Genomic DNA, 140,186 nt, shown 5'->3' with positions numbered 1-140,186 from the left:
AGGTCTCCTTAAATCCTGTGAAAGGCAGAACCGGACGGTGGACAGAATACTAGCTTTGGAGCGAGAGGACCCGGTTTCAAATTCTACCTGACCCTTATTAGCTGTATGATTAATATGGGAGAAGTCACTTCTGTCTGACTTCAGCTTCCTTATCTGTAGATTGGACTCAGAGGCCTCGCAGCTCTCATTCTGTAATCCTAGACTAGTTCTCCTAGTGGGAGCTTTGCTGGGGGGAGGTGGGTGTGGAAAAAGCCACATCCTACTGTCCCCCCTGCCTTTGGAACCCCCTACAAGCCCCAAGTTTTCCATGGCCCAGGGGGCAAACTCAGGGGTGCTTAGGACATCTCCTGAACCAGGCTGTCCTGCCCCTGTCTAGGGATTTCTGTTCCCCTGGATCCTTTGACTCCCTGCTGGTTCAGAGCTAGCTTTAGGCCGAAGAACAAAGGCATCTTGGGAGGAGGAGCCAGAAATTCCAAAGTCTTCCAACTCTTGCCCTGCTTGTACTTCCCTGGTAGGCCTGCTGTCAGTTACTGCGGCTGCTTGCCGCAGCATGAGCTCAGTCTGCGTCAGCCAGGCGTGGGTGTCTTTTCCTGATGATCTGAGTGCTGCAGCATGACTCAGGGCCGAGGAGGCAGCCTGAGAAGGACACCGCAGGGGAGGCCCAGGGTGCTGGACAGAGGCAGAGGGCCATGGCCCAGGAAGGTCTTGCTGGCACCAGGGGCTTTTGGTTCCTTTCTGTGAGTCACTCCAGCTCTGCTCAAGGCAGCAGAAAGGATGCTAGAGGACCCAGGCTGGAATCGGAGCTCTGAGCCTGACTCAACCCAAGTGACCTTGTCCAAGTCACCTCCCCTCCAGGGAGGTCTTTAAGACCCTTCTTAGTCTCAGTCTGTGATCCCCTCACCTCTTTCTGGTGTCCTTTATCAGTGAGGCAACTAAGTTTTGTTCCCACCCTAAGTCTCAAAGGAGATAAATCCAAAAACAAGAAACTGAGTCAAACAGGCTGTATGAAGGAAGCCAGAGGATCTGGGTTCGAGTTTCGGCTGTGTTCTTTACCATTTCCTTCTGTGTTAAATGAGGGGGTTGGATTGTAAGGATTTTTAGGCTTCTTCTTGGTCTCACTCTGTGACTAGGACCTTTCTTTTTTTTGATGTCCTTTATAAGCCAGGCAACTAAGGTCTCTACCAATCCTAGCTCACAAAGGAAAGAGAGGGGAACAAGCATTTATGAAGTGCCTACTATGTGTCAGGCAGAGGGACATCTAGGTGGCTCAATGGATAGAATGCCAGAAAAATGTTCCCCAAAGCTGGAACAGGGCAGCTGGGTGGTGGAGTGGGTAGAGTCCTGGGCCTGGAATCAGGAAGACTCATCTGCCCGAGTTCAAATCCAGCCGCATACACATACTAGCTGTGTGACCCTGGGCAAGTCACTTAACCATTTGCCTCAGTTTCTTCATCTGTAAAATGAGCTGGAGAAGGAAATGGCAAACCCCTCCAGTATCTCTGCCAAGAAAATCCCAAATGGGGCAAGAAGAGTCAGACACAACTGAAAAAAACGATTGAACAAAATGTGCCAGGCATTCAGCTAGGGGCTTTACAAAGAGCTTATTTGATCCTTTGATATTTCAGCAGTGAGAAATCACTTTCAGCTGGGGTAGGGAAACAGGGAAGGCTTCATGGAGGAGGGGGTCCTGGGCTGGAGCTCCAAGGAAGGGAAGGCTTTCCGCAGGCAGCTGCGGAAGGGGTGTGCTGCAGACAGCAGGGTGGCCTGCGTCTAGGACCAGAGCTGGAAAAGGGCAGAGCCAGAGCAGAAAGCAGCCAGGCCCTGGCTCATTACATGCTCATATGTACACATAGAGGCTATGACCAGGCTGAAGGGGAAATGAAGAAGGGAAGGGGGAGCCGGACTGGGGGGCCTTGAATCTCAGCCTCAGGACTTTAGAGTACCATAGGATTTAGAACTGAAAGGCACATTCAAGGCCTATTAACCTAGAGAGCTGAGGCCCAGGAAGGCAGACTGATGGCCCAAGGTCATACTGATGGACTCGCCTGTCTAGGTAACAGGGAGCCCCTGAAGGTGACCGGGTCTGCCCTGTGCCCTAGGGAGATGAATTTGGAAAAGATGTGAAGAAACCACAAGGTTGTGAAGACTGGAGAGGGGAAGACTCCAGAGAGAGGGAGGAAAGGCTGCAACAAGACAGTGCTGGGGGATGGAGGGAGAGATGTTCACAAGATGGAGTCCATTGGTCTGTGCTTTTTGGATGGTGGTGGGGGAGGGGAGGAAAGGGGAAGGGTCCAGGATGACCCAGGGGGCTCAAGGGAGCATTGATTTCTTATACCGGAAGCGAGTGAGACACGCCACAGAGTATAAGTTTTGAATGGAGAAGTTTATTAGCCGGCGGTCATCCGGGGAAAATTCCCAAAGCAAATGACCACGTTTAAAGGGAGAGGGTAGTTTATATAGACAACACAGGATTCAGTGCTTAATTATCTCTTAAAGTTTACATATGTTACTTTGCAGACTCAGCAAGCCTGTGTTATTTCACTTTTTATGACCATGACACGTTAGAGGAACCCCCTGAATAGATTGTGAATACAACATATCAGATAGCTGACAAAGTGTCAATTGGAATTACAACCCAGGATCTCTGTCTCCAACTTTGGCCATAACTCTTGAAGCTAGGAAGGCTCCAGACAAGGCAAAGGTCATATAATTCAAAGTAATGTCTAGGGCCGAGGCTTCCATCCTCAATGGCCATGGACAGACCGAGAGATGTTCCAGCTCAGTCTGTTGACATAAGATAGAGACATCTCTGAGCCCATTCTGCCAGAGGAAGGTCGTTAGGCATTAGACTTTTTCCTGGTAATTAGCTCACATTCCTTAGAAGAGTCTTAGGGGCCCAGGCCCCTTGCCGAATGGCAGGAACTCACTGTTTTTTTATATGCAGACTGGAGTTTGCAATTAGGGGCTGGGGGCAGGGTTTTTTTAGCAATAGCTGGCTACTCAGGTATCACAGATTTAGGGTCCTTGCAGGCCACCTAGTCCAACCCTCATTTTACAGGCAGGGAAACTGAGGCCCAGAGGGGCAATGACTTGAACAAGGACACACAGATGATAATCATCAGAGTCGGGTTTCAGGCTCAGGGTCATCAGGTTCAGGGCTCTTTCTGCTTTACCACAGTGACCCTGAGGGTTCAAGCTTGAGTTGGGGGTGCTGACTGGGCACTCAGGGGAGATGCCTTAGCAGTACTCAGTACTGGAGTCAAAGGAAATGGCTTCAGACTTTACCTCTGGTGCTTACTGGGTGACCTTGGGCAAATTACTTTGCCCTGAGCCTCAGTCTGTATATCTGTAAGATGGGGTGGGCCGGGGCAGAGCCTTTTCCTGTGCTTCCTGAGGTCCTTTCCATCTGATACTGAAAGCTCTGGGGAGTCATAGGAGGAAGGCCTGGGCCCCAGGAGATACTGGGGTCTAGCTGACAGCCTCAGTTCCCCCAAAATTAAAACTGTGGAACAGGAATTTAGAGATAAAAAACCAGAGCCAAAGCCCAGGTGGAAGAGGAAATGCCGTCACATCCACACAACCCCCGGCCTCCGGATCTATCTCTCTTGTCACTCTCTGGGTGACTCAGCTTTCACTTTATTGGTGACACAACCAAGCCTGTAAACACCCCAAGGGCTTCTGGGAGTTCCAAATATATCTAGCAAAACATTCCTGGCTACCTCTGAACTGCAGGCCTTTGAGGTGGGGTACAGCTGGCATTGGGTAGGGTGGTGCCAAATGGGCAGCCAAGGGGTTTGTCCTGGTTGAGTCCTGCTAGGACCATTGACCAGGGTGTTTCAGACATTAGTCATGTGCCTTAGTTTCCTCGTCTGTAAAATGGGGAGACGAATTTATCCCCTGTTTTCAGCTTCCTTTTCCATTAAAGGGGTCTCTTCCCCAACTGCCCTGGAGACAGGGAGGCCAGAACCAGCTCCTCATCCTGCTCCTCCCCCTCTCCTTTCTGCAGACTGCCTGAGGCCGGCCCTGCCCATAGGCATGACTCATCTCTGCAGTGCCAGCATCTGCAGTGAAGACGGGTGATGCAAGCTGCCTCGCCCACCCCTGGAAAGGAGAACTCGCTGTCCGTGAGGGCCCCCTGGTGGTCAGACCAGCCAAGGGCCAGCCCCACCCTGAGGAGACTCAGCTCAGCACCCAGGGCCACAAAGGAATCGGGAAGCAGGGGCTGCAGGCCCCCATCCCCTTGGCCAGGCTTCGGCCAAAGCCAGTCTCTTCTCCCGCACAGCCATGACCATGACCTCAGAGGGCCCTCCTGGCCGCCGATGGCGTGTTCTCTGATTCCTTCACCCCCTCCCTTGGGGTCAGAGGACGGACAGAGAGCTCCAGACAGCAGGGCCCAGTGCACTGGCCTGGCCAGGCCTGAGGGAGCTCCTCAGCCTCCAGTCTGCCTGCCTCATCCTCCCTCCCCTTCCTCCCTGCTCTCTCCTTTCCAGCAAGCTCAGTCTCCCCTTTGCATCTGGCACCTTTTCTTACAGTGGCGTTAGAATGGAAACTCCCTGAAGGCAGGAACCTTTTCTTGCTCACTTTTGGGTCCCACTGCCTAACCCAGTATGATTAATAATTGCTTTACAGGTGTACCGGTCAGTCGTCCTCAATTCAATTTGACAAGCATGTACTACGTTCCTACTGTGTGCATAAGCCCTCCAAGCACCTGGGGATACAGAAATCAGACATCAAAATGGCACTGGCAGCTTCTATTTTACTGGAATGTGTTGGCTGGGTAAGAAGTGCCTGGAGAAAACAAGGACTTTATGCCTTACCAATCAACACCCAACAAGTGCCTACTATGTGTCTTCTAGGAACAACGGTCCTATTTTATTTCTCCTCTATATAGCGTGTTTGTGGGCTGCTAGGGGGTGCGGGGCCTGCCTTCAGCCCCAGGCACTTCCTAGCTGGGTGACCCTGGGCAAACCTGAAGAAAAACTAACCACAATGCAAAACCAGAGAGTGTTAGGCACCTTTGGCTGACCTGCGTCACTCCCAGTGTGGTGAGGCTCTGGCTTCCAGCCTTCTATCCACTGTGCCACTCAGCTGGGTTTGCATTAGGGCCTGCTGAACACTTCTTAACAAAACGTCAGCCCCGTTCGAGGGAACCTGAGCCCTGGAGCAGGGCACTTTATGAATAATCATTTATTAACTGCTCACTCTGTACTACCTCTCTAGAACTCAGTTTCCCCACCTGTTAAATGAGGGGACTGGCCTCCCAGGTCCATTCCAGCTCTAAATCTCTGATCCATCAAGAGCCTAAAACCTCCATCCAGGTCAGGGGATCAAAGGGCCCAAATGAGTTGTCAGGGAGACATAATCAGAGGCTTACCACCAGCTTCAGGTCCCTCCGCCAGCTCAGGGCTGCCCCTGATGCCCCCTCACCTCAGCCTCCTGGCTTCCTTCAGGTTCACCTCCAAGAAGCTTTTCCTGATGTCCCTCAATGCTCAGACCTTCCCTCTGGGGATTGTCTTTGGTCTTCCCCCAAAGCCAGCTGGCCCAGCCTTCCAGAGGCTGGAGTTAGGGCCCCAAAAGGGAACCCTATCGGAGACTAGGCCCCTACAGTTCAGTCTGGGGGCTTTCTGGAACGCTCAAGTGAGAAGCAGGACCCAGAAGCACCCTCAGGGCCTGTGTAGTCCATTCTGTCCCTGGACAGGAATCCAGGGCAAATGGGCATCCCACCTTCCCTGGAGGACCCCAGAGGGGGAGCCCCCTGCTTCCCCCAGGGCCACCCATCCCACTTGGACATACCCCCAGTTGTGAAGGTGTTGACCTTGAGAATGAGCCTAAATGGGCCCCTGGGCCTCCACCCCCATTCACTGCCCTCGGTCTGCCCTTCAGATGCTGGCAGAAAACCCTCTTGGCACCCTGGCTGCCAGCCCGCCTCTGCCATCTCTCCTCTCCTCCCAGTCCTCCATTTCCTTCATTTGGCAGGAACTCGAGTCCATTCCCCACCCTGGCTGCCCTCCTCTGGCCACCCTCCAGATGACCGCTGGTCTTCCTCAGATGGGACTGAACCCAGGAGCCCAGATACGGTCTAATCAGGACAGGGGACGGAACCACCACTGCCCTCCTCATCATCAATAACTGTGCTTTCCTTATGGGCATCTAGTTGGTGCAGTGGTTAGAGCTTGGGCCTGAAGTCAGGAAGACTCATCTCTCTGAGTTCCTAACCGTGTGACCCTGGGCAACTCACTTAACTGTATTTGCCTCAAGTTTCCAAATCTGTAAAATGAGCTGGAGAAGGAAGCTTTCCGAGGGTGGGGGACTTTTTTTGCTTGTACTTATATTTTCAACGCTTACAAGCACAGTGCGTGGCACTGTGTAAGTGCTTAATCAACGCTTGGTGGCTTGACTCCCCCTAGTGAATTCAATCCAACATTCTTTTATTAACCGCCTACTATGTGCCGGGCTTTGGGGCTACAAACATCGGACCCTAGCACTAAGCCCTGCGCCCCCAGCGGCCCATAGAGAAGATGCAATGGTGTAACGGGGCCCGGGAGTGTGTCCTTGGTCCTGATGCCTTTACTCTGGGCTCTCGGGGCGGGGGCCGCCTGCATCTCTCCATCGCGCTGGCAGCCCCGTTGTCCGCGCCCTAGACCCCCGGCACGCACGCGACGCTTCTCTTCGGGGCAGCCTTCTCGGATCCCCGGGACGGCCTGGGGGTCACCTGCCAGTAGGGCTCTTCTGCAGGGGGCGAGCCCCGAGCCAGCCAGCCTCGGCGAGCAGGGGATGCCGGCGCTCTCACAGCCAGACGCAGGCACCGCCCTCTGCTGCTGCCCCCCAGCACCAAGAGGATTCTTCCATCCTTCTCTTTGGGCTGTTCTCCCCGTTAGGGTGTGAGCACCTTGGGGAGCTGTCTTCCCGACACTAAATATCGTGCTCTGTGATGTAAATGTGCTTGATAAATGCTCCTTCTCACTCGAATGCGTCTAGGCTGTGTGTTCGTCTTTCCTTCTGGAAGAGGACCATGACATCAGGGAGATGAAGCTGCGACGTGGATTGGAGTGAGGGAGGGCTGTGAATACATCAATTCATTAAATGCTCGTTGAGTCACTGAGGCAGGGTAGCCCATTGGAAAGAATACCGGACTTGGAGACCAGAGGCTGGACTTATGCTCTGCCTCAGGTCCCTTACTAGCTAGCTGCATGATCCCAGGCACATCCCGAGGACACCTGCCGGCTGCTCAGAGTCTCAGTTTTCTCATTTGTAAAATGGGAACATTTCTGCTTCCTGCCTCACAGAGTTGGCAAAGTTTGAAGGCTGCTCCAGGCTCCGACAGTGCTTCTCCCAGCCAAAAAAAATGACTTCCACGAAGCTGTGATTCAAACCCACAGCAAGGCTGGGAGGGGAAGGGTTCGCTACAGGCTCCGGAAGCTAGGAAGGTCAAGCCCGGCAACCTAGGAGAAGAATAACAAAATAGGTTTGGGAAAGAGGGGGCCCCTTTCTTCCCCAGGGCCTGGGTCAGCCTCCCTAGATTTTTAATTGACGTCTTTTAGTTTTTCCATCACTGTCATTTCTTTTTTTAAAATTTATTTTTGTTTTCAACATTCACTTCTATAAGATTGAGTTCTAAATTTTCTCCCCCTTCCTTCCCTCACCCCTCCCCAAGATGGTGTTCAATCCCATATAAGCTATACACGTACAACCATATTAAACATATTTCCATATTAGTTATGTTGTAAAGAAGAACTAGAACCAAAGGGGAAAACCATGAGGAAGAAGAAAAAGAAACCAGTGAAAATAGTCTGCTTCAACCTGCACTCAGACTCCAGGGTTCTTTCTCTGGATGTGGACGGCATTTTCCATCGTGAGTCTTTTGGAATTGTCTTAGATCCTTGCATCGCTGAGAAGAGCTAAGTATGGAAGTCAGTCGGGGAACAATGCAGCTGTTACTGTGCACAGTGTTCTCCTGGTTCTGCTCACTCCCCTCTGCATCAGTTCATGTAAGTCTTTCCAGGTTTTTCTGAAGTCCCCCTGCTCATCATTTCTTTTTCTTTTTTCCATCACTTCTTACAGTACAATAGTATTCCATTACATTCACGTACCATGACTTGTTCAGCCATTCCCCAATGAGGCAGCCCCTCAATTTCCAATTCTTGGCCACCACAAAAAAGTTGTTCTAAATATTTCTGTACGTGGGTCCTTTTCCCATTTTTATGATCTCTTTCGGATTCAGAACTAGAAGGTATTGCTGGGTCAAAAGGTATGCACAGTTTCATAGCCCTTGGATGTAGTTCCAAATTGTTCTCTAGAATGGATGGATCAGTTCACAACTCCAACAATGCATTAGTGTTCCAGCTTTCCCCCATCTCTGACATTTAACATTTTCCTGTTTTGTCATGTTAGTAAATCTGATGTGGTACCTCAGGGTTGTTTTAATTTGTATTTCTCTAATTGTATTTCTCTAATTGAGGGTGATTTAGAGCACTTTTATCTGACTATAGGTAGCTTTAATTTCTTCATCTGAAAACTGCCTGTTCATATCCTTTGACCATTTATCAACTGGGGAACATCTCCATCATTTCTGAAAATATACCTTCCCCCAACCTTCCCAGCTGATCCTAGAATGTTTTTTTTGTTTGTTTGTTTTTCATTTTGCTTTTCTACCTTTATTTTTTCTTAATTTTTAAAACTTAATTTCTTTAGGGAGAAATGCAGTCTTAGACTTGGGTTCAAAAAACCAATGTCACAAATACAGCACGAGGAGGGGGCAGGACATGATATTTGCTGCTGAGTCATTTCACTTGTGTCTGATTCTCCATGACCCCATTGGGGGTTTCCTTGTCAAAGATACTATGATGGTTTGCCATTTCTTTCTCCAGTTCATTTTGCAGATGAGGAAACTGAAGCAAACAGGGTGAAGTGACTTGCCCAAGGTCACACAGCTTGTGAGTGTCTGAGACAGTCTTCCCGACTCTAGGGTCAGCGCTCTGGGCACTATGGCACCCTCTAGCTGTCTCTTCTTGACCCATCCATCACCACTAACTATTGTCCCCCATCTCTCCTTCCCTTTGTCTACACTAGGTGCCTCTCTGTGGTCGGCCTTTCTAACCTCTTCATTCCAGCAAGTTAACAAATGATTTCTTTCCCCCACCCCTTTTAATATTTTCTGCATTTGAATTTCATCGAACAAGTCTGGTGCATTTTGTGAATTTGCATATCAGAACCCAGAACTAATACAACGATTTCACAAATCTTCATAGTTAATGATGCCAAATGACAAACTTTGACTGTACAATTCAAGGGAGTATTAAATAAATGTAGTCACTGGCTCAGTCCACACATTGTCTTGATGAAATATCTGTTTCTGTATGTCTGTCTATAGCGGGAAACATAAGGAAAGTCTAGGTTCGCAAATGGCAACAACCCACACTTTCTTCACCATTTTGACCTTCTTTGAAAATGTAGAATTAATAAAACACTCACCATTTTCAGGATTGTGGTAAGGGAAAAAACCTGGACGCCAGCTCGGCCCTATCCTCCACCCCCCCCACCCCCCCACCCCCGCCCCTTCGCAGCCTTGCTGATTCATTCAGTTCAGAATAAGGCTTTGGCCGTTTGCATCACAAAGCCTGCATCAGGGGGCCTAGCACCCAGGAGGAGGTGGAAAGCTTATTACAGAAATCATCACAGTGTGCCGGGAGTGACGCATTCCCACCTCTCATTCCTGTGGGCATTTTCTTTTTTACAGAGACAATTATTTCTAATCCAGCAGTAACCTAATGTCCAGGCATTTCTAGCCCAGAGACAGAGTCATCCAAACTGGCTTAGTTCCTCCCTTTACCCTCCCCCCTTCCACAAGCCCTTGCACATGACTTTCTACCCTAACATGATTTGAGGTTAACAGTTATAGGAATTTTGAACAAGGAAAAGATGATAAAATGTTAAAATACAGTTTGGGGTTAACATCCCAAAACAAAAGTCACTCCTCAGGCTCCTTCCTGGACCATTCCTCTGAAGGACTGAAAAACATCTCTTGATGGATCAGAATCATCCTTTTGGAATGAAAAAAGTAAGAGCTCAGGGCTGTGGTTTCACAGGATGGGCCGACTCATTTGCTTCAAGGGGAAGGAAAAGCAAAGAGAAAAAGACGAGATATTTTTTGTTTGAAGTTTGGTTTCCATCCCTAATATATTTCCTTAAGAAAGGCCTTTCGTTCTTGACCTATCCCACATTTCTAACAGAAAAAGGGGAGCCTAGAAAGGGTTTTTATACCAGAGAAAATATTATATTTTAATATTTGTCGTACTGAAAAGGAAGTTGCTAATTACTTTTGTGCTTCTTGCCCAATTATTTGAGACATAATCTACGTTTTAGATTGTAAGATCTGATCACAATTTTTTAGCCAGATCCAAACGCCATGAGGTCTTTCCACTATGTCGATTATAGTCAGACATCTGTGCTTCCTATAAATTGCCATCTGAACTTCCACATCCTGGTAAATCAAACAGGAAAGTGACTAGGGCAGGAACCGTGCAACAGAGGTGGCCTAGGACTGGAGATCAGGCCTGGACCAGGACCAGCAGCACCAGGTCTTCCAGAAGGTGCAGCATCACTGACTCAGTCCCTAGGTTTAGTCCTCACTCTCCTTGCCCTCCGCAGCCTTTCGCACTCAATCACCTGCTTTTCCTTGTTCCTCTCTTCTAAGTCTTTAGGACACCTACCTACCGCCCGCCCGCTCCCCTTCTCTCCATCTCTCTCTCTCTGTGTCTCTCTCTCCCGGTTCTTCTTGTACCTTACCAGACGGCTCCTGCTCTGTCTCCTCTCTCATGGATCTTCATCCAGATCACTAACCCTGGCATCTCCCAAGACTTTGTTGTGGGCCCTCTTCTCCATCAGTCCTACTTCATCAGCTGGGGGTGTCATCATTTCCCACCTGTTCGATTATCTCTGTGCAAACAGTTCCTGGATCTATGTATCTAGCCCGAATGTCTCTCCTGTCCGCCTGTCCTTCAGTCTCACATCAACAACTGCCCTTTGGATCCCTTGAACTGGATGTTCTGTAGACATCCTGAATGCAATATGTCCAAAGAGAATTCATTATTCCCCTCACCCCCAAACTCTCCCCACTTGCCAATTTTCCCATTACATGCTCCCAGTCCCTCAGGCTTGCCAACTCTGGGTCCTCCTTCTACTCCTCCATTCTTACCTCACACACAGCCCATCTGTTGTCAAGTCCTGTCATTTCCACCTTCAGAATATCTCTTGTAATCATCCCCTTCTCTATACTCATGAAGCTGTTGAGGGCACCACCACCCTTGCCATTCAGGTTCCCAGCTTCAGAATCACTCACCTGCTATGTACCCATTTATTGGGTCTTGTAGATCTGGCATCAGTGTTACCTCTTCATCTCCACTGCCACCAGCTGACTCAGGCCTCATGGCTGCTTGCCATAGCCTTGTGGCTGTCCTTCCTGCCTTTGGTCTCTATAATGTAAGCTCCTGGAGGGGAGGGGTTTGTCTATCTAGTTGGTCCCTGGCACATGGTAGGTGTTTAATAAATGTTTGCTATCTGATTATCTTCGGTAAGTCCAGCTCAGATTCTGTGACTAGGGAAGAGGCCATGTGTGGTTTGGTTCAGGCCCCTACTCACTACTAGGTGCCCAGTTTGGGGTCCAGGTGGTATGGTAAGAACAGCCCTGATAGAAGCAACATCAGCTAGAGCTCAACAGGGAGACTTGGAACCCTGGGCTTCCCTACCCAGCAGGGGAGTCTGAGCCCTCCCCCAAGGGATTAGGAGTCAGGGGCCCAATTAATAGGAGAGAAGGGAGCCAGCAGCAGCAGAGACACCACGGGGACTCGAACCCCGGCCCACTGGGCGCGCCACCGCCAGTGCCTTTTGCTTTTTGGCACTCTTTCTCTCACAAAGTTAAGGGTGAAAAGCAAAACCTGAGGCTGCATGGCAGCCTCAGTAAAAGAAACACCCGAGGACGGAGCTGCCCCCCCTTCCCACCCAGCACCAACAGGAAGGAGGAGCCTCCTCTCTGCCTAGTCTCCAGGAAACCTGCCTGGGAGGCCCCTAGGCCCCGGGATGAGATGGCCAAGCCAGGCGAGGCGCTGGACTGGCCTTAGGTCTCTGCCTCCTTGATCTTTCTCTCTCCATCTGACCCTTCTTGTCTCTCCCCCTTCCTCTTCTTCCTCTCTGATTGACTCTTCCTCCTCTCCAAGCCTATTCTTACACTCACCTCTATATCACTTCTCTCTTCTCTTCCTAATGTTTCTCCCTTCCTTCACTCATCTTCTACCCTCTTGTCTTTCCCTCTTTAGCTCCCATCCCCAATGCCTGCCCCTCCACGGTTGTCAAGGGCTCACCCAGTTCTAATGAAGGTCATTCAGGAGACAGAAGCCTAGAGGAAGGATCCTTCCTGCCTGGACCCAAGAACTGACATTGGAGTCGAGGTTAGCAGCCAATGAAGACGAGCCTTTCCCTTGGCCAGGGCCCCCGAATGCTCTCCCCTCCTCCCCACACATACATCCATAGCTCTCAGCTGCTCCATCCCTCCCAAGAAAAGCCCCCAAGGAAATCTTACCAAGCCTGCCTTGAGCTGCGCTCCTCTTTTTCTTCTAATCTTGTTGAGCCCTAGGAAGGAAGGGAATGGGAGGGAGGGGTACCCCCAGAGGAGCTGGCCTACTTCTTTCCCCCACCCCCATCTAGTCCTGACCTGGCTCTTGCCCTGATAAGAGCCCCAGAGCTCTACACAGGCCTCATCATAGCACCTGTCCCCACCTTCTGTGCTCACGAGGGCTCCTCTGCTTTTTGGGGTTCAGAATACACCTTACTTCGAACAGAGTGGCCACTTCCAAATATCCACGCTAAAGCTATGACATCACACAGACAGCAGGTCTAACCGTATATGACAGACACTGATTGCTCCCAGCCGGCCATCGTCCCCCCTCCTCCTCTACACGATCATTCGCTCTCCTGCTCAAGACCATGCGGCAAAAATGCGGCCAAGGGGACACAGCAGCCATGAATGTCCCAACCACAGGAGACACTTTGCTGATCAAGCCAGGTGTCTCCACGGACACCTGGTTGGGCAACAGTCACCTTCAGGTCATAGGATTTAGAGCTGGACGCCCTTTAAAGATGATTGAACCAATTCCCCCATTTTACAGTTTAGGAAGCAGAGGCTAGAGGTAGAGGGACCCATCCAAGGTCTCACAGGCAGTAAGTTACAGAGCAGGATTTGAACCTGGGTCCTCTCCCAGCTGCTTCCAAGATCACACATAGGCAATGCTGGGCCCTCCCTCTCCCCCCGCTGCCCATACCCACATTCCGTAACACTCACTGCTTCCCTGACGGCTCCTGTACGCTTGCTTCCACAGAGGACGGAGGGATGGTCTCACATCTGGTTGCTTGCGTATGAGGACACAATGAAGTAGCCAGCTTTGTCCCACTCTGGATGAGCCTCCCAAGCAGGCCCTCATTTCATCCCCCTTGGCTGGGGAGCATCACAGTCCATGGAAGGAAAGCAAGGCCAACATATGCCTTGGCCTCTTTCCCCAAGACACAGGAGCACAGGGTGGGGTGGGGGGAGAAGGGAGGCAGGGTCCACTGCATACTTTCCCAGAGGGTGATGATGGTTGGAGTCAAGGGGAGGGGAACTGGGGAAGCTGAGGGATAGTGACAGGCAGACAGGGAACACCCCCCACTGCCAGGCTGCCAAGGAGGGCTGGGGGCAGGCGGAAGACCATCAGCGTGGGCCTGCCATCTGAAGGGACAGGAATCCAGCAGGACGTTTGGAAGGAAGCCATTCTGTGGAGCTTGAGGACAGCCAGACAGGTAGGGGAAGGGCAGCTGAGTCATTCGCTCCCCTTCTTTCCAGGTTCCCTTCCTACCCCAAGAAGAATTTGATTTATAACAAACTCTAGGTACCAACTCAGGAGCCCAGCTGTCCGAGAAGGCCAGGGTGACCTGAACAGTCAGCAAACCTCGAGCATTCTCACGAGGCTGTCACCGTTCAGGGGCATGACTTGTGCATGCTGAGTGAGGAGACAGTACACCAAGGATTCCTGGGGGGGTGGGGATTGCTATTGGAGACCAGGCAATCAACAGGAGGGTGGCGAGGAGGAGAAAGGAAGGGCCCCCGGAGGTCTAAGGAGCTTTGGAGGGGAATACATAGCGTGAGGTGCTTATGGGAGCTGGAGGCTGAACAGGCCTGAATCCAGGGAGATTTTGTGTTAAATCACACTATGTAAAAGGGTCACTTTATAGAATGAGACAAAACAAAATTCAATTGAAGAAACAAAAGGTCAAGGTCAATCATGAAACAAATGGGAACATCAGGGCTCGGCAATCACAACTACTTGGTGCTAGGTCAAAGAGGGCCACAGATACGATAAACAAGACAACAGAACCAATAAATGGCAGTCAGGACAAAGGCAAGCTACTAGAACAATTCCTAGTCAACAAAGACTTAGGAATTGTGGAAAGCAATTTTGGAAAAATTAGGGTTAGAACAGCATTTCACACCACATACTCAGAAAGTCCCACATGAGCTCAATATGAAAGAGCCTTCCATCTAAGCTAGAACAGAAGAATATACCATTCACAATGACAGGAAGAACTATAACCAAACACAGGCTAGAGGCTAACATAAAACAATAGCCAAAAAGCCCAAAACATAGAAAACAACAGACAAACATATCAATAGGCTATTGCCCAATAGTTAAGGGGTCAAAGGATCAAAATCACAGCTTTTAAAACAAGAAATGCCACCAACAGTCATGTGAACAGTGTTCTAAATCATTCCAAAGATAACGATTTAACCCAAATTAACCTGGTCTTACCCTCAGAGACTACAACACAGAGGTAGTTCCAGGTTGGAGGATGGAGGACAAAGCTGACCATACACAGCTAGCAGAACTGTGACTGGTCCAAAGACCCCCTGACCCAGCAACCAAACTCAAGTCTGTAAGCCAAGGAGGCTGAGGACAGAAAAGACCCACATGGGCCAAAATGCTCATAGCAGCAAACACCAGGAGAAAGAACATTAGATCAATACGCCAAACCGCATACCAAGATAAGCTCCAGCGGGATACATGAGTCAGGTACAAAAAGGTCACAAACAAACCAGAAGCAAGCAAGAGATCACCTCCTTTTAGATCTAGGGGTAAGGGAAAAGTTCATGACGAAACAGGAGAAAATGGACAATTTTGATCAAATACATTTTTAAAAATTTCTGCACAAATATAATATAGTAAAATTAGAAAGGGAACGGGTTAATAGGAAAGTCTTTGCAGCAAGTTTCTCTGATAAAGGTCCCATATTGAAGATATGTAGAAAAAACTCATTAAGACCCATTCCCAACAGACTGACCAAAGAATATGAACATGTAGTGAAGTTATCAAGGGTCTCTGAATAGATTACTGGGCTGCAAGGAATGATGAAGACAGTTCCCAAGAAACCTGAAGCCTTGTATGAACTGATGCAGAGTAAAGTGCCCAATCTACAATTTATACAATGACAACGTTATAGAACGAGAAACCACAGATCCAGAAATGTGAAGAAGAAACCCAGCACGCCCCTTTGGCCAAAAGGGATAAGCATACAATATATTGGCTGGACTCTACAGCTTTATGATGGTCTTTTGTGGGGCAGGGGGTGTGTGCAGATTACAGGGGAAAGTTGCTCCCTCCCTAGTCATGGTGACACTGAGAATATGGGCATTGCAGAGCAGTAAGGAAAGTATTCACCTACTAAACATCTCCAGCCTAAAAACTATGAAAATTTGAAGACAAATAAATTGGAGACAGCCAAGGTTCATGGTTCAGTCTACAGCTATACAGCCAAGACGCCAATACTACCCAAATGCCTCTGTTGATCTGGTACTGCATTAGACATTGCTATCAATTCACTACTTAATAATTAGAAAAAAAAAAATGTAGAGCAGATGGCTAGCAAAGAAAGTTGGAAGATACTCTATCAAAATCAGTGATAAAAAGTATATAATTCTAGGTAATAGTTTAAAAAAAACAAGTTAGACTACCTTAAACTAGAACCAAGTGTGTACAATAGACAGTGGTTTGATAAACCCAAGATCTTATAACACATCAGGGAAGATATTAATTTTTAAGGAGCAGAAAATTAATATTAGTACAACAAAAACTGTATTGGATTCACATCTCACACCTCACAATTCCACTTATATCAATAAGGTTTTAAACCATCATAAAGAAATAGGAGACAAAGAACTATAACGTCAATCAAGATTCTCCTGAAGAGGAAGAAAATTCTTGGGATTCAAATAGACAAGTTATTTGATTATTTAATTGTACAACAAAATCAACCACACCCAAATGAAAATGGAAACAGATGGGAGCATAAAGGTGGCATCTTTCTGTGGACAACAGCCACAATCTCTTCTTAAAGCAATATCACTGTATTTGAGTAGGAGCTAAAGATGTTACTGACCAAAAAAAAAAAAATCTTTGTACATAATATTCTTAGCTCTAAACAACCCGTGTGTATGTCCCAACAACTGAGGCAAGGGACTGAAGAAGTCAGCATGTGAACTAATGCCCAGAAATCTGATTTTCTCACAAGAAATGATCAACATAAAAACTACAGAGAAATATGGGAAGACATATGGAATATTAATGAAGAAAGCAGAACTAAATCAACAGACACTACACCTGAAATTATAATAAGCTTACAAAACCAGGAAAAAACATCTGAGTTGAGGTAGGGACTATGGAAACAAATTGGGCAGCAATTTTGTTACTGTCTTGTGAGCTTCCAGCTACCACTGTAAGAAACTCAAGTTTCTCTCTTCCATTTTTGCCCATTTCTAGGCGTGTGGGCTGGGGTGAGGAATTCACGCATGGAGCCAGTTCAGAAGACATGGATGGGACAGTTTGGCAGGAATGTAGTGACCACAGAAAGGGGTAGGATGAAGTAAGGTAGGGAAGAGGGATGGCAGCACTGGGCTGTAGAGGGCTTTGAATAGCATCATGGGCAATTCTCTCATGAGGTTCAGGCAAGTACGATGTTATGGCATGAGCAGATACAGGGATGGGAGTCTAGTTGGCTGGTAAAGTCCACAGAGGAGGGAAGGATGTTATGACAAGGACAGAATGAAGGGGATCTGGAGGGGCATATTATGGGGGGAGGGGAAGGGAATAAAATACAAAAGCAAATGGCTTTACTGAAACACATTACCAAGAGATGCAACCAAAAAAACCCTTAAAATCAAGATAGTGAGATAAACCAATCCCAAATAATTTTTATACTTAAAAAAAACAAAACTAAGTACCATTTGTAACAATGACTATGCAACAAATCATTTATCAAGACACATAATTAGACTTTTAATTATAGCGTATTTTAATATTTAAGTATTTTAGAGTTTAAGTATTTTAAGTGTTTACTTAATACTAAGTATAAATACTTAATACTATTTAAGTATTTTAGAAAAATAAAAGCAAAAAATTAGTAATTTGAGAGATTCATTGTTCATGGCTAGGTGGAACTAATATATTAAATCCACTTGTTTGCCATTGCATTCCACTTATGTACCAATATGTTACTTCACAGTAATAAGTAAAAATGATTTTGCAAAAAAGCAAGCAAAGGAAATTACGGGAAAGAAAAAGAAAGGGAGGTTTGCATGGTGACATTTCTGAACATACTATGGAGCAGTAATCAAAACTATATGGTGCTACTTACAAATCAAAAAAGGACATTGATGTAAACAGGTCACTTTGAACCAGAAGCACATGTACAAGAAGAATAGTGTTTGACCATTCCATGATCAGAAACACTATGGATAAAATATACCGTCCAATAAACAAACAGACCACATAGAGAAGTGTGGCAAAACATTTTTTAAAGCTTAGAGTCAAGTATCATGCCACCTCTACCACTGATTACAAGTGTGCCAGTGTCCTAAATAGTGACAAGAAAACCAAGGGATCAAGAGAAAATTTTTGCAAAACACATTTTGAATAAAAATCTGACACCCAGATTTATGGTGGCATGCTCTATTAACCCAAAAGACAAAGGGTCAACGGAAATGCACAGGCAGTTCTCAAAAGAAAACAAATCAATAACCACATGAAAATGTTGCATTCCAGCAGGAGGAATGTCAATTAAACACCAGGATGTTCTCTTATACAGATCCACAGGGCAAAGATAGTCAAAGTATATAGAATGCAAAGATGGTGAAACTGGGAATAAACAGGTTCACCATTCCCTGGCTGAGGGAGATTTTTTGGAACATGAATCAGAATTACAAACTCATTTATACCTTTCATGCTGGGGGCAGAGGGGACAGGAGAGGAACACAGCACAGTGGATAGACTGCTGGCCCTGGAGCCAGGAAGACCTGCTTCTAGTCCTGCCTCCAGTACAGGCCCACATTCCCTATCCTTGTTACAAAAATATTCTTAGCAAAACTAGAAACTCATCTGTTCAACAGTTGGGAAATGGCTGGACAAGCCCGAACATCATACATATACTGACTGCAATTCTGTTAATAGCATCCACACCAGAAACACAGAAGAACTTAGAAGGGGTGGGGAAGAGAGGAAGAACATTATCACCTTGTTACGTATACTTAAAATCCACTGCGACTAACAAATTTAAAGATTCATTTACGGGATTTTTGCTGTTTATTTGTTGATAGTAAATTTTTTACTATTAAAGAAAGAATAGACGAATACTTATTATAAATGTCAAAAAAGTATCAAGTAATTTGTCTTTTAGATGCATTTTTTAGAAGAGAAAGTTTGGAGTATTCCTTTGGAGAGTGAAGGATACTTGCATGGCCAGATGCCAACACATGCCCTTTAAAGTTCTTATCAAAGTTATCTGGTATCAGAGAAATATTAGAATGAAACAGATAGGTAACTTTAAAATGCAATGCAGATGAAATAGACTGGTGTTGGACAATACCAGTCTATTTCATCTGCATTGCATTTTAAAGTTACCTATCTGTTCCAAAGCCAACACCACGAAACACTGAGGAAGGAATATACTTTGTATACCAGAATTCCTATTATCTCAATGGTCTAAATATTAGGAAATAACGAATGTTGTAGTTAACTTTGCTAAAAAGTTCTGAAGTATTCAACCAAATGAGAAACTATAGACAGCAAAAAACAAATTGTCAGGAAGAAAAGAGAATATCTTTGCCCCGTAGATGAGAGAAAGAAACCACTGCATGTTCATAAGAAGAATCTGAAAAACGCAAAACAGAGACAAGAACTTCTCCTTTCTATGGGAGCCCCCACTAGGGGCTGGGCTGCTTTTTAATTGGTTACAAGGAAAGACTCACGGGGGCAGGGAAGTCAAGGGCAGATTAAATAACTGACACATAGCTGTACCAAATGAAGGAACCTAAGTGAAGAAGGGAACATATGAAGAAAGCAGAGCCAAAAGAATCAACCTATACACCCACACACATTCACACTGAAGAGTTATGTAAGTAACAAGGAAACCATCCAAGAAATCGAAAAATTGAAACACGGGGGGAGGGTGGGGAAGAGGGTGTTACATATATCATGGGCTATTTTGTTATTACTTTGCTAAAGTTTAAAAAAAATTTTTAATCTACATAATGTAAATTTGTGATTCCTTTTACTTTTTCGTTCCTTAATTAATGACTAGAATTTCTACAGTATTTACAAAATACAGTACTGAGCTGTAAAGCACTGAGGCCCTAGGGGAAGCTACCGTTGACAGGTCAAATCTGGAAAGAGGAAGCAGAATCGGTTAAACCACACAGAATGAAAGAAATAACATTACAACAACAGAAAACACTTGGGCATTCACCTAGACATACATTTTTGTAATTGTTGTTCAGTCGCGTCTGACTCTTCATGGCCCCATTAGACATACATTAAGCCAATAATAAAATAATTTTTAGAGAAATAAGGAAATTGGAGAGATTGGATGTACATGGATAGGTTCAGCTAATACCTTAAAAATGATAAAAATTGCCTCAATTATTCCATTGATTTTGGGGTCACACATCTCAGGATAAATACAATACTGTATAGGATTAAATAAAATTTTGTGACAAATGTTAAAAGGTACTTACATGAAAGGGAAAAAGGGAGATGGATTTATATAACTCCAACATGCCATAAACTTATAATCAAATATACCTAGTCCTGGATATGTCAGAAATGATCAATGAACAAGTTTCAGTAACCTCGAAGTAGAAGCAAATGTGTACAATATACAACTTGATAAATCCAAAAACTAAAAGCCAGCTAGGGGGAAAATGGGCTCAGATAAACTTTCATACCCTCTACCCAGATCCACTTCAAATACAGGGGCAATATAAATGTGGTTATAAAACCATCATTAAGAATTAGGAGCAAAGGGGGCAGCTAGGAGGTGCAGTGAGTAGAGCACCAGCCCTGGAGTCAGGAGGCCCTGAGTTCAGATCGGCCTCAAACACTTGACACATGTACTAGCTGTGTGACCTTGGACAAGTCACTTAATCCCAATTGCCCTGCCGAAAAAACAACAAAAAAAGAATTAGGAGCAAAGGGAAATCCTGCACTATTCATTGAGAAGAGTAATTATAGGAAACAAAACAAATGGATTTTATGATGTGAGAATAAAGAACTATTATTGTACAACAAAATTTAAAACACTGAGGGAAGGAAGGCAAATGTGGGGCTGGAGAGGGAATAGATCTTGGGAACAAAGAAAAATCATGCAGAATATTAAAATTTGACATGCATAAGTAATATTCATTTTCCAAATGATTAGGATAAACTCAGGCAGCTCTTAAAATAAATACAAATAACTACATGGAAGTCTTCAAACAAATGAGAGAAATGTAAACCAGAAAAATTGCCAAAATACCTCACAGTCAAATTGGCCACAATCGTGAAAGACAACATTCAATGCTGGTAGAGCTATAGCAAAATGGGTACATTGTGCTGCTGCTGGGGCAGTCAGAAACTGGTCTGATCTCCTTGATGCAGTGTGGCACCATACAAGAAAAGGGTTGCAACACCTCTAAGGCCTCTGACTCCACTACTAGGGCTGTGCTCCCAGGCAAATTTATCAGCAGGAACAAGATTATTCAAAACAGTAAAAACCTAGAAATCCTGGAGTCCAACAAGCCAAGAATGCCTGAACAGCCTTAATATCTGAGCTGACTCATAAGAAACAATCCATTTGAAAAAAAAATGGGAAAATATTAAACTAAAATAGTCACAATGACCACAATTAAAAAAGGAAACACCAGAAAAGATACATAAATGTCCAGGAGACAACTGCTATTACTACTTAAAGTGAATAAAATATAACACAAATAAATCTTGGGATTTTTGAAATTATGTCTAGTTTTTTTTTTAAATCCTAAAATTACCCACCATCCAGTACATGAGAGTGCTAGAAACCAAGGGCTGCCACTTGAGGCCTGAGAAAGGTCACGACTACCTCCTGAAGGTAGGATGTGGGAGGGCTGCAGGGCAAGGGAATACAAGCTGGGAATGGAGGAGACGAACATTTCTAAAGTTCCATGAAGACTACATGGGAGGTGGGAATCAATCTGATTCTGTTCAGAGTCTCAGGAGGAAGGGTATCAGTTGGGGCTCTGAGCTGGGCAGGGGGAAAGTATGTGAGCCTTCGAAGATGGCTCAAGAGAACCAGTATGACATGGAACCACACTCCACATAGAGAAAGGGCATCTGCATGTTCAGCAGTAAATGGATGTTTTCCTCTTGTACCCAGAGTGATGCTAGGAAGAACAGGATCACGTCAGACAAGTGAAATATACCAGTTCCTTGATATTACAAGGTAGGGTCTCTATGGTCTCCATGGGGGATTAAATTTTTTCTTGTTAAAGGTGTTGAATATTTTAATTTAACAATCCAATCCAATGATATTAATTAGCATGAGCATTGCACTTCTAAGACATGATTAACTTAATGGATTTACATACAAAATCTGAAATAAAACACTTAAAACGACCACCAGGATCACAGAAACCCAAGGGCACTCAGTACCATCCCAATACACCAAGTAAAACAACAAAAGGAAACACATGGAAGCCTCTTCAGAGGGCACCACCTTTTCCATGTGGGATTCAATTAAAAAAACAAAAAAGTTAACCATCTACTGACCATCTACTGTCTGTAGACCTCTGTGCTGAGAGCTTAGGGAGATAAGGGGAAAAGCTTAGATCAGATCCAGTTGCTGCCATCATGGGCCAAGGTGGGGTGAGAACCAAGGGGTACTATACCCTAACACCAGGAGAAAAATACTCATCATAGCAATAACTAGCTTTAGAAAAATGGGATGTAAGGTAAACACAATCAGCATTTCCATAGTCCGTAGAAGCATTCATATTTTAAAACCTCCCTTTTGTTTCAATGGAAAAATACTTTAAAATAATATTACTCCAATCTAAAACCTTATACAGACATTTCCCTTCACAAAATGATGTGGAAGGTAAACAAGAGATCAAACTGAGAACAAAAAAGTGCCTCTGAACTAGTACTGTTCTTTCCTCATTCACTCTCTGAGCCCAGGGCCCCAAGCCCCACCCAAGTCCAGGGTGCTTTCATCCACATGGAAAGGAGTAGGAGATTGAGCACAGGGAGGCAAGCCCTTGTCTCCAAGGATGGTCTTAGAAGCCTTAAGTGATGGAGTGTTCTATTGGAGACAGAGCAGAACAGAAACCCCAAACTGGCCTTTCGCCTCTGCCATATAGAGGTCTACAGTTATAGATGTCGTTGCTAATTGTCTTGGGGGCATTGCTATAAGACAGAAATGCTTGGATTCAGAATGTTAATCGTTTCTGAAGGATTTGAGAATAAAACAGAGTATAGCAATTTTTTTCCTTGGACAATTCTCTAAGAAAATGTACAGGAGAAAGTATTTGGGCATGCATGCATACACACACACACGCCCGCGCATTATATATGATTACAACTTAGAAAAAGGACCAAATTGGACAAGGAAATGATGCACATGGCTGGGTGCAGCAGTAAAGACACAAAACCACCCCAAATAATGCATCGTTTTGGTGTTATACTGAAACTTAGAATCCCTAGGCTACTCTTAAATATCTTTTGTGAACCAATTGAAAAAACCAAACTATGGAAAAGGTGATTGTTAATTACATATCAAGGAGAATAATAATGAAATCTGGTGGGGTTTAGTAAACTTTATTGTTGAACATCGCAAATCACCCAGTTCGTTACTGCATCATATACCAAGACCTGCACAAGACACAGATTAATATCTGACATCATTTGAGAAGTACACATGATGTGGTACCAGGTGCAATGTCTCAGGAGGGGAAGGTCATTGGCGGGGGTGAGGGTTACATGGTGGGGGAGGGGGCGTAGTGGGGTGGGGGGGGAATACATACAAAGCATAAAGGAAAAAAAGTTGGAAGTCTCAGGGGCTGAAAGCACAGCATATGGGACGCCTCCAATAGTTCAGTCTGGCTCAGGCTGTAAAAGGCACCAGATTATTGGGTGAGGTGCAGGGGGGAAGGGCACAGAAAAGGCTTAGAGCCATATTAAAGAGAAACAAAGACACACATGTATATGCATGCATTACAGAAAGGACGTAATACTTTAGTGTGGGGTCCATATATAATACACCACATTCTCAAAACGCAAAGGAAAAACTAATCTAGACTTCAAGAAGCCTCAGCAAAAACAGGATAAAACTCCAAAAACCACTAAGTTATACATAAACCTCTTTTTTAAATGCATAGAAATACCATTTTCAAAGACAGATCATATTTAAAATATATTTGGGTTTTCAACCACAAATATACATGAGATATATAAAGCCAATCATAGAGAGTTATTAGATAAATTAACTGGAGGAAGACTCAATGCGCATTTCAGGGTCAGCACAAACATCCCCAGTTTCATCTGATTTGATATTACAGGGTGTCTCAGCACCAATAGCATCCTTTACAGACCATCCCTGCTGGGCATCAGTTGATCAGATGTGGGAGTCAAGAGCTGAGTTTGAATCTTACCTCAAGCAATTATTAGCCAGGGGACTATGGGGCCCTGGGCAAGTCTTTTAACCTCTAAGGCTATTTTCCTACTTTACAAAATGCAGATCATGTCACCTACCTTCAGAGATGTGGCAAGGAACAAAGAAGATAGCTTACATATAGCTCTCTGCAAACCTGAAAGTGCTGTATAAACTTAGCTATTATGATTATTAACAAACAAAACTTATACAACAAATGAAAAAGGTAATTATGAGAGAGAAGGGGCATTTAGACAATGAGATCTCAAAATATATTCTAAAGTAAGAATCAAAACCATGCAATAGATATTTATATCAACAAAACAGAGTAAGTAACCTTAAGTGGAACCAAATGCATACAGTAAACGAGAATGCACTGGGGAAGGGCTGCATCATCCAATACCCAGGAGAAGCAGGGTATGGGGAAATGGCATCAGATAGAGCTCATACGATGTACCTCAACGAGCTGCAAATACACATCTTTTAAAACTATCATCCTAAAATATTAAGACATGATAGAATGCTATATCATAGTTACACAGGTGGGAAATTCTTAGCTAGTTAGCAAATACAGCAGTTAAGAGACAAAATAAATGGATTTGGTGTAAAAGTCTGGCATAAAAAAATGTAAAGACTGAGTAACTAAAGACAAAGGATCAAAGGACAGAAACAGGCAAGTATCAAAACACAAAATTGTTAACCATGTGAAAATGTCGAAACAATTAAAAAATACAAATTGGCGAAGATTGTGATAGACAATGTTCAACGCTGGTTGAGCTGGGGTAAAACAGGCACATTGTGAGTGCTGGGGCAGCCATGAATTCGTATGATCTTAATACAATAAACATGATTGGACATGAGAACAGCCATGGTACTTCTGATGGCCTTTAAGCCAAGATCCCACTACTGGGCTGCCCTTTCAAGGCAACAAAGTTGTACCCAGTTGTACAAGATACACATAGCAGCATTATCTATAACAAAACCCAGAAACCCATGAATGCAACAATTGGAAATAGCTAATCTGAACGTGATGAAATATTGTAGCACCATGATATTTTTTTAATGTGAGAAGATGTAAAATATTCAAGCAGAACAAAAAAATGTTCATATTGGTCATGATAACACAAACTACAAATGCTAAGGGGAAAATATACCAATGTTGGGAAGAGGATGATTAATATGGCTTTTTAGAGAAAAAACCTCATCAGAAATAATAAAAGCTTGGGTTTGTTGTTCTTAGTTCGTTTGAATGTTTTTATATCCTAAAATTACCAACCTCTACATATACTGCAGAGCTAAAAACCAAGTATTGCTGCTACCTGAGGCTCAAGAAAGGTCAGCGCTGAATAAAATGGTGGGATCAGGAAAGGCCACAAGGAAGCCATATTTGAACTGGGCTTTACAGGGCTTGGGGGAAGAATTCTATAGGCAGGAGGAGACCAGGGAGTTGGGGAGGAGGAGGAAGAGGCAAATCCATGGAGGTCAGAATAAGCCTTTTTAAATACCAAAAGGAAATAAATACAAGTACGATCTCCTTCCTCACAGTCCCCTCTGTACACGCCAAGACAAGGGGCTGGACAGCCTCTCCTGGGCATTCAAGCCCACAAAGCTTGGTCTCCCAATGGAGGCAGAGCCTGGCTTAGCACTGGGTGAGATACAAAGTTTAAAAAGATGCAGATGGTGGATGTGACACAAAACGGTTCAATAGCAGTAACTATGTGGATTTAAATTAAGAAGAAATACGCAAACAAAGCCCATGGAGATACTCCCTCCCTACCTATTTCATAGCCACGTTGGTAGAGACTGGAAGAGACGACATCCCAATCTGGCAGGCCTGGGCAGAAATGGGCACGTGGTGCTGCCAGGGCAGCCATGAACTGGAATAACCATGTCAATGCAATATGGCATCATACAAGGAAGGGATCCTCTACTAGACGACACCCAACAGAAACACCGACAGGAAATAAAAAACCCGAGTCCTGCGATGTAGCTCTGATAAGCTCTGATAAAGACCTCAACAACTGGGGAACGGCTGGATAAGTCACGATAACAGGCATGGGATGGGAGCGCTGGACCGTAAGAAAGGACAAGTATTAAAAAACAAAAGAAACATGGAACACTGCCATGAAACCAAAGTGAGTCTGAAAGAATAAATAAAAATAAAAATAACACACCGAGAGAACTGTCACTGCTAATGAAAGAGAAGAAAATTCTACCACTGAAAACAAAAGGGTGGTTTTTTTTGGCTTGATTTTTTCTGGTTTAATTTTGTTAATGTTCTGAAATTACCAACCACAACGTACAAAATCCCCCATTTTAAATACCAAAAGGCCATACAAGTAAGGTCCCTTCTGAGGCATCCACGATATGCTACCCTGGGGCGAGGGGATGGACAGCCTCTCCTGGGCATTCAAGCCCACAACACACACGGCCTCCCACTGTGGGCAGAGCCCGGGCTAGCACAGGATGAGATCCAAAGGGAAATAAGACAAAGAGATTAATGTCCAACGTCATTTGAGACGTACAAGGGTGGTTCCATTTGTCAGGTGGGGCTAAGGAAGGAGTGGGCAGCTCTTGAGCTAAGGGTTGTGAAGAAATACACAGGGCATAGGGAAGAGCTGGGAAGTCTCAGGAGCTGAAAGCACAGCATATGGGAGACCCTGTAACAGTCCAGTCTGGCTGGGGCTGAAAAGGTACCAGAGTATAGGGGAACTTTGAACCATATTAAAGAGAAGTGTGGGGGCACACACAGAGTAGAGAAAGGATGTGGGGTTTGAGCAGTAATGCAGTTAACTAAAGTGAAACTAAAAGCATATATTAAAGGAGCTGAAAAATCCAGTATCACAAAGTGCTGAGAAACAGACATATTAGTGAACTGATGGGAAAACTGGGTAATGGTACTAGGCCAAATGGGATTAGAAACACCTCCGGCATTTTTCTACTAGGTTACACCCTAGGCCACAATGGAAGAGAAGACCTCAGCCATGTAGGAGATGTGGGAAGCAGCATTAGTTTTAAGGGCAAAACCCTAGAAATCCACGTGTTCATCAACTGGGGAATGGCCGAACAAACCACACCACCCAAATGTGCTGCAGTATTGGCGCGCCACAAGAAATTATAAATGTGAAAGAAATAAAACATGAGAAAACGTGAAATATTATAGCTGAGCTGAAAGAATATTAACACCGGCCAAAGTTACATAAACTCAAGAAAAATAACACACAAATGGGAACAATGCTAAGACAGTAAAAATCCACCGCAATTAATCAGGCAAGTTTGGTCTTTTCAATGTTTTTAAATCCTAAAATTACCTACCACTCAGTCTGTTATACACCCACTTATCCAGAGCTGCTACTGGAGGCCCAGAAAAGGTCACTACTGACTAACTACTACAGGTCAAGTTTTCAAAAGATGCAGCTGGAGGGTGGGGGCAGCAGGGAGAAAGGATGGGGCAAAGCAGAACTTACAACATTATATGAAACCTAACTTTTGACAGATAGAAACCAGATGCTGCATGAGGTCTGGGGGAAGTCGTCATTGGGGGACACAAAGCACCAAGAAAAAAAAATATTGAAATCCTAGGGGCCTAAAAGTAGGGTGGTACCAGATTACAGGGGGTGGAGGGGTGGGAGATTGATCCACAGCCATATTAAGGTTCGCAGCATGCATGCACGCACACACTACAGAAGAACACAGGAGTGTAAGGGCAGTAAATGGACTCATTCTCCTCTTCCATCCTAGCAACACTAAGAGGAGGAAGTATGGTAAATAGGAGGTCCATGACAAATACTAACATGGGCTAGGGTTCTCTATGGGATTCAATTCCAACACCATTAAGCACTTCCTGTCCATGGATCCTTGCACTGACAACTTGGGGAGATAAGGAAAAGGCTAGATTCCAGCCGGTCCCTGACATGAACCAAGACCATGATGTGAGGACTGAGGCACTGGTAGTACCATAGCACAAAGAGAAAAGACATGACTAATCAAAACACAGTACTAAGGAGGCTTAGCAAAAACAGGGCAGCAGGTAACCCACAGAGCTGTCAACATTCCTACAGCATTCTCTAACTAAAACAAGAAATTGATTGAAAGACCGTTCACAACAGAATCTATTAAATATTTGGGCATTTACCTAAGACATGTTAGATCTTTAGTCAACTCTACCAGTTTTAGAGAAATAATTCAATTGGACAGAGAGTCAATACACATGCAGACCAAAATATTCATTGAGTTTTGCAGCCTCTATAGCAAAATATATTCCAGTGTAGTCATCAAAACTGATTATATATATAATAATATATATTTATATATGTAAAACTCACATATAGATATACTAGATATAAATAAGAAATGAGCAGTGAATCAAATTAAATAACCCTACAAGAAATGCGTAATACTATAGGATAATCTAAATGATCAAAACACCAGGGAAAGGATATATTGTCCAACAGACAGAGGAAAGACCTCACAATAAATATACCAATAAACTGCAGAAGAAGTGACCGAAATATTTTTTAATCACCACAAAGTAGCTCTCCAAAATTGCAAATCATCAACTACAGGGAAGTGTTCAGACCAGTGAGAAAAATGCAAGCTAGAGCTCAGATAGTGATGCTCACACTGACCACAGACTGGGGGGGCAGACATAAATGTGCAGAAGAGGTTAACTGATGGTACTTATTAAAGAGGATTCAAATCTACCAGAATTAATGGAAAGGGTTTCTTTTTTAAAAAACTTTTTGTTTTATATCCTAAAATTACCAGCCTATATTATAGAGCTAAAAACCAAGTTTTGCTTCTTGAGGCCAAGAAAGGTCACTGCTGATGAAAGGAAGGGCTCCGAGAGGAGGAAGCATTTGCCCCTTGCTTTAACCAGTTTGGGGAATCTAACTCCAGGCCCTGGGTGGCCTCACCAGGTACAAAGGAAACTGGAGAAGACAAATCAGTGGAAGTTAGAAGTAAGACTTCATAGTCTTTAAATACCAAAAGGGAATACAAGTCTAACCCCCTCAGGAGTCTGTATACACTGGGATGATGGGATGGATGGCCTCTCCTGGGCGAGACAGAATATTTACCAAAGATACAGATTGAGGGGCGGAGGGGGGTTGTGAAGGGATGAGACATAAAAGTTATTAATATAACAACATCGTATGAAAAGTATAAGGGAAGAAACCAGATGCTATTGGCAGCATGTAAGCTGGGGGTGGGTGGGGGGTTGGGATACATACAAGGAATAAAGAAAAGCAAGGTTAGAAGTGTTAGGGACTGAAAAGCACAGCATATGGGACCCCCAACAATCCAGCCTGTTTGGGGCTATAAAGGGAGGGTGGGACCAGATTGTGGGGGTGGGGAGAAGCCTGAGCATTCACATGTACACATGGAATTTCAGAATTGTAAATGGATTATAGTCTCATACGTATGTAGAGAGACAGCACTCATGGCAATACTCTAGAGAATATGGTCCCTTCAGAGAAATAAAGGAAATAGGAGCTTCCAAGTATTCCAAAGGGGCGGGGTCTTAGTAGTCAGCCCGGGAGATTTGATTCTGAGCATCTAGGTTGGCAGCGCCAGTGCTGGGAGCCAATCAAAGCCAGGATCAGACTCCATCCTTGGGCTATGGGACGACAGTGACGAGACAATAACAAAATGAACTTGTCAAGATGATAACTTCAGCACAAACAGGATTTAAGATCAAACCACAAAAGTCATTCTTTTAAAAATATCATTCTCTAACAAATAAAAGGAAATTGATGGAAATACCATTTATGACGACTGAATGCACAATTCACCAAAGACCCATACTGGCTTTACAGAATCACAAGTCTTAAGGTAAACTTTTTTTTTTTTTTAAAGACAATGACATTAAAGCAGATCCAAAAGAATATTCGCATGGGCCAGAATTATATATGCTACAAACACCAGGGAAAAAATCCAAATATTCAGAAGGGACAATGCTGGTTTTTAGTTAAAGAGAAAAAAAATATGCTTTAAATAAAGACTACAAACTCTCCCCACTTAAAGTGCTGATTCTATATTGCATTCCCTTAGCAGTCAGTGAGTGTCCAGAAGTTACTTCACAGACCGAGGCAGCTGGGTGGGTGGAGTCAGACTAGCGTGTGAATCCTGCCTCTGGCATTTATTAGCCTTGTGACAGCAAGTCATTTAAACCTCTAGGCCTCAGTTTCCAAAGCCATGAAGTGGGGGTAATAAGAATCAATTGAAATAATCTAAGTAACACCCTCTGAAAACCTTAAAGGTTAGTGAGAGGCTATTATTATCATTCACATTGAGAAAGGAAGCTAAGTTAGGAGGAAAAGGAAGGGGGGGCAAAGGTTATACAACTTGATCTCAGACCCTAAAGCAGTAATAACGAAAACCAACCAGTCACGGATCTGAGGCCAATGAAACAGATGATGTTACCTTAGGCACAGGTAAATGCACACAAAACATAGAGAAATCCAGTAGGCCAAAGCCTTGGGGGAGGCATGTGCCATCCCACCTCTGGAGACCGACCCACCGCGTCACAAATGCCCAAGGAACCTAATTACTTCTTAGAACCGTCCTAAGCACTAAGGAGACAGTGGAATGTCATATCACAATTAAACAGGCAGGAATCTTTAGCTATTACAGGAGAGAAAAGAAATGGGTTTGATTGTAAAAACCTGGTATCAAATATAAAGAATTTATAGGAGTACCATTCATTCCCCCAAAGATCTTATAAGGGTCAAAAGAGAGAAATATGCAGATTTAAAATACAAATCATTAACTACATGAAAGCATTTAAATCATTGGAAGAATTGGCACACTGGGCCGCTGCAGGCTATGCCCCAAGGAAATGATCTGGACAGGAAGGACTTTGCTGATCATCATGGAAAGGCACAGGGTCCTAACAGCAAAGCCCTGGAAACTCTAGTGTGTAAGGATGGGGATATGGCTGAACAAGCTGTACTATATGAATGAAATGAACAGTGGTATTCTAAGGGAAATGGTAAATTCGGATTGCAAAGAGTTAAAAAACCAAAAGAATATTTGCACCAGCCAAAATTATATAAACTACAAACACCAGAGAACAAATATCTGTATGTTCAGAAGGGAGCCATTGATACTGCTTTACCATAAAAAAGGTGAGTTTGCTTTGCGATGTTTTTTATATCCTAATATTACCAGCTACTCAGTACATTAGACCTCTAAACCAAGGGCTGCCAGTTGAGGCCACTACTGCCTGAGTGATGAGGTGGGGGAGGGCCACAGGAAGAGGGGGCAGCATTTGGGCTGTGTTTTAGATCTTGGGGGAGGAATTCTAAGGGGAGCACCAAGTGACTGGGGTGCTAGCAGGAAGAGAGGCGTGGGGACAGGAAGGGAGGAAGAGGAGGTTGGAGACAAATCACTGGAGGTCAGACAGAAGTAGGGAGCTGTAATAAGGGTAACCTTTAAATATCAAAGGGAAATACGAGTATTCTCCCCTCCTTGCGCTGAGCTCTTTCCATAGACATACAGACACCGGGAAGATGGCCTCTCCTTGGCATTCAAGTCCACAGGCACTTGGCCTCTCACCATGGGCAAAGCCTGGGCTGGCACCAAGATCCAAAGTTACCAAAGACACAGATCAGAGGGGAATGAGACACAAAAAAGACTAAAATCCAACACCTTTGAGAAGTGTCTAAGTGAGGTGGAAACCAGGTGCTATGTCAAGTCTACAGGGAAGGTCATTGTCAGTGGGGGATGCAAAGGAGAGGGCAGCATTTGAGGGGGTGGGGAGAGGAAAGTGTAGAACAAAGAATGGAAATCTCAGAGGCTGAAAAGCCCAGCTATGGGAGACCCCAACAATCCAATCAGTCTGGGAGAAGAAAATACGTACACACACATTACAGAAAGGACACACTGTGTGGAATCTTAGCGCACTCACAGCAACACTATAAAGGATATGGCCTCTTCAGAGAAGTAGGGGAAATAAATTGGATCTCCTTGAAAGTATTCCAAAGGAGTAGATCTTAATGGTCATCTTGTGAGATTCAGTTCCAACAGGGCAGCTTTGAATTGGTATGATCTCAAATCCTTCATCTTCAGAAAGTCAGTACTCTATACTATGGTCATCCCATAGGATTAAATTCCACTATCATTAAGCACCTACTGTTTGCATTACCATGGGGTGAGCACCAAGGTCCTAATAATAACATAAAGAGAAGAAAAATGAACCAAGACACAGGAGTAAATATCAAAAAAGGGGTACTGGGTAACCCATAAAAATCACACATTTCTGTGTCATTCTCTAACAAAAAAACACAATTCACAGGAAGAACATTTATAACAGCACATAGTAAAATACTTGGGCCCTTACCTCCCAAGATACACATTAGATTTATATAGTCAACTCTACCACAATTTTTAGAGAAATTAAATTGGACAGAGTCAAAACATGGTACTGAAACAGTTCATTTGTTGCCTCAGTATCCATGGGCTACTTCTGAATGAAATAAAATTTAAGCAACAAACAAGAAGGCAAAGTAAGGAGAGGCCTAAAGGGAGATTAATGCACATAGATCTCAAAATTATTCAAATAGTAAAGAAACCTATCCAGTACTAGATATAAAATGGAAAAGATCAACGAAGCCAAATCAAGAAAGCTTAAATGGAACCAAATGTACAGATCATTCGATAGACTAAAAACACCAAAGCATCAGAAGGGACATTATCCAGCAGAACGGGAAACCAACAGCTGTGTGTGGTAAAGTGGGATTAGATACACAACATACAATAAATCACAAAAGTGTAAATATTTTTAAACTATCATAAAGAATCATAAACTAATAGAATATTAGAACACAATTAAGAGGTAGGAAATTATCAGCTATTTAAAATAAGGCAACTGTGGGAGACAAAAATGGATTTGTATAATAATGCAATTTTTGGTATAAATGCAAAATCTCAAGGGTAAAGGGTAAACAGATGGGGGGGAAACAGCATGAATTTTACATGAAAGATGAAAGAAAGTCTTGTCATCCAAAATATAAAGATCTAACTTTACACATATATTAATTCACCAAGTGACAAATGTCCATTTTGGAAATGTTCAAACTAGTAGAACCACAAACTAGAACTCGGATGACACTTCACAATCAAATTGGCAAAGATGTGAAAGACAATACGCAATGTTGGTAGAGCTGGGGTAAAACAGGCACATTATGCCACTGCTGGGGCTGCTGAGAACTGGGTTTTCATCACTGCCACCTGGGATCATATGATAAAGAGCTACAATACTCTACCACAGGGATCCCACTACCAACTCTATTTTGCAGAAATATCAACAAGGAAAAAAAAAGACCTAGCCAGAGAAGTAGCATCATCTATGAAGAAAGTAGCATCATCTATACATACAAAGTAGCATACATACATACATATAGCATTATCTGTAGCAAAACCCCCGGAAGCCAAGGCATCCAATGGAGAATGGCTGCACCAGCTGTTTTACCATCACTGCTCTGGTGTGACAAGAGTCTCAGGATAGACGAGCTGCTGTAGAGGAGCACTGAGGCCTGGAGCCTGCCTCTGGTTCCTACCAGTTGTGTGACTGTGTGACCCTGGGCAGGTCGCTGGGGAGTAACAATTGCACCTACCTCCTAGGTTAGGGTGATGTTACCTCATCCATCCTCACGTGGAAAGTACTTTGCAAAACTGATAAATGTTACTATCGGAGTTAAAGGAAATTTGTGTAACAAATTAAGAGGGGAAAAGGACATTTATAAGTTAGATTGCAAAATATATTCTAATAATCAAAACTACATAAGGCCAATGAAACAGTTTGTCACCTTAAAGTGGCCTACGCCGGACGGTTTGGGAAACCCAGTATCACACAGCACCGGGGAAGGGATGCATTATTAAACAGACAGGAAAACTCAATAGCACATGGAAAATCAGATTAGACAGCCCTCACACCATGTGTTCAAATAAACTGATCTAAAGCAATTAAAATTCTACATATAATTTAAAAAAATGGCAATCAGTCCCTACATTAAAACCTTCAAACCAGTCAGAGTAATGCCAACGAGAAAGTCTCGTGTTCCACAGCAGGACAACAGTCGAACAAGTCAAGCCCAGTGTGAGGGAGTTATGTGCCAGAAGCAGGCCAGGCTGCCTAAATACACCCCTTGACAAATCTAAGCATATGGGAAATGAAAATAAAGCAGAACAGAGAGAATAAATGCAGACCCTGGGGGGAAAACGCCACCAGGGTTCAAGAGGGAGCAATTGTTACCGTTTGTGAAAGTTCCTTTAGATCTGCCATCGATAGGGAAAGCTTGGATCTATACTTCTGTTGTACTCGACTTAGAGGTTCTTTAATTAGCACTTAATGCATTATGGGTGATTGAGTGCTTAGTGCATTTTTAATCCTAAATCCAAGGGCAGTAACGATGCTTCCTCACCTATGAACAATCAGGGTTAAAAAGGAGAAAGCAGGAATCAGGCTTGATCACCTCCAGTATCAAAGTCTCTGCTTGGCATTCAAAGCCCTTCAAGACCTGGGCCCTCTCAATCTTTTCAACCTTCTTACCCCTGGTCCCCAGGGACACTGACCTTCCCGTAGACCTTAACACAAGCCACTCTACCTTCCAGTTCTGGCCATTTTCACTGCCTGTCCCCTAAGCCTGCAACTCTCACTCCTCATGTAAGAACGTCTCCTGGCTTCCTTCAAGTCATCCACCTTGGCAGGATGCTTTTACCGATTCCCCCATAGAGCCATTGAGTATTTCCAATTGAGCCTGGCTACATTTTGTATATGCTGCTGTCGGCATATTGCCCACCCCCCCTCCCCCAATTAGCCTTGGTGTGGCTTGAGGGCTAGGGCTGTCTTCTGCCACAGAGCTTAGCATGGTGCCCTGCACAGTAGGCGCTTAAATAATTGTTGATAACTTGGGGAGAAAAGCAGGCTATGAGAACCCTACAAAAATAAGCCACTAATAGAAATACCATTTACACAGAGCACTTGGGCATTCACAAAGATAATCATAAAACAGTTCAGAGGAATAAGTTGAATAGCGATTACTCATACACATGGCTGGGTTCAGCCCGGATGATAGAGATGATAAAATACAGAAGTCAGTCCATTGATTTTGCATTGTACTAAGTCTCTGTACACACAGGCTACCTCACTGAATCGAGTAAAATTTGTGTAACAAATGAAAAAGGAGAGAAGGGAGACTTCCTAAAGTGGGGATCTAACTGCCCAACACCAGACATAAGAACATCTCAAACACATTAAGTAACCTTCAAGTAGAACTGAATCTGCATCACAAAAAAGGGCACCTGTTACCAATAAAGGAAAATTGAAGGGGGGGTGGGGAGATGGACAGAGAGGACAAACAGCACACCAGGTACTTTCCAATACATTGTAAATGTATTTTTAAATGAATAAAAATGAGAAGATAATGGATTACTGAATCTATCCCATTGAGTTAGGGAAATTCTCAGCTATTCAACAAAGAAATTACAGGAAAGGAAATAAGTGCTTGCATAAGAATAATTTTGTACAAGAAAACCTAATGATCTATAATAAAAAGGAAAGGCTGGGAGAAAAAACTCTTGTAATATACATTTCAGATAAATGTGACATCCACAAAACTAAAATGAAGCTATTGGCACAAAGGTTCAAATGTCAAACGGTGGTCAGGATTGTGTGTCAAAGGAAGGAAGCTGCCCTTTGCATGCTGCTCACCACCGAAGAGCTGGATAACAGTACAGCCTCTCTTCAGTCACGAATGGAAGGGCAGCTCCTAAGCATCTTTCCTTAATATTCAGGCCGAACCAGCCCCGTTCTAGGGCCTGTGGTTGGAGGCAGATGTTTTAAACACCAGATAGATACGCTCACATAGCTGTTACAGGGAGATCCTTAAGCAATTTGGAACGAAGTGTCATTAGAGCTAAGGAAGAAACCACTTTTACTCGTCGGGGAGCAGGAAGGAAAGAAGAGGTACACAGTATGAAGCTGGACTTTTAAAGACCGGGCAGGCTTTGAACAGGTGAAGGTAGTGGACCACAAGCACGCTATTGCCAGGAAGGGGCACCACTCATTCTACAGAGCTGGGCAGATACCCAGGCAATGGGAAAAGAGCTTTTGGGCAGAGGGAAATAAGACAGGTCTGGGGTAAGTTTGAGGCGGATATGCACACCCATGCCCACATACCCCAAGAAGCATGTTTGCATACAAACATACACACACACACAGAGCACACAAGTGCTACTCGGTATGCAAGAATAGGTGAGGGGAAGTTGGCAAATCCCGAACAAATGAACAAAGCTGAACCTATCTGATTCTGAAAGTGAAAAGGAGTGGCTTGGTCCTAGAGCCACTGAAGCCAGATCTCGGCTAATGCCATGGATCAGGGTGGGAGTTCAGAGACCCTGGGTCTTGTGCAAGCTCAGGCTTACCTGATTAGAAGGTGGGTAACCACAACCTTTCCATCTGAAGTGAATGTGCCAACACATCCATCTTTAGTGAAGGGAATAGAGGCAATGTAAAGTTGGATCTCAAAGTAATTAATGTAAAGATTTCAACACTGAGAACAAATCACTTGGTCTTTCCTCAGATGACTGCAGGGTTAAAATGGGATCAGATCTACTTTATACCATATGACACTCAATTATAAAAGTGCCAATCAACTAATGAAAAAGCCACGATGACAAAACCAGAAAAATGGGTTATCACAAGTATAGGGGAGGAATATTCATTTCTATTTAAAGTACTCATTTGATTATACAAAGTTTCTAATGCAACAGAAAAGCAATCTATCTGGAATAAGAATATGCAGATAAGAGAAAAATTGCCCTCAATTTCTGATAAAATCACACCTAGCCATAAATTAAATTCTATTCAAGATTCATTTCTCATTCAATAACTGGTCAAAAGTTGTGAACATTTCAAAGTCCCATCTGAAAAATGACTCAAATGATTAGAGATGCAAATTTAAGACAGAGATACCACCTTATTCTACCCGTGAGACTGGCTGAGGCCTGGGGCAGTGGGTATGAGTTGGTGAGAGAGAAAGTGGCCACAAGCCTGGCTGGATGATAGAGTAGACCCAAAACTGACACATAAACTCGATATACTGACCAAGGGCCACGGAAAAGCCTTCAACAATTTTATCCTAACAGTTTTCAAGGTCTACCAAGCTGCCGACAAAAACAGTGAGGGGGTGAAGTTTACTTGGAAAAGTATGGCATTACCCAGTAACTTCCAGCTGTACCACGGGATAAATGTAGCACAGAAACATGTTATATTAATTCTTAATATGGCTATACTGACATAACCTTATGGTGCAGTAATACTAAGTTTACAAATCATGAAGCCCTGTAAGAAGATGGGCACTTACACAGAGGAAGGCCATAGCAGCAGCACAGGCCGAATCTAGCGGAAGACACCTCTCTCTAATCTGAGCCTAGGCCACGGTGTTAGACTCAGGAAGGGTTTTAGGCAAGGAAGAAGCAATGCGTGTCATCAGATGCCCTCAGCGGCTGTGGAGGCCTACGTTTGGGCTACTGGCGTGAAATGAGCAAAACCATGCTGGCTACCACCTAAAAGAATCCCTAAAGCAAAGGCCAAGAAGGCCCCATTCTAGAAGCCAGGGCTAGATTAATCCCATGGCCAGACAAGGATTCGACCTGGATGTTTTGTCACTAGGGAGGGTTTGGGACAAAGGCCTGCAGTCAGAGAAAACCACACATGCCTACAAGTGCCTCTTAAATACCTTTCCTTCACCAACCGTGCAGGTTCAGTGGCTCTGATCAAGGCAATGGACTACAAAGACTCACAATGCCAAAAGCTGTCTATCTCCAGAGAGAATTGATAATGCAGTGCGCACTGAAGGCAACTTTTTCCTGCAGTATGCTAATTAATGTGCTTTGCATGGCTTCCTATGTTTAATGGGTATTGTATTTTTTGCCTTCTTACTGAGGGAGTGAAAATAAATTGGAAAAAAAAGATGAAAATCATGATTTCTACTAAACAAACCTAGTCCCCATCTGGTCACCACAAAATACTTGCTCTCCGTAGCTCACGACCATTAGACAAGAGGTACAAACCTCCAGGCAGAAAGAAACAGCTAGAACCCACAGGCTACCTCAAGCAAGGTGGCCACGTGGCCAGGGAAAGGAGGTGGCAATTAGGCTTCTTGAGACCACAGAGGATACGGAAGAGACAACAGGACAGATGAAGAAGGCACTGTGAGGCAGAAAATTAAAGAAGGTTCAGAGTAGACGGGCATGAGACCCAGATGTGAGGTGTGGGCCAAGGGAGCGAGCGAGGACCCTTCAGGTAGGGAAGCAAGGAAGGTGACTTGTCTAAGGTCACACTACAAGAGGAGCCTTCCCTGTGGGCCACAGGACCTCAGTCTGTCTCATCCTGATCACTGACTACCTCTGGAGAGGTACAAGAGCAGAATGGCCTCATCCCCAGCTTAGACAAGAGCTATAGGATGGCAGAAATTACAACTTGATTTTTTAGCTGCTCCCTCCTCAGGGACCTCTGTGTAGGTGGATCAGTCAGTGGTCCAGAGGCTAGCGAATCCTAGGCACCAACAGTGCCAGGCTAAGGCAACAGAGAAGTGAGAGCAGGCCTCCACAGAAGCAGGCCAGTCATGACCCTAGCACAGTAGGAGAGAGAAAAGCCCTGGCACACAGAGATGAAATCTCTGCTGATCCAACCTTCTGGGTACCCAGAAGGGGTGGCACAGAGCTTTCCCAAAGCAAGGCCTTGGAGAAGCTCTGGGGCAAAGCAGCCCAAGATTCTCTGGCTTCCAAAGGGAGGGAAACAGACCCACTCAGCACTAACCTGAGACCGTTTCATCAAGGCATTTTAACAATTGCAGGGACCCTGAAATGGGGTACACAGAAATCACTCATCTCCTCCACCCCAATTCAACTTTATCAATCACGACAAAACCAGAGAAATACAGCCTCAGTGCTGACCTTGACCAGGTACAAAACATCCAAGACAAGTCTGTGGTGAACAGTAGGGATAGGAAGAGACCCTGTCTAGTGGGGACCACCCATCCATGCCAAGCCTCATGTAGAAAGTAAACCAGTGCTTATGCCAAGGACCAGGCCGGAGGCCTGACAAGAATAACCCCAAGCCTTTACTATGTTCCATACAAGCCCTCAGCAAGTCAAAGTATTTCACCCGCTCATTTTAAACTTTTCCCCAAACTGAACAACACAGAAGTCCCTGTGGCACTTAACACCAGGCTGGCCAGAGGAGGCACTCAGTCTGTTAATAGAAGTTTCTTTCTCCAGATAGGAAAAACCAACTAGGCTAACTGGTAGGTTTACAGTGCTTCAGGAGCAAAGGCAGGAAGGAGAATGTGCCAAGGTTGGTGGCCAGCCACTAACAGAATGCTGAGGAGTCCAACAAGGAGGGCAGAAGCAGGCATACCTTCCTTGGGGTGGGTGCTACTCACCAGGAGCCACAAACAGCCCCCACACAAAGGATACTATTTGTCCTCCTTATGTGGGCAGTTTTACAAAGGCCATGGGTGATTTTAGGCCACACGCCTTTGTTAAACTCCCAACTGTGCCAATGGACACAGTTTCAGAACCCATAAGCACTTTTGCATTATTTTCTGAATTATTGAAAGGTTTTCCAATTTCTTATTTAACTCAACCCAAAAGGCACACCCCAATTCTGGGCTTGTTGTTGACTTCTGACAACTCCCCATCTATTACAGAAGCAGAAAGGCAAGTTTCAGAATTTCACTAAATCCAAGGATCCAGCATTATAGTGTTATCACATTAATGAAACCAGGGACAAAATATAATCTACAAAAGTTGGCTCACCTGAGAAGTCCAGTCTGGCACTAAGGAGAAACCTGAATTGAAACTTACTTGAATTCTGGAACAAACGTCTTGACTTACTCCAGGAGGCGTGGCAGGTGGCTGAAACTGGGTTTAATTCTGACCTCAGACATCCCTCCTCCCCCACAACGTGGGCACATTTTCCAGGTTGAAATTCAATCTTTACAGGGCAGCTAGGTGGCGCAGTGAGTAGTGCACTGGCACCGGAGTCAGGAGCACCCGAGTTCAAATTCAACCTCAGACACTTGACACACTTACTAGTGGTATGACCTTGGGCGAGTCACTTAACCCCAATTGCCCTGCCTTCCCCCCTCCAAAACAAACCAACCAAAAACCCCAAATTCAATCTTTACCTTAGTGTAGGGAAGCCAGGGTCAGAGGATTCAGAACATAACTCCAAACCTTCAGGTTGATATGCAATCTGTACACATTTACCACTCAGAGCCCAAGTACCAAAAACCCCATCGGTAGCTTCATTATATCAGGACTGGACAACTATTGTGTCTTGAGGTGCTGACCAAGAACTGGGCCTGTCCCACCCCCCTACCCCTTTCCATTGCCCATCAGGCAGCAAGAGTCCAAAAGAATCTTTGAAAGTATGTGATAGCAAACCAGGAAGGAGGGAGGTTAGGGAGTTTTTCCAACTACTCAATTGCCTTGTTACATTTCATGCTTATTTTCCAGAGTGGCATGGTATCTAGCTCCTGAGACAACCTCAAGCAAAGGAAGGCCACCACACCAAACCAGGAGTAACCCATCATAGACCCAGAGGCAGAGGTGCTCCTTCCCCACACGAACCCAACTCACTGCTTCCGATGTATTCTCTTGCCAAGCATTTGTACTAACATATCCCTGCCCAATTAACCAGACTCACAGCAATTTTTACCTCACCAAGAAAGCCAACAATTCATTTGCATTACAGTGACTTTGAGGCATTTCCATTGTTAGTCTTAAGATATTGGGGGGGGGGGGGACACACAGGACACACACACACACACACACACTTTAGTTTCTCATTAAGACCCTTATTGGCAAATCATAACTTGGGGAATATGACCAAGCAAGGTGTTGACAACTTTCACCAGGTAAACTTCTCGCCCAGGTCCAATCACAGGTCAGGTCATTACACCACTTGGTGTAATTCTATTTCATGCTGCTACATATTGGAAGGAAAAAAGTACCACATCATACACCCAACTGGGCTGACAGTGCAACCAAGAACAAACAAGTTTCTTTTGCTTTGGGTACAGGTGGAAAGACGTCACAAATACAACAGCAACTTGAAACTCAAATTTTTATTTGTGCTGCTCAAGGGAGAGAAACGTTAATTACTTGCAAGACATCACCAGTTCATACCAAGATACTTTTTTACCACCCGATTTTAAACTCGCCAGTAAACAAGAAAGGTCGTTTATGTAAGTTATGTTTGTATCACGAACCAAGCAAGACAAATTCACCTGTAGACTGGCCAAGTCACTGTAACCAAAGATGGCCCCACTGGCCTGTAAGTGTCCTTTTAAGGCTCAGTTTGACAAAGGAACATGATACAAAGTCACTTTAACTATCCTTTTCATCATCTTCTAAACAAGCACAAGTTCCTAGAGACTATGCAAAATCTACAATTACTAGCAACTCAAGAAACGGTTTACTTTAGCAAATTCCAAATTTACAAGACCCACCCAAAACACCCCCCCCCCCCCACATACTCCTCAGCAAAGTCCAATCTCATTTCCCCAGGTTTTCCAGTCCCCACAGTCTCATCCATATTGTTACAAAGTCCATGCCAACATCACATCCCTCTTTTCCTTTGTTCCCCAAATTCACAGCACAAGTTCTGGTAGTACTTTATTAAGACTTTACAATGACCCAAGATAGGTTATATTATACATACACATCCTTGTAGCTGGCCCATAAAACCCCACAGTGTCATTAAGAGGTAACATTCTTACAGGACTTAAAACCTTTAGAGAAATAACATTCATCACCTCTTTGCTGGGATAACACCAACAGTTTTTTGAAGAATTCCTTTCCTATAATCTCAATTCTAAAGGGCTGGCTGGTTCTCTAGTTTCCAATCCTTTTCAGATACATACTCTCACAGCTTCATAGCTAGGCTTGTCGCCAAAGAGCCTGATCTTTCCTTTTAAACAGCTACACATTAAGAAATTGTACTCCAGATTTCTAATCTACTGATGCCTTTACACAAAAGGCCCAAGATAGATGCTGTCCTGAGTTCACAAATCTAATAGATACCTGGGAGGTCACACTTGCTACAAACAACTTCTGTAGGACCCAAAAGGTTCTCTAGCATAGATACACTACCAGCTAAGTTTGTATTTTATGAAAACTTAAGACTCCCCCTCCTGACTCCAAAAGCAGGTCCAACTTACTTGTGGGCTTACCTCACATTCCACCCAGCCCACCCCTCAGCCTTCCCCCCTTCCTCACTCAACCACCCACAGCCAAGGCTTCCTTCACTCTGCTCCCCCCACCCCCAATTCCACCCAAGATGCTTGCCCTCCCCCTCCTTAAGGGTAACACCCTTTACCTTCCCCTCCCACCTCTACTTTGTCTTCCAATGCCCCCTGAAGGCAGCTGGCATCTTAAGCAGGTCAAGTACCATTGGCTGACTCATAACCAGCACGTCCTTACAAGGTTAGCTGACATAATTGCCCTTCTCCTCAATATGGTCTCCATAGGGCTGGTAAGCACCCAACTTGGGCCACACCTACCTCTCTGAAACTGAGCCTACCCCACCCCCACTGGCCGTTCACCCCCGGCCACTTCAGCCTTCACTCTCACTTTAATCCAAGTCCCTCCTGTCTAAACACCCAACACCGCCCCCCCTTTCGTGGGCGCTTCAGTTCCTTCAGCTTTAAACACTCAGCGAACTCCACCGGCCACTCTAGACACGGCCACACTGGCACGGGGTCCAGAACTCAGTTCCGACTTTAGGACAGTCTGTAGCACGGACCGAGTATTACAGCTCAGAGTCTTCTTACAGCAAGATGTTCTTTATCACCAAACCGGAAATTAACTTAGGCGAAGAAGCCTCCAATTGGGAGATACCACCTGACCAGGAACCCCAAGACCCACCCCCCAAAACTTCTCACAGGTCAGCAGAGCGACTGCTGGCCTTATTAACCACAGGGCAGGGGTTCCAAAAGCTCCAGGGCAGCCGCACACCCTCAGACACACAGGATGCGATGAACTGCATCGATTTTCCCCTGCGGTTGCTCACTGCCAGCTGTGGTGGAATTATCAACGAACCCATCTGAAAATTTAAAGGGCCAGCAACCTTAACCGCATAACTTCCTGAAGGGGCTCTGCACACATTAAGCTGACGGGCTTCCTTTACAAGGCTCTGGAGGCACCCACTACGATGGCTCTGAAGACAAGAGAACAAGCTTTCTCCTTCGGCTCTCTCCCTGCCGCACTGCTTGCTAGGGATGCACATTTGTCAAACTGCTCCATTTCTGATGGTGCCAACAGATCGTCCAGATGAACACTATAATCAATCATGTTCCAAAAGGCATTTACTTCACTGCAAAACCCACTGGGAAATCTGCTTAAGGGTCACCCAGCCCAAACTTCATCGTTAGGAAGTCTCATTTGCTGGAGCCCCACCCATTCCATCTACAACACCCGGCTTCTTGAAGAAGCCTCATAGCCCACATCGGGATCTGGGGTGGGGCGTCTCCTGCCTTAGAACGCTGCCCCACCCAAGGGCTGAAGGGTCACTCCCTCTGGCGGCCCAGTCAGTTTGGCTCATAGCCAATACTGACAATTCTACATGAGCCAACCGGCACCACCGCAAGGACGTACTGAGGACACTCCCCTTATTTACTTACGCCTCACCAGAGCCAGTAAGAATTTACAAACTGAACTTATCGACTGATAACCTCGTGAAATAAAGGAAGGAGAAGCAGAGGTAGAGGGAGCAGGCTGGGTACTTCACACCTAGAGAAGTTAGCTTCCAACCTACAGAAAGAAAGGTTCCCCACGGAGAATGCTGCCATCTGGAAGATAAAACGTGTCAATTTCCCGCCCACTCCCTCACCCCAGTAATTTACAAGAACATCAATATCGAGCCCTGCTGCGCCACCTAGCGAGGCAACAGAAGTGCTAGTGAACGCTACTCCGTGGAGCTGTCCCTGGACCCCCGGGGCCCCTCCAGCATCCACTGCAGCCCTCCCTGGCGTGGAGCGCCCCTTCTCGCCGACACATTACATACCACCCTGAGCCTCCAGGAGCTAAGATCTTTTCCACAACATCTGTGCCCAGCAGCACCTCCTGGGGCTTTCCCAGTCTCACACCCCCAGGATGGTCCACAAACCCTTTGCTTTGCCTGGAAAAAAAAGTCACTGCTGGTCTGACACGTTCGCACTCAGACCCCTCTCCCCCCAGACAGCCCACCATCCTCGTTTCTCCCTCACAGCCTCCTACAAGCGGCCGTCTGCTCCCTCCCGGTCTAACGGACAGCATTAAGTCGCCGGGGGACAGCGAGTCTCACCCCAGTCCATGATACAACTACCCCTGAGCCCCGCTTCCTCCTCCCTTTATACAAACCAGGGCACCCCCGCCTCCCTTGGCCAGCATCTGGGGGGCGCCCTTCTAGCAAGCTTCCTTTTTCCTCCGCCGGCCCATTAACAGCCGCGGCTCGTCGCCCCTACATCTCACCGCTACAACTTTCCAACCGGCAGCTTCACCCCACATAACTTTGTTTCTCCACCCTCCCCTCTCGCTTCTTCTCCCGACAGCTGCCCATTAATTGCCCCCTTCTCCCCGAGTCCCTCTCTCCTTTCTCTCCCCGAGCCATCCCTGGCACCCCCACCCAAAGCCCTCTGGCATCTGTCTGCTCTCACTCCTACAAGACCCTACACTCACAGCCCTTCTACGCTCGCAGCCCTCCTACACTCTGCCTCCCGGGGCCGGGAAGAGCTGCTTTTATATGGTTCATGACGCATCACTAACTAGACGCTCATCGGAACGATTCCTCCGCGGCCGCTAAAAGAGTTCCTCTAGGGCTTTTGTCCTTGGCCTCGCTTTTAGCCAACTCTCCCTCCAAGCTCTTCCCCCTTCGAATTCAAAGTCGAAGACTCGAGGTTCGGGGTGAAAAGAGCCCCCGCACCCCATCCACAGCACTGTACCCTTGAAGGCCCCGCAGTTCTCTGATACGAGACGCAAACTTAGGAAGAGTTACTAATACTAAGTATTTTGAAGGGGTTTCCCGTTTCTAGGCATGCCTTAGGGACCTCGCTTTTTGTGGGGAGCCCCCAAACCCCAACCAGATGCCTCGAGCTTCCCGCCCTCAAAACAAAGGGAAGAAAGAAGGTCCGGCGCTCCCTAGGGCGCGGCAGGCGGACGGATCTCTGCGGAGGAACCGCATAACTTGCGGGACGCCGCGTCCTCCAAGTGAGCGGGGGGGGGGGGGGGGGGGGGGGGGAGAAGGGAGAAGAATGCACAGTCATCCTGGGGCCGTGTGCAGAGAGGCGCGTGACTCTGGGCGGGGGCGGCAACAGCTGCTGCCTCGTGATTTGTCCATTGACATCAGCACCTCTTCCCGCTCCCGGGAGACCAGGGCAGGAGACCCAGCGCGCGTGCGCAGAAAGAGCCCAACAGCTGCAAAATGGGGGTTGGAGGCGGGGTGGAGCCTTGGTTAGAGAAAGAAAAGTGGGTCAGATGTCAGAGGAGGAAACTGACAAGGGCGGGGTTATTGCTCCCCTTATCCTCAGCCTTAGAGCCTCGCCAGTTCAGCTACACCCTTCTTGTACACAGGGCAGAACTGAGACCCAGCGAAGAGGAGGGGCTTCCTTGTACTCATGGGGAAACTGAGGCCCATCGAGGAGGAGGGGCCCTAGAGCTTCCTTGTACACACAGGGAAACTGAGGCCCATCGGGGAGGGGGAGGGGCCTTAGAGCCTTGCACCTCTAGGACCAAATGAACGCTCTGGCATCTCAAGCCCATCCACAACCTGGCTTCGTCCACCCTCCGGACACTTCACCCTCAGCCAGGCATTCTGGGACTCCCCCCACCCAGGACCGCCTCTTCCGGGTCCCAATTCTGAGCTGCCTAACCGGGTGCCTCCCCGATCCCTGCCCCTCAGTTTTCCTGGCTTCTGTGTTCAGGAAGCCTTCCCGTCCCAGACAGCCTCCTTCTCCTTGGCCAGGTGGTCTCCCCATCTCGCCGTCACACCAGAAGCTCATCCAGTCCAGGGACAGTCACCGAGGCAGCCTGAACATCCCTGTTGTTTGGGGTCTGCCTGGGGCATCAGACTGGGTCAGACCGGGCCTTGCACATACTGAGGCTCGCCTTGGCGGAATCTTGCAAGGCCTTCAGAGTCACCTTTAGGGCAACAGAAGGGGGTCTCTAGCTCCCAAGCCAGGGCGCTGTGGGAGGAGGGGCCGAATTCAAATGAATCCCGACAAATCTTCCATTAGCTGCTCCAGATGGTAGAAATGAATGAAAATGTATTTATAAAATGCTTGTTGTGTGCCCGGCTTGGCCTACCGGAAACAAGCTGGACAGGGCCTCTCTTTAAGAAGCTTATATTCTGCCAGGGGAGAGGGAGGGGAGCCCACAAGGGGCACGTGGGCCTGGATCTGGACAAGGGGGGTTCCTGGGACAGGGTGCTTGGGAAAGCAGAAGATCTAGAACCCTGGGGAGGGAGGAGGAGGAAAAAGCACTAATTAAGCATCTTCTATAGCTGGGCACTGCTGATCATGATCCTAACAACAACACTTTGAGGGGCTATCATTATCCACATTTTACAGTGGAGGAAACTGAGGCAAACGGGCTAGGTGACATTCAGTCGTTTTTCCATTGTGTCTGATTGACTCTCAGTGACTCCAGGATGCTGGAGTGGTTTGTCATTTCCTTCTCCAGCTCATTTTACAGATGAGGAAACTGAGGCAAACAGGGTAAAGTGACTTGCCCAGGGTCACACAGCCAGTAAGTGTCTGACGCCAGATTTGAACTTGGGTCCTCCTTGATGAGGTCAGAGTTGGGAGAGCTGGTTCATCAAATGTGAAAGAATTCACTTACACCTTCTCTGTAGCCATTGGGAGCTTTATTGATGCAAAAGCAGCAGGCCTGAGATTTAGCAGGGAGCTAAACAAAGGCCCCTGATGTAGGGAAGGGACCAGACTTAGACAGACAAAAAGCTCTATGGCCTGTAGGATGACTTCAGGGTTTCTTACAGGGGCTGGAGATTTAGGGATAGGATAAGCCTTACAAAAGAAGGACACAGGTAGAAGACAAATGACACAAAATTTTATGACCCAGGGTGGGAGGGGATACAAGGACTTCCAGGGTCCAGGACAAAGGGGAACTTATGGGGTAACTCAAGCTAAGGGGAAGAGACTCTAGGATGCCCTCAGACTCAGCAGGGGCTTTACAAGGTACTGAAAAAGCAACCCTTAATATTATTTTTAATCCTTAGGGATCCACATCATTCCTGACTCCAGGTGTGACCCTCTGATCATCAAATCTGGAGTCCCTGTCAACCCATTTCCTTCAGTTGTTTAAAAACAGACTCTTAAGGAGGAGCTCATTGGCTTTCCCAGACTGGCCAGGAAGTCCATGTAGTTCAACCCTCTCGTAATGCAGAATAGTAAACAAGCTGAAGGGAGGGGCCTCTTGTGGTCACCCAGGTGGTATGAAACAGCAGGATTTTGACCCTGCATGCCTGACTCCCAAGCCAGGGTTCTGTCCACTGCATTAAGATGCCTCCTCGCCTAATTCTATATCTCCAATTTATAGAGTGGGGAAACTGAGGCTGGGAGAAAAGGAACTTTGCCAAAGTCACATGAGTGCTAAGTAGCAGAGAGCATTAGAACCCATATTCTAGGGCCCTGAATACAACACTTTGCCTAGTATGTGTTATAATCTCAGGTTTAGATAAGCTCCTAGGGGAGGGGTCTGGCAGGGCTCATATTCTAAAGAGGACTCATACAAACCTAACAAAAGACAATCCTAGCATCTAAGTGTCTCTAACCATTCTCTGTCCTGGCCCCCTAGGCCAGGCTGGCTGGCTGGGGTAGCCCAAGCACCACTTCTCAGAATAATATTTTTAAATAATTAGAGGAAATGCTAAGTTTCAGTTAGATGAGTGAAACGAACCACGTCAGATTTTCCCCTCCCAAGTTCACTGACCCCTGAAATCTCCCCACAGAGCTCTGCCAGGCCAAGGCTAAGACCCCATCTACCCCAACGCCTCTCTGCCCATCACCCCATTTGGAATAAGAGGCCAGTGCCTGCCCAGGGTTACATGGAGGGAAGGTCATGGGGCTGGAATCCCTGAACCTCTCCCCAATCCAGCCCCTCTGATGCTCAGCTCCTGGAAAGCTGATTGGAATGTCCACCCCGGGGGCCCGGGCACTGCCAGGCTACTCTGGCAAGGGGAAAAGTGGGGGCCACGCTAGGCAACACTCAGCCATCCCTCGGTCAGGGAAGGAAGGCCATTTGGGGTAATGGTTCTGCTGCTCGAGGCCCTCCACAATGAGGACAAACAAAAAACACTCAGGAGTCCCTGGTAACTGGGAGGGGAAGCTGGCCGAGATCTTGCCGTGTCCTAGGCAGTAGCTCAAAGATGGCGCCCGCCAGCTCTGGGCTGGGAGCCAAAGGGCCACCGCCCCTCCACCAGCCAGCCAGCTGCCCCAGAGCTGGTGACTCAACCGGAGGAGGCAAGGACAAGCCTGGGCCTGTTCTATCTCTCAGCAACTGCCTTCCCCACCCTTGGGCCTCCAACGGGCCTTCTAGGCCATTTATTTGGGGGGGGAGCAACAGTGGGGAGTGTTTGCACCCCAAAGCAGCGGTGGGGGCAGGGGACCCTGAGCCCAGGGACGATGCCCACAGGATCTCTCCTTCTGTAGTCAAAGCCTGCCTGGGCAGTTTACTCTCCACGCGACCTCCCAGGCCTCCATGTCATCCTGAGCATGAGGGGGCTGGATTCCTTGGCCCCTGGGGGTCCATTCTAATTCTGCATCTCGATGAGAAAGAATCCTCTCCAAATGGCTCACCCTTCCAGTCTATCAATGGGGCCAGTGCCTCGGAAAGGAATCTTAAGTAGCCCAACATATGGAGCCAAGTATTAGCAGTTACCTAGTATTCAGTAAAGTGGAACCTGAGGTCTCATGTGGCCAGTTCTAAAAACCCCCAAAGGCTCAGCGTCTTTTCTGATTTCAGGTAGCAGCCTCCTGTAGGGTCACCAGACCAGAAACTGGCCAAGGAAAGGGGCAGGCTGGGTTATACCTGAAGAAAGAAATTCATCAAGGCCCTTGGGATCTCCTTCATGTCTCTGATTCTCAGGGTTCTAGCATGAGCCCCAAAGAGCTTGTGAGAGAAGGGGTCGTTGTTAGCATTTGTAGGAAGATGAGGCAGGGCTGACATTTCTGGCCAGGTGAGGTGAGGAGGGCGCGATTAGCTGAAGAGGTGAGAGCCCCTCTCCCCTTCCCAGAACCCCCAGGAGCAGTTGGAGGAGAGGGGCAGGCAAATTCCCAGCTGCCTTTCTGGAAAACAAAGTTGAATTATGCAAGAGAAAATATCGGATTGTTCCGACTGTCTCTTCTGTCCTTAGCAACCCTTCATCTGGAGCTATAAACCAGAGATTGTTGGCAGTAAGAAAAATCCCACAGGAACAAAAGCGGTCATCGATCCTGGCCATAAAAAAGCTGGAAATGGAATATGGGGCCAAGAGCAGAGAGACAGAAGAAAACTGCCCTGGACTCCAGGGGCCTGTTGGGTCATTTCTGTCTTTGTGCCCAGCACTGCCTGGCACAAAGCAGGCACTGAACTCGGGAGTTTTAATCGATTGCTGGGTGGATGGAGGGGAGGAAGGGAGGGAAGGAGAGAGACAAAGAAAGAGGGAGACACAGATGGACACACACAGAGAGACAGAGACAGAGAGAAAGAGAGAGACAGGGAGAGAGAGTGAGAGAGGGAGGGAGACAGGGACAGAGAGGGACAGAGACAGGGACAGAGAGAGTGGAAGAGAGGAGGAGGGGAGAGGGGAGGAGGGCAGAGAGAGGAGGAGAGAGAGCTTGAGAAAGGACACACTGTCCTCTCTGGTATAATGATAATCTGATGACATGTTTTGTTTTGTATCATTTTTTCCAGGGGAGAAATTATTTTAGTTTGTTGGGAAGTAATGGTTGTGTCATCATGAAACAGAAGGTAGCAATAAAGGAACACAAGTTGATGAGATAATAATCAAATGAAGTATTTGCAAAGAGGTCAGCACAGAGCTGGCACATAGCAGGTTTACAATAAAAACGCTTATGGTGGGCAGAAGCCAGCAGGGGGTGGGGTATCTGGGTGTGGAGAGTTGGGGGGAGGTGGGGCTGTTTGAAAGAGACTGTTTAGGCTGTCTGTCCTAAACTCAGGATTCTTCCAGCCTGCAGGTAGAAGCAGCTGGGCAGGACCAGATGGATGGATGGATGGATGGATGGATGGATGGCCCGGAATGCCATGGCCCAGTTTGGAATGGCCCATTCCTGCCAGAGCTGGGGCCACTGCTACAGTGTTTTCCATCCTCCCTCCCTCCTTCCTCCACCTCTCCCCTCCCTGCCCCCTCTTCCTTCCTACCTTCCCTTCCCTTCCTGCTTAGGGAGGCGGGGTGGAAGGGGGAAGGGAACAGGAAGGTAAACAGGGAGGGGAGGGGAAAAGGGATGTTTGCTTTTTCACAAAGTCTTTCTTTGGCCACCGAGCTTCCAGTGGATGTCAGAGGTCATTCTTCACCTTTTGGGGGGATGAAACAATTTTCACACATACCCTCCCCCATTCTAACAGCTAACAGACCAGCACCCACAGAACAGTTGCCAGGTCTGCTGGGAGAAAGCTGGGTAACTTTCCATGTGATGTCAGTTCTGCAGTTCTGAGAGGGGGAGGAGAGGGAGACAGAAGAATCGGCTCCCAGACCCCGAGATGCTCATGTTGGCATTGTCCTTCTCCATGCCCTGGGCGAGGCAGCTTCTGTCCCAGCTTAGTGGGAATGTCCAGTGAGCCTGGGCCAGGACCACCAGCTCTGCTCTGGACCTTGGCCCTGGGGGTCAGGAAGAAGGGGTGGCTACCTGAAGTCATCCCAGGAAGGCAGGCCCAAGAAACAGCAGATGGTCCTGCCTCCGCAGGAAGGAACTGTCCCAAAGTTAGCTATCTAGATCATCTATTAAGGGCTTGCTATGTGCCAAGCACTGTGCCAAGCCACTGGGGATCTCAGCACACATAAACCAAACAGTTGTTGTTCAGTGGTGCCCAACTCCTTGTGACCCCATTTGGGGTTTCCTTGGCAAAGATATTGGAGGAGTTTGCCATTTTCTTGTCCAGTTCATTTTACAGATGGGGAAACTGAGACAAACAGACACAGAGCCCTTACAAGGTAACCTGGAAACTGGGGGGAATCAGGAGTTCTGCAGTTAAGTTGAATCATGAAGGAATTCCAAACAGGAGAGGTGAGGGGGGAGAGCTTGGGATGGGTGCCTGGGGATCACCAGCCAGTAGTACAAAGGGTGAGATGGGGTGTCATGCATGAAGAACCGCCAGAAGGCCACTGTGGCCCACAGGGGAGTGCAGTAAAGTGCTGCCCAGCCCCCTCCCCTCCGTGGAGGTGGGGACTCTACAGAGTTGGCTAGTTTGGCAAACAGTGCTTTTTTCCCTCTAGCTTTTAAAGTCTTTGTTACAAGGGAGGGCAGGCAAGAGGGGAGGACTCAGGAGAAGGGGCTGATGTCAAAACAAGCTATCCATCAAAACAAGATTTAAAACAAAATAAAGGCAGTGCCCAGAACTGAAGCAGCCCCCTGGTGGTAACTGTCTTGAAGCCCAATGGCCCTTGCGGCTGTGGAGATCGTGGTCAGGGCGATTCTCTTTCTCGGGCTAGGGATGGACAAAGCAAACTCGGTGCCTGAGCCAGTTGCCATTGTGAATACTCACTTCCCACAGTGGGAGGCAGCATGGGTTGGGAAGGAGGCTAGACTTGAGCCAGAGGACATTCTGTTCCAGTCCCAGATTTGCTGTGTGCCCTGGGCAAGTGACTTAATTTCTCTGAGCCTCTGTAAATTGGGGGAGTTGGCATACATGGCCTCTAAGGTCCTTCACAGCTCTAGATCTCTGAGCCTGGGATTTTAGTGCAATATTCCACCTGGAACCACTGAGAAGCCCCTGAGTGAAAGGAGTCAGGGGCTGGGGAAGGAAGGAGAGAAGAGATTGGGAAAGATTTCTGAAACAGGGAGATTTTAAAAGAAGAAGACACGCTTTCAGCAGTGATGGATTGATTGGACAAAGTCAATCAATCAAAAAGCATTTATTAAACACCTACTATGCGCCAGGCATCGGAGATACAAAGAGGACAAGCTCCATTGAAATACAACGCTGTGGAAAGGCAGGGGTGGGGAAGGGGAGCCCCAAGCCCCGTCTCATCAGCTATTCAAGGAACAATTATGAAGGACCTCCTGTATAAAGGAGAGGAGTTGTAGGAAAGGTGCTGAAAGTGCTTGGTTTGGAGCCGCCTACTATGTGCCAGGCTTGACGTCAAGAGGGCCTGATCTCAAATCTGGCTGTGGGTGACTTGTACAACCTCTCCTCAGCTCAGGGTGTGGATGAGAGACGAGCTGCACCCTCGGAGGGAGCTCTTGGGGCATTGGGTAAGCTGAAGGCCCTCAGAACACTGGAATGTTCCCACCCCAACTCCTTTCATCAGAGATGCCAACATGGAAAACTTGAGAACTGATGAGTCACGGACCAGCTCTAGCGTCTCCAGTTGTGCATCATTGGCCAGAGCTCCCTCATCTGGGGGAAGGATTTGCCTGGTTCACATTCCAAAAGTTTGATCTCAATTGTCACCCCCCAAAAAGATGACCAGCTGCCTCTGTCCTTAACATTTAGCACTGCAGGGTCCAGGAAGCGAGTTCTGGGGGTGCGAGGAAAACCAGGCTTTGTCACCCCCAAAATAAGGTGACCTGCTGCCTCTGTCTCTAATGTTTAGCACAGCAGGGTCTGGGAAGGGAGTTCTCAGGGTGCGAGGAAAATCAGGCTTTGTCACCCCCAAAGTAAGGTGATCTGCTGCCTCTGTCTCTAATGTTTAGAATGGCAGGGTCTGGGAAGCGAGTTCTGGGGGAGCGAGGACCACCAGACTTTGTCGCTCCCTCCCTCTGTGGTCCAGGCCAATTCCTTCCCACCTCTGGCCATCAGTGTTCTCCTCCGTAAAATGGGGGGTGGGGCATGTATTAGGGATCACTGACTCTTTAGATTTCAGGGGATCAGTGAACTTGGATGGGAACAATGTTCCTCTTTCTTTTCAGTTTCCTTGGCAAGCCCACGTCTTTAATTATATTCCCCTCCGTCCCTCAGTAAGAAGTTCATCCAATCATTCCATGATTTTCTGTTCAGAGCTTGTTTCCTATCACCTGCTCTGTGCCCTGTCCCTGTGCTGAGCCCTGGGGTACAAGGACAGAAAACAGTCCCTGCCCCCAAGAAGCCCTCATTCCATGGGAGAAATGAGATTCTCTGATGATAAGCGTATAGTACAAACTAATAACAAAGTAAGTTGGAAGGAGGGTGGAGAGAGAGCACTTGGCTGCCTGGGAGGCCCAGGAGGATCCCAGAGGCCCGGTGATGAGAGGATGAGCCTCACAGGGCTCCCAAGAGGCCAGCCCACACTGTTCAATTATCACCCAGAGCAATGCTCGCACAGATTTAGTCAGATCCTCTGCTTCAAAAACCCAAGGTGATTCCCCATGGAAACAAGTCTAAACCAGCTTGGGGTCCACCCAGCTTGGCCAATTCATTTCCACTTCTCTCCAAACAAACCCTCCAGAGGCCCTTAGTTTTAACTCTTCGATCTGGCATTCAAGGCCCTCTATAACCTGTCAACATCTTACCTTTCCAGCCTCATCCCATATGGCTCCTTCTATGCATATCCAGCCAAACTGGACAAAATTCTAGCCTGTGCTCTCCTGCCCAGAGCTTTTGCTGGATCTGTTCCCTCCTTGGATCTTAAATTACTGTGTATTCTTTTTTTTTTAAATAACATTTTATTTTTTCAAATTATATATAAAGACAATTTTCAACATTCAGTTTTTGAAAGATTCTGAGGTCCAAATGTTTCTCCTTCCCTCTCCCCTCCCCGAGATGGCAAACAATCTGCTGTAGGTTATGCATATGCAGTCATGTAAAACATTTCCACATTAGTCACGCTGTGAAAGAAGAAACAGGACTAAAGGAAAAAAAAACATGAAAAAAGTGAAAATGTTATGCTTCGATCTGCATTCAGGCTCCGTCATTCTTTCTTTCTCCGGATGGGATGTGGGCAGCGTTTCCATCACAAGTCCCCTGGGACTGGCTTGAATCATTGCATTGCTAAGAGCCGAGTCAGTCCAAGCTGATCATCGCACAGCGTTAGTTACTGCGCGCAGCGTTCTCCTGGTTCTGCTCACTTCACTCTTGCCTTGTGTCCTCAAAAGGTGACTCAAAGCCCATCACCTCCAGGAAGGCTTCCCTGTTCTCCTCCACTTTGGTCATGACTTCCCCATCAGACCTTGTTATTTATGGAGTAACATTGGGTCTTACAGATACTTACTTGGGCAGTCTCACCCAACTAGGTTGTAAGCCAGTGAGGGCAAGGGATAGTGTCTTCCGGAAAAATGCAAATTGGGAATTTTGCTTCATCGATATTATCAGCCTTGATTTTTAGCTGAGGCCTGCTATGAATTATTAAACTCAATTAAACTAGCTTGCATTGGTCGTTTGTTAGTTTTGGTGAGTCTAAGTGGTGGCTTCTTTTGTAAGATTCCCCTTTTCCGTGTGAGTCAAAGTTCCTTTTTTTTATGTGAGTTAATTCCTCATTTGGACTCATGGAAAATCACCAACTTTCCTCACAATGCTAAGCTCAGGTACTGGTGGTGTGACCAGCCTGCTGAACCACAGAGAAAAGGAGCGTTCCCTATGCAGAGATGGTCCAGCTTTCCGGTTCCCCATTCCTAGAAACAGGTTCTCTGTTTCTACCTTATTTCCAGCCATATTTTCTCTATTCTTGTCCTTGTTCAAGAGGTCCCGGATGAGTTAGCTCACTGTGGCAAACAGATACCACTTGTGGTTAGCACCCCGTGCACCAACCAACCAGGCACTGGTAACACCCGTGTTACTCGAGATTTTGTCGTTGGCCTTAGTTCTTCTTTGTGGACTATGAGAAAGCTCTATAAAGTCTCCATGGGGGTCCTTGGTTACCGAGGAGCCTCAGACCCTATTTACTGGTAATTACTAGCCTTGCTAATAGGCAGCTGGGGGCACCATACGCACAGAGTGCTGGGCCTGGAGTCTAAGAAGACCTTAGTTCAAATTTGGCCTCAGAGGCTTAGGAGCAGTGTGACCCTGGCCAAGTCACTTGTTTGCCTCAGTTTCCTCATCTGTAAAATGATCTGGAGAAGGAAATGGCAAACCCCTCCAGTATCTTTCCCAAGAAAATCCCCAATGGGATCAAAAGAGTTGGGCAGGACTGAACAACAACAGCTCTGCTAATAAATGGAGTGTGCTCAGTTTCTCTTTACCGCAGATTTCTATTGCCACACTCTCTCTGCTTGGTACCTGCCCCAGTGCCTAGCACAGAACTCTGTAAACAACAGGGGCTTAATAACTGCCTGCTGATTTATAGAATAGAGCCTGTTGACAGGACTTAACTCTAAGAAGATACACCATTGTTCTGTACTCTAGAGACTGGAGTTAAGGTCAAATGAGACAATATTTATAAAACAAAACAAAAACCAAACCCAGCATAGTATCTAGTACATATACAGTAAGCACTATATAAATGCTTATTTCTTTACCTCCTCCCTTTTGGTGTCCTGGCTTTGGAGGAAACAAACTGGCTGGGTTCAAGGCCCGGCTCCAGGGGGTATAGAATTTTCCCTTCTCTGAGACTTAGATCCCTCGTCTGTAAAATGGGAGATTATAGTCTCTGTCTCTGTCTGTCTGTCTCTCTCTCTGTCTCTCTTCCTCCTTCTCTCCCCCCCACTCTCACTCTCCCTGTCTCTCCTTTCTCTCTCTGTGTGTCTGTCTCTCCCCCCTCACTCTCTCTCTCTCTCTTTCTGTCTCTCTCCCCTCCCCTGTCTCCCCCCCCCGTCTCTCTCCCTATCTCTCTGTCTCTCTTCCTCCTTCTCTCCCCCTCCTCTCTCTCTCTCTCTCTCTCTCTCTCTGTCTCTCTCTCTCTCTCTGTCTCTCTCTCTCTCTCTGTCTCTCTCCCTGTCTCTCTGTCTCTCTTTCTCCTTCTCTCCCCCCCACTCTCCTTCTCCCTCTCTCTCCTTTCTCTCTCTCTCTGTGTCTGTCTGTCTGTCTGTCTCTCCCCCCCCCCACTCTCTCTCTGTCTGTCTCTCTCCCTGTCTCTCTGTCTCTCTTCCTCCTTCTCTCCCCCCCACTCTCACTCTCCCTGTCTCTCCTTTCTCTCTGTGTGTCTGTCTCTCCCCCCCACTCTCCCTGTCTCTCCTTTCTCTCTCTGTGTGTCTGTCTCTCTCTCTCCCCTCCCTCTCCCTCCCTCTCTCTTTCTGTCTCTCTCCCCTCCCCTGTCTCTCCCCTCCTCTGTCTCTCTCCCTGTCTCTCTTCCTTCTTCTCTCCCCCTCCTCTCTCTCTCTCTCTCTCTCTCTCTCTCTCTCTCTCTCTGTCTCTCTCCCTGTCTCTCTTCCTCCTTCTCTCCCCCTCACTCACTCTCCCTCTCTCTCCTTTCTCTCTCTCTCTGTGTCTGTCTGTCTGTCTCCCCCCCCCCTTCTGTCTCTCTCCTTCCTTCTCTTCCCCTCCCTCTCTTTCTTTTCTCTGTCTCTGTCTCTCTCTGTCTCTGTCTCTCTTCCTCGTTCTCTCCCCCCCACTCTCACTCTCCCTCTCTCTCCTTTCTCTCTCTCTGTCTGTCTCTCTCTCTCTCTGTCTCCCTCCCTCCTTCTCTCCCCCCCACTCTCACTCTCCTTCTCTCTCCTTTCTCTCTGTGTCTGTCTGTCTCTCTCTCCCCTCTCCCTCTCCCTCCCTCTCTCTCTCTTTCTCTCTCTCTCTGTCTCTCTCCCCTCCCCTGTCTCTCTTCCCCCTCACTCTCCCTCTCTCTCTCTCCCTCCCTCTTGGCTGCTGTGGGGAAGTCACTTTGTAAACTGCAAACTCTGGTGATGATGTGACTTCCTCTGGGGTACTCAGCTGCCCAGCTTGTTGTACCTCAAAACCTGCTCAACAGGACAAATGTGCAGAGGGCCTAGCTCACAGTAGGCACTTAATAAACTCTTATTGATTGATTTGTAATTTATGATTATATATAATTTATAAGCAAAACTGGGCACCCTTCTGGGGTGCCACAGCCTTAGGAAACAAGCTTTTTCGTCTACTGGAATTACAGCCCATATGGGAATTCAAGCCTTGACCATGACCCAGCTCTCAGATGGCTCTAGGACACTGAGATCACCAGCCCTGTATGGCCTGGGCCCTCAGGAAACCCCTCTTCTCTGCCCCTCCCAAGAATGGCAGGTGGGATACTCTGGGGGAATTAGTCAGAGGCCTTGGAACTTAAAGAAGTTCTCTGTCCTGGACTGCAGACTTAGTCTCCCTGCCTCAAATAACACTCTGCCCCTTGGTTAAAAATAGACCTGTTCTGGGAGCTGCCAGGCCCTGGGTTGTGGCAGGGGGCAGTTCAAGGAGGAGAGAGGCAGGGACTAGTCCAGAGTGACAAGTAAGGGCTCCAGGCCAGGAGCAGAAGCTCCTAACCCCAGCTAAGGCCCAGTGAGAGGTGCCACTGGCTCTTAGCAGCATGGTGATAATAATAAAGGGCTTTGGCGTGCTAGGCCCTGGCTAAGGCTTTACAATTATTATCTCATTTGGCCCTCGTGACAACCTGGGGAGGTAGATGTTACCATTTTACAGATGAAGAAACTGAGGCAAACAGAGGTTAGGTGACCTGCCCAGGGTCGTACAGCTAGAACATGTCTGAGGCTGGATTTGAATTCAGGTCTTCCTGACCAGCTACCCTGAGAATTAATTCCCCATATATCCTCATATCTCTTTGCACCTGGCAACCCCACAGAAAGTCTCAGTGGTAGTGGGCAGGACACTGGAGGGCACCAGCTTGGAGCTCCCAGCTGTCCGTACAGCTTCCTCTGCCCCTTCCAGCCTCAGATCTCCGAGCACCTGATCCCGAGGTCCTGCCCTGGGCCCCCAGTGGCCCCACTGCTCCTCTGCTGTCCCCTTTCCAGAGTCAGCACAAAGCAGGACACTGGCCTGGCCCCCCAATCCTGCCCCAGACCAGGGCTCAGGACTGGGGGGCTCGGCTGGGCAGTGCACTCCCTTATGCTCAATTTAACTCCCCCCAGCCTCAGTTTCCTTTCTGGTAAAGTGAGGGGCATGGAGTAGCTGCTCTCAGAGGTCCCTGCCAGCTCCAGAGCCTTGGTCCTGAGTCCCTGGTTCCCTTTGTGTCCCCACTGGCCCTCTCCCCCTATTTTGCTGCATTGCAGAAGTTTTATAGCCAAGGCCGGCCAAAGAAAGGCGAGTGGGGCTCATGCGCCATCTGCTGGTCAGATGCAGCATAGCAAGTCCTGCCAGCCACACCTTCTCTCTACCTTGAACTGACTTCTGGGCCCATCTCATGCCCTGAGAGGCTCTGTGCATGCCAGGCATCCCAAACCACCTGTGCAGAAGGCCCTTCATGCCTTCCCTTCCCTGCAGAGACTCGGGAAGGGGCCCGAGCCATCCAGTCCAGCCTGTGCCTGGACCAGGGGCTACTCACCTGGGGTCAGGCCATGAACTTGTTCTTAAAAACATCCTGCTCCCCGTGCCTTAATGTTTTTGCTTTCCCCTGGCATCCTGGGTCTTCTGTCTTATGCATTTAAGAACGCATTTCTGAGGAGTCCACAGACTGCCCCAAAGGCACCCACACTGAAAGCTAAAAATCCTTTGGTCTCCTCTTCCCTGACTGGACCGTTTAGAACAAAGCCTCTATTATGGGGCCGTGGGATTAAGTCGATCACCCCTGCTAAGTGCCAGGTTCTCTGCGGCACCCAGGAGACAGAAAGAAAGAAACCACAGACCCTGGCCATAAGGACCTCTCACTCTAGTGGGAGAGATGAGAGATATGTGTAGGAGATAGAAACAGCAGAATGAAGGTCTTCTCAGAGGATAGATGTCTGGGTTTGACATGAGTCTTGAAGGAAGCCGGGAAGCCAAGGTGAGGAGGAAGGGCATTGTAGGCAGGGGGAACAGCCAGTGCAAAGACTTGGAGTTGGGAGATGGAGGGTCATGGGGGAGGAAAGGCAAGGAGGCCAGTGTCACCAGATTGTACAGTATATGGAAAAGATTTAGGTGAAAGAAGATGGGAAATGTAGAAAGGGACCGGGTTGTTGTTTTTTTTTTTGTTCTTCAGTCATTTTTCAGTCATGTCCAACTCTTTGTGACCCCGTTTGGGTTTTCTTGGCAAAGATGCTGGAGTGCTTTACCATTTCCTCCTCCAGCTCATTTGACAGCTGAGAATATTGGGGCAAACAGAGTGAATGACTTGCCCAGGGTCACACAGCTAGGAAGGGTCTGAGGTTGGATTTGACCTCAGATTTTCCTGACCCCAAGACAGTGCAAACTGGCCAAGCTGAGGCTTTCATATTTGATCCTAGAAGGGGTAGGGATTACCTATGTGCCCACTGGAGGTTCTCCATGGTGGGCAGGGTGACACCAGTATTTGAGGAAGATCCCGCTGGTAACCTGCGATCTGGGCCTCTGGCCTTGGGGACTCCGGCATTTTCCATATTATTGACCTCTGTCTTTGTAACCTGACAATCCTTTCAGATTATTTGAACCCCAATAAGATCCAAACTGCTTTTTCGCTTTACTCTAAAAATGCCCCTTTCTGTGTCAGCAACTTCAAAGACCAGATAAGATCGACAAGGGGTGTCTTCCCTGCTGGTGACAGGATGTCTGCAGCCAGAACAGTGGGATTTCTCTTGTCTTGGGATCATAAACTCTAAGTGACACTGCCTTGTCAATTGTCTTGTTCAACTAAGAAACTTCCTTTTCTATGAGATGGAGATCATAAGATTGAGTAACTCAGACATGCCGAGTTGGGACTAAAAATGTATTTAAACCTTCTCATTCTTTTGTTCAGACAGTCAGAACTTAAGCTCTGGCTCCTTGCATGTACAAGTCCGCCAGCTCCGCTAGCTTTAAGGGAATAAACAATATGAATTTACATGTCACCTAGCTTGTTTGCCTCCTTTAGCCAAACTTTCAGGTTGACAAACTTCATGGCAGCAGAAACCTCTGGAGTAGGTCAAGCCGTGCTGGCTTGTACCTTGGCTGCACAGGTGAGATGCCCAGGGCCAGCTCACCTTTGTGGGTTCTAGATCAGGGCATGGGTTGGGGGGACCAGAGCCGTCTAGCCTGGAGGAAGTATCTGAGGAGATGTCAGGGAGGAGACTAATTAGAAGTAGGCCTCAGGGGCCTCCAGGTCCAAGTCCCTCATTTTACAGATGGGGAAATGGGGCCCAGTGACTCGCCCAAGGCCTCATGGGTAACAAGCATCAGAGGCATATTGGAAGCCAGGTCTCTTGACTCTAGAACCAGGGCCCTTTGTACCATACTACTGTAGTAGGTTCTGGGTGAAGGGGGGCCCCTCCTGTTTCTCCCATAGTTTGCTTCTAATTTTGTTCTCTGGGGCCCAGGCAGGACAGATCAAACACACCAGGGAGGCAGCATGGGGCCGCCGGACTTGGAGTCTTAGGCCCTGAGTTCAAATCCTGTGACCTTGAGCCTCGGGCCTCAGTTTACCCGTATGTAAAATGAAGAGGTTCATCTAAATGACCTTTCCATTCCCTTCCAGCTCTGGATCCAGAGCCTATGGATCCCATTTTATCAGCCCTTCCCATGACATCCTTTTGGACAATCAAAGATGACCAGCACATTCTACTGCCCCCAGCCCCCTCTGATTATGTCATTTCTTGTCTGACTGTTATCTTTAAGAGGGGCCCCCTTAGGCCTCCAGTCCTATGGGAACTATGCTAGCTTCCTCTCTGCCTAGGCTGCTCCCATCGTCGGGAAGGCCCTTCTGTCCCATCCCAAGAAAATGGCGGCCAGGGTCTGGAAAGTTGTGGGGGTGGTGAGTGGGGGCCATTGGGGAATAGACTGGCACGTCCCATGCAGGAACAATAGCAGTGTTGATTTGATCTTAGATCATGGGTCATGGGTCCAGAACTTGGAAGAGGGGTGGGGAGGAAAGGCAGGGAGAAGAATGAGGAGGCTGTGGAGGAGGGGCCGTAGGAGGAGGAGAGAAAGTGAAGTAGAGAGGCACTGTACAATCAGGAGAGCAGGCCCTGCTCCCACCCCAAACCTGCTCCTCCAGGAAGCCTGGCCAGGGGAACTTGGCCAACCCGAACCTCTCTCCTCTCTCAATGAGGTTATTGTCTGGAGCAGACCTTTGGGAGCCCGGGATTCGTGGCAACTTTGAGTCTGGAGGCACGTTGTGGTTATTTGGCCCATCCTGGAGGCGTGAGTCATCCTGGCAACATTCTGGACAAGCACCCCAGGTTGCACCAGGGTCCTCTTGGCCTGGTCCACAGGAGCCCATCTTGTTGGGAAGTTTAATGTGATTCGGCAAAGATTTATTAAGCAGCTTGTGCTTGGTGCTGGAGACTGCCCTCACTCAAACCCCACCTTCCAAGGACATCTTTCCTGGACCCCCTCTCCAAACCCCTCAAGGCCTTCTCTCAGATTAGTGCCTGTCTGCACTGCACAGATCTGGTGTGTGAATGTGTGTATACACACACACATATATACATACATACACACATATATATGTCTTTGCATGTTGTCTCCCCCGTTAGAACGTGAGCTTTCTGAGGGCAAGGACTGTTTTGTGCCAGGCACGAAGTAAGCTCTTGGATGATCACTGAGGGAATGAGCTGAACAACTGGGGATTGGGAGAGTCAGGGAAGGCTCCATGTAGGAGGAAGGGATGCCTTTCCCGATGGGGGCAGCCTATATAAAGTTGCTCAGGTGGTGTGGAATGGGTGGAGGGAGGAGGATGGGCAATAAGGTTGGAAAAGCCTATGGAAGGCCTCGAAGCCAGGCTTGGGAGCTTGTACCTTACCCACGGGACCACTCAAGCTTTCTGAACAAGGAATGAGACGGCATGGGGAGGCCAGCCGGGGAAGCCATCCTAAACCTTGGTGTCCAGAAGACGCAAAGGATTGACCAGGACAATTTGGCTTAGGAAAGGATGGGTACTTAGCTTATGAGGAGACAGGTACCGAAGAGGGGCAGCGTGGGAATGTTTGCTGTTAAAAGAGGGAAATATGGCTTCTGATTGGTGGAGAGGAGGCTGTGGGTGATGCTGCACCTGTGTAGGCTGGTTTTGAGCTTCTTGGGGGAGACAGAGAACATTGGAGAGGCAGAGGCTCTCCTCTAAACTTGGAAATAGTAGGTGCTTGGTGGCACAGTGGGTAGAGTGCCAGCCCTGGACTCAGGAAGACCCGAGTCCAAATCCTCAGACACTTATTAGCTGTGTGACCCTGGACAAGTCACTTCACCCTATTTGCCTCAGTTTCCTCATGTGTTAAACGAGAGGGTAGGCTTAGATGTTCTCCGAGGCTCTCCCCCTCTGAGGCTCTGAATCTTTCTGGGTGTGTGTGATCACATCAACAGCAGGCATAGTGTTCCTGAAGGAGCATCTCAGAGGACCCCTCGGTGGGGTCTGTGGGTGGGAGCCGGTATCTGGAGCCAGGAAGGGTAGGGCCGGTGGCTGGCTCCTTTCCTGATGATTCGAAGATGCTTTTTCTGAACCCTCCACAGTGATGATCTCACCCCTCAGACAAAAACCAAGGGCCCAGCTGCTGCTGCCCCTTCAGCTTCCTGCTCCGGGAACGTGGGAGTTCTGAACTAGACCCTGACTCTGGTGTGACAACGAGCATGAGCTCAGAGACTTAAATTGAACCCCCTTCCTCCCCCAGGAAATGGTTAGCTCCGGGCTTTCCAAGGGCTCAGCCTCCAATGTGTAAAGAATTCAAGCCCTACCCTCCTTGGCCAGCTTCCCCTCCCTCCTGCACACCTAGTCCCTTCTCTGTCAGATCACCTTCCATCCGCTCTATGTCCTGTATGTAAAAATCTGTCTGCACGTCCCCATTAGAATGTGCACTCCTCGAGGAGATTCTGCTTTTCTTTGTCTGCCCAGCCCTGAGCCGAGGGCCTGGAACATAGGAAACAATAAATACTTACTGAGACAATAAGTGGACACGATTGATTGGTAATGAAGTAACTGTGGTTGGAACACAGTCCCGAAGGAAGCCCAGTGTGCGTGCGTGTGTGTGTGTGAGAGAGAGATCAGGAGAGAGGGTGTTGGTGTGGACAGAATCTCGGACCTGGCCAGTACTCGGCTTCACTGTCAGCCCTATCTCCTGCACAAGAGCTCCAGGGGTAGCCTGGGAAAGGACCTTAGAGGCCACTGTGAGTGAATGAGGAAACTGAAGCCCAGAGGACACGACAGGCTTGGTCAAGGCCACCCATAGTCCACCCCGTCGTCCACAGAAGAGGCAGATTTGGAATCTCGGTTTTCTGATGACTTCAGGATTCTTTCTGCTGGACCACACTGCCTCTGGGAGGTCAAACCACCAGTCATGGAAAGAATGTAATTGCCAATCTCCATCTGCCAAGACAGGCTCATCCCCACAAGGTCTACCTGCACTGCCCGCCCCCTGCCACTAAAACACCCCATAGTGCTCTCCCCAGCCCAAATTTGCATTTATTTTACATATATTTTGACAATAATAAATGGAAGTCAGATATTGCTGTTCACAAAGGGCTTTCCGCACCCAGGGATTAGGCTTTCTACTTCCTAGGTGAAAAAGCAGAGTACGAGCTTGTCAGGTACCCACCCGAGCTATCCAAAATGGAACTCATGATCTTTCCCCCTTAACAGTGCCCCACCCCATCTCCAGTCTTCTGCTACTGTAGAGGGCAACACCTTCTTCCCAGCCCCTCAGGCTCTCAACCTAGGGGTCATCCCTGACTCCTTGCCATCTCCCCCACCATCCAATATGGTGCCAAGGCCTGTTGATGTCACCTTTGTAGCATCTCCTGAATACTCCCCTCTTGCACTCCGCTGGTGTGCACCTGGATTATTGCAAGCCTTTCCTTGCTCTAATCCATCCTTCACTCAGTTTAATCATGTCACCCCCACCCCATTCCATAAACTTGTGACCTCCAGGATAAAAAGGAAAACCTTTGGCTTTTCAAGCCCTTCACATCTCGGCCGCATCTTTCCAAAATTCCTACGATTGATTCCCCTCCACATCCTCAGCCACTCAGTAACACTGGCTTCTTTGTTGTTTCTTGCCCACCTCCTGCAGTCTCTCAGCTCCCTGGCTGCCCCTGGGGACTGGAACTTGCTTCCTCCTCCATCTTTGACTCCCGGCTTCCTTCCCTCACCTATCAGCCCAGATGCCATTTTCTGTAAGAAGCCCCTCTGCTGATTGAATGGCGCACACTTAGCCCAAAGTCCAACACATAGTAGGGCTCGGTAAATCTTTGCTGATTGACCGATTTCCTCCTAGCAGCTCAGCTCAAAGGTAGGGGCTGTTTTGGTCTCTTTGGTGCCTGTGCCTAACAGATGGCTTGTTGAGTGATCATCTCACCTGTTAATTGATAGAAAATACACATTTAAGAAGTGAATACCTGTTACTGGCAATCTGGTTCGACAAGCACGAGCCAATGGGCAGGACTTCCAGCACAGAGAAATTGGAGATGACCATATTCTGTCGCAACCTGAGTTTCTAGGGCTCTGGAAGTCACAGGAAATTTCCTTGGTTCTGCATAAACATAGTCTAATCTAGTACCAACTAGGTGTGTGATTGGGACCAAAGTCTGCGTCTTTGGGGAAGCCACTGTACGTGAATCCAATTTCCCCACCCACAAAATGGGTGTAAGACCTAGCTGACCAGGCTTTGTGGGTAAGAGTGCCCCAGAACCCTGGGCCTTCTGTGTCTCAAGGATGTGAGTATTTAGAGCTGGACAGCTCTTAATTTTATAGATACACAAACCTAGGACCAGGAAGAGCACAGATTTAAGGTGACCATCTGGTCCCATCACTATCCAAGGCCTCACATGTGTCACAGAATTGAAAATGGAAAACTTCAGCAATTATCCAACTTACGTGTAAGGAATCCCCACGAGGAGAACCAACCGGGTTCTAGATGGGGGTGGTAGAGCCCTGATTCAAAACCAGTCTCTCGATTCTAAAGCCAGTCTTAACATGGTTTAGGAATGTGAGCTGTCACTGATGACATGAAGAGGTGGATGGTCTTAACTGAGAACAGGACTGGCAGCCCCTAGATAAGAATCATGGAGGCCTGTTGTGGGGAGGCCACAGTGGCTTCAGCGTCCACACTGGCCCCCCGCTATAACATGTTCCCTCCTCCTTGGGTATGGCCCAAATGGGTAGGGCCCTCTTCTCCACCCCAGGCCTGAAGAGGCAGAGTCTTCTTCAACCTCTAGCAAAAAAAAAAGGGGGGGATGGGGTGGAGGGTGGGAATAATTCTGTAGCCTCAGACAAACACACCAAGGATATGTCATTTTGGTTCCTCAACTGGCAAATGTCTGAGTGACCCAAGATCACCATACCTTGGATTCCTACTTAATAAAAGTTCTGTAAACAGCCTCTAATAAACTCCCAGAAGTACAATACCCTCATTTTTTTTGTCACAAACCACTCCAAAATGTGCTAGAAACGATCTGTATTGTTAAGGGTTATTTATAGAATACAAAAAATTAGTATGTCCACTAAAAAAGGAGTCACCATAATTAGTAAAACACCATTTGTTAAGAACAGGGAGGAGAGAATACGGAAAAAACCATGAAATGGGTTACGGAGGCACATCACTGACCTGTACCCCTCCCCCTCCCCGAGAAAGGACCCAGAGGGACTCTCCTCACTCTGTCACTGACCAGCATCTCAGCACAGAACTGCGGGGAAGCTTCTGCCCATAGGTGACCCAGGAAGAAATCTCTTGGAGTACTGCCTGCCTAGAGCAAGACAGCTTCCACAGGTGCTGAGGATGGGCACCAGGGTCCTGCTGGCTCATCTCAATCTTAACATCCTAGAGGCATTTTTTTTTTTAAAAAGAAAGCTCTCGCTCGGTGAAGGCAATAAAATGCCAGACATTTGGGATGACCTGAGAGAGCTCCTGACAGACAGACCATGTTGAGGACATACCTCTGGTCACCTTTCCCAGCAGCATGAAAGGAGTACAAAGTAAATTCCGGTGCTGACACTTGCCCCTTTCCCGTAAGACAGATTTCCTTTAAAATGTAGGATTAGTAGTGACAGGAAAGTCAAAAGAAATCCCAAACCCAGTTTTGACTGCAACAGGGAAATGCTCTCCCCTGTCGAAAGGTTTGGACTGTTGGCCTTTTTTGGGGGGTGGGGTGGGAAATCAACAAAATATGAAAACAATTTTTTCTTAAATTAAAATTTCCATTCAAATTGTGCTTAAAAGAGAGTTATGGTGTGGCGTTAAGGCCTTAAGCGACAGTGAATTCCTCCAGTTGGCCAGGTTGAGTACAGGGTGGCAAGGGGGAAGCTCTCTGCTAACCAGTCAACCACATCAGCTGGGCCCCCAACCTAAGGGATGTCCCTGAGCCAGCCTGGGGAATCCAAATGCTGTCTAGGCTACTGATGGAGGCCCTGGCTAAAGTGCTGGAGATCCTGGTGTTCCCAGAAGCCTCTGGCAGAACAAATGTGTATGTGGGCCTATGGCCCGTGGGTGGCACAGGCTCACCCCAGAAGGCAAAACCTCTATGGGGATGAAAAGGAGATTGTTTCTTGGTTGACAAAAGGCATTCCAAGCCCACCTGAATCTGCCCACCAGAGTGCCGTCAACCCACACTCCTTCCAGCCTTCTGTCACATAACACATAACAGCTAACAAGCAGAAACATGCCCAAGGAGAGGCTGTGACATCCTGGAGGAGCTGGTGGAGAACATGTGGTGGGGGCAGTGCTCCCTAGCCAATCAGCATCGAGGCTGAGCCAGGTGTGAACTTAGGGCATCAGGCAGCAGCCTGGGGGCTGGTTCCTTCCCTTCCAGCAGCCCCAGGAGGGAGTGTGACAATGTGTTTACCAGAAGGAATGTGGACGATGCAGATGCCAAGCTCGCTGGGGTCAGAGAAGGGGGATCTGAACCAGATTCTACTGTTTGGATCCCAAACTGGAGGATTCTTTGGCTGCTTCTTCAAGATCCAGCTTGATCAGACAGTAGCAGGCACTTTGGGGAGGGCACAGAGGCCTATGTTTCTGTGCACAAGGCCCAGAGACCCAGGGCACAGGGGAGCAGGTGACACTGAGGGAGTCCCTTACCCTGCTCAAGCCTGAGCCAGGTGGTGGGGCCCCACAATCACCCAAGGTATTGAATGCCAAGTCCCAAGTCACACGGCCACCGATGCACAGAAGAGGAAGCACATACATAAATTAGAGGAATAATTTAGCGGAGCCCGGGGCTGTCCACCCAGCCGAGGGTGGGACAGACAGGACAGGTGCCCCCAATACAGTGCTGGCTTCAGTTCAGGAAGGGTTTCTCTCTCTCTTCCTTTCAGCCCTGCTCTAGGCTGTCCGTGGGCTGGACCACAGCATATGCTGCTGGGCCCAGGGACAGCTGACGACTGAAGAAGGAAGTTGTCCGTTTGGGCTTCACTCGCTTTATCTCCTTGCCTGGAAATTGAGAGGGAGGGAAAAGACTTGGCTCAGAGGAGCATTTGCTTCGGGTTGGCGATAGCATGTCTTGGCCATCAACCAGGCCCGTGTAGGCAGAAGCGGTAGGAGTGATCTGAAGGTCACTGTCACGGGGCACTGGGCTCAGAGAGAATTGCTGTGGGCTTAGCTCAGGGCTAGTCTATGGGCAGAGGCCACCCTGTCCCGTTCCACAGAGAGTGGGAGGTGACAAACTTTACAAAGGAGAGGAGCTGGGTATGTAACAGAAGTTTGGCTGGCAGCAGGGATTTGAGATATTCTTATAAAATTTGGTCAAGAACAGTACAGTGGCCCTGCTCTGGGCCTGCGTATGCTAAGACTGGGGTGGAATCAAACTGAGCAGAACTTTCATTGTTCAGGGTTAATTAGAGCAGCATCTCCTTCCCTTCCACAGGGTTCAGTGGAAGCCAAGGTTACTGTAGATGGCATCTGAAAATGAGACTTGGCTTTCAAGAACACACTTCAAAATCCAGGAGTAACAGGCTCCTGACCAAGGATGGAGCATACCTAACAAGGGGGCACTTAAGAATAGAATTGCCTAGGGTGTCCTACAAAATATAATTTAAAGAGATTTAAAATGAAAGGGAAGGAGAAGGGAGAAAACTGACTGTTCTACCCAGATCCCACCTGGCCCTGGAGCAGGCACTATAGGAAGCCTGTCCCTCCAGTGTTCCCTTCCCCCTTTTCTGTCTCGGATGGACACTGACCCCCACCAAGTCCCACACTTGTAGAAGGGGAACCTGATCAGAGTCCCTGGTCTACCATGACACTCTGGCCAAAAGGTGGTGGGCTGGGCCTCAAGTCAGGCAGACCCAAACTCAAATCCAGTCCCAGATACTTACTAGTTGTGTGACCCTGGGCAAGTCACTTGACCTCTATTGGTCTCAGTTTCCTCAAATGTAAAATGGGGATAATGTAGTACCTCCCTCTCAGGGTTGTTGTGAGGATCAAACAAGATAATACCTGAAAAGTGCTTCGCACAGTGCCTGGCACACAGTAGGTGCTTCCTCCTGCCCTAGTAAAGCTTTCATCTCCAGATGTCTATTCACAAACACACAAAGTTGTGGACAACATGTCTCACCAAGAACAATGAGAGGCCTCAAGCAAGGAAGCAAATTTGACGTCAGAGGCGTCCAAGAGCCTTGGTGTGGTGGCCTCATGAGCGACTGTGGCCCTGTAAAGGTCTGCTAGAGGTAGAAAGAGATGTGGGGGAGGGGTGTGTGTGTGCAAACCACAGAGGGGAGCCAGCCCCGTGAGGGAGGGGCCCTTTCATCTTTGTGCTCAGTGCATAGGAGGCATTTAGTGAAGTCTTGCTGAACGAACGAACAAATGAATGAATGTACTCAAGTAAGGAAATCTAGTACTAGGGGTGTGGATGGGGGGGAAGCAGAGGGACAGGAGAAGCAATAATTCTCCTCTAAGTACACTACAGAACAACAGGGAATAGATGAAGAAACAGGGAACAAGCCTGGAGCTTGGGGAGGCCTCGATTATCCAGAAGCAGAGCAGTGAATCCATTCCTGATTTACCTTCTCAAGAATATCATCCTCCAAAAGACAGGCCCGCCATCCAAGGTGGACTCAGAGTTTATCTTCCACCCACCTCTCTGCCCACATCTCAGGTGGACCTGCTTATTTTCATACTGTCTCCCTCACTGGAGGGAAAGCTTCCAGAAGGCAGGGAATGTTTTTGTCTTTCTGCATCCCTAGTGCTTTGAATAGGGCCCAGCATACAGAAGGTGCTTAATAGATGCTTGCTGACTGACCATTCCTATCAACAAGAAGGATCTGGTTGCTGGGGTGGAAATGGTGGGGCCCTGGGATTAAACAATCACTCCATCTTGTACTCTGGGATACTGGGGGAGAGGGAAGCCAGGCGCAGCCTGACACGGGGCCTAGATCTGGAGAAAGGAGACTTCACAGAGTGGAGGGGATGCTAGGTAGGAGCCCCTGGACCAGTCACCAAGAGGAAAGATCCCAGGAGGGAAAGGAAGCACTCAGGAATGAGATTCTAACGATCAAAAGAGAAACTGTGCCTATGAGAAGGGAAGTGGGAGGGGGGCAGAGTTACCTAAAGGGACTTCTGTGGAAGGATGGGAATTACTAACCAATCTTGGGTTTTAAAAGACAGGATCAGGAAATTTCTTAGGAGAAACTGAGTGACTTGTTCCCTGTTAAGTGAAAGGTAAGTCACTGAGTACCAGGTGACTCTGACTTAAGAAGAGACAGAAGGCAGAGGCTGGATTGGTGACTGAGACCTGGCAGGAGACACAGCAGCAGTGACAGGGGCAGGAGCAGTCAGATGACAGAAGGCTTCAGCTCGGGGCTCAAAGGGGGCTGCTGCACAAACGAATAGCATGGCCCCTTTCCAAGGCCCTTTTAGAGGTAACTGTCAGTTGAAAGTGTTTGTAAATGATCTGTGGGACCCAGCAGGGAAATAAGGGTCCCTAGTAGTCTCATGTGTGGCAGATATCCCTGAATAAAATGATGGCATCAAAGCCAGAGTTAGCATGAGACCACGTGCTTCCCTGGGGAGGGTGGTGGTGGTGGTAGGGGGTGGTGGGGGGTGGCTTCGGCAGCGGGGGCGTGTCTGTGTGTGTGTGTGTGTGTGTGTGTGTGGAGAGGGAAGGAGAGAGACAGAGAGAATCCAGGCCAATGTGGTCAGGCTCATCTGGAAGAGGATGGATGGCTCATTCGGTGTGGCCTGATGCTGCTCGTCAATGGCTTGGACAGAAGTTGACGGGGCACGTGCGCTCCCCAAATCTGCAGACACTACAAAGCTGGGGGGGAACGGCCACCCTCCAAGATGACAGTCACAAGTCAAGAAGGCCTCGAAAGGCCAGAATGTTGGGCAGAATCTACTCGAATGCAGTAAAATAAGCATGTGGAAAGTCTTTGATTTGGGCTCAGAAAATCAAGCTCTCCAGCAGAGGGTGGAGGTGAGACAAGTGTGGCAGGATGATGAGTCAGTAACACAAGATGGCAGCCCAGAATGCAAACAGGTTGCGAGAAGACCCATGTACCCAGGACCCCATGCCTGTGTTAGACAAGATCTGGACAACCCCTCTCCCCCCAGCGCCAGGCATCCTGACAGATGAGGCAGAGCACATGGGTGGCATGCTGAGGATCCCTTTGATAGTACCACTGGAAGACTGGGAAAGGCCTAGGGATGTTTACCTGGGAGAAGAGAAGACTTGGGGGGGCAATGCTTCGCGATAGTGTCAGAGAGAGGGGGCTGCTATGTGGCCACCACAGGCCAGAGCTCACGGCAATGGAGGCACACGTGAAGAGGGAGTCTTAGCCTTGGCATATTGGCCAACCCCAGTGGAAGGGCCTGATACACAGGCCTAACAAAAGCTCAAGAGCATCAGGGCTGTCCAGCCCCCTCCTTCCACCTCCCTGGATGCCCCTTGCCAGTGGGTTGTGGAGGGGCATGGCTTGGGCATGATCAGATGACCTCCAGAGCCTTGGATGAAGCCCACCCCCCGTCCTGCTCCAGGAGTCCAGAGCCACTCACCGTCATCCACGTAATCGATGGTGGCCAGGTGCTGAATCCGGCTGCAGACCACACTGCTCTGCCTCCGGAGCTTGTGGCGCTGAGAGGCAGTGGGAGGCTGGGGGCCAGGGCCGGCCGTGGGGCTGACCTTTGCCTCCTGAGCCAGGGCAGGCTCCTTGGCTAGGCTCAGCTCGATGCAGTACTCAATGAGGCCGCTCATCAGCTCTGCCTGGAAAGCCAAGAGGCAAAGCAGGCTGGAACCGTGGGAGGTGGTGGGGCTGGGCTAAGGACACTGACCCGGAGGAGACAGAGCCACTCTGAGCTCTCCAGCCCTGGCCTATTCCTCACAGGCATTCAGAGTCAGAGGGCTCAGGTCCTGCTTCCTGCTCTGTGACAGGAGCCAAGTCAGTTCACCTCTCTGAGCCTTGGTCTCCTCTCCTATAAAACGGGCCTGATCATAGTTTCACTGTCTACGTCACAGGGCTATAAAGCCAGACAGCCTTGGTTATAAACCCAAGTGTAAGTTAGTATGATTACCATCTTTTACAGGTAGGGGAATGAGGAGAAACACAGGACAAATAAGATCATAATAGGATGGAAAAAACCCCCAAAACCTCCCAAACCAAACCACTGCCACAGACCAAAGTGGTCTCCCATCAAGCCAAGGCTTCCTCCTCTGGCTCCGATGGCGCCACCTCCAAGCTGTCAGAACAGCCCAGAGGCTGGAAAAGGGTGAGGAGCAGAGGACCTGAGCCTCCCAATGACCCAGGGCTCCTCGGGGCAAGAGGCCCCATGAACCCTGGGGAGGCACAGTGAGTTTGGCTTTCACAGGCTGCCCACACTGAGCACCAGGCCCCCAGCTCGGCCCGACTTTCCTCTGGGCATGTGTGCTCAGGCTGCTGGTAGCAGAGCCCCAAATGTCATAGCCACCAGGCCAGGCTCCTGCACCCAGACCACAGGCCCCCTTCGAGTCCCGAGGAGCCCTCCCCTGGATGGGAGGCGGGTACCATCCAGTGGAGGTCTCCTGGGTGAGAGGCAGCACAGCCCAGGGTAAAGAGCTAGAGGCCCCGACTTCCAATCCTGGCTCTATCTGTGTGACCTGGGGGAGGGGGAGTCCAGTTTCTGCCAGGCTGGACACTTTAGGCCCAGAGTGGTCGCGCTTGTCCCCTGCAGCCAAGGCTGCTACCTGCTTGGAGTACACCTTCAGTAGTTTGTTGATGGGCGTGCCCTCACTCTCCCCATCGAACTCCAGCCACAGGATGGGCTCGTCGTCGCCTGAGCAGGTGTAGTCCCAGGATAGCTCTTGGAAGCGCAGGCCCAGGAGGACGTGCTAGTAACGAGACAAGGAGGGAAGGGTGAGAAGTCATGGCCACTGACCAGGGGCACCACGTGGGGAGCCGGCCGCCTGCCTGCCACAGGGTAGGGGTTTAGAGGACTCGCTCTCCTCACCAAAGGTGGGATGCCAATCAGGTAAAAGTAATGAGACCCCTGTGGTTCCGAGAGGGTTGCGTCCTCCAGAACCTTCCACAGGATTGGGGCGGTGAGGAATAGGACAGCAAATGGGGAAGACGTGAGGAGTGGGCAAGGGGCAAGAACCCGAGAGACAAACAACAAAGGCCTGACTCGGGGCCATCTTTCCGTATGATCTCTCCCTGGGAGGTGAGAGGCACTGGGAGGAAGAGTCCAAGGCCAATTAAGTGTCAGACAGAGCCAAGCACCATCTGCTGCCATTGTATGATGAACAGGGCAGAGCAAGGGGTCGGGGTGTCTGGGAAGGCTGCCTCCTCAGGCCCACTGCAGGTCCTGACAAGAACCTGGGACACCAGAGTGGGCCCCAGCAGAAGCATACCTTCTCCTTGGTATCGATGACATGGACACCCTCCAAGTTGATGGCCACGGTCACGGCCTTGCGCCCACCCCGGTGCAGGAAGCCCTGGGCCGGCTTGTCGACCTCGCCGCAGAAAAATGCGCACCTGGGGGACACAGGGGTGGCCATTGTTAGGCTCAGAGCCTCACCGGCTCAGAGGCCCCTCCCCGTCACTCACCCATAGTAGGGCAGCTCGTGGCATTTGAGCAGGTAGGCCCGGTAATGCCTGGTGAGCAGCTCAGCCTCTGGGCCCGCTGCCTCTTCCTTCACCTCCTGGTAGGCACTCAACAGGCCCTGCTCCCCTGGCACCAGCCGGGGTCCCCGGCTCCGGAAGGCTGTGAAGAGGTTGTGAGGCCGCTTGCAGAGATGGGCAGGCAGGAAGGAGTCGAGCTTCTCTCTAGAGGGCAGGATGGGCACCGTCAGGGGACGGAGCCACACTTGCAGCCTTGCTAAGGGAGCAAACCCCCAGAGCCCCTAGGGGCGTCAGGCCATGAAGCTTTCATCCACCATATTGATACCGATGCCCTGTGTGGAACAGCTTTTGGCCTCTGCTGGTCAAGCGGAGGGCACTGCCTCTGGGCCACAGACTCCTTCCCACCTGGGGAAGTGACCCCTGGTAGGCCCCAGGATGAGAAGGCTTTCTGAACATCCTGCTCTAGTTAGGGCGGGTCTCTGCTTAGAAACTCTCTTGTAAAGGGGTGAGATGGTGGCCAGGGCTCTGCAGACAGGGCTCATCAGAGGGAGAGAGGACAACATGGAAAAAGACAGTGGCCCATGACTGGAGAAGGCCAAGAGTTTAAGGAGAACGGGGCAGGGGACAAGCAGGCTGCTGTCAGAGGTCTGAGGGCCCTCACTGAGGTGGCCTGAGCTGAGCTGGCTTGGCCTTGGAGCCTCAGGCGTGTGTTAAGCTGAGACAGGCAGCCCCTCAGACTGTGAGTGTGTCAGAGCCCAGTGAGGGCACACCTGATCTTGCCTCACTCAGAAAGTCAGGGTTCAAGTTCTGGGGCAGCCACTTCCTTGCGGGGATCTCCTCTGAGCCTCACTGCTTCACCTAGGTCAGTCCCCTCTGGCAGCCTTTCTGGTGAAGCCTGGGGGCTCCTTCTCTCAAGAATACTTGAAGGAAACCCTAAGTGTCAGAGTCTAGTGAAGACAAAGATAAATAATATTTCTCCTCCAAGTTCAATAGCCCTTACTTCACGACACAGGCTGTCTGCTGGCCTTGGCGGTAAGGCCCCAGTTCCAGCCGACACACCAGGGCCCCGAGCTTCTCACAGTCCTCCACGTCACAGGGATAGCGCACCTCCAACACATTGAACTTGGCCTCTTCATACAACAGCCTCAAGACATCCTCATTGTTGACCTAAGAAGCAAAAGGCCCTCAGACAGAGGCCTGGCATGGGAGACCAGAGCAGGGAGGCCTGGCCCGGGAGGCTTGACAAGGGAGACCTGGCCCAGGAAGCCAGAGCAGGGCTGTGGGAGCATGTGAAGGGTGGAGGAAGACAGGAGAGAAGGCAGAGACAGGAAGCACCCTGGGGAGTCTTTTCTGGGCTCTGCTGGAACCAGCAGCCTCACCTGCAACTCCTTCCGCTTTGGAAAAAAGACATTCCTTCGGAACTGTAGGGAGGGCTCATCTGGGGACAGAGATGAGAAAGTCACTGACCCTGCCCTTTTTCCAGAAGCCCTGATTCTTCATCCAGTCCCATTTCTCTTGTTCTGGCTTCGCTGCCATCCCACAATCTGGCCTCATGTGGCATGATTTATTATGAGGACTCACTGGGGACACTAGAGGTGACCTCTTCCTGAGGCTCTCCTTCAGGCAGGGGGAATGGACAATGGCTATCCTTTCAAATCATCTGCCAGTTGCAGAGGCAAAGGCTGGCTTGGTGGGAGGCTTTCTGCTCCTCTCAGGCCTGCTCCACCAAGGCCAGCCCAGCTGTGGCCTAGCCAACCAGCTGGTCACCAGAATGGCCTGGGATCTAGAAGGTTTGGGGACACGGCCAGGAAAGACCGTGGGGTTAGACTCCATGGCTACAGGTCCCATGACTGAGGCTGAAGGCCAATACTCTCATCTCTGATCCTGTCACTGAAGAGTTGGACTTATTTAATAGGACACTTGCCCCCACTAACCTGAAATGGAAAAAGGAGGGAGGGAGGGCAAAGAGAAGTCCCAGGGGCGTGAGGAAGGGAGGTGCTACAGACCCACAGCCATGTCGTCCTCTGGGGCATCCGTGAAGCGGAACAGCAGGTCCGGCCACTGCCGGCACACCTTGTATGGCTGGTGCTTGGGCTTCAGCTGCACCTCTACCAGAAAAGCAGATGAGGGCCCTTCAGGATGATAGAGGCAGCGCCTGGGGAAGGTACAGATCCCTCCCTCCCCTCCCTGCTTTGTCCTGGCTCCTGGGATGCCCCCAGCAAGGCCAAGCTAAGGGGAGAACAGGATGGGCCTCAGGCCGAGCCAAACCCAACAAGGCCCCTCTCTCCAGAGATCAAAGGTGAGGCAGGCCTTTGGAGGAGCAGCCCCCATTAAATGTGGGAGCCCAGAACCTCCCTCCCCTGGGGTCTGTCTACACCGTGCCCCCGCAAGAGGCGGCTGACTCTGGGTTTTGTTGATACCTGGTCCTTAATGTTTCATAAAGTGATTCTGTCATCCGGAATCTGGGTACAGCGGAAAGGGGCTTGAATTTAAAAGGAGAGGCACGACAGGCTTCGGACCCCCACCGCTGCCTCTTTCCTCTCACGTAAGGTCTTGGGCCTCAGTTTCCTCCTCCGTAAATCAGGGGCACAGACTCAGTGACCCTGGAGGCTCTTCTCAGCCTATGACCCTGTGACCCTCAGGAGTGTTCCCAGTACCCTCCCCCAACATTTTGCTCTGCAACACTTCCTCCCCCAGAGGCCCCTGTCCAGATCCTCAGTTCCGATCTACTCTCCCCAGCCTTCTTTCACCTCTGCTTGCTGCCCTGCTGGAGCTGCCCAAGCACAGCCTTCCTGGGAATCTTCTAGGCCTCCCTCTGGTGGCTGTCCCTGGGACTCCACAGATCTCTCCCTTTAGTGTCCTGCTCCTGTTCCCAACCACTCCTAACATGTCCCCAAGTGCCTTCTTCAGTGCTCTCTGATCCACCCAGCCAAAACTGTTCTTTCCAGTGGCCTCATTCCCATAGCCCCCACCTCCAGCCCCGTTCCTTTTCCCAGTGGCCCCTGGGGTCAAGCCGCCAGTCTGTTTCCCACATAGTTCTGTGGTTCTGCCACCAGTACCTCCCTGGAGAGGAGGAGCTCCTGGGGGCACAGCCCTGTACCCAGTGGGCCTCCAGTGGCAGGAATGTTAGTGGCGGAGTCATCAGGACACCTGGGCCCTATGCTGGCTGCCCTGCCCTGGGCCCCAGGCTAGAAGGAGTCTATAGGGTCTGGCCCCACTGTCACCACCCCAGTGTCTGGAGCACTGAGTCTTCCAGGTGCTAGTTCTTTTCTTCTCACCATCCCCAGGGGCCTGTGCCCCCAAGGCCTCACTCAGCTTCTCTGGGCTATGCCCTCCCCATGCTTCTGGGCACAGCCAGGGAAGCCCGCTGATACCACACTGGGCAGTAAGTCAGGGCTTGTTGGGCCAAGAAGTCTCCTCAATGTTCATTGTGAAGCTTCCACTCGGGTACGCCCAAGGCCAGGGTGAAAAAGAAACTCCGGGGGGAGCAGAGTCAACCCACGCCAGAGTGCTTCAAGTCAGCCAAGTGGCTGATTCCCACAGCTGGAGAGTCAGGAATGTGCCCAGAGCTGGGGAGGGGGAGGAAGCCAGAGAAGTCCAAGACAACAAGGGAGACATCAGCTGTCGGGCATGGCATGCCCCACTTTTTCCTACATGGCACTGTCTACATAGGGGCAGAGTGGAGAGAGGAAGGGGTTGGGGGACCGGCAGGAGGGAGCCCTACCCCCAGAGCCAGAGAATCCTTCCCAAACCAATCATGGAAGCCCTAAGGCCTTGAAGATCCACACAAGCCATGGGGCAGGTGGGGATGGGAGCTGGGGCTACTGAGAAAAGGACTGGTGGGCAAGGCCTAAAGAGGGGAGCGGGTTGGCCACTAGCCAGAGGACGGCCCCCTGGCAGGGTGGTGGCCCCCCTTTCTAATTCCACACATGTCTTTGGGGCAGTGGCCATCAGCCTCAGAATCAATGAAGAGAAACCAAGCCTGAGCTCAAGGTTATGGCGTATAGCAACTTCAAGGCCCTTATGGCCCCTGCTTTGAAATGGGTAGATTGTGCCTGCTCTACCACCTGGAAGGACTGAGCCAACCCCCTCAAGGGCAGTGCAGGTGCGGAGCAGGAGCAACCTTCCCCAAGCCCCAAATATACGGGCATGTTTTCTCCAGTACCAGGGCTCCATCGGCTCCTGCCCTCCTCCCCCAGGGCAACACAAGGGTACAGAGATCGGGGGGAGACCTCAGAGATCGTCTGGCCTGAAACCCTCTTTGGGTACAGATAGAGAAACTGAGCCTCAGAGAAGGGTCATACATCAAAACCAAGAGTCTGAACCCCCAAACCAGAAACAATAGGAGACGGGACTCCAGCTTCCTAAGGCTCAGGCCTGGCTTGGTCCTCACCACCCTGGAGGAGCGGCTACTGTTATCATCATGTCCATTTCAAGGATGGGGAAACCAAGGCAGACAGAGCTCAGGTGTCTTGGGCCCTTCTTCCTGACTGACTCTTCCAGCTGCTTGCTCTTCTCTGCACAGCCTCAGGACCTGGTAGATCAGGGGTGTGGAGGCAGTAACAGACCATATGGGGAAGCACCAAGCCACGTGGGCAGCAACACATGGAGCTGTTGGGAGGCCTGGAGACAGAGGCCTGTAAAGTGCTTTGCAATCCCTGAAGGGTCCCGCTGGTGCCTGTGGCCTTCACTGCATTTCCAGTTCCCATACTTGTGAGGCATCCATCCTCCCTCCCCCTTGAGTCCTCAAGTCCCCCACCCCCACCCTGGGCACCTGCTCTCTGTCCCACTCACCCCCTGGAAATGGGAGCCACCTTGGGCTTCATTCCTGGGTCCAAAGCCATGCACCCTATGCTCCCCTCCCTGCTCACTACACAACACTGGTAGGGGCCTGGGGGGCCCAGGAAAGGCCTTCCCTGTTAGCCGATTTGCCGTGTTCTCTACCTGGAAGCTGAGAAAACTACCTCCAGATACAATATTTTGTTTCTAAAAATAGCCCTTTCCATGTTCCAGTTCATAGGGTCATAGGTCTAGAGCTTGGGGGACCTCAGAAGCCACAGTCCTCCTGCTTATTGTATAGAGAAGGAAACTGAGTCCCAGAGACAGGGAGTGACTGGACCCCACAGGCAGGATGTGAATCCAGGTCCACTGACTTCCAAGTCAGCCCCCTTCCTACTGTACCAGGTGCCTCATTCAGCTGATAATGCCCGAGGGGCCTTACCAAGCAAGGGCGAGATGAGCCAGAGGGCAAAGGCCTCCATGGCGATGTCGGGGAGCTGCAGGGCCTCCCGGATGGTGCGGTGGAGGTCCTGGGCAGTGATGGAGGCCATATTCTCCACAGCAAGGGGCAACGCGGTGTCATCCATGAGGTAGACGAGCACATCAGCAGCTGTAACACAGACCGGGGTCAGGCTGCTGCAGCCGATTCCGACAGCATACACCCTGCCCGCCCCACTGCCTATGTGGCTGGTAGGGCTTCCCTCCTTGGCCTCTCCCCAGCGGGTGGGGGTGGGGGAGCTGCTGGGTGGAGAGGGTCTCTGAGCTCTTCCATCAGCCCAGTGCTCCTCCCCAGAATGGCTATCTCTTGCCAAGCACCCTCAGGGAAAAGGGCACCTTTCTGGCCACAGGCATCTGCACCATCCTGCAAACCTATCCCAGAGAACCCTGCAGAATCAGACATGCTGCGCTCCCCCAGGGGCCAGCATGGTGTGGGGGGTGGGGGAAAGGAAGGATGAGATGAGGTGTAATGGAGAGGGCACTGGGTGACATCCCATTTCTAATCATGGCCATGGTCACTTAGAAGCAGGGTGACAACCACCAGGACCCTGAAGATGGCAGAGGGCCACGCGAAGGGACCAGGCTCTGGAGGGCAGCGTGGAAGCCTGATCGAGGGTCCTCCCCACCCCACAATCTCTGTCAGCCAGACCAGCCTTCCTGCTGCCGCCGCACAGGGCACACCTCCCCACCAAGGCGCTGCCTGGGCCGCCTGTCCCCCATCCCCAGAACGTTCCCCCTCCTTGTCTCCGCCTTTTGGATTCTCCGGGCCCTTCACGGTTCAGCTCAAGAATCACTTTCTACATGAAGCCCCTACTGATTTCTGCAGCTGCTTCTCCCACCAAGATCATCTTTGTTTTCACTCTCTTTGTATCTGTACATGAGAAGAGGGCAGCCTCCCCAGGGCAGACCTGGATTCTTTTTTGTGCTTGTGTCTCCAGTGTCTAGAACAGCGCCTCGCATATGGTAGGGGTCTAACAGACGCAGGCTCACTGACGGAAGGAGCACAGTCTGTGAGTGCCTGATGTCTGCCTGCTGTGTGAGCCTAGGCAAATCTATGAACCTTCCTGGGCCTCGGTCAACACATCTGGAAAGGGAGGATACTGGCATTTCCCACTACACAGAGCAGAGAAGCAGCTTGGCAAGGCTGACAGCAGTACAGCAACATCTGCCATGTCTGGGAGGACCACATCCCTGCTGCGTGACCTCAGCAAATTCATTAACGCCCCTGAGCCTCTGTGTCCTCCTGATGGAGGGCCAAACACACGCAGCCTTGGGGCAGCTGGGCCCCGGCCCCTCAATTTTCACAAACCAGGGGGGTATCAGACTAGAAGCTGCTGAGTTGTGTGGCCCGTCTGCCCTGCCACCTCCGCCCTGAGCCCCGACTCCGGGTGGCCAATGATGAGGAAGGCAGGAGGGCGGGACAGTGACAGCAGCAAACATGGAGAGGTAAAGTGGGCTCCATGGGGGGCAACTGCCCAAACCATGAGGATACAATTGGTGCTGTTAGAAACTGTAAGTTCAGAAGCCTGAGAGGTGCAGGGGAAACCATGGGAACGGACACCCACAAATAAGGGGAAGGGGGGACACAACAGAGATGCCACCAGTGGGTCACGGGGCAGCCCAACTCTGGTCCCCAGGGGTGGCTGGTCTGCCAGGCTGAGGCTTGGCCTGTCCACCTGCCTGGATGAGCCTGGCCTCCCCTCCAGGGAGGCTTCTGTGGGGGAGGATGGTCACTAGCAAGTGAATGGGATGGAAAGGAAGGAGTGATAAGTACTTCCCATCATCCCAACCACATCTGAGTTGGGCCTTCCAAACCCTTCAGCAGCCTCCCCCTCCCACCTCCCCATCACATTTGGCCTCCAGGCCTTCTCTCTGGCTGTGCCCTCCCCCAGGCCCTCTTCCCCTCTGTCCACTGACCTCCCCCGCTTCCTTTTCGTCCCAGCTAAAGCCCCTTCTCCAGGATGCCCTCCCTAGCCCCTCTCAATTCCAGGGCTTTCCTCTGGTCCTGATTTCCCACCTGTCCTGTCTGTAGCCTGTCTGCACAGGTCAGTTTGCTCACAGTCTCCTCTGTCAGACCGATTCTCAATCTTTCACCTTTCTTTGTATCTCCAAGGCATGGCACACGTAGGTGCTTAACTTAATGACCTTCAAGGAATGAAACACTTGCCCAGGGACATTTCCGCCCAAGTTCTCCTTTCCCTTAATAGTGATGGCCCAGTTCTCAGAGAAGGGACCTGAGGAACATCTGCCCCCTCTCACCTCAGTGGGAATTAAGCAGGCAGAGGGCTGTGCGGGTGAGGACGCAGCACATGGATGGAGAACAGCATATGATTTAGGGGAGTTGGGGGGTCGGGAGGATTCAGAAGAGCTTCACAAAGGAAATGTCCCCTGAACTGAGTCATAAAGGAAGCTCGGGATTCTAAGAGCCAGCAAGGAGAAGGGAGGGCATTCCAGGGTTAGGAGTTAGCCTGTGCAACTGTGTGGAGATGGGAGATGGCACCAAATACGGGGAGCAGTAAAGAGGTCAGTTTGGCTGGGAATCAGTGTGTGTGAAGAGGTCACACGTGAAGTTAAGTGTGGCCAGGTTGGTGGGAGGGAGCCAAACTACAGGGTCTGTGGTCAGACCTGTGCCTTGGTCAGCGGTGTGGGGGCTGGAGAGGACAGAGACTGAAGGCCAGGTGAGGGGTCCTGAGGGCTTGGATTAGGGATAGAGACAGAGCCAGAGGCAGATAGGCCGAGAGAAGGAAGATGGCGGGATGACGAAGGTGCTGAAGCGGGATGAACTTCTGGAGGTGGACGTCTGGAGGCCCCAGAGAGCGGGCTGGCCGGGGGAGACAGAGGAGGAGGATGGGAGGAGAGCCAGGCCCGGCTCCCCAAATGCTGAGCCTGGTAATGATTCAACGGGGGCAATCCCGGCTTTGTGAAGCCGGTCTAGAAATGACCACTTAAGGGTCGGCCTGGAAGATGCTCCCGAACTGGACTTTAAAATCTCATCCCACCACTCACTGACACAGAGCGGAAGGTTCCAAAGTGTGTTTCGGTTTTCTCACTTGAGTCTCACAACCCCGCCCCCCGCCCAAAGAGGTGCTAGCCTATGTATGTTACACATAAAGAAACTGAGGCAAGCCGAGGGGAAGTGACTGGCCCAGGGTCACACAGTCAGTCCAAGTCTAAGGCAGGATATAAACTTAGGTCAAGCAATAAATAAAATTTATTAAACATCTCCCATGTGCCGAGCCCTGCCCCACCTTTGAGGAGCCCACGATCTGAACAGGGACACGTAATAAGTGACTCCCAGCCCCCCCCACTCTCTCCCGAGTCACATCCCTGATGTCCCTTCTGGTCCTCGCCCCCCTCAGGCCCCTGGGGGCTCTTCGCTCTCCTCCGCCTGCAGGGCCGGGCCCCAGGGTCCATCACCCCAAGGCTCTCCCGGGCCCCTTTTCCTCTCTGTGACCTCATCAGTGGGCTCTCAGATCCGCACCGAGCCATCTCAAACTCCATGTCCCGACCCCGGGGTCCCACTGGACTCGCCTCCATCGCTGCCCAGGCCGCCGGGCTCTCCCTCCACTCTCCCCCCGTGCCCCTCCTCTTCCCCGCTTGGCCACCAGCCCAGGTCAGCGCCTGGGTGACCGGCCTCCTGGCCTGGGGTCTCCGATGCCCCCCCCCAGGTGCCACTGAGACCCCCGGGGCACAGGCTGGCCCCTGCAGCCCCACACTCCTCCCGGGTGTTCCCTTCCGGACCTCGACCCTCCCTTCACACACTTCACTGGACACAAGACCCCACCCCCGCCCATCCCCCCACCACAGGGAGGGGGGCACCTCTCCCCCCCTCCGTATTTAGGGGCGGCCCCCCCCAAGGGCCGGGCAGAGGACCCACCTCGGGCTCCGGCGGAGGACACGCTGCTGCGGTGGGACCGCTCCGCCGGTCCCGGGGGCCCCGAGCCCCCCTCGCCTCCGTCCATCTGCAGAGGGAGGGGCCAGGGTTAACACACTGCCGGCCAGCATTCAGGCGGCGCCTACTGTGTGCCGGGCAAGCGGGGGAGCCCCGGGAGGAGGGGCCCCAGGCCCGGCCTCGAAATCTCCTTCCTGACTCATTGGGGGGGGTGCAGAAGTGGCAGGGAGGGGGTTGGGGGTCAGAGCAAGGCATCCTGGGACCACAGAGCCAGAGCTGGGGGCGGGGGCGGGGCGCTGAGGTCCACAGAGGACTGGGAGGGAGGAGGATCAATGCCAGGCTGGGGGAGCTCTCAAAGAGCCTTTGGGGACGACGGAGGGGCCGAGGGTGGGGGGAGGGGGGGAGTGGGACCAGAGGGAGGCTGAGGACCTGGGGGACGGGTGGGGGGTGGAGGAGGAGGGGGACCAGAGGGAGGCCGGAGACTGGGGGGCGAGGGGAGTCAGAGCGAGACTTCGCAGAGCGAGGGGGACCTGGGCAGGGTCGGGGAGGGATGTCAGCGGCGGGCTGAGGCGGACCGGGCAGGGAGAAGCCAGCTTCGCCACCACGGAAGCGGGTGGTCGACGGCTGAGCTGGGGGTCGGGGTCCCCACCCCAGGCCGGCGGGGGTCGGGCCTCCGTCTGCCCCACTGGCCCCGGGACCTCACCTCAAATCGGACCGGACGGCTTCGGCTGTACGGAAGGGACTGGAGCAGGAAGCGCCGAGCCCCGCGGTTCCCGCCCCCTCACTCGAGAGAGCCAATCTGAGGCCAGAGATGTGGCGCATGCGCATCTCTCTGGCGCCTAAGAGACTCTTGGGCCCCACCCCTTAGGCCTCCCACGTGGTTCTGCCCGCGGGGCACTTTGGGTGTTTTGGGTGCTGCCTTTGGTCGGGAAGCTGTAGAAACCCCATTAGACCGGGAGCTCTTCCTTTATCGTTGAGGCTTTTCTCGGCACCTGTGGCGCTGTGGACAGAGCGCCTGGGTGTGATAGAGCTGTGTGACCTTGGCCAAGTAACTTCACCTTGTCTGCCTCAGTTTCCTCATCTGTAAAAGGAGCTGGAGAAGGAAATGGCAAATCCCCCCAGTGTCTTTGTCAAGAAACCCTAAAGGAGTCATGAAAAGTCAGACTGGACTGAAGAAGGGCAGTTGTTGGAGCCCGATGAATGTTTATAGACTGCCTCCCTGCCCTCCTGGAGCTTCCATTCCCTGGTGTCCAGGTGAAGGAGCATGCCCCCGACATCCGAGGAAGCCAAATTACAGGACCAGGGAGTGGGCACAAAGGATAGAACCGTTTTGTCCTTCACTGTAGCAGAGGGGTCATTGATTTGATTATCATCCAGGAAGGGGAGGTAGAAGGTTAGCCTCCTGGTAACAAGCAGAGGTCCTGGCCTTGGGCCTGCTGGATGGCCGAAGCAGCATTTGGTGGTGCGGGCCAGGCTGGTTTGCCACGGATGACTCACTCCAGGGCTGCAAGTCCTGTAACACCGCAGTCTCCCAGGAGCTGAGACTGAGTATCACTTAGAAGGCAATGAAGAGGCATAGAGTGGGCAGGCTGCAGCACAGGACCATGAATTCCAAAGAAGAGCCAGAGTCAAGGATCTCACCCAAGAAGCCTATCACCTCAGAGTGAGAGGTGCCCGATGGGCTCCACTGGCACCTTACCCAAGAAGCCTATCACCTCAGAGTGAGAGGTGCCCGCTGGGCTCCACTGGTACCTGACAATGGCAAGAGAAGGCAAGGAAGCCCCCATCCATGCAACATTGGGTAGACCCTTGTGTCCAGCTCCGTTGAAGGACATGCACAAATGTTAGCCAAGACAAGCAGGTGCAGATGGGCTACAATTTACATCAAGCTGGAAGGAACACCCACATCAATGAGAGTATTTTAACTATAGTGGGTCAGTGTTTATAAAGGACTTTCCCAAACATCTCCTTGACTAGCTGGGTGAAGGACCTAGAGGAAGACTTCCAATGGGTAGATCTTCCATGGAAGATTTGGGAGAAGATATGAACAAGACTCACATAGGATTGAAAAAAGAAACAGCATGGATGAGAGCAAAGAGATGAGAAGTCGAAGGAGATGAATGGTTTTCCAAAGAATTGCATTGCACCACCCTCCATATGAAAGATCTCTAAGACACCAATAACAAGAGAAATTCAAGTTAAAACAACCCGAAGTTTCACTTCATACCTCTCAAGATAGGAAAGATGATCAAAGACCTTAGTAGTCAAAACTGAAGGGCTGTGGGAAGACAGGCACCTGGAGAGAGTGCATCGGTATCATCATTATGGGAGATAATTTTTAATTGTGTGAGAAAATTCACTAAACTGTTAATACCTTTTGACTTAGTGATTGCCCAGGGCCTGGCACACAGAAAGCGCTTAATTGATTAATTTACTACTGAACTTCTGAAGGAGTTCAAAGACAGACAGTCCCCACATGCACCAAGGTATTCAGAGCAGCCCTTTTTGTGGTAGCAAGAACCAAGAAAGAAAGCGGGTGTCCATTAACTGGGGATGGCAAAAAGGTAAGCCCATGTCATTTCTACTACTGTTCCTGTTTCACCACATGTCACGGAAGAACATCTTTAGCTGTTCGGGAAGGATCTGAATTGTTCCAGTATGTTGGTAGTCAAGAAACAGGACTCTTGGAAATCTGGGACAAGAGACAGAGTCCCTCCTGCCTGGAAGCTACTGGCTGGACTAGATGAACCTCTGTTCTCCTTCCACAGTACAAACCATTCTCTCTCCTAGCTTCCCCTAGTGGGTGGGTGGGCACTGAGGGGGAGGAGGATCCTGGTCTCTGTCCTCAGCTCCCTACCCCCACAAAAGATCTCAGTGTAGACACTGAGCCACTTCACCAAACAAGCTACGAGGTAAGTGGTGTCTTCAGAGGTAGTATGAAGTCAGTCAACCCCAAGGGAAGCCAAGTGTGTGAAAGTCTTGGATATCAGCCTTTAGCTAAGAGGAGGCTGCAGCTCCTTTAGTGGGAATAAAGCTCTGTGGGGGAGAACCCTTGGGGGTGGGGATTAGTAGAAGGCTTGGAAGTAGGCCCATTCCTCTGCCCATGAATATGAGGAGATCTTTGCTCCTTTGTTCTTGTGTGTCCTTCAATCTTGGAAGACTTCCTGTCCTAAGGGGAAGTGTGCGGGGGTGTGTGAGCAGGGAGAGACTGGTGAGGACAGGACTGGACCACAGAACCTAAAACTGGAAGGGACCCCAGAGACCATCCAGTCCAGGGGCTTGTAAGCTTTGTGTTATGGACTCCTGGCAGCTCGGAGAAGCCTGTGGTGAAGTCTGTCTCAGAATCATGTTTTTAAATGCATAAAATATACTATATAGGATTACAGAGGAAACTTGTTCTACTTAAAGGGTTCAAATTATTTGCAAAACACAAGTTCAGGGGTCCTAGGTCAAGAACTCCTGATCTAGTCCAGCTTCTTCATTTTATAGATGAGGTAAGAGGCCCAAAGAGACCAAACCATTCACTCAGTCTCAGCTAGTAAGTGGCAGGGTCAGGATTCGAACACAGGTCTTCTAATTTGCCCATCCAGCCAGTGCTCTGGTCCTCAGGGCCACTTCTGGCATTTAGCAAATGGAGAGCTGACTTCCTTTCCTCCCCAGCACATTCTGGGTGAAGGGGATGAGACCTGCGTGGGGCCTGTGAAGAAGGGGACAACAGTGCCGCCTGGGGCTGGGTGGGGCAATGCCAGTCCTGGCTCGTGTCCACAAAGCTGCCTTCAGTTTTCCCAGCAGTTAGCCTGCGTTAGCTCATCAGTCTTACGCCACTCTTGAGGGCATCTCATCCTACGGGTAGAATCCTTCGTGCCCTTTTTGTATCTCAGATACTAAAGGCTTAGAGCATGATTTGGCTGCGCTCATACAGTAAACGTCAGATTTGGCTCTTCCCAGGTCCACGGCTAGGGCTCTATCCGATCCTGGCCTGGCTTCTTTGCTTCCTCGTCCATCCCTGCGGTTCTGAAAGCACAGGCCTGACCTGGTCACTCCCCTATGCAGGAAGCTTCAGTAGCTCTCTCATGCCTCTGGGATGACACCCAAGCCTACCTCACAGGGGATCCCACATATCTCTCCTTCATCCCTTCTCCATTCAGGCCACATCTGCCTTCTGGCTCTTCCACGTTCCCAGGGTTCCGTCTCTCCGCGTCCCTCACATCTCCCTCCTAGAATCCTTGGCTTTCTTGGAAGCTCAGCTCAAGGGCCGCCTCCTCTAGGAAGCCTCCCCTGCTCCTTCTAGCTGCTAGTGCCCGCCCTCATGAAATGACTAGTTTGCATTTACTTCTGTGAATACCATTGTACAAAGAACACGTGTACAGCTGTAACCAATGAGGAACTCCAAAGAACAGCGCTAAAAGACAACATCCAAAAACTGTGCGATCTGAAGAGAAGATGGGTTGGCAGGTGGTGAGGGTGAGGGGTAGCCAGTGGAGCTGGAGTCCATCAGGTCACATTGGTAGTGACTGGCAGAGCTGCCTGTCAAACAGGGTCAGGGCTCCTGGTCTGAGGCCCTGCCCCGGGGGATCATGGGGAAGCCACTGGGTGTCTGGTTATCATGGGCAAGAGGACTCTCAGATTTGAGTCCAGGGCTTTGGGGGAAGCCACCCCTGGAGCAGACAGGACCTGCAGCCCTCCTAGAGTACACCACTCGGAAGTGACTCCTCCGTTTGCTCCTCCGGCCTCCCTGGTGCCCTCCCACTTGTGTTGGGCTGTGGCTGTGCAAAGGTCAGTTGGGGAGCCTCAGCCTCTATACACAAGGCCCTTCCCCCCTCCAGGGCCTCCCTCCCTGCACAAGGCCTGTGAGGCAGACAGGTATCAGACTCATGGAAAGGAAGGTTGAGTCACTCAGACGTGGGAGGCATAAACAGCCTATCCAGTACTCTGGTGGGTGACTCATATGGATGGGGTGCCCCGCTCCCTTCCCTTGTTCTGTGCCTACAGTGAGTTGGCATTGCCATCTAGTGGCTCTGCCCTCTTGACTGTCCTGGTCAGTCCCCTCGAGGTGAGCTTCCATAGAGCTGCTGGGCGATGTGAATGGACATCAGAGCTTCAGGAGGCAGAGGCCAGCTTCATGTGGCTAACTCCTTAAAGATTTCCCAGGCTAGGAGGCAGGACGCAGTCCAACACAACTGTAACCGGATATCTGGCATGCTTGTGGGGAGGAGAGCTCCTTATGTCATGGTGTTGAGAACCCGGAACCAGGAGGCCGCTGGGAAGCCTGGTCTCCCCGTCCCCACCTCTGAGAACATTTCAGCTTCTCCCTCTTCTCTAGTACTTTATCCAGGATCTGTCCCTCCCTCCAAGGTTCTTGGCCCTGGGTACTGGGCCATTTCTCACCCCCCTGCACCTAGGTTTAAACATTAGTGAGAAACTGTCAGCTCAGGCCTGGAGGAGGAGCTGAGTTACACTTGGGCCAGCTTCTCCCCCTTCGCCAGAGCCCCCTGCTTCCCGCCCCTGTGTGCCTTGGACAATGCCTGTGGAAGAGTTTGTGGCTGGCTGGATCTCTGGTGAGAAGTTTTTATTTTCTGGTGTGTCAGAGTACCCTTCGGGGGGGCATCACTGTGTGGGATATGGGAGAAAGAGAGAGAGAGAGACCGACAGATGGAGAGAGACAGAGGAAGGGAGAGAGACTGAGAGAGGAGAGATTGAAAGAGAGGAAAGAGTGAGATAGAGAAAGAGAATGAGAGGAGGGACAGGAGAGAGAGCAATAGAGAACAAGAGAGAAAGAGATCACTGACAGCTGTGTCCCAGCTGATGTGGCAAGCCATGGTTAGGCAGAGTGCTGGCCAGACTCCCTGTGCCCAGACATGTTAACAATTTAATCCCCCATTAAGAAAGGGATTGTCCCATCCTAGACCCCTGCGTCTCTTCCATCTCCCCACCCACCTGATGATGGCCCACAGGAGGCCTTCTGGATGGGTGCCCCTTGGGGTAATCTGGCTTTGTATCTATCTGTGTCAGTCACAGCTGTAGGGACAGCAGGAAAAGGGGGCTGCTTTCCCAATTCTGAACTACATATATCATGGCATATATGGGCTCTCCCTAGTGGTTTGGTGAGCCTGTTTAGGACCCAGGGCTTCTCATTCCACTGCTCAGTCTAGATGGACTCTGGGAGCTGGGGAAGGTAGGTTGGACCTCAGACTCTTGGGAGATCGGCTCCTAGAGCTGTGGGCATTATCAGTGGGTGCCAGGGCCCTCCACCCACTTTCCCTGCAGGCCTCTCAGCACTCTAAACCATTAAGGGATTAATTGAGGGGGGGGGGCGGGAAAAGAGACTTGCTCTTGTCCAAGCTGCCCCGTCCTCCTGAAAATCAGAGCTTCTTACTTACATTTTGATCACACAGTCCGTGATGCCCTGATACGTCTTCTGGGTCTGCAGCCAGACCTGGAGGCAGAGGAGACACTGGGCTCACCATCAGGAGGTGGAGGGAGGTCAGTGGAATTTGTCGTGGGGAGCCAGTCTCCCCAGGGCCCCAAAGTCAATACTGCTTTCAGAATCTGACTCCCCATACTTTTAGGAGTTGAGGTGTGCTCCTCAGAATCTCCCTGCCTGAAAGAGCCGCCTCTGGCTGGGATGGGAGGGTGGGATGGGAAAAAAGTCAAGGTTGGAAAGCCAGGCATCTTTCCCCCTTGGAGTTTCTTTTTCTCAGGGCTTCTCTGAAGTTCCTTCCAGATCAGGGATTCCATGAAGTAGAAATCCTTGCTGGGGAGGGGTGGGGTCAGGAAAACCCCAGACGCTAGAGCCAGAGGCAGCTAGATGGGAGCACCCGGGAGAGTCTTGGTCCCCCCTGGGCTGGAGAAGAGGAAGATGCGGCTCGTTCTTCTTGGATTCGTGGGGAGGAAGAAGTGGGTTATTGGCTCCCTTCTCCCCTTGGGGGGTACTCTCTTTCTGGGTCTGACCCAATGGCCCTGTAGCCTATCTCTCTCTCCTTGTCAACAGGAGCTGTGGGCTTGATGCTGGGACACCCCCTAGACACAGTGAAGGTGAGAATGAGAAAAGTGGTGGTCAACATCTGGAAGCAGAGCTGCACACCTGGACCACTTGAGGTCAGGGCGTGGATTCCCATGCCATCTGTGCAGCAGGAATCCTGCCCCAAAGCAGCAGTTCTAGCTGCTGGGCCAGTTCCTGGGCAGTGGAACACATCGATGAGTGGACTTGTTTACTTGTGGGGGATGGCTGAAGGCCCCCCATGGCATACCCCCTTTCCTTGGCCCCCCCCATGATAAATTCCACTGACCTCTCTTCACTTCCCAATGGTGAGCCCAGTGTCTCCTCTGCCTCCAGGTTCGGCTGCAGACCCAGAACAGGTACCGGGGTATCGTGGACTGCGTGATCAAAACGTACCGCCAGGAGTCAGTAAGAAGCTCTGATTCTCGAGAGGAGGGGGCAGCTTGGGCAGGAGCAGGTCTCTCCTCCCCCTCCCCTCCCCTGAACGCTAGCTCAGATCTAACCTATGCAGAGATGAGATGAGGTTTGGGCTGCTAGTGAGGGAGGGCCGAGTGCCAGCGCAAAAGACCTTGCCCGGCAAGCTCCGAAACCCGGCTGCTTGTCGCAGCAATCTCCCTGGCTCCCACGATCGTCTTTTCAAAGCTGGAAGGGACCTTCTCATTTTACAGATGAGGAAACAGGCCCACTGAGCTCAAAGCCCCTTGTGGGAGGGCTTACAGGTAGTGAGTGGCCTGGGTGGGATTCAAGCTTGGACCCTCCACCCAGCTCAGGTCTCTTCTTTGCTCTTCTCCCTCTCCAGTAAAATGAGGGGCTTTGAACTAGATGACCTCAGGGGTTATTTTCAGTAGGACTTCAGGATTTCTACCTGTCTCCAAGTGCTTGTAGGCATAGAGTGGGCTCTATTTTAAGTCGAATGTCACTCTCTTGAGGGCAGGGGCTACTTGGTGGGCTCGGGGGATTGGTACCCAGTCCCTAGGACCAAGTCTGGTCCATAGGAAGCCCTTAATCCATGCTTATGGGGTGAATGGAATGACTGACAAGGAGGAGAGCCTGCCCCCGCCGTGAGCCCCATCTGAGCACAGCCACCAGGGCCCATCTCCAGCCCAGGCCTGGCTCGGTCTCTGCCTACAGGTCCTGGGCTTCTTTAAGGGAATGAGCTTCCCCATCGGTAGCGTGGCCGTGGTCAACTCTGTCCTTTTTGGAACCTACAGCAACTCCCTTCTCCTTCTCAGCTCCACGTCCCACTGGGAGCGAAAGGCCCAGCCCCCCAACTATGGCCACATCTTTGTGGCTGGCAGCATCGGAGGGTTTGTGCAGGTAAGTGTGATCCACCCTTTTGACCACTAGGGAAGGCTGGACTTCTACTCTCTGAAGGGCGTCAGGGCTGGAGTACACACACGTAGCAGCCGCACCTTCTGGCCCTCCCTTCCTTGGGCTGGAGCTTCGGACAGGCGATGACACCATAGTCCATGCTATCATCACCACAGATGATCAGAAAAGGAATGTTTCTCTTCAGGGCTTCTTCTCTGGCAGATAAGGTCAGAGTTTCTTAGTAGAAGGCAGCCTGAACCCCCACACACACCCTCTTACGGAAGACTCCAAAACCTTCCACTTGGGATAAATGAAGAATTGTTGGGAGAGAGCCTCATTCCCAGCTTCTAGGGACTGTCAGTCCACTTGGATACAGGTCAAATTGACCATCTGCATAGGCCTGGGGTCTGGACACTGTAGAGGTGAGGAGTGCCAGACAGGGGACAGAGGACACTGAGATGTCTAGAAAGAGCTCAGAGGTTGGTAAAGAGGCTTGAGGTCAGCGCTCAAGGGAGGGAACCAGGCCACCAAAGGGGAACACCGATCTCTAGCCCTAAGGCTGCCATCTTGGCAGTCTGATCTCCTTGTGTGGGACCTCCTGACCTTTGGAAGTGTTTTCTTGACTCATAATTAGGGAATATTGGGAAGCAATGTGGGGCCCTGGAATCAGAGGAGCTGGGCTCACACCCCACCACTGTGTTTACTTTCTGGGTGACTCTGGGCCAGTTGCCTGATTTCCAGGGGCCTCAGTTTCCTAATCTGTAAAATTGAATGTTGAATGAGATCCCTTTTTGCCCCAGGTCTATGCTCCAATGAGTAATGCTCACTCTCTTCTCATTCCTCACCTTCCTTGACTTCTTTTTTCTCTCTGATTTATGGCTTGACCCTCCCCTGGCTTGCCTCCTCCCATCATCCTCCTGCCACCCCCTAACTATGAGTGTCCTTTGGGGTGCTCCTTGGAGCCTCTTCTCTTCTTCCTTCACATGGTCTTTCTTGGTGACCTCATGTCCCCTCATGGGTTTAATCATCTTCCCTATGCAGATGATTCTCGATTCAGCCCCACCCTCTGCTGAGAGCATTCCCTCATCACTAGCCTGTTGGATGGATGCCCCTTTGGCATCTCAAATTTAGCATGCCACTAGCAACTAACCTCACCCTTTCCCCAGACTCTCATTTTAGTGACAACAGCAGCATCGTTCCCATCATCTGGGTTTGCCACCTTGGGGTGGTGCTCGACTCTTCCTTCTCCCTCGATTGGTTTGCCAATCATCGGTTCAGCTTCTCCCATGTCCTGTGTCCCATCCCTGACCCTTGGTTAGCAGCGGCAGACCCTCATTGATCTCCTACTGGCCCTCTGTTCTCTCTCCAATCCATCTTCTATCCAGTTGCAAATCTGATCTTCCTAAGGTGTGGGTCTGCTCAAGGCCATCTCCAGCTCCAGAACCATAAGTGGCTCCCCCTTGCCTCTTTGAAAAGATCTAAGCTGCTCAGTCAGTCAGTCAGTCAACATTTATTAGGTGCCTACTGAGTGCCAGGCACTGGGGATACAAAGAGGCCAGAGAGAGTCCCTGCCCTCAAGGAGCTTCTAGTCCCATTCACCATCTGGCTCCAGCTGGCCTTCCCAGCCTTCCTTCTCTTATTCACCCCCATCATGCATACTCTGTCCAGCCAAACTGGTTCATTTGCTCCCTGGCCTCGGGCAGCGTATTTCTGCACCTTTGCACTAGGCAGCCCCCAGGCCTAGAATGCCTTCCCTGCCCACTCCCAGACTGTAGACTCTTGAGGTTCTTTCAAGGCTCATCTTAGGTGCCCTTCCCTGTGGCCCCCACCCTTCCTGATCCCTTCAGTCAATAGTGTTCCTCTTCCCCCAGATGGTCTGATACCTCCTTATCTATGTGCCTGCTGTGTGAGATAGTGGCAGGTTGGAACCCATTTTTGTACCCTTAGCACAGTCCTAGGCACTCAGTAAGTGCCTAATAAATGTATAAAATCGAATTGTTGACCCGCTATATCCTATTATAAGCCTAACTGAATCTAGGCTGAGGACCCTCTCCTCTCGGTGTGATGCTGATAGCCACGTGACCAGCACCAGGCTTCAGGCCTCGCTGAAGGCTAACCCTGACATCCTCCCCTCTCCTTGCCCTAACCCCAGTTCCCACCTGGCCTCCTGGCGTCCCCAGGAGCCGTGGCTCCATAAGCCTGGCTTATTAATGAACACTTAGTTCCACGGATCTCGGGGACAGAGGTGGTACTGTATTAATCATTAAGTAGCTTAGATAACTTGGGCTTGGTCTTTGTCCTTGATCTTTATTTCATGAGCCTTTTGGGGGTGGGGTTGGAGGGAGTCAAGTTCCAGGAGGAGGCTGTTTGAGAGGGAAAGAGTCCATCATCAATAAATGTTTATAAAGCACCTAATGAGCGCTGGGCCTGGAGTCAGGAAGACTCATCTCCTCGAGTTCCAATCTGGCCTCAAACACTTCCTAGCTGTGTGACCCTGGATAAGTCACTCCACCCTGTTTGCTTCAGTTTCTTCATCTGCAGAATGAACTGGAGAAGGAAATGGCAAACCATTATAGTACCTTTGACAAGAAAACCCCCAATGGAGTCACGAAGAGTCAGACACGGCTAAGAAACAACCGAGCAGCAACAGCAAAATGTGCTGTGAGCAGCTAGCAAGTGCCACACAGCATGCCCGGTGTGTAGAGCACCTTGGGCGAGGGGCCAGAGTGGAAGAGCCGCCATTTCTATAGATGGCACTCGGAGGTTTAGAAAATGCTCTTCTCCCCTCAGGACTGTATGACTGTATCCATCTGACAGATTAGCAAATTGAGGCTCATGGAGCTAGCGAGGGATTTGAACCCGAGTCTTCTGCCTCCCCTATCGATGGCATCTTCTAGCTTGGCCCCCAGGGCCCCTTCAGCCAGTATCTGTTTAGTGCCACACTTCCCATTCCTAATGAGGATCACAGTCCACAGTGATGACAGAAGATTGGCTTGTTTGCTGAAATTAATGATTGCTAGCTCCCCCAAAGGTTCAGGTTTCTCTCCATTCCCAGCCTGGCAGGGGTGGGGCACACACCCTTATCCTTCCCAAAGCCTCCAGGCTGGAATCTTCCTGAACAAGGAATTTGGGGCCTGATTTAGTCTTGGTCCAGCTCCCGAGGCATTTTTCTAAGCTCACTTGCGGTCAGCAGGGGCAGAGCCACCGGCATCCATCGCCGTAGGCCAGATGTGAGGGATGAGGGCCTGCGTGTCCTAGAGATGCTGCAGAGGTGACACGGACAGGTTTGGCAACAGCTCAACTCTGGGGGTGGAGAGAGAGTCCAGGATGACCCTTAGCTGGTGAGCCTGATGGGGATGGTAGGAGGGGGGAAGAACAGCGAGGTGGTGCCGTGGTGCACAGAGCACTGGGCCTGGAGTCAGGAAGGCCCATCTCCCTGAGATCAAACCCGATTTCAGACCTTTACCAAGCCACTTAAGCCTGTTCCCCTCAGTTTCCTCGTCTGTAAAATGAGCTGGACCCAGAAGGGGTCAAAGAGAGTCGGACAGGACCGAATGACGACAGGAAGGGGTGCGGGCTGGTACCTACGGTGTGCGTACTAGACAGTTTGGAGGGGCCGGGTGGGGGTTGGCTGTGAGCAACATTGTGAAGATAGAAACCAGCATCACGTCGTAGACTTGGAGACAGAAGATCTGGGATCGAAGCCTGAGCCTGTAAATTACTTACCTGTGTGATCTTGGGCACGTCACTCTCTGAGCCTGCCTTCGTCACCCCCCAAAATGAAGGGGCGTGACTCAGTGACCCGGCCTGCCTCCTTCCTCGAAAGGTTCCCCTCGCTGCTCAGCCCCTGCTCCCCACTCTCAAGGTCACAGGGGAATGGAGCCTACCTTAAGAAAAGGAGAAGGGGTGGGGGCGGCTGGGTGGCGCAGTGACTAGAACACCGGCCCTGGAGTCGGGAGGACCTGAGTTCAAATTCGGCCTCGGACGCTTGACATTTACTAGCTGCGTGACCTTGGGCGAGTCACTTAACCCCGATTTCCTTGCCTTTTCCCCTCCAAAAAAAAAGAAAGGAAGGAAGGAAAGGAGAAGGGGCTTTGGTGTGAAAGCGGAGACGCCTGGAGAGGCGCGAGGGAGGCGGGAGGCGGAAGGGCCGCGTCGCGGCGGGAGCCTCCTTTCTGCTCGTCCGCTGTTGAGGTGTCTCAGTCTCGGTGACCCCATCTGGGGTTTTCTTGGCAGACGCTTCTCCGGCTCATTTGACCGTGGAGGAAACTGAGGCCAGCAGGGTTAAGTGACTCGCGCAGGGTCACGCGGTAAGCGTCCGAGGCCGGGTCTGAACTCAGGTCTCCCGGACTCCGGGCCCGGCGCTCCAGCCCCTCTCTGCCGAGGACGAATGATGAGGAGGCACAGGTACTGTCAGGCAGTGCGTCAGCCAGGGAGGGCCGGAAGAGCCCGGGAGCGCGGGCCTGACACCAGCAGACGGGTGCGCTGCTTTCCTGACATACTCGCTAGCTGCTTGTCTTCCATTTAAGGAGAATTGAGGTTTTAAAGGTTTTACAAAAATCAAGTCAACCCCTCCTTGGGAACCTCGGCCCTTCGTGCGCTCCCTGTCTAAGCCTCCAGCCCAGCCACGCTCTTGAGCTCAGGACCAGCTCACTATTAGCCCCTGTTCTTCTTCCCCAGCCTGAGCCGATCCAGTGCCTCCTGGCTGTGTGGGCAGTAAGGAGAGATGAAGTCAAGGGCCCCGGGTGTGAGTTTGTGCGACAATAAACAAGCCTCGGTTTCTTCATCCGAGACGCGGGAACGATCAGGACGTGTCCTGACAGGGAGGGGGGCCTGTGTGAGGCAGACCTTTGGCAAAACTTAAAGCGTTATATCAGCGAGGTTTTATTATTACTTATCAAACAAGCGAAGCCTGAGGCCCCTCCCCCCAGCCTAATCAAGGCCTCAGGTCCTCATCTCTGCTACAGAGCCTCACTTTTCTAGGTAGAAGGCCAGCTCAGCAGCCATCCGGTGTGGCTGGTGGGCGTCTCCATGCTCCAGCATCCTTGACAGGCCCATCGGCCTCTGCTTCCAAGCCCCTGAGGGGTAACCCTACCCATCCTATCCGGTCCCAATTCACCTCTTCAGCGTCCTCCCCCCAAAGCTCCTGATTCTGTTCTCTGGGCCAGTCAGAACAAGTCCAACCTATCAAATACCCGACACATATTTGAAGGCAGCTACTGCACTGTCCCCCACCCCAACCCCCACCCGGTCCTCTCTGATCCGGGCCAAACACGCCAACGTTCCATTAGCTAATCCTCGTGCCAGGAGCTCAAGGTCTTTCGAACATCCTGGTATTGTCTTCTCCCACCAACCTGCTGATGAAGCCTGGCGAATGTTTCTGCCCCACCAGAGTGATTTCCCTGACCACGTCACCCCCTACTCAACAAACTCCAGGGGCTCCCTATTGCCTCTAGGACCAAATAAAGAATGCCCCGTTTGGCATTCCAGGCCCTTCATCACCCGCCCCCTCCCACCTTCCCATCGTTCTTACACCTTACCCCCCAGCAGGTATTCTTCCACCCAGTGACACTGGCCTCCTGGCTGTTCCACAGACCGCAGCCTCCATTTCCTAACTTGGGCATTTTCTCTGGCTGCCTCCATGGCTGGAATGCCCTCCCTCCTGATCTCTGCCTGCTGACTTCCCTTCCTGGCTTCCTTTAAGACCCAACTAAAATCCCCAACACCTCTTAATTCTAGTGTCTTCTCTCTGGTAATTATTTCCTATTTATCCTGTATGGAGCTTGTTTGGGTGTATTTGTTTGCATTTTGTCTCCTCCATTACAGTATGAGCTCCTTGTGGCAGGGCCCACCTCTTTGTACTCCCAGTGCTTTTCACACTGGCACATAGTAGGCACTTAATCAATACTGATTGCCCCACTCTGGACACTTTCCAGCACGTTGATAGCCTGCGGTGTCCAGAGCTAACCCCAGTGTACCAGATGAGGAAGAAAGGCAGAGGACTGTGGGACTCTCCTCTCTCTTTCCCTGTCCCTCCTCATGCAGCTCAAGGTCCCATTAGCTTTCTTGGCTGACATATTGAGGTTGTTGTCTGCTAAAACCCCAAGATCTATTTCAGACAAACTGCTGTCTAGCCAGGAAGCTTACCCCGCTCCTGCACTCGTGTACCCAAGTATAAGATATTTGGTAGCTGCTGAATTTCATCTCACTAGAGTCTGATCCTTTAGCCTGTCCACATCTTTCTGGATTCTGATTCTGTTATCAAGGGTATCTTCTGCAAATATAATGAACATGTCCTCTGGGACTTCTGTAGTTCACTGATACAAATGTGAAACACACTAAAGCCAAACACAGAGCCCTGGGGCACGCCACTGGAGGGAGACCTCTTGCCAAGTCGACATTGACCCATTAATGGCTGCCTTTGCAGCTGCTCATTCAACCAATTCTTAATTCATCCAGTTGTGTTATTGACAGCCTACGTCTTTTCCCTAAGAATATTTTGAGATACTTTATCAAGAACTTTGCTAAAATCAAGATATTGTCAAAAAAAGGAAATGCGGTCAGTCTGGCATGACCAGCCCTTGAGGAAGCCATGCTGGCTCTGTATAAACCCAGTTTCCTTTTCTCAGTGTTTGACAGCCATCTCTTTAACCATCGGTCCCAGGGTTTCCCGAGGAATTAAAAGTCAAGCTCAGTCCTAAAACTCACTCCTTCCCTTTTGTGAACACAGGGACGATTGCCCTTCCATCTTGTGTTCGGGCTCCCATTTTCCATGACCTTTCACACAACATCGATGGGGCTTGGCAATCACATCTGCCCTTTCTCTCAGGACCCAAGGAGAGAATTCAGCTGGATTTATCAAGGGCTGCCAGGTGCTCTCTGACTCCTTCCTTTCTTATCTTTAATATCAATTCTTCCGTTAGCCACTTTTGTTCTGACGTCATGAATACAAAGGTCATTCTCCTTGGCAGAGAAAAGAAGCAAATTATGGCTCCATTGTTGGTTACCACCCCATCTCTTCTTTGACCTTCTGGTGCAGCTCCTCGGACAGCATCCTGTCGCTTTTGTGTTGTCCTTAGATTCCCCCTCCAGCCCCAGCTGCTTCTGAGCTTCAGCCATCTCGAAGCTAGTTTTATAGGACTGTCCCAGACTCTTGGGTCCACCTTGGGATCCCTGACTTTGCTTTTTGTCTTGTAAGGGGGCGTAGTGGGTGAGAGTCCTGTGCCCTCTAGCGGCAGGCAGAAAAACAAGACGAGCTCAGCTCCATCTCCGACACTTAACCAGCTTCGTGAGCCTGGGCAAGTCTTTAGTTCACCCAGCCTTAGTTTCTTCACCTGTAAAATGGGTCTGATAAGAGCACCTACCTTACAGGGTTTCTGTGAAGATTAAGTGACATGTATGCAGTGCTCTGTAAACCTTAAAGTGCCGTGTAAATGCTAGTTATTATTATGTGTATGTTTTAAAAATCTAAGTTGGTTAGGGAGGGCACCCACATGGGTCTCTTCGGACAGACTCCCAGATTTCCTCCTCTTTGGGGTTGTTCCCCTTTGTGTCGCCCCTTTTCATTCTTGAGCATTTCCTGTTCCTTCTGGTCTGACTTCCACTGTAGAATGTGATCCGTAATTCTCCTTAGTGTAGTGGGCTTTTCTCAGAACCCTCTGAAATCTGCTTTCCTGAAGCCTGGGGTATACATCATATTGTTTCTGGCACAAACTCTAGGAGGGAGTAGTCGATTCCCACTAAGGTTCTGGCCATTTCCACCCCATTAACCAGCTCCTCCCTGTGAGTGGGAATCAGATTAGACACGCTTTTCCCCCTTGGTGGCCCCTTCGCCTTTTGAAAGATGAAATGATCATTAAAGGCAAATCATAAAGTGATTAGTTTTCCTGTTTTGGTCAGAGAGTGCTCCAGTTTATGTCTGGACAACAGAAGCCCCCATCACTATTCCATCACTTTGGTGCCAGGCTGGCGAGATTCTCACATTCTAATCTCAATGATTCTGGTCTACAAGCTTCCACAATGTTCTCTCAAATTCAACCTTCTGTTGAAGACTTCTAGCACTGCTAATTATCCAGACTTTCACTTGCTTACCACACTCAAAAGGGTGGAGCTAGGAGCAGGAGGGGTTGTGCAAAGGAGACTGTTGAGGCACTGAGGTCCTGAGACTTGGGAGGCCCCAGAGGTTACCAAGGGAGGAATGTCATGGAGGCAAGTCACTGGGAGCCTTTGGGACTGATACAGCTGTCTAGAATAGCACAATGCTAAGTGAGGCTAAGGGTCAGGGGTTCAAGACCTGAAGTTCCAAGTAGGAAGAACCCTGGACTTGGGGTCAGAAGACTCATCACTGATTAGTTGTGTGACCTTAGTCACCCACTTTGACTGGGTCTCAAATTTCCTAGCCTGTTACCTTCCTAAAGTAGAGTCCATGCATCTTCCTGCTCTTTCTACCTGGGTCTCTCTTGTATGCCCCACTGATAAGTGGGAGAGTGGTTCTCTAATCAGGCTGCTGTTGGTCAGCCTCCCCTCCCAACTGGTCTCCTTTGCTTCCCTGTAGGCCTACTGCTTGGCTCCTTTTGACCTCATCAAAGTTCGACTGCAGAACCAGATGGAGCCCCGGGCTCGGCCGGGAGCGGCCCCACCCCAGTACAGGGGTCCCCTGCACTGTGCCAGGACCATTCTCCGGGAGGAGGGGCCTCGGGGCTTGTTTCGGGGCGCTTGGGCTCTGGTGTTGAGGGATACTCCGACTCTGGGCCTCTATTTTCTCACTTATGAGGGTCTCAGTTGGTGGCTTACTTCAGACAGTAAGGAACCTGGTAAGTAGGAAGGAGGGGAAGGAAAGGGGCTGAACACCTCATTTTTACAACATGGCTGGAGGATGTGGGGGTGAGGTGGGGATGTGCAGGGGTGTGTAGGGAGAGATGAGACACTTTGCTGGTTTCACGATGGGATAGGAAAGTTGGATGCCCTCATTCCAAGATGGCAGAGCCCAGAGGAGGAAACACTTGGGCTCTCAGGTCTTTCTTCTCCGTTTCTTAATTGCAGGCTCAGCTACAATGCTGGTGGCTGGGGGCTTTGCAGGGATAATATCCTGGACCGTAGCCACTCCTTTGGATGTGGTCAAGTCACGGATGCAAATGGATGGGCTTAAGCATCGAGAGTACCGGGGGCTGCTAGATTGCATGGTGAGCAGTGTCCGGCAAGAAGGGCCAGGTGTCTTCTTCCGGGGCTTGACCCTCAACAGTGCCCGGGCTTTTCCTGTCAATGCTGTAACCTTCTTCAGCTATGAGCATCTCCTCCGGTTCCTGAGCTGAGCCTTCTGGGTGGTGTCAGCAGCTCCCCCAGCAAGTTCTAACTCTGAGAGACTGAATCCCAGTTTGGTACCCAAATGGTGGAAGAAGGTGGCCAGCCAATCTGCCTCCACTACCTAAACTGGGCAAAATGACTTCTTCTTTGGGTGGCAGGAGTTGGGTTTCAACTGGCCTGGATAAAAGCGACCCATTGAGAACGGGATGGAGGGGAACACAGACAAGCATAAAGGACAACAAACAACAGACTGCTTTGGGCCTCAGTTTCCTTATCTGTACAATGGGGGTGGGGATGGGTGACCCACATGGCCTCTGGGGGCCCTTCTAGTTCTAGATGAGGTTCCTGAGAAAAGGAGGTGATGCATGCTTACTTGGGTGTATGATCTGGGTCTGACCTCCTCCTCACATCCCAATGCCTCCCCTAGGACTTAAGAAAATATTGTCAAAAGTTGCTCTGTGTGTGGCTCAATGTGTGACCAAAAAACTCCAGTGCAGCCAGCCAGGGGCAGGCCTGTCCTCAGGAGACAGCCAGCCTGTCCCTGGGTTCACACCTGAAGCCTTTCTAGCCTAGGACCTGCTACAGCTGATATGGCACTGTCATGAACCCAAGGCCTCCTCTACCCCACTGGAGGTTGGCATAAGTGGTGGGGGCGGATCATAAATAAAGGCTTATTCCCTTCCCCCTCATTTCTCATCCTAAGGTCTCAGTGTACCAGAAACTGAACGAGTCAGTATTGTTCCTGCTAATGTATGAGCTTCCTTACATTTGACTTGGCCTTGGTGAAGCCCTCTATTTTAAAAGTGGTCAGAAAATTAAAGGGTTAGAAACATAAGCCCTGAGGAGAAAGACTAGCGTATGGAAGCTCTTTGTTTTGGAAAATACAAGGCCAAGCAATGACTTCCTGAGTGTCTCCAGAAATATAAGGAATTCTCGTGAGCCTAGAACATTAACTAGTTCATGTCCAGTGAGGACAAAAAGAGAGGTCAAAGTAAGCAGTTAAGCATTGGATCAAAGGAAGAACCATGTGCCTGTAAGAAAACTCAACACTGGCAAAGCTCCCAAGAGAGGAAGGAGAATCTTTATTCTTAAAGACCTTTTAAAAATAGAAACCAGTTCATCGCTGACCTTCCTAGAGACCGGGGCCAGAAAAGACGACCTTCCAGCTCTGTGATTCTAGGGCAAAGATAATTCTGACTCTTACCTAAAGAGCGCCAGATACAGGCTCAGAAGACTAGGGTTCAAATCCTGGCTTGGCTATTCACTAGTTCTGCTACTTCCTAGCTATGTAATCTTGGGCGCATCATTGATGAGCCTCCCAGCAACATCCGGAAAGGGAACGAGGACCTCAAGGTCCCTTCCAGCCTTTACTCCTCTAATGCCACAATTAATTCAGAAGACACTCATGGTTCTGGTTTTCCCTTGGTTTCTCCTCCTGAGCCCTGTAACAAAGAGGGTTAGTGACAGTGGGGCAGGTGTCTACGCTGCCTAACCTAGTCTGAAATGGAAGAGTCAAGGGAATATTTTCTTATAATGGCTCAAAATCTTGGGGAGAAAAAAAGGAGGGATAAGGAGGAAAACCATAGCTGTGCAGTCTGGAGGAGGGTAGTTAGATCCCAAAGTACCCTGGAACAAGGGACTTTCCTCAAACCATGAAATGCTTCCCTCCTTCCCCCCATTCCAGCTGAATATCACATTTGTATAAAGTTGTAAATGAATATTCCTAAGTTTGTTTACTGCTTTAAAAAAATTAATGAGCTGAGACTAGCATCCCCACAGCCAAACCCAGTGTTTAGGGTCAAGTAGATGTGGATGTCAAGTAAGTGCCAAGGGTAGGCTTTTCCCAGGCTGGCTCATCTCTGAAAACTAGGAAAATACAAGGGCCTCGCGCATTATTTGGGGGTGATGGACCAAGCTGGGGTCTGTACCCAGGGAATGAAGACAGCCACCAACCCTAGGACACAATTTCCTCCCCCACTCTCCACCTTGCTTTCCTCAGTTATTTACTACCCTAGGGACTGGCAAGAAAAACAAAAATCCTCTGAAACTCTGGGCCTTAAAACTGGTGCCTTCTCTTCAGGCTTTCAGTTTGAGGTGACGAGGGCGATGTGCCCAAAGTCGTCTGGCAGAGCTCTCCCAATATCAGCCGGACTCAGTGATTTGTGTGTGAATATACTTCCTGTACAGGTAACAATGCATACCTCAGCCTCAAGGGTAGGGTGGCAAAGGAAGTCTGGTATTTTTCCCTGACCCACACTGACTCCAATTTGGAGAACCCAGGTCGAGTTACAAGGTCTCAGCTTCCCCAGTGACCGATGTCCTCTCCACTAGTCTAGAAATTCTGATCTTTGAAAGAGTAACAGGACTGGCCAGTTTGGTCAGCCTCCTCAGGAGAGATGTCTACAAAAAGTCAAGTAAGAACCAAGACCGGAAAAGACTTTCAGGAAAATTAGGGCCCTGGCCTTGATATGCCAAAGGAGCACTCATTCTTATTTTCTCTATAGGACTGATGATTCACTGGTGTGACACCCCTCTCCTTGGCCACTTCCAGTTATTTCTTGGACTCAATCTTTTCATACTAGGGATATATGCTACAGAGTGCTTAATGCAGCTTCCCCTTCACTTGAAGTGCTCTGGGATACTTCTGAAAGGAAATTCTTTTTACTCGTCCTGCCTGGAAGCCCGAGCTGTAGCACCAACCACCATGATCTGAGGGGGAAGTGGCAGCAATTTGGGGTCAATGCCAAAAGGCCTGCGAGGTGGAAAGGTGTCAGTGAACCACCCTCTGTCCACTGCCTAAATCCCTCTCGTCTTGTGCAAGGGACACCCAGGCTCCCTGTTTCAAACCTTGATTGCCGTCAGCAGAATTAGTTTTAAACAAAAAATTCATGGAGTTCTCATACTGGCTGTAAAGCCTAGATTCCCCATGCTCAAGCTCCCAGCTTCCCTGTCGACGGTTTCTCGTCTAATACCTTAGAATTTCCAAGAGAGTTAAAGTATTACTAGGCAATATATTCAGATTATCTGCCCCATCGATGGTCCCAGTTTGAAGTCTTTCTGCTCAAAGATGAGGAAGCCTTCACAGCTTGGCCTTGGGCGTCCCAGCTTCTCTCCTCTCAACATGAAGTCATCTTATTTCCAGTGGAAAGAAATCCCCAAAGTGCCCTCTGTTAGCGTTTCCATGGGAAACAAGCAGGTGGGGGATGGGGGCTATGATGGGCCTGGGGGGCCCTCACTGGGAGCACATGCGTTCTACCTCCTCTTCACAGTCATAAAACTTCCCAAAAAGTTCAGGGGAAGCCCCATTACACTCAAACCATCGCCGCAGGGTGCCCAGTGCCCGCAAGGCATCTGCTTTGGTCGGCAGAGGTATGAAGCCATCGTCCCCGTTCCCTTCCTCCCCCTCACTGATCACCTCTTCCTTGCATCCTCCCATGTCCGTCTCCTCACCCTCCAGGTCCACAAAACGGGAAAATTCTTCGGGTCTCAGTCCACTAGGCAAGGGGGCCACCTTGGGCACTTCTTTCGTAGATGGAGGAGTTCTGCTGGGCCATAGGCCAGCAAGGGCAAAGCTACTCCTGATGAAGCTGGCAGGCACTCTGTCCCAAGCGGCTGCCATCATATGCAAGGCATCAAGCACTGTGATGCCTGCCCCAGCCGCAGCCAGAGATGTGCCCTCCGGCTGCCCCCGGAGAGCGGCCAGCTTACTCAGGAGGCGGTGCCGGTAACGGGTCTTGAAGTCCCGCACCACAGGAGTGGGTAAACAGGGTATGGTACCATCAGCAGGCAGAGGCAACAGCCTCACGTGCTGAAGCTCCGGCAGGTCTGCACCCTCCCTGGCTGGGTGGGCAGTCAGCAACAAGACCACCTGTCGGCCTTGCTGCCCCATGTCCTGGTCCAACTGGGCCAGCCAGTCTGCCCAGGGAATCCCTGGGCCCGGCCGGTAGAGGACAGGCAGAGCCTCACTGCTGACCCCAAAGAAGCACCGAGGAGAAGGCTGACGGCCCCCTGCGACCACCAGCCTACGCTTCTCCGTCCCTCCACTGTTGGCACACAGTAACACCTGTACCTGATCACCCAATGCCGCCCCACCTGGCACTGCCCGATACAACAAGGGCACCTCGGAACAGGCAAAGATATCCTCCGGGGAAAAGTCCTTCAGGGCAATGGGAGTCTGGGGGTCAGAGCCCAGGGGAGGAGGTTCTGGGGAAGTCCGAGGAGGAGGGAGGATGTGGCGGGCTCCCGAACCCACGTTGTTCCGGCGCTTCCAGCGCACCAGCCAGCCGATGCTGGGCACAAAGTGCTGGCCCGTAAGGTCGGCCAGCTCCTTGGCCTTGTGCAGCAGCATGGGGCCCGTGACATCCCAGGCCTTGGCCCGCGCGATGTGGTACCAGCACAGGAGGGCCTCGTCGATGCTGCTGTACTTGGACTCGCGCTTGCGCTTGCGCTCCCGGTTGGCTGTGCCGCTACACCAGTCCGCCAGCAGCTTCTCCTTATTCTTGCAGATGCGGGAGATCTGGGGCTGAGAGACCCGGAAACGTCGGGCCACCTCGGACTGGGACATTTTGGACTCGTCCAGGAGCTCGAGCACCTGGATCTTCTCTGCCAGCGACAGGGCGTGAAGCTTCTTCTTGCCGCCGAGTTCCATGGCTTCTCGGGGGCACCTGCGAGTGGGGAGCCGCGTAAGATGGGTGGGCAGGGCCAAGAGAAGGGAAGAGGGAGGCGGGGATGGACGGAGAAGAGCCACGGTGGGGAAGCGAGGGGGAGAGAGCACCCCCAAGGCAAGAGGAGCAGGCGGCTGAGTGAGGGGAGGAGCCGAGGGACAGGGCTGAGGAGGGATGGGAGGAGAAAACAGGTGAGGGGAGGGCTGGGGAGCCGGGAGGGAACTTCGAGGGGAGCAGAAGCCTTCGTACGGCACCTACTGTGAACAGCTGTGCCTACTGTGCGCAGTGCATCTTTGCTAAGCACTTTACCTAGTGCTGGTATCAGCGATTAATACTATCCCATCGATCCACAATCTAGTCCAACCTTCTTTACAGATGAGAAGCAGAGGGGTGAATGGACCCGGAGGGGCAGACACAGGATGGGGCGGGGGGGGGCGCTGGGAAACCGCGAGGGAGACGAGCTGGAGGAGAAGCCGATGGGCAGGTGGGGACACAAAGGGAGCAGATGTGGAGGCCGAGAGTGGGGGAGGGGAGGGGGTACCGGACTGGGGGGATGACCCCCAAGAATGGGGAAGGGAGGAACAAGAGCCGGGGGAACCAGAGAAGGGGAGCGGGGCCAAAAGTAGGGGAGGGGGGACAAGAGAGCGAGAGGACGGAGGCCAAGCGTGGGGGAGGGGGTCAAGGGTCGGGAAAGGCCGGAGGACACACGAAAGTGGGGGAGAGAGAGGGAAGGGGCGCGGGGTCCCCCTAGCGTCCCCCAACAATCCCCGTCACCCACCTCCTGGGCGCGCTCCTGCCCCCGGAGCCCCGTCCCTGCGGCGTCGCGCTGGGGGGACGCTGTGAGGGGCGGGGCCGCTCCACGAGATGCGGACCCCGGCCCGGGCCGAATCCTCTCGGCTCTGCCCGGCCCGCCCGGCCTGGCCTCGCTCTGTCTGCTCCCCGCTCCGGGTTTTCCCGGGCTCCGGGACGAGGGGAGGGACAACCACTCCGGTACCCAGAAGCCACAGGGCCCTTCCCTCCAGAAGCATATGATTGGCTCCCAGCTTGGCCCAGTCCCGCCTCCACCTGGCCTCCATTGGCAGCCGCCGAAGGGACGGTTTAGTCCAGGCCTCAGCTCAGCAGCTTTGGTACAAAACCAGCGTTGGCCCCGCCCCCTGGGGCGGGACCAAGGAGTGGAGAAAAAGCAGGTGCTGGAGGCGGGGCCTCAGGGTATTGGGCGGTGCTTGAGAGTGAGGAGAAAGGCAGGTGCCAGGGGCGGGCCTTCGTGGTAATGGACAGGACGGGGGAGGGATAAAGGCGGGTGCTGAAGGGAGGGCTCACAAATGAGAGTCCGGCAGGCAGGGCTGTGGGGCGGGGCTGGCGGGTGATGGGCAGGGAACCGGGCTTGGGGAGTAAGGGTGTAAGGGGGCGTGGCGCTGGAGGCAGGCGCATCTGGAAGAAGGAGCGCAGGGCCGGGCACCCTAGGCAGGCGGCCAGTTCCGGGAGAAGGCACTGCCACGGAGGAGGGTCCAGCCTTGCTCTGCTGGGCCCCGGGGGGGCAAAACCAGCACCCGGGCAGGGGGTACGTTGCAAAGGGGCAGATTTGGGTTTGAGGTTAGACCCTTCCTCCAGCCAGGGCTGGTGGTTCCCCCTTCTCAGGGGTCTTCTGGCTGACCGACCACTGGATGGGGAGGTTGTGTTGGGAGGGGTCTCCTGCCCGATCGGAAGAGGGGTCTCTGAGGACACGGAGCTAAGGGAGGGTGACTGAGGAAGGGGGTAAGGGGCCCAATCAGGCCAGGTGGGGGGGACTCAGCTGGGGGTGCAGAGAGGTGAGGGGCAGAAGGGGAAAGTAGACGGGAAGCAGCGAGTGGGGCAGAGCCATACCGCAAGAGTGGGGCTCCAGTCCGAGGGGCTGCTCGTGCCCGCTATTCAGAACCGTAGCTAGGCTGGGACAGTCGGGGCTTTATCCAGGGCGCTCGAATTTTGTCTGGGGCACCTGGGATGAGATCCTCTTCCCCTTGAGTGATGGCAGCCCTGTCCTGTAACCAGATGCTTTTCCCAGACCATTGCACCTGTGGCCCCTGACCAACTTGCCTCTTTGCTTCCTCAGCAGGGGTGCATTGAAACCTTGCAGGTCAGGGTTCACTTCCTCCATCTGAGTGAATGCCTCAGGGGACCTATCTCCCCAATTTCTCCTTGTCCCAGGTACAAATAATCTTAGTTACAGCTCTTCTTCTGCTGGCTCATCTATATTGTCTACTTGAACAGAAAAATCCTTGCTGATAGGGAGCCAATCCAGGGGTGGCCAGGTGGTGCAGTGGATAGAGTGCCAGCCCTGGAGTCAGGAAAATGCATCTTCCTAAGTTCAAATCAGGCCTCAGACACTTCCTAGCTGTGTGACCCTTCATAAGTCATTTAACCCTGTTTGCCTCAGTTTCCTCATCTGTCAATGAGCTGGAGAAGGAAATGACAAATCATTCTAGTACCTTTGCCAAGAAACTCCAAATTGGGCATGACTGAAAATGACTGAACAACAAAAATCCTCTTCAAGAGGCTCCAACACTGAGGCCCAAACCAGAAGAAATAAGTCTGTGCATTTGCATTATGACACACATGAAACCCCCATAAAACCTGAACCCTCCAGTTCCAGACTAGGTGTGACCTGGACAGAGGTCAGCCACTAGCTGTCAGAACTTGTCCATGGGTCCATGCTCCTTGGATGGGAGGGAGAGCCCAGTGACTGGCAGGGGCTTGGGGGGACATCTCTCCTAAGGTCTTCTGGTTGCCCTTGCTTGTTCATGACCAGAGAAATGAGGGAGGGAAGAGAAAGACCATCAAGTCCTCCACATGCCAACATTAGATACTGCTCTCCAAGGTGAACATACACATGATCCACCCAAGACTGGCCTGGGTTTCGGTGCCACTGAGCACCATCTTCAATGAGTTGTCAGAGGATGCCTTCCCAGAGAAAGCTCTTCTCCGCTACAGGAAGTCAAGAATCTCCTTAAATATCCTTTTATGCCTGGTGAGCACCCACCCAGGCAGGTTCTGCCTTGCTAGAAAAGCTTGACGTACAGCCCTCAACTCTGGGCAAGGTCTAGCCTAACCAGTTATGGACAGACTTATCACCACCACTCAACATTCCGATGGCTCCCTAGCCCCCCTAGGGTCAGACCCAAACTGGATTCAGGATGCCTTTCCAGGCTTGTTCCATATTATTCCCCTTCACACGCTTTATAAGACAGGCTGTCTGTCCATGTCCCCACTCTGTGACTTAACTGGGCTGCTTCCTCACCCACTTGAGACCTAGAATCCCTAAAAATGATAAACCAAGCCCTGACTTGTAACACTGGCTGATTTCTGAGGTGTAAATGCTTAACGATTTAAGCCAGCTCCAGTAAGTGCTTCCGTCCCACCCCTTACCTCATTTTGCACCCATTTACATCAAGCCCGAGAAGGCAGAAGCTCCTTGAGAGCAGGGAAGGGTTCATTTTTGTCTTTGGCATCTGGCAAACAGCAGACACTTAATGCTTGGTGACTGATCATCAAGGGGCTTACCACTAGATAATGAATTCTTTGGCCAGGAGAACCCAGCAAACAGATGCAGAATGATCCCAGGGGGCTAGGCTGCTTCTGCAGGGACTGGCAGGGTGAAGATGTTTTCAACGCTACCCCCAGCAGCCAGGCTAACAAGTCCAACACTTTCATAGGACAGGCCTGCCCCGTACTGAAGTTGGTCCAGTCCCTCTGAGGCTTCTCTTCTTCCTGCTCGATATTGTCTGCTTCTCGGATTTCACACAGCCTGACTTCAAGGCCATCTCCTGGGCCACCTCCCACTGCAGGCTCCATGGAGTTCATCAAGGTAACTACAGCTCAGGTGCCAAGATGTTGCCAAGGCAAAAGGGGCACTTCACAAGGTGCTCAGGACTGTCAGCACCGACATTTCTGCTTGGTGACTTTAACAGGCAGGTGGACAGGAGACAAAACGCTGGGATCGACAGATAAGAGTCCAAAAGCCATAGATCTTGGATGCTCTTCTGAAGGGCTCCTCCCACGCCATCCACCCATTTATTAATGGCTCTCCCTAATAAAATCCGAAACATCACAGCCATTTCTGGATATACTTCCTTCCGTTCAACTCACCCTTGAAACAAAGAAAATTTAGTGTCCAACAAAACGGTTGTACCACCCAGTGCGAACCCCCTCCCCCAACCTTCAGAATACAAAGTGTCCCTGAAGCTTTCTTTCTGAAGAGTCTGGAGGCACTGGATGTGAAAGGGGAGGGAGGTCTTGACGAGGACGTCCTGACAAAACCAAAGCAGCCACCGAGTGCGATCTCCCCTTCAACAAGGCCACCAAAGCGGCAGAGGCTCCGTGTAAAAATGTTTATTGTACTAATGTCTGGAATACAGGAACTTAAAAAAATGACACCTCCACTCCAAAGTGACAGTGAGAGGCCCAAGCTCAGGGCCAAGAAGAACGGGCTCCCCAGGGACACTGCCACGTACTGTGCCCCTTCCACACCATTACCAGCCTCGCCTGGCAGAAGCCTGAGGAACCAGGGGCATCAAGGCCTTACCAGCTGCTAGCAAGCGTGCGAGGGAAGAAGGGGATGTCTGAGGGGCTCCCCTGTGACTTAGGAGCTTGGGTGCATGGGGTGGGGGCCTGAGGGCTCCCAATTTAATTGAGGGCAGAAGGCTGAAGGCCCAGGTAGGGAAGAGGAAGAACGGAAAGGGGATTTTGGAGGTAGGCTTGAAGTAGAGTTAAAAAACAGGCACATTATCCAACATCTCCCTCTGGCCCCCACACTGCTTGGACGGCCCCCTGATGCTTCCCTTCTCCCCACAGAACAAAAGAAGAACAAGGAGAAGGGGAACTGAGGAAAGAGAGTGGACGCACAAGGTAGAGAATCACTTTTGCCACAAAAGAGGGCTATGGAAGATGAGCCGGGAGGGAGGGGTCAGGCTGCAGCTGTGGCAGCACCAAGGGGCTGGGGTGCCCGAGTGCGTCATGCCATGCCCCAGGTGCCCTTTGGCAGTGCCACGGAGAGCCTCCCTGCAGGGGCAGAAGGGGAAGAAGGTGGCAAAGTGGAGAGGCAGCGGGGAGCTACAGAGCCCCCCAGGCTTGCCCAGCTCACGCAGCCCCTTGTGGACACCCTCAGAAAGGAAAGAGGGCAAACAATAGGGGCAGAGTGGGCAGAGCTGGGAAAGAAGTGAGCTGCCCTCCTGCTCCAGCGTGGAGGGCAGAGCTGAACCCTGTGAGAACCAGGGCCTGGGCCCAAGGCAGGCAGAGTGAATGCACTTTATGGACAGCAAAGGAACAAGGAGAAGCCAGGGCCTGTTTCTTCCCAGGGGCAGCCTGTCTCCCCCATCTTCAGGAGGGGCTGAGGCCAGACAGAGGGATACACAGTGTCGACTGCCAGTTCAGCCTGCCTGCTGCCCCAGACAACCTGGCACTACCCTCCCTGGGCCTGCCAAAGGGGCGAACGGGAGAGGAGAAACTGGAAAAAAAGAGAAAGGTTCAGATGGAGGAGGGGCCTGAGGGTGCCCGGGCTCCCGGCCACATCAAGAAGAGTGCTGGTTCTGGTAGATGGAAGCCTTCTCCTTCAGCAGGTCCAGACATAAATGGCAACTCCAGCTCCCTGCAGAGAAGGAGAACAGGGTTCTATGTGCAGGCACAAGTGCAAGCACAGGAGGCTAGCATTCACTGGTAAAGAGCACAGGACCATGGGTACTGGAGTGGTTTGTCACTGCCTTCTCCAGCTCATTTTACAGATGAGGAAACTGAGGCAAACAGGGTAAAGTGACTTGCCCAGGGTCACACAGCTAGTGTCTAAGGCTGGATTTGAACCCAAGAAGATGAGTGTTCCCCACTCCAGGCCTGGTGCTTTGTGCACTATGGCGCTCCCTAGCAGCCCAGAGAGAGTCCCAGGTCAGCCAGCCAAATGGCAGCCCTAGGATCTTCCCCCAGGTCCTCTTTGGGATTCCCTCCCCACCTTTCTGTCTCAATCAGACCCCTACATCCTTCAGAGCGGGGGCTCTTCACCTTCCATGGACCTCTTCTCAGAATCATGCTTTGAAAGGTTTAAGAAGACAAAGAAAACAATTCTGCTGCAATGTGGTTAGGAAAATATTTAAAAATCTCCATGGATTGTCGGTTGTGAAGTCCTCCTGGAAAAGCTTTCTGACAGCCCCATGTCAAAGTCACAACCGGCAGATTGTGCCCTGTACCTGCCCTTGGTCTCAGTGTGGGGGAGTGAGGACCCATGAGGCCCAGGTCAGGGGCCCTCCCTAAGCTCTGGGAGCCCTGAGAATCTGCTGAGAACAGAAGGGACCCTTCTCTTTCCTGGAGGGAAGACCTACCACTCACTGGGAACCATCAGTTTAGAGCCAGAAAGGACACTGGAGGCATTGAGGCTGATGCCCTCATTTTCTCAATGAGGAGCCAGGTCCTCAGCCTGCCGACCGTTGTGAGATGGTTCATGTTCTTCCATCCAACAGTCAGAAGCTCAGAACCCCCTGGAAGGTGGATGCCTGTCCAGTGGGCCCAGCAGCGTGCTGCCTTCCCCGTCCTCCTCTCATCTCGTTAACCTCCCTCCCAGGGGCTGGGCAGGGGAAGAGCAAGAAACAAAAGCTCCAATCTGTTCATTCCTTTCAGGACTGAGGTCCCTCCCTTCCCTCCATCGGGGCTTGCTGGTGGGCCCCCCCCCCCCCCCGTGCTTAGCACCTCTCCAACAAATAGTAAGAGCTTCACAGAAGCTGGGCTCAGGGCCTCTCAAACCCAGCTCCAACCGGCCACTTCCTGTTAGAGGCTCTGTCCTCCTCCCAGGGTGTAGCTTTGGGGTCTCCTCAGTGGCCATGCTGGGCTCCCTGCTGACCTCCCTCACATAAACTTTGCCTTTTCTTCTTCATCATACCCACATTACTTCATTCTACAATGGCCACCATAATGGCTCTCCTTTCCAACCCAGCCCCCACAAAGCCCAAGCTGACCATGTCACTACCCTCCTTACTAAATCTCAGTGCCTCCCTATCACTCATGGGATGAATAATGTCTGAAGTCCTTTACAACCTTGCCTGGCATATCGTATATCACTCCCCTTCATGCCCCCCACTTCCTCCCTTTACCTAAGTTGTGCCCCACACCTGGAATGCCCTCCCTATCCCCTCTACTTCTTGGAACCACTTGTTTTAATTCAGGGAGAAGCCATGAAACCTGCCCTGACCTACCTCCCCTAGCTGCTGGGGACTTCTCATCACTTCCAATTTAGTGCCTACACTTTTATCTGTGTGCTACCTGCCTCCAAAAGAATATAAGGTCTTTGAAGGTAGGGACCATTTTTGGGGTGTCTTTGTATCCAGGAGCATGGTGCCCAGCACGTAGTAGGTGCTTAATAAGCACTCGCTGATGGTCCCAGGCCTCACTGGGGACACTCACCTTCGGGTGGCTCCGACATTGAGGGGGTGAGACAGTACATATGGTAGCCGCGATCACAATCATCACAGAAGAGCAGCTGGTCCTAGTGATGAAGGGCAAAGAGAACAGGGGGCAGGGAAGTGGGGGTGATTAGCATGCCTCGGTCCAGCCATGGGTGGGGGAGATCAAAGGGATGAGGGTAGGGGAGCCTGTGCTATGAGCAGCAGGGCACAGTGGGCAGGACCCAGGAAAGGACCCCCTGAGGGTGACTGCAATGGAGAAGTCGTCCCCAAGAGCGCACTCACGTCATTCTCTGAGGTACCACAGATATTACAGCATTTACACTCGATGCACTGCCAGCGGTAGGTCTTCACGGCGGCCATCATGACAGGGGTGAACTGGAGGCAGGATGGGTGCCCTGGGCAGGAGAGAAGGGGTCCAAGTGGAGGCCTGCTATGCCTGCCACCCTCATACCTCAGGGGAGGGCAGCTGAGGGGCGGCCCTTCTACAGCCACACACAGGCTGGAGACCTTCCTGCTTGGTGGGACCCAACCAGAGCAAGTGTGTTCTGGGCAGTGGCCCCAGAGGCATGAGGAAGGGGGAGACCTGCAGGGAGACTGCCCCACAGGCTGCCCACAGAGGTACCTGAACGGCCACAGTCGGAGCAGGACACCAGCTCCTCGGGCTGCCCTGTCTTCTTGTTGATCTTCGAGTCTCCCAGACAGAAGTCACAGTAGTTGTTAGGCAGGGCCAGCCCATCGGGGCCCTTCTTGGCTGTAGGGAAAAAACAAAGTGGTGGGGCCCACTTCTCCACCGTGGTGGGAGGGCAAGGCAAGGTGTGAGCCGACTCCTCCTTTAGAGAAGGAGGGAGGACAGGACAGGCTCAGGGGACAAAGGGCAGGGCCTAAGAGCCCCACAAGGCCTCGGGGGAGGTGGGGGGAAGGAAGGAGCGGGGGGGGGGGGGGGGGGCAGCCATTTCTCCCCCCAAGCCCCACCCAACAATCTCCTTACATTTCTGCTCTTCAGACCTCTGGGACACAGGGGTGGGAGGCTGAGAGTCCTCCTTGTCTTCACCCTCCTCCTCTGCCAGGTGGGAGTGGGCGTAGTGGTAACTGAGGCCCGGACGGTTCTTGTAACGCTTCCCACAGACTGGGGAGAGGATGGCAGAGAAAGGCATGAGGACCCAAGCACCCCTTCCTTGCTCCCTGCAAAGTCCAGGGCTCTGTCAGGGTGCAAGGAGGCACCCCCCTCCTCCCTCCCCAACCCGGAACATCAGCTCAGTTCGGGAACAGGGCTTTAGTGGATGTTACTGATGATGGAAGAGGGTGGGCCGGACACACCTGCTCTCCTCTCTCCTTCCAAGTCCCACCCTTGATGGCAGGCCTTGTTTATGGCCAGCTGGCTGCTCTGAAGCCTGGGCCCCTCACCTCATCCCTGTACAGTCAGGAGGTGCCCAGGCCAGGAACAGGGGAATGGGAAAGTGGGAACCTCTCTGGCCAGCCAGTGGAGGAGAGGAGGGCGGGAGGCAAGAGACTGCTTCCCAGGCATGCCCTCAGAACCAGGGCCCAACAGCTCACTAAATTGTCAGGAAACCCACCAAACTCCCCACCTAAAGTGAATGGACCCAAGTGGTCCCAGGCAACACAACTGAGGGAAGCTGTGAACAACCGAGAGAAATCATGGGAAGGGAGAGGGTAGGTGGGAAGAAGGCCAGCAAGGTTAGCTTGTAGGTGACAGGTTCAAGTGGGGTGCTGGTAAAGTCAGACCCATTAAGGGCACTGCCTCATGGTCAGCCAGGACTTGTGGGGATGCCCAGGCAACAGACGCAGAAGATGCCAGTGATAGGTCAGGAATTCCCCTGTCTTCTCCCACGTCAGGTTTCTCCCATACTAGTCCCTAGCCCCAGCCCTCCCTCCAGCCCCCAGCCCCCCAGCCCCAAAAGCTTGCCTTCATTCTCATGGTGGAGGGAGGGAGGGGAGAACAGGCAAGGACGGAGGGAGACACAGAGAGATATCGATTCCCCACCCACCAAGTGTTTCTTCAGGGGACAGGAGGCCCCCTTCTGTCCCCTGTCCCCCCACTGTCAGTGGTTCCCTTAAACTCTCTTTGGAAGCCATCCAATGCCAGGGCCCCGAGTGCCAGGGGAGCAAGTTTGTGCAGGACACGTGGGGGCAGAGGCAGGTGCAGCAGAGCAAAGGCTCCCTCCCTGGCCGCCCCCCAGCCCCCTGCCATTCCAGAGGTTTTCAGACTAGCGCTGCAGGAGAAGACAGAGGCAGGAGGAGCGTCGGAGGAAGGAGGCAAGGGGAAAGGAAACACAAAGGCAGAGTGCCGAGAGAGGACGGCTACCTCTCTGGGGTGCTTTCGAGGTATGCTTTTGTTTGAAACTATCTGAAAGACAGAAAGAAAAGTCGTGAGAGGAAGGCGAACACGGGCACACGCACACGCACACGCACACGTATGTACACACGCACACACACACCGACCCACACACAGGACAGGAGCAGCAGCTGCAGCACAAGAACCCAACAAGGAGAGAAGCCTCCGAGCGGGGGGGCGCTTGGAGGGACAGAAGGGGGAGGGGAGGCAGGAGAAGAAAGAAAACAGAGACAGGAAGAGAGAGAAATTGCATTAAAAAACCTCACGTGGGGGCTCCAGGACCAACGGGCTGCCTCCCAGCACCCCCTGGTACAGGAGCTGCAGGATGCGAGTGTGGTAGGTGGGATGACAGGCCTGGCCTGCAGGCCAAGGTCAATGCCTTCTTCCCTCCCCCCACCCGCCAGAGGGGCTGCCCCGTTCTCCCTGCCCCCCAGAGGCAGAGGCACTCACTGTCACACGCATAGGGCTTGTCCCGATCCTCCAGGATAGAAGCATCCAGCTTCTTACGGGCATTGCTCACCCCTTTGCCCTGCCAATGGGAACAGGGAAGATTCGTTTCCCCAGGCTCTCAGGTCCTGGTTAGCTGAGCTTCCCTAGAGGTGGCTGAAAATGTCTCCCCACTCAATCTGTGCTCCCTTCCCTGTGCCTGACAAATACTGGTGGAATGGTGTACCAGATCACCTGGAGCCTACCCCCCTTCTTGGTTCTCTCGGGGTTGGGGTCTGTGGCCATCACCAGGGAGACTCTTCTCCCGGCTCACCTTGGCTTTGCCCTTGCCCCTGCGCTTGGGTGTGTCTTCCTCATAGTCCTCATCGTCCAGATCATCCAGAAAGTCCTCAGGCTCCAGGATTCGCTGAGGGAGGGGAAGAGTAGGATGGGTGGGAAGAGGAGCAAGGATGCTCCGAGCACCAGACAGGGGAAGCTGCTGGGCATGCTCAGCTGTCACCCTGCCAATGGGATGCAAACGTAGCTCGGAAGCTTCTCGCTGCCTTTGCAGGGTTCCCACTGAATTAGGGGAAACCCTGAGGCTGACAGCTTACAGTCTCCTGCCCTGACAAAGACAGTCACAGCTTGGCCTGCCCCCCCTCCCACTCTGGAAGTCCCTCTGGCTGGTTTAACCCAGGCAGCCCCAGCATCCTTCCAATGAGAGGTCACTGGCCCCTTGTGGGGCTCCTCCAATGTGAGAGAGAAGCTGGTACCTTCCTTGCCCGGCTGTTGGTAACTGGGAACTCTCCCAGGCTGTCGTCATCTGCCTGGGGATTGGGGGCACCCCGCTTCTCAAGGGGGTCGGTGCGCAGTAGGGCCTCCAAGCTGCTTCCATCCTGGGAGATCAGTCCTTCCTTCTTCAGGGTCTGGTCTGTGTCTGGAAGGAGAGCCAGGCTACACTGAGATATGGACGGGCACAGGGTAGTCAGGACCACTGGAAGTAAAGGGCCCTTGTTTACCTCTGCCCCCCAAATTCCCAGAACCTGAGAGTCTCCAGGTTTCCTATATGTTCTCCCCCTTCAGCCTGTCTCTCAGCCCGACACTGACCATGGCACTGTCCACAGAGGAATACTGCCCCTACCTGGCTTGATGGCTGGGAAGGTGAGTCGGGGGTCTTCAGGAGGGTGGGCTCGGCGCTTTTTCCGCCAACGCCGGGCAGGATAAGAGTACAACTGCCCTGAGGCCAACCCTGTGAGAGATGATCTGGGTCAGTACCCTGAGAATGACAATGCCTTCTGGACCAGGAGAGTCCCCACTCACTCTTGAGGCTGGGGTAAATGGGGTGGTGGAGGAAGGGAAAAGATTCCAGACAACAGGACTGTTGGGAATTGGGTGGGGAAAGAGGGAAGAACAAGGGAGAAGGGAGAAAGTGAAGGGGAATCAGGTGTTGTCTGTCAAGAGGATACAGAGAACAAAGACAGCCAGAGTGGACCTGCCCCTGAGCCTTCGAGGACAGAGGCCTCCCATCAGCTCAAGCCAGAAGCTGTGTGCTCGGGCGCTGGCCCTCACCTGGCCCCCGGTGCCGCTTTTCCATCCAGATGTAACAGTTGCTCTGGGCCACTCCAGTCTGGGAGTCCAGGAAGGGCAGGCGCACACTTCGTTCGGCACACAGGCGAGCGTTGTAATTGTGGCACTGCTCCATGGCATCTCGGTAGTACTGCTCTCCTAGGCTGTGAGGGGGAAAAGGAGGGGCTTCAATGGAAGGCTCAGAAAGCCATCTGGGACCCTTCTGACCTGGCTGCTCTCTCTTCTGCCTTAGAGGACACCAGCTGAGCTGAGTCAAGTGTCACCAGGAGGAATCTAAGCTGGGTCGAGTCCCGGCTGCCCTACCAGCCTCTGTGGTGTCCTGGTTGTGAAGGCTCAGAACATGAACTGCCTTAAACCCCACACCATGATGTGACGGGCTCTCAATAGCTTGGTGCTTTGAGCAACTGGGAAAAATCCCCACCCCCAAACCAAAACAAACAAAAAGGCAGCAGCAGAAATGCCAGCCTGGCTTAATTCAATGAGCTGTAATTACTGTAATCTGAGGTAGGCCTCTTCTGTGAGGAGGAGGCAATGGGTCCACTTTAGCTTGCTTTCAGAAATCGGTCTCCACATCCTCACCATCAGAGAAGAAAATTGGATAAACAAGGCTGAGGAGCATGGCTCCTTTGTTTCCACTGATGGGAACTGAGAGTGACATTCAGAAGGAAATGGAAGGAGAGCAGGGAGATCCTGGGGCTGCGGGCCCGGTGGCTCGCCTTGGGCATACACCAGGAGATGGGCCACACAGCTTTTGAAAAGAATACTGTGCTTGGGAAAGGCAGAGACTATGGCTCCTAACGAGTGGGGGAAAAGCTCTGCCAGAACTACCTGGACAGAGAAGGCTCAGGCAAACACGGATACCCAGACCCTGTTAACCAGCTAACAGAGAGACAGACAGATGGGTGTTTTGGGGTGCTGGGTGCTGCTGGGCAGCCCTCAGAGAAATCCCTTCGTTTATGCCCAGGGAGGGAGAGTCCCAGCTCAGGAGTCCATCAGAAGGAAAGCCCAGAAGGGTCCTGCTTCTCAAAGTAAGGCTAAACTGTCAGGTAACTAAGCACTCCTATCCTGGTGATGGCAAGGGAAGGATAAGGGGACAACAGTTGCTTGGCTGGGTGGGGATCAAGAATAGGAAAAAGGTGGAGTTCCCTTCCTGGCCAATAGACTTTGTCATCAGCGGCCCCCAGCAGATGGTACTGAGGAGGAGGGAGCTGGCTCCCCATGGCCAGGGTACGGGAAGCCCAAACCCCACCCCCTCAGAAGCCCCCTGAGTCCCAGAGGTGAGACGGAGAAACCAAGGCCTGTCTCAGGAGGTACCCTGCCAACCCCTCGAACCCCACCCGAAGGTGCCTGCTGCCACCCACCCGGGAAAGACGGGCTACCCCAAGAAACTTCCCTTTTCTAACTTTTCTTTCCCTCCTGTCTTCTTTCCATGCTCCCCTTGGGATCTAGAAGAGTCAGCTTTTCTCAGAACAGCAGGATTTCCCTCTAAGTCAGTATGAGATCTGGGAATGTGCCTCTGGGCCTAGTGGAGTGGTGGGTACAAACCCGAGGAAGAGGATGGAAAGGGGAGAGAGAACCCCTGCGTGAGGGAGGACAAAGTGGGAGATTAGCAAGATCATCTCTGAATTGAGTGAAACATCAGCCTGAGGAGAGACTGGGAAAAGGAGGAGGCAGATCAGGGAGAAAGAGAATGATGGAGAGGGATGACAGCGGAGGGGCAGAGAGGGAGCACCCCCCCAACCAGGCCAGGGTAGGGAGGGCACCCAGCTGAATGGCAGTGGGCATGCTCCCCCTCACCAAGAGGGCACCCATCCAGAGGGGAGTAGGGGAGTGCTTTCAGCCCAGCACAAATCGAGGGCAGAGCCCTGTGAGCCACCCTGGAACACCCCCTCTTCCAGCTCCCTGCACCCGCTTAAAGAATGGCTGCAGATCTGCTGACCCTGGCCTGGGTGAGCCCCATGCAGGTAAGACGCCAAGGCCCCGCCAATTCACAGCTGCCTCCAACCTGGTCAATGGCACAGAGCTCCTCCCTCAGGGCTCTCACATATCCTGAGGCCCCTGGGGGGGGGCGGGGGAGACGCCCCCAGAGCCCGCCCCCACATCCCCAGGAAGGCGGATGCTCCTTGAGGGCAGGCGAGCCTCTGGGTCCTCGGCACTTGGCACAGTGGGTGGCACTAAGGATATCAGCGGACCCTTCGGGGCTGCGTGGGGGCGGGGGGAGCTCCGGCCAAAGGATGAGCCCCTTTCAGGCCCTGCCGGACAACGCATCGTAATTCAACGTGAGGGTGCCAGGAAGGGAACCGAGTTCGAATCCTAGCTCAGCTTTTGACCGCCTGGGGCACTCTGGGTAAGTCACAGTCAGCTCTGTGCCTCAGTTTCCCCACCTGTCAAACGATGAGGTTGGACTACACGGTGGTCTCTAGGACCCTTCCTAGATCCAGAGCCTTTAGATCCCGACTCTCCCACTGACTCTGTGACCTTGGACCTGGCACTGCCCGCGGTGCCTCAGTTTACCTCCTCGGTCAGATCGGAGGGACGGGGCCGGACGGACTCCCCCTTAAGGTCCCTTTCCAGGCGCCAGAGCTCGGGCCTCAGTTTCCCCCTCGGGGGCGCGCCTGGCCGGAGCGGGCCCGCGCGCGCGCCCCCGCCGGAAGTGCTCGCGCCCGCGGCTGCCACGCGCCCCGTCCCGGCGCCCAACGGCCTCGGCCGGGGCCCGGGCCGCCCCGCGCCCGCCCCGGCGGCGCTTCCGCGTAGGCCGCCGCCAGCCCCCCCCCCCCCCCACCGCTGCGGCCCCGGGCCCGCCCCCCGCCCCCCGCCCCCCGCCCGCCCCGGCTCTGAAGAGAGACGGCGGTCGCCACTCACAGCTTCACTACATTCTCCACCACGGCCGCCATCTTCCCTCCTCCTCTCCCTCAGCCCGGCAGCCCCTGGGGCCGCAGTGCGCAGGCGCCCAGTCCGGAGCGCGCGCCCGCGCGCTCCCTCTCCCGCCCCCGGGGCGACCCAAGCGCGCAGGCGCGTGGCCTGGAGAGCAAGGCTGCTCCTGCGCTAGCACGCAAGCGCCGGAGCCGGAGAGCGCGCCAGCTCCCCGGCCCGCACCGCGGACACAGCGCGCAGGCGCCAATCCCAAAGGCCTCCCCGCTCCGCCCCACCCTCTCTAAAGCTCCAAACAGAAGCTCTCTCGGTCTCCTCCCCCTTTACGTAGAAGCCAGCTCGCAGTTCCCTGCCCCAAAGCGCAGGCGCCAGAGAGGTCGGCCATCTTCCGCACTTCCCCTTCCCCCGCCCCCGCTCAATCACGCAAGCGCAGCAAGGTAGGCCAGGGACCCGGGGACCCATTTTCTTTTTAGCCAGAGCCGAGCCGGGACCCGGTAAGAGGAAACAGAAGTAAGGCGATGCGCACGCGCTCTGTTCAATCCTGGTAAAGTCTCCTGGCGCAGGCGCGCTGAATCCCCAGGAAAGCCAGCGAATCCTCGCGCCTGCCTTGAGTCCCTTACCTCGGTCTAGGGTGGCTGTTTTTCCCTTCACCTCCAACGTCCTTTGGGGGCTCCCCAGTTGTGGACGGGAAGACCAAAGCGGGAGCGAGGATGGAAAAGGAGCCGCAATTAAAAGCAATAACAATAATTCTTTCCTCTGCAGCGGGCGGGAGTCACCAGGCAGCCAGCATTTTTCAAACGTCTGCTGTTTACCGGGCACTGTACTGCACCACCCCCCCCGCCCCCACTCCGCCTCCCGGGAATTTGCGGGAACAGCGATCTCTTTACTCTCTGTTAGGATGCGCCAATTTAAAAAGTTACATTGTTCTAATGGCCCCGCTGCACCGTATCTCCTCCGTGTGTTTGTATACGTGCCTGTCTTATCCCATTCTCACCCCGATTCCATTTCCGAGTATGACCGGGGGAATGCTGGTAGTGTTTAGCAACCGGACTTTCCAGGGGAAAAAAGTTTGCGCAAACATTTTTAAGTTAAATCTGATTGTTTGCACTTTTAAAATCTAGTCAGTTAAAAAACCCAATAAATCAAGCCCCGATTTGTAAGGACCGCCGATTTCCGAGGTGCCGGTGCTCACCGGCCTTTCCCGCCAGCCACCTCCTGTACTAGGACATTAGAAGGAAAGAGAAGAAAAGAGTTCAGCCGGGCTAACTATGCGTCAGCTTGCGTCTGACAGGAGCTGCCATACTCTACCCTCAGAGTCTCTGCAGAATCACTTCTAACCGCTTCACCTGCGTGTTGCGGCATCACCTCCCGGATGTCATGGTCCTCTTGGAGAACAAAGGGCCGATAACATTGTCGTTAACCAATCCAAACCCTCTGATTTATTTATTTTTGAGACAATCGGGGTTAAGTGACTCGTTCAGGGTCACACGGTGACCGGGTGATTGGGTTTGGTGCCCTCTGACCATCTTCCTGCAGGGCTGCTGAGAGCTGACTCGGGTCTCCCCACCCTCTGCCTCTGACCCCGCTTCCCTTCCTTGGGCTCTGGCTAGCTAGATCAGGTAGGGAGGGACCCCTGGACACACAGGATAGGCTCTGGCTGAGTTTCTGCAGCTGGTATCCTCCCTTCCCCCATCTATGACTTGCCTCTTGTTCCACTGAAATCCCACCTTCTACCTGAAAGCTTGGGGATCTTCTTTAATGCCATTGTCTTCTTCTTTGTTGGTTCATAGTTGCTTTCACGTTGTCTCCCCCATTAAACAGTAAGCCCCTTAAGAGCAGGGATTGTCTTTTAGCATCGTCAGCACTTAGCACGGTACCTGGCATATAGCCCGGTATGTGCTTAATAAATGTTTATTAATTGACCGTGCTGGGGGACAATAATCAATCCATATTCTACGATTCCTCAAAAGGAGGATCTCCTCGATTGTTTGTGTGACAGACTCTGCTCACCATCCTGAAACTTCCCCGATCCAAATGTCACTCTGGGCTGCCGCTTTCCTATGAATGTTGTTTTCCCTTATTAGGATGGAGGAACCTAGATGGCAGCGTAGCAGGAGACCTCACAGCTGGTATTCCAGGGTCCCCCATCTCCCACCTTCCCCAAGCAGATCTAGAAAATGTGCCAGATCTAATCCGGCTAGAGAAATCCAAGAAAAAAGTCACAGTGAGTTGTTTTGCCAGCCCGCTTTGGTCTACGGAGACAGACAGAAAGGGCCAGAAGCACTCCGGTGCTGGGGACCAGGATGAGAGAAGGAGGTCAGACCCATCCCTGAGTGGTAGGATGGGAACAGGTCAACACCACCCAGTTCCAGGTCACAGGTCAAGGTGCATGGAGGAGGGAACCTGTACTCAGAAATGGCATTCTGGGATAAGGAGCAGTTGAGGGCCTGAGTTGATGTATATAGAGAAAAGCAAGTTCAGATGCCAGCAGTAGTATGGCTCAGATCTGAGGAGGAGAGCAGGATCTTGGTTTCAGCTTCTATCTAGCCAAGCCTACAGAAGAACAACCAGGGCAGAAATCTCAGACTAAAGAGTTACTCTGAACTCACAAAGCTTTCCAGCTGGCTGTTAGGGGCTGATTCCAGACTGTTGCTCAGACCCAAACCATGGTCAGGAACTTACAGAGCCCAGATTTGGGCTGGGCTGGGCTGGGCTGAGGAGGACAGCAATTAGATTTTGCTTTGGATTAGACCACTTTGGGAGCACTGAAAGCTTGTGGGTTTTCAGCTTGAATTGTCCCTGAGATCCTGGAATAACACAACATTCAGTACTGTAAGAAAGCAGCAACAGAACCAGTCCAGATGTTCCCTCCAGAAGCGCATAGAATCTGGCCCTAATACAAGCCTGAAATCAGGAAATAGACTGGAAAAATGAGCCCCCCCAAAAGAAGATCCCACCACAAAAAGGTATTATGGTAACAGGGATGCTGTTACAAAGGCAGAAGAGAATGACTTCAAAACATCTTCAAGCAAAGCCTCAAGAAAAATGCAACCTGGGTACAAATTTAACTAGATTTCCTGGAAAAGATGAAGCAAAAGGTTTTTGTGTTTTTAAGAGTTAAAAACATTATTACAAATTAAATGAGAGCTATGGAAGAAAGAATTGGAAAGGGAAATAGCAGCTTGGCAGATGAGGCACTAAATCTGCCCAGGCAACAAACTCCCTGAAAATTAGAACGCACCAAATCGAGTTAATTAAATTGAAGATCTATCTATCTATCTCTCTATCTACATTTGTGTATGTGTGTGTACAAAATGTCCAGAGGATGTATGTATGCATGTATATATGTATGTATATGTGTGCATATATGTGTATGTGTATATGTATGTATAAAATGTCCAGAAGGAGAGAGCACTTAGAGCCAATAGCATTGGGCAAAGTTAAGATGTGCATAGACATCACTCCCGTGCCCTTGGGTAGAGTAGAAAGAGCTGGGAGGAGCAAGCTTGGGCAAGCCCCTCTGCCCCCTGTGCCTCAGTTTCCTCCTCTGTAAAATGAAGGGTTTGTATTAGATAATTTCAAAACCCCTTTTTAGCTCCATACATTATGGAAGAGCAGTGCAACGAGGTTGGAAGTATCATTATTAGCCTTTAGCAAGTGAGGAAAGTGAATCCCAGGGAGATAAGGTAGATAGAGTACTGGGCCTGGAGTCAGGAGGACCTGAGTTCCAATCTGGCCTCAGACACTAGGCAAGTCACTTAACTGCTATTTGCCTCAGTTTCCCAATCTGTAAAATAGGGATAACGGCACCTAGCTGGCAGGGTGGTTGTGAGGACTACATGAGGTCATTTTAAAACGCTTAGCATAGTACACATAGTAATCACGAGGGCAATGTCAGCTAGTACTTAGAAGGGGCAGAACCTGAATCTCAATCCCACTCGATGACTTCCAGGGAGCCTTGAAGCTCTAAGTCTAATCTTGGAGCCCAGATCTCGCTCGTTTGAGGTGCCAGAAGAACGGTTTGAGATGTGGAAGGAACCTCGAGGCTTCTCAAACTTTTTCCACTCCTGACTCCTTTTGGTTTGGGCAGTGTTGGTTGGTGTTTTGTGGCCAGAGAGCGTGCTCAGTATGAAGTGCATGTGCTTTGTGTTCAGAACCAAGGCTGCAGCGAACACAGGCCAGCGCTGCCAGAAACACCTCAGATTCATTACAGGTTTGATTTTTAATTAAGTTTTGGTCGTTGTGTGTTCAGGACCCTTTTGCTGTTGCCAAATTTTTGACCCACAGTTTAAGAAGTGCTGAATTGTAGCCTAATCCATATATGATCAGGAGTCTCACCTACAAGTAGTCAGACAGCTTCTACCGGAAGACCTCCAGTGATGGGGAATTCACTAGCTGTCCAGGTGGCCCATTCCACAGTGACGCTTGGAGCTGAACTCTTAGGAAATCTTTTATTACGCAGAAGAGTCTAGTTCAACTCCTCCTTGTTGTTCCTGGTTCTGACCACTAGAGGACATTTCAGTCGCGTCCGACTCGTGACTGCATTTGGGGTTTTCTTGGCAAAGTTACTGGAATAGTTTGCAGTTTACTTCTCCAGCTCCTTTTACAGATGAGGACACCGAGGCAAACAGGGTGAAGTGGCTTGCTAGTAACAAGCTAGTAAATGTCTGAGGCTAGATTTAAGTTCAGGAAGTTGAAGTCTTTTTAACTCCAGGCCTGGTGCTCTATCCACCACTACTTAGCTGCCCTCTAGGGCCAAATAGAAGAAGACTAACCCCTCTTCCATAGCTCCTCAAATGCTTGAAGACAGCTGTTATGCCCTCTCCCCACCAAATCCCCACTTCTCCGGGACAAATATCCCCAGTTTCTTCAATCAATCTTATAGCCCTTCCCCATGCTGGTCACCTTCCCCTTGGATGCTTGCTGGCTGGTTAACATCCTTCTTAAACTCTGGCACCCGGAGCTTAACAGATTACTCCAGCGGGGGTCTGACCAGGGGCTCTTTTGGAGGCTTTAAATACCTTTTTGTTGATATCTTCTATTTTGACTTCACTCATATTTCCCACTGTATCTTCCCCCCTCCCCCTCCTCCCAGAGAACCAAAGAATAAAAAAAGAGGAAGAAAACGAAATTCAGTGAAACTAATCAAAGAAAGAGTAAAGTACAGAAATATTCAGAGCAGCACTTTTTGTTGCAGCCAAGAGATGGCCCTAATGTGGGTGCCCTCGGATTGGCCACATTGAAGCTTCAGAACATAAAGGACCATTTCTGTGTGATGAGAAATGATGACGATGAAGAGTTTGGAGAAAGTCAGAAAGGCCCCTAGGAGCCAATGTGGAGAGATACACTAAGCAGCACCAAGAGAAGAGATACAGAATGACCACAATAACGTAAAGGAAAACAACATTGATCTGCTTCTGAGCTCCATCGATGCAGTATCTATCCAAGACTTCAGAGGACTGGGGTTGAGCATTAATCCCACCTCTCAGGATAGAAGTGGTGGACGAAGGGTGCAGAATGAGGGACGCTTCAGAGAGGACCAATACGTTGGTGTGGAATTTATTTAGCTTCTTTCCATTGCAGGGAAAGGCATTTGGGAGGTAAACTAATGCACTACGTAAACAGGTATAGCTAAGCTCCCGAGAGGTGCATGGAGAGGACAGTGTGTGTCCTGCGTTCTGGAAGCAGGTTACAGTTGTAGCTAAAATGACCCAATCCCTGTATGTCGCTGAGTGTTGCAGTGTCAGACACAAGTGGGCGCTAGGAGCCCCGGGTTGGTCTGATTAGACTCACACTTACTGAATTGAAGGAACCTTGGCTCCAAACAGCTGATTTTTATAGGTGGGGGAGAACGGACCCACAGGGGTTGCGCCCAATACAAAGAGACGCAGCTGGCTGAGGACTCGAGCCCTGGCCTTCTGACTGCCAGGTCTTCACAATGTGGCTCCAGGACTCAGTCCAAAATACGGAATTTGCATTTCTAGACTCCTCAAACTGTATTCCAACTGGTCTCCTTGACATCCTTAAACTCATCATTCCATCTCTGGCCTCTACACCTTTGCAAAGGCTGTACCCCAGGAGAGTAAGTTCTTGCCATCCAAGTTCTGTCAAAGGCTTAACATCAGATGTTGGGATCCTGTTGACTCCTGGGATTCTAGGATTTAGAGCTGGGCCTTAGAGACCATTCAGTCCAAGCCCCTCATTTACCTAGGAAGAGACTGAGGTGGAGAAGCTCCTCAACAGACTCACAGCAGGGCCTGTATCCAGGACCTGCCTCCAGACCTGCCTCCCAGTGGCACAGGGAGGCTATTCATCACTCGCTCTCACTGCACGACTGACCCACCTCCCTTCTCAGGGGGATCGCTCTCTGTTAGCACCTTTGGCTCCATGTTTCCCAAGGAATTCCTCCTTGCAGCCCACTCACACCCCTTGCATCCCATCGGTGTCATTCCTCATACTTCTGCTGTTACATGTGTTTTTTGGGTAAACTGAGGTAACCCTTTTTCCCATCTCCATGCTCGAAGGCCCTTTAATGAATTTCAGCTTGGGATACTCCACAAGTCTCCACCCTACACACCGTGATCATCAGATTAGACAGGCCTCAGGATTTCCTCCAGCTCCCACCTTCCAGAGGAGGCCTTCCCTCTGGTGATTATATTGAGTTTATCCCATATAGAAGCTTGTTTGAACATATTTATTTGCATGTTGTCTCCCTGGTCAGATTATAAACTCCCCGAGGGCGGAGATTGTCTTTTGTCTTTTTGTGTCTCCAGTGCTTGGCACATATTAGGTGCTTAATAAATGCTCATTGACTCACTAAGAAGTTGAGGGACTTCCCCAGCCATGTACCTGAGGCTGGATTTGCACTCAGGTCTTTCTGACTCTTGGCCCAGAGCCCTCTCTACTCGCTGTGCCACAGAAGCCATTATGTGCCAGAGGCATCTTCCTGGCCTCCAGGCCAGCTCTCTGGCTGTTTGTCCCAACCCCCACTAGATTATTGCTTGTTTTAGAAAGAGGAACTCAGCCTCATTCCAAGCCCACAGAATTGGTCCACCTGAATATACCATGGACAGACAGACAGACACACTGCGCTTGGATAGTGAGATCAAACCAGGAGGGAAGATTAGAAGAATACAGCATCGACTTGGACAGTAGCTGAGAGAGAAGCATCTCCGAATGTTCTCGGGGATCCCTCCTCTCAGAGGGCCCAGTAGCCAGGCAGGGCCCTGGATGGCTGACTTCTCCTGGCCTCAGTCTGGCCCATTTGGCCCCTCATGCTTCTTTCCCCAGCTGAAGGGGAATGAACATCTGGCAAAGGTGGTGGGGCTGCCTCCAGTGGCCTTGTGAGGTGCGTGGACTCTTTATGACCCCATTTAAGGTTTTCTCGGCAAAGATACAGGAATGGCTCCATTTCCTTTTCCAGCTCATTTGACAGATGACGAAGCTGAGGTAACCAGCGTGAAGTGGCTTGTCCAGAGTCACTCAGCTAGTAAGTGGATTTAAACTCAGGAAGATAAGTCTTCCTGACTCCAGGCTAGGTATTCTATGCACTGTGCCACCTAGCTGCCCATTGAGCTTGGGGTCCACTAAAACCTTCATATCTTTTTCAAACTGCTGTCTAACCTTCCCCATCTTGTGAAGTTGATTTCTGAGTCCAAGCCAAGACAGTTATATTCATCCTTATTAAATATCATCTTTTTAGCATTTTAGCTGGCCGGGATCTGTTTGGACCCTCTTACCCAGGATGAGCTCTCCCTCCTGGATGTGCATCATCTGCCATCTCGGCCTCTGTCCAAGACTCTGTTAAAAATGGCTTACCGTTTTAACCATCACCTCTTATGCTCTTCCTGTGGTGACAAGAGGTCTATTCAAAGGGAAAGTGATTTCCCAGGTCAGGTCAAATATGATCTTAGTGAAAAATCACAGGGCAGCTAGGGGGTGCCACAGTGTACAGAGGGCCAGGTCTGGAAGTCAGGAAGACTCATCTTCCCAAGTTCAAATCCAGCCTCAGGACACTTACTAGTGACCCTGGGCAAGTCACATAACCCTGTTTGCCTCAGTTTCCTCATCCATCAAATGAACTGGAGAAGGAAATGGCCAAGAAAACCCAAAAGGGGTCATGGAGAGTTGGCTACAACTGAACAACAACCACAAAAATTCACAACTTAGCCTTCACCCAGCTGGCAGCCCTGATTAGTCTGGACTGTGTCCTCAGAGACGGTAGGAAGAGGGAAGGCTGACCAGGAATAGTGGCCATGGGAGACACCACTGCCAAGCATATTCTCTGTGGTCCACTTCCTGAAATAGGGAAATGATCCTCTATGGACCATGCATCCTCAGTCAGGGAGGCTCTCAATTATTCTTAGCTGGAGGAGGGGAGGGGTGTGTATGTGTGGGAGAGGATGGAAGACACCAGAGAGGACACAACTAATAATGGAGGTGTGGTGAGGAGGGTCTAAGTCCATGATGATGAGGGACTGAAAAGTGAAAAGGACTATTCTTTCCTCCTCTTCCCATTTTGGGAATCCTGTCCCATTTGAAGATTTTTTAACTAAGTTGGGAGGGTCCTTAAAACATAAATGTCTGAGGTTTGGAGGGACCTGGGAACAGGAAACCTGGCACGTCAGCTCCATCCCAAGAGCCTTTAGTCACCCAGAGGCTCGGCAGCCCTTCCAGAGTGGGGACCCCGCTGGAACAGTCCATCTGTTGCAGGGGACGCCCTGCTGGCACTAACCCTGCTCAGTACAAAGTGGCCAAACCTACCCGGAGAAAGCACTTGACCGCAGTGGCTCTGCCCAAGGAGCAGGTGAGTGAGGCTACTTGGGCAGCCCCCAGGCAGCCAGGCCTGACTGCCAAGCTGGTGAGGCACCACTCAAGGGTGGTTGAGGTCAGTGCAAAGGCTTGTTTGGAACTAGAGCTAGATTCGAATCCTCCTTCTGCTGCTTACTAATCATGACCTGGCCCGTCCTCTCCCCTCTTTGGGCCTGTTTCCTTCTCTGTAAAAGGAGGGGCCTGGACACCTGGCAGGTGCCCTTCAGCTTGAGGGCTAGGATTCCCGGATGAAGCAGGCATTGGACATTAGGATACTCGCCTTCTGGTAGACTTGACTTGTTTTTAAAGGTCTTCTGGCCTTACTTTCCAGTCACTTGTAAACAGGCTTTGGCAAGTGAAGCATCATCCACATTCATGTACTGCCCACAAAAAAAATGGTGGAATTGAATTGTGCACAAGATGTGGTATAAAAACTGCATAGCCAAGGAGGTGGGAACCAGTGCCAGGTCCCCACAAAATGTGAAGGTGCTTTGTTGGGTAGGGCCTCCATGAGGTACCTTAGCCGCTATTGGGTCAGCTTGCAGTTAGGTTCTATCTAGACCAGCTTCATTAGGGTTCCTTCCTTAGGACTGTGAGCCTCCTTCCAGCTCCGGCCCTCTCTCACCCTCTTCCTTTCAATTCCAGGGCTGCCCTTGTCTGCAAGGGCTGGTGCTCCTGAGGAAAGCCAGAATCCACTGTTATCCTGACAACCACCATCCACTCAAGGATCGGGGGCACAGAAGGGGATGGCGGCTGTTATCAGGGGCTCAGCAGGATCCCATGGAGGAACCAGCAGCCCAGCTGGGGGGAACAGGCTCTCTGCATGACGAAGGGGACAGGACATAGAGGAAAGCATGTACAGTGACAGAAACCACCCAGAGAGGATGAGGATTTGGGGAAGCCTGCCTGGTTCAAGGCCAACACAAGGAGTCACAAGGCATATAATGCTAGGAGGGAACTTTGAGCCCAAGGAGCCCAGAGGGGTCACACAGGTTATAAGGAAGTCCAAGTCCATGTGTTCTGAGTTCAAATTTAGGGTCTTTTGCACTGTACCCCACCTCCCAGTCTGCACCCCGCAATCTGACCATCTTATTACTCATCTCATTTATTCAGGAGACTTTTATTAAGTGCCTGTTGCACTCAAGGCCCTATGTACGCTAGGAAGGAAATAAGGAGAAGTAAGATGTGATCCCTGCTCTCACAGCTCCATCCCGTACCGATTTGCTCATCGAGTCTCTTCAGAGAGCTAAGAGGCAGCAGAGCTGGGGAATTTAGGTGAATGGCCTGTTTGTCACTGGAAAAGCCAGCTGGGGATCTCTGTTCTGCTGCATACTTCTGGCAAATCATGTAAACTTGAGCCTCAGTCTCTCACTTTGCAAATGAGGGAGCTGAGCTAGACACTTTCTAAATTCTGACTAGAAATCACTTACAGGCGCTTGCCTGTGTCTTCTCCCATCTGGCCGTTCCCTCAGTATCTAGCATTTTGCTGGCTAGTTATTAAATATAAGTTGGTTAGTTTCAAAGCAAACCTGAGATGGAGAGACAGGGAAGGAGGTTGAGGCAGGAGAAGCTGTCATCAATCCAGCATGGTTTATTGCAATCACAGCTCACTGCAAGTCAGGACAGGGGGGAAGGGGAAGGGGCTGACATCACACCCACATTGCCTGCAAGGCCCTCCCCAGAGGGTAACCTAAGTCTAGAGTGTGGGTATCCCCCACCCCCACCCAGGATTGGGTGGATTCCTGCAGTCCTTCCTTGAGACTTCCCCATCCTGCAGCTCATGCAAGTTAACATCTCCTGGTCATCCTTGCCCTGGCAGAGGGAAGGAAGAACTAGGTCATTTCCTCCCCCCTGCCTCCCTCCCCCAACTATGAAAAGTCTGCCAGCTGGGGTATCTGAAAACAGAGCAGAGGCAGTCTCGGCAAGGATGGGCTGCTTTCCTGGCACCTGTTTGTCCCAAGGAGTGCAAAGAGCTTTTCTGCTGGTCTCTCTCAAAACTTCATTCTTCCCATGGGACGAGATGGGGGGAAGCTGAGGTACAAGAGTGAATGATACGCCCTACAATCACAGAAGTAAGGGCTTGGATCCTCGACTGGATCTTGCCCCCCTGGGCTCCCCACAAGCCTAATGCCACCATGCTGCCCTACCCCATAACCAGGGGATTTTATGTGGGGATCTCCACTCTGTCTAGGTCTTGGTTCTGGTCCATGATCTGTAGGACGTCGTCCAGTATAGAAGGTCCCAGGTCCACATGGAGGGAAAGGAGGGAGCTGGCTTGGGACAGGAATGGTTCCTCGGTTCCTTGCTCAGGCATGAAGCCATTTCGGGGAGAGTCAGTCTCTGGAGTCCTCCAGACCTCCAAGCCCTCCTTCTCCTGGGGGGTTGGCAGTGATGTCTCCAGGTGCAGGCGGGGTGGCTTGGGTGGAGCTTGAGCTGAGGGCAGGGTGAGGGCCTGGGGCCCACCAATGACTGGGAGGGAGATGGCATTCTTGAGGAGAGGAGAATGCCCGTCAGAGAGGCCCCGGGGCTCCCGCCCACAGACTGTAGTGGTCCGGGCAAATGGGAACGGGATGTTGAAGGTGCCATCTTCCTCCTCCTCAGGCCCCTCACCCATTGTGCCCGGTAGCAGGTGGAACTTGCCCTGTAGGAAGGAGATGTCACCAAACATGTCACCCTCGCCACCGTTGCCAATGTGGATGGTGTGACGGAAGTCGCCCAGAGGTGGGCTAATCATGTCTGATGACAGTAGGTCCCGCAGCTTCTCCTTCTTCCCTTTGCGGTTGCCCCGCTTCAGGTAGATGGGCACCTTGGTGGACATATCACCATACCATCCACAAAAGGCCCAGGAGAGGAAGGACTGGCTCCCACAACACGCTAGATTTCTACTGGAGAGTGGGTGCCCTCAAGCCTCCCCACCTCTTGTAGATCCACCAATGGGAGCTGGACCAAAAAGGGGCAAGTGCCAACCTGAACCAAAGTTGATCAAGAAGTCAGCAAGATGAGGAAAAGTTAAAAATCTTTTCAAAAAAGGGCTGAGGGGCAGAGCAGCAGCCAGTGTCCTTCCCCACCGGTGTCCCCTGCCTGGCTCCCTCAATGGGCAGATGACCGTTCCTCCTGGATCCACAGGGCTGGAAGTTGGCACATTCTGAAAGAGAAGAACCAAGTCAGTGTTTGCCCACAGCGGGGAGCTGTCCCCACCATTTCACATTTTTTGTTCCAGGGCCCACCAGAAGCCACACTTCTATGCATTCCTGTGAGAGTGAGTGCCTCTGGCTTCCCAGCAGCTGGCGGGAAGGACTTCAGATCCTAGAACACAGAAATGTCAGAATCAGGAGGAAGACAGCTTAGAAAGTCAGGGATGAAGGAACTTAGAACAGTCTAGACAACCTGAGGGAGTGTAGAGACTGTCAGAGGCAAACCTTAGGAATTTTTTAGCATCACCCCCTCACTTTACAGGAGGAAACAGAGACCCAAAGGGAAGGGACTTGTGTGAAATAACCCAACAAGCCTGTGGCAGAGCCTAACTGGAACCTAGGCCTCTTGACTCCCAGCTTCTTTTAATCCAGGCCAAGCTCCTTCCACCACATGTTTATCTCCTATGCCCTGTATATATGCCAAGCATGACAGCTTGCCCAACTAAATTAGAAGCTCCTAGAGAGCTCAGCTAGCCCCTAAAGGTGGAGCCCACCTAAGCCTCCTAGTACCTCTTTCCTCAAAGCCCTCATTAGCATGGGATCCCAGGAAAAGATCATGTTCATTGATAAGGTGTATGTGACTGACCAGACTCACCCAGTGGGGACTGAGCGTGGAACAGTGGAGTCAGAGCTGGATGGGCCAGGCCCTGCCCCCACAGCTGGCAGGCTAGGAAACTTCCTGGCACAGAGCCAGAGCCCACTCTTCCTACTGGTCAGGAACCTTCCTACATTCTGCTCCCCTCAGCAGCCTGGCCCATAAGGTTCACCCCAAACCCCCACTGTGCCACCCCAGCCCCTTTAGCTCTAGGGCTCAGATTTTAGGATCTACCTCCGCCCCACCCCACACCTCAAGAGGCAGGTGGCAACCTCCTGTCTCTTGAGAGGCTATCAGACTGTTCCCAGAGAGCGAGCGTTTCCACAACAAACTAAGCCCCTGGGTGGGCAGAACCACTTGCCAGACAGCTGCCTCATTCTGGGCTAGATGTGTCCACCCATTTCCAGATGTGGGGCTGGACAGGGAAAGAGTGGGGTAGGGAGGTGCTGCTGACCAGTTTCTCCCAGTTGTCCTGTGGGTGTTGAGCCCCAGGCAGACCTTTGTCATCTGGATAACACCTGAAGAGGGCAAGAGGCCTGTGGAAGCCAGGCCACCAGGCGACCAGACTCTGGGGGAGGACCAGGTGGAGGTGAGGAAGGAGCCCTAGCTTTGGAGATGGAAGACCTGTGCCCCCTCCGCTTACTCTGAGGGACCTCAGGAAGCCCTTTTTCCTTTAGGGGCCTTCCTAGGGGGTTACACCAGCTACCGACTCAAGCCCCAAGTCGGGCCTGTTCCTACCCCATAGCTTAGGAATGAATGTTTAACATCAACCTGCCCTCCTCACAATGGAACACTTTCTGGTGGGACGCCTGCTGACCTGGAGACTTGAGACGGAGGTCTGGCTCTGCCAACTCATCACCTGCAAGGCCTTGTGTGAGTCTGAAGCTCCCTGCTCTATCAAAGCGGACCCATGGCTAAGGTCCCTTCCAGCTCTGGCCCTGGGAGCCTATGAAGATGACCCCCATTGGGGCATTACAGAATGATTGGATGTAACCTCAGAGGTCATGGAATCCAACCCCTATGTCCCGAGGAGGAAACAAGCTCAGTAACCCAAATCCTATGACCCTCAGCCAGGGCTCCTTTGCCAAGCTGCCTTCCCATGGAGAGAGAGAGAGAGAGAGACAGAGAGAGAGAGAGAGAGAGAGAGAGAGAGAGAGAGAGAGAGAGAGAGAGAGAGAGAGAGAGAGGGAGGGAGGGGGAGGGAAGGAAGGAGGGAGGGAGGGAGAGAAATCCTAACTCTCCAGGGGCCGGATATTTCAGGGATTTTTCAGGATGAGAATTTACCAGGAGTGGCCTCGGGTTTCCCTTAGGGTCCGGAGCTAAGCGGCTAACTTAAGGGGACCACTAGATGGCGCCCCCTGCACAGAGAGCCCCGGGACTGGGGTGAGAACTCTGGAGTCCCGGTCCTTGCGGGGTTCCACCCGTGGGCGGGAGCTGGGGGGGCACAAAGGATAGGGGAGTCATGGAGGAAAGACTGCCTGGGTCTGGGCTGTGAATTCGAGCCTGCAGTCCATTTGCCTGTGCCTTCTTCTTTGAATGGGGAGGGGGCTATGAGACTCTCACTGCAGGGAGCACGAGGGGGCCAGACCACCAGCACGTCACCAACTAACTACGCCTCGGCAGAGGAGGGACGCCCCTGCCGGCTGAGCTTCCCGGAGGGCTTAGGGTTCTGGCACGAAGGAAAATGAAGACGCCCCAAATCTAGGCTTCCTCCTGAGACTGGAGCACTAAGGGCTGTCTATTCCTCTCCTGTTCGGACCCCTTTCCCGGCCCCCAAGCAGGGCGCTGCCAGCCCAGCCCTGCCCTTCCCTGCCCTGCCCAGCCAGGATCTGTTTCAGGGCATGGCTAAAGATAGGCGCACACCTCAGCCGTTTTCTAAAAATATGGGGCGCTCTCTCCCTCCCTCTGGGGCCCGACGGAGACTGAGGAGGGGGCGCTGCTTCAGCCTAGCCCAGGCCCAGGGACCAGGAGTGGTAGCTGAAGGCAGGGAGGCTGCGGGAGGGTGCGCTTAGCTGGAGGGCTGACCCCGAGGCTGGGAGGGGATCTTGGAGATCCCCCAAGGGAGAAGGGGCAAGACTGTCCGAGAGGAGCAGGGGAGGAGTGAACCAAGCAGAAGCTCAGCGAAGGAGAGACAGGGGAGTCCTAAAGTGCAGAAGGAGGAAGAGAAAACGTTGAAAGAGGCGGGAGGATCTGGGGGACCCCCCAACCCTCCCCACCCATCGAGCAACAGGGAAATTCCGTAGCCTGGCGTGGGGATCTCGCGGTGACACCTTACCGGACACCCACCCCGCTTCAGTCCTTTCTTATCCCGGGGACTTACGGTGAGGTGCTCTCAGCCAAGCTGGGTAGCCCCGGTCCAGGTCCGGATCGGCGTAGCACGGGCGGCGACCGCAGGGAAGATCCTCAGCAGCTGGGACCGAACTGTTCCCAGGCCCGGGGCCAGCAGCGCCGCCTCCGCGGGCCCCGCCCCAGATCCTCGACGAGCCAATGGCCGCCCTGGCTCTGGCCCGGCCCGGCCAGAGCCGGCTCCGCCCCGCCCCGCCCCGCCTCTCCAGCTGCTGCTTCGGGCAGTCAGTGGCCTGGGCGGGAGAGGTGGGGTGGGGACACAGCGGGGTGGGGTGAGGTGGGGAGGAGGAGGGAGGGAAAGGAGAGAGTAGGGAGGGAAGAGGTTGTGAGGAGGAAGGATAGAGTGGGGAAGAAGGAGGGAGGACCCGGGGCATCACCCCAGCTCGTGTCCAGCCCCGGGCTTTGCCTTGATGCCTGGGCACTGTGGGCTGGGGAGCTCCAAATTCTTTGGCCTATCAGTCCGCCAATCACTCACAAAGGGATCTTGCCCCCACACCTAGAAAGTGCCCGTAGGGTGTCACGCTAGGGGCTGGGGGTACAAACAGTTCTTGCCCTCGGGGAAGTCCTGGAAGCTCTAGATCGGAGGAATCGGTCCGGGACCTCCCGCCTCGCATCTACGCAGGCTCGGCCCTCTCCTACGAGGTCACTTGGAGGCTTAGGCCATTAATCGCCCTGAGAAGTGGGGTCCAGAAGTTCAAAGCTATTTTGCTAATACTGCAGAAAGGTTTACGTTCTAATACGGTAAGTTTGGTACCTGTGACCCACATACATGCTCTTTAATTAGTGAGGGGAGCTCTCCATTTTTAAGAGTGGAAACTAACTGTGAGAGCTTAAGGGACTTGCCCAGAGGCACACAACGGAGCCAGTGGGAATCAGATGCGGAACTTGAACCCGGTCCGTTAGCCACGTGGCCTATTGTATATACATAAATACGCATATTGTATAGACATAAATAGATACAAAGTACAAACAGTCAAAACGGGACTGACTACCGGAATCCTTGAGGGAAGGCTGTGGAGCCCCGCCGCCCAATCGGGTCATCCCACTACCGACCTGCCTCTCCCTACCAGGACCAAACCTGAACCCCAAGACCTGGGACACCCCTCCCTGGGGAAGTTAACCCACACATCTCTACAGCTTCAGCCCAGGAGCCCAGCTGAGTTAATTCGCGACGGAGAATCTATCAACTCGTCCGTTGAACCCACTTCTGGCTGGCCCCAGATAGCAGAGCACGACGACTTCCCGACCCACCCAACCACGGCGGAAAGCCATCTTCTCCTCTTCCCTCCGCCCCACCCCCCTTCCCTAAATGAGCTATTTGTAAAACACAGAGCCCAGTGCCTGGCACATAGTAGTTGCCACATAAGTGCTTATCCCTTCCCCTTCCCTCATCACCTCGCCCCCAAGTATCTTAGCTTTCCTGGTGGAATGTAAGGTCCATGGGGACAGGCACTGCTTCTTTTCTAAACTTGGCATCCCGAGCACGCAGCCCAATGCTTAATACACAGAAAGCACTTGATAAAGGTTTCTTCCACTCCTTCGTGTAGAATGTGACGTTTAATCTGAGCTTTGAAAGAAACTAAGGATTCATCTAGCACCTACGTATTAAGGTACTTAGTCTTAGTACTTTCCCCCACTTCAACCTGTGAAATGGGTTAGCATCGTTCTCTTCATTTTACAGATAGGATGCTGAAGTGTAGAGACTAAAAGCTACTAGAGCATGTCAAGGTTCGGATAGGGGACCTGGGAGCCTGGGTTAGGGAGGGGAGGGGAATTTGGGGGTCCCTGGATCTGGGGAAATAGGATTCTTGGGCCCAGGGCCCTACTTGAAAGTGATTGCTATTAATTGGCCTTTGTACACATGGTATAAATCCTATTTGAAATCAGGTAAGTATGTAACAATTCATGTTGACACAAAGTGTAAATTAGGGGCAGCTAGGTGGCACAGTGGATAGAATGCCAGCCCTGGAGTCAGGAGGACCTGAGTTCAAATTTGACCTCAGACATTTACTAGCTGTGTGACCCTGGGCAAGTCCTTAACCCAAATTGCCTCAAAAAAAAAAACCAAACAAACCCCAACAAAAAGCCAAGAATAAATTAGAAGCTAATTCTTGGTTTCAAGCAAGGAAGGGGAAGGGCAGAAGTCTTTCCTTTTTCTTCTTTAGGGAATTTGTTTTAGGTGAAAAGCTTTACGTTCAATCGCAGTTGCTCTGAGCCTGAAGTTAGGAAAATTCCCACCGTCTAGCAGAGATTAAGCTTTCTACCCAACCATGCGGTTGGGGCAAAATTCAACATACTGGAAACATTTTGGTAACCAAACAGTGGACAACAGATCATATTATAGTATTTGGGGCTAGAACAGTGTCTACATAGGGACCTGGAGCTTCCTGCAGCAGTGTCCTCCTCTCCCAAGTTGCCAGTAGAACCAAAAACATTCCTTCTAGCCAGAACTCAGTCCTACTTTGCTCCCAAACTCATCCTCCAGTTCAGACACTCATAATCTCATTCCACCCCTCTCCAGCCCGCCCCCATCCTCATTAACATACACGTTTCAGATATGCTGAGATAAAAGCTCTCTCTTTTACACAAATTGCTGAGGGTGGGATCCAGCCTCTCTTGTAAAAGTTTTGATTGATTCAAGGAGGTATGCAGATACTGTTCTTATTCAGTTCTGATTTTCAGATTTAGTCAAAAAGTGTCCTTCTCTAGTCAAAGCACCAGGTTTTACATCCGAATAATTTTTCACCTCATCCTTACACAACTTGTTTTTTTTTTTTGGGGGGGGGGAGGTGGAAGGGAAAGGGGACCTAGGGACAGCATCTACCCTTTCCCCTACAAAATGAGAAGAAAACAGAAGGCCAGAAGAAACCGTAGGCAGGCCAGACAGCTTTGAAAATTAGAGGTTGAATTTATTACTTTAAAAAGAAAAGCAAACTCTACATAACAGAGATTTGCTGTACACCGTGTAAGCCTCTCCTATTCTACAGTTTATATGGAAGCATTTATTTTTACTTGATTTACTAAGTCCAGAATTTTTTTTAAATGAAGTGAAAAAAAAACCCTACTCTGTAGTTTTTCATTTGCTGTATTTCTGTATATAGTCAAGTCAAAAAAACATGTATTAAGTGCCTACTGTGTGCTAGATATTGTGCAAAACCAGTCACTGCCTTTGAGGCGTTCCAAGTCATTCTCTATATTCTCTGTACATGCAAATGTATAGAGAATAACAAATGTATGTGTTTCTCTGCATACATGGTGCTTCCTCCATTGCTTCCACTGTAAACTCCTTGAGGTTAGGCACTGATCGTTCCAATGTAGTCTTTGCATCCCCAACATAGAGCACGGGGCTTGGTTGCTGACTGATGGATTCCATCCACTGGCAGAACTCAGGTGGTAGAACCTTCCTCCAGGGAGGCTGGTCCATAAGTCCTTTGAACTCTGGGTTCACCCAGCTTTAGAGAGTTGCTGATCAGCCACAGGCGGACACAAAGGACTCAAGCATAGTGATGTCATTTTGGTGCCCTTCGAGAACGAAGGATAACAACCAACCAAGAGAGTTGCCTAAGGACCCTGAAGAATGAAGTGACTGGCCCCAGGTCACACATCGGAATTTGAACCCAGATCTTCCAGACTCCCAGTCTGCCTCAGACACTTTCTAGCTGTGTGACCGTGGCCAAGACACTTAAAACTTGGTTTGCCTCAGTTTCCTCATCTGTAAAATGGGGATGATAAATAGCATCTACCTCCCTGTTGTGAGCCTAAAGTGAAATAATATTTGTAAGGTGTGGTCTGCTTTGCAAACTCTAAATGCCTTGTATAAATGCTAGTTATTATCATCATTATCTATGATAGGATGCTGTCCTTTCTGGAACTAGTGGAACCCATTTGCTTTTGTTCCTTTCTCCCTTTGGAACATTTTCAATTTCGTTTTTACTCTTTCATATCTTTTGTCTTTAACATCACCTTTTTTTTCTAAACAAGTCTCTTTCCACCCCTTTGTAACAAAAAATACAAAAAGATTAGCAAACTAAAATCCAATCATCACATCAAGTGATGACGTTGATAGAATATGTAATGTTCAACATCTCTTAGTCCTTTTTACTCAAGTAAACAAGGGAGAGATCTCTTTCTTTTTTATCAATATATTTTATTTTTAATAGTATTCTTTTCCCAATTGCATTTCAAGGCAATTTTAGCATTCATTGTTTTTTCTTTTTTTAGGTCAGTGGTTTTTTCTTTTTTTTAAATTTATTTAATATTTTTAGTTTTCAGCATTGATTTTCACAAAAGTTTGAATTACAGATTTTTTCCCCGCTTCTACCCTCCCCCCACTCCAAGATGGTGTATACTCTGGTTGCCCCATTCCCCAGTCAGCCGTCCCATCTGTCACCCCACTCCCCTCCCATCCCCCTTTCCCTTTCTTTTGTAGGGCAAGATAAATTTCTGTGCCCCATTGCCTGTGTATCTTATTTCCTAGTTGCATGCAAAAACTTTTTTTGTTGTTGTTGTTTTTGAACGTCTATTTTTAAAACTTTGAGTTCCAAATTCTGGGAGAGATCTCTTTCTAAGGCAATCTTGATCCTTATATTGACACAGCATTCAATATTGTTGGCTCCTTGTACATTGTCGCAATCATTATGTATATTGTTTTCTCGTCCACCTTCTCTACCTTGCCTCCAAACGTTGATATAAGTCATTCCCTGCTGCTCTGAATTCTTTTTTTTTTTTTTATGGTGTTAACTGTTTCATTACATCCTAGAATCCACAGCATCAAGGTCAGCTACTGCACTGATGGTAAATTCTTCAACTTGAAAAGGCCACAACCCAAGACCAAAGTGGAGGGAGAGATGGTGCATGATTTGTTCTCAGATGACTGTGCATTCATTCAATGCAGCTTCTGAAGCTGTGATGCAACAAGGTATGGACTGATTCTCCTCTGCCTCTGCTAATTTTGGCCTGACGAAGGAAAGAACCAAGAAAACACAGGTGTTCCATCAGCTACCACCACACTATCCATACATGGAACCTTCAGTTACAGCGAATGGAGAAGTTTTGAATGCTGTGGATAAGGTCACTTACCTTGGTTGTGTACTTTCCAGGGATGTACCTGCTGATAATGAGGTTGACACACACATTACCAGAGCTAGCTCAGTGTTTGGGAGAAAATAGGGGAGAGAAGAGGTATTAGACTGACTACCAAACTGAAGGTCTACAGAGCCATTGGGCTGTATTGTGAAACCAGGATGGTCCACCAGCTCCATGCCAGGAAACCAAGTCCCTTCCATTTGAATTGTCTTAGGAAGATTCTGAAGATCACCTGGCAGAGTAAGATGCCGAGGTCTTTTCTCAAACTAAACTGCCAAGCATTAAACTCTACCGCAGAGAGCACAGCTCTGAGGAGCTGGCCATGTTTTTCTAGTGCCAAACATATGCTTACCAAGAAGACCATTTTATGGGGCACTCGCACAAGGCAGGCACTCACATGGAGGCCAGAAGTGATACAAGGACACTCTCAAGGTCTCTCTGAAGAACTCTGGAATCAATCGAATGACATGGGAGACACTGGCACAGGACCACCCAGCGTGGTGTGTCCTCATCAGAGAGGTGCTCTATGAGCAAAGCAGAATTGGAATAGCTCAAAGAAACTTAAGATGCACAAATTTAGAGAATCCACGTAACTGTTCACATGGACTATTTGTGCCAACCTGTGGTAGAACATTCCATCTGATCAGCCATAGTCAGACACGCTATATGTAGCATGACTCTAACATAGTGATGTCATTGTGGTCCTCTTTGAGAACTAAGGACAACCATGAGAATCCGGTTTTTTTTTTTTGGGCAGGGCAATTGGGGTTAAGTGACTTGCCCAAGGTCACACAGCTAGTACGTGTCAAGTGTCTGAGGTCAGATTTGAACTCAGGTCCTCCTGACTCCAGGGCCAGTGCTCTACTCACTGTGCCACCCAGCTGCCCTGAGAATCCATTTTTACAAAACCTTGCCTTA

At 50.6% G+C, this 140,186-nt stretch overlaps 5 protein-coding genes and 1 long non-coding RNA gene across 15 annotated transcripts in view; 1 reads left to right on the top strand and 5 right to left on the bottom strand.

Moving 5' to 3' along the window:
- Positions 1 to 65,555: 65,555 nt before the first annotated feature.
- FRMD8 (FERM domain containing 8) lies at positions 65,556 to 83,078 on the bottom strand. Of its 2 annotated transcripts, XM_036764287.1 has the most exons (11): positions 83,008 to 83,078; positions 82,290 to 82,374; positions 78,357 to 78,524; positions 75,142 to 75,243; positions 74,515 to 74,573; positions 74,136 to 74,302; positions 73,121 to 73,339; positions 72,925 to 73,048; positions 72,262 to 72,405; positions 71,097 to 71,304; positions 65,556 to 67,541 (listed from the first exon to the last, which is right to left on the bottom strand). In XM_036764287.1, exons 2-11 carry the CDS (start codon positions 82,372 to 82,374, stop codon positions 67,423 to 67,425), a joined length of 1,395 nt encoding a protein of 464 aa, XP_036620182.1. In that variant the 5' UTR covers positions 83,008 to 83,078; the 3' UTR covers positions 65,556 to 67,422. The 2 variants fall into 2 exon arrangements, with proteins under 2 accessions (XP_036620182.1, XP_036620183.1); XM_036764288.1 differs by lacking the exon at positions 82,290 to 82,374 and having other exon boundaries at positions 83,008 to 83,035.
- A 390-nt stretch (positions 83,079 to 83,468) lies between these two features.
- Positions 83,469 to 100,355, top strand: SLC25A45 (solute carrier family 25 member 45). Of its 8 annotated transcripts, none has more exons than XM_036765677.1 (6): positions 83,469 to 84,868; positions 89,296 to 89,339; positions 89,641 to 89,712; positions 90,436 to 90,621; positions 99,170 to 99,428; positions 99,658 to 100,355. In XM_036765677.1, exons 1-6 carry the CDS (start codon positions 84,781 to 84,783, stop codon positions 99,924 to 99,926), a joined length of 918 nt encoding a protein of 305 aa, XP_036621572.1. In that variant the 5' UTR covers positions 83,469 to 84,780; the 3' UTR covers positions 99,927 to 100,355. The 8 variants fall into 8 exon arrangements, with proteins under 8 accessions (XP_036621572.1, XP_036621579.1, XP_036621575.1 ...); XM_036765680.1 differs by having other exon boundaries at positions 84,782 to 84,868; positions 89,641 to 89,663; XM_036765682.1 differs by lacking the exon at positions 83,469 to 84,868 and adding an exon at positions 86,942 to 87,080 and having other exon boundaries at positions 89,641 to 89,663.
- A 1,873-nt stretch (positions 100,356 to 102,228) lies between these two features.
- Positions 102,229 to 104,566, bottom strand: TIGD3 (tigger transposable element derived 3). Its single transcript, XM_036764490.1, has one exon. The coding sequence runs from the start codon at positions 104,564 to 104,566 to the stop codon at positions 103,151 to 103,153; it is 1,416 nt and encodes a 471-aa protein (XP_036620385.1). The 3' UTR covers positions 102,229 to 103,150.
- A 4,140-nt stretch (positions 104,567 to 108,706) lies between these two features.
- DPF2 (double PHD fingers 2) lies at positions 108,707 to 119,368 on the bottom strand. 2 transcript variants are annotated; one of them, XM_036764374.1, is made up of 12 exons: positions 119,229 to 119,363; positions 116,349 to 116,509; positions 115,921 to 116,028; positions 115,553 to 115,716; positions 115,114 to 115,206; positions 114,804 to 114,882; positions 114,324 to 114,365; positions 112,989 to 113,126; positions 112,623 to 112,751; positions 112,283 to 112,395; positions 111,999 to 112,080; positions 108,707 to 110,202 (listed from the first exon to the last, which is right to left on the bottom strand). In XM_036764374.1, the coding sequence occupies exons 1-12, from the start codon at positions 119,258 to 119,260 to the stop codon at positions 110,126 to 110,128; spliced, it is 1,218 nt and encodes a 405-aa protein (XP_036620269.1). In that variant the 5' UTR covers positions 119,261 to 119,363; the 3' UTR covers positions 108,707 to 110,125. The 2 variants fall into 2 exon arrangements, with proteins under 2 accessions (XP_036620269.1, XP_036620271.1); XM_036764376.1 differs by lacking the exon at positions 114,324 to 114,365 and having other exon boundaries at positions 108,933 to 110,202; positions 119,229 to 119,368.
- Positions 119,369 to 129,624: 10,256 nt separating this feature from the next.
- Positions 129,625 to 134,247, bottom strand: CDC42EP2 (CDC42 effector protein 2). The gene is made up of 2 exons (XM_036762487.1): positions 134,158 to 134,247; positions 129,625 to 131,193 (listed from the first exon to the last, which is right to left on the bottom strand). Exon 2 carries the CDS (start codon positions 130,864 to 130,866, stop codon positions 130,213 to 130,215), a length of 654 nt encoding a protein of 217 aa, XP_036618382.1. The 5' UTR covers positions 130,867 to 131,193; positions 134,158 to 134,247; the 3' UTR covers positions 129,625 to 130,212.
- A 4,463-nt stretch (positions 134,248 to 138,710) lies between these two features.
- Positions 138,711 to 140,186, bottom strand: part of LOC118852677 — a 4,414-nt gene continuing 2,938 nt past the window's right edge. The window contains exon 3 of the long non-coding RNA XR_005010619.1: positions 138,711 to 139,139. This is a non-coding gene — a long non-coding RNA (uncharacterized LOC118852677). The remainder of the gene's footprint in view (positions 139,140 to 140,186) is intronic.

This window comes from Trichosurus vulpecula, chromosome 6 (assembly GCF_011100635.1).
Source record: "Trichosurus vulpecula isolate mTriVul1 chromosome 6, mTriVul1.pri, whole genome shotgun sequence".
Lineage (NCBI taxonomy): Eukaryota > Metazoa > Chordata > Mammalia > Diprotodontia > Phalangeridae > Trichosurus > Trichosurus vulpecula.
The sequence above is the reverse complement of the archived record's forward strand: the minus strand, read 5'-3'. Positions and strand labels throughout refer to the sequence as shown.

Coding starts and splice junctions, on each gene's coding strand:
- FRMD8 (XM_036764287.1), bottom strand. CDS start 82,374: ATGGACGGAGGCGAGGGGGGCTCGGGGCCCCCGGGACCGGCGGAGCGG. Junction 78,525..82,289: donor GTCCTCCGCCGGAGCCCGAG/GTGGGTCCTCTG, acceptor TCTGTGTTACAG/CTGCTGATGTGCTCGTCTAC. Junction 73,340..74,135: donor CAGACAGCCTGTGTCGTGAA/GTAAGGGCTATT, acceptor CCTGCCCTCTAG/AGAGAAGCTCGACTCCTTCC.
- SLC25A45 (XM_036765677.1), top strand. CDS start 84,781: ATGCACCAAGGTATTCAGAGCAGCCCTTTTTGTGGTAGCAAGAACCAA. Junction 84,869..89,295: donor TAACTGGGGATGGCAAAAAG/GTAAGCCCATGT, acceptor CCTTGTCAACAG/GAGCTGTGGGCTTGATGCTG. Junction 99,429..99,657: donor TTCAGACAGTAAGGAACCTG/GTAAGTAGGAAG, acceptor TCTTAATTGCAG/GCTCAGCTACAATGCTGGTG.
- TIGD3 (XM_036764490.1), bottom strand. CDS start 104,566: ATGGAACTCGGCGGCAAGAAGAAGCTTCACGCCCTGTCGCTGGCAGAG.
- DPF2 (XM_036764374.1), bottom strand. CDS start 119,260: ATGGCGGCCGTGGTGGAGAATGTAGTGAAGCT. Junction 116,029..116,348: donor AAAGCGGCACCGGGGGCCAG/GTGAGGGCCAGC, acceptor CATCTCTCACAG/GGTTGGCCTCAGGGCAGTTG. Junction 114,366..114,803: donor CAAGCCCTATGCGTGTGACA/GTGAGTGCCTCT, acceptor TCTGTCTTTCAG/ATAGTTTCAAACAAAAGCAT.
- CDC42EP2 (XM_036762487.1), bottom strand. CDS start 130,866: ATGTCCACCAAGGTGCCCATCTACCTGAAGCGGGGCAACCGCAAAGGG.